The following is a 131245-nucleotide window of genomic DNA, read 5'->3' as shown; positions in this document are numbered from 1 at the left end:
AGGCCGGGATGCTGTTACATGTCCTAAAGTGAACAGAATAGCTCCCCACAACAAAAAGTTGTCCAGCACAAAATGCCCCTGCTGCCAAGAAGTGAGAGAAACCCTGCAAAATATCAATAGCATCTATGCACTATTTTGATTGGAGACTGACCACATTTTTGATATTTCACATGCTACCAGGACCTGGCTCACAAGAAATTTCTGCTTTTGCAATTACTGTTTACATAAACTCAAGAGAAATCTATTTCTGGACAATTTGAGGCTGGATTCTCGGAGTACCTTTCCTCTCAAATTTCTGTGGCTTTTTCATGCCACAAATAATTTTCAAAGCAAATATTTATTTATTTATTTATTTATTGCTTTTTTAGGGCCACACCTGCAGCACATGGATGTTATCAGGCTAAGGGTCGGATTGGAGCTGCAGCTGCCAGCCTAAACCACAGCCACAGAATTGTGGGATCCGAGATGCAACTGTGACTATACCACAGCTCCTGGCTGAGCCACAATGGAAACTTCTACAAGCAAATATTAAATTAGATATCTAAAGTTTTTCATTGGAGTTCCCGTCGTGGCTCAATGATTAATGAATCTGACTAGGAACCATGAGGTTGAGGGTTCAATCACTGGCCTTGTTCAGTGGGTTAAGGATCTGGTGTTGCCGTGAGCTGTGGTGTAAGTCGCAGACGCGGCTCGGATCCCGAGTTGCTGTGGCTGTGGTGTAAGCCAGCAGCTACAGCTCCAATTCAACCCCATTCCAGGCAATAGAATTCTATACTAATGTATTATATTTTACATTTTATCTTTTTTTTTTTGCTTTTTAGGGCCACACCTGTGGCATATGGAGGTTCCCAGGCTAGGGGTTCAATCAGAGCTACAGCTGCCGACCTACACCACACTCACAGCAATGCTGAATCCTTAACCCACTGGTGAGGCCAGAGATCGACCCCACAACTTCATGGTTCCTAGATGGATTTGTTTCCATTGTGCCACAACAGAAACTCCTTTACATTTTATCTTTAAGGTCTTTTATTGATCACCCTATCACCTATTAACAAAAAATGTATATAAATGGACATATATATATTAGAAAATGTTTATTATAACTATAAATCTCTAAGATAGGAAAATTTCTTTTGGCTTGACATTAACATAATAATCAGACACAATATCAGTCCTAAATAACAAATATATTCTAATTTTTTATAATTACCCATCAAAAAGGAAAAATATATAAACATACATGTATGCCTATGTATCAGTTTAAAACCCATGGAAGAATATTACTTATTGCTGGAAAGAGACAGGATTCATTACTGATGATCTAATCCTATTTTTCACTTTTATAAGTACTGTGTAACCTTATTTATTTATATAAATAAGTAAATAGGGAAGTTTTGTTAGAGCAATTTTACTAAATGTCTTTAATTCCTTCTGAGTTAAATGCCAAAAAAACCAATAAACAACAAAAAACACATAATGATCCATCATCTGAATCACAAAAGCTCCATGAGAGGCCAAACTAATGGGGGAGCTAGAGACACAGCTTCCTATTATTTATTTATTTATTTTATCTTTTTAGCATTTGGAATGTGGAAGTTCCCAGGCTAGGGGGTCAAACTGGATTCATAGCCACCATGTCCACAGCCACATCCACGGCCTAAGACACAGTTTTCAGCAAATGTTTGATCCTTAACCCACTGAGTGAGGCCAGGGATCAAACCCGCGTCCTCATTGATGCTGGTCTGGTTCTTAACCTGCTGAGCCTGGACAGGAATTCCAGCCTCCTATTATTTAGATTCCTCTTTCTTCCCTCCCCTCCTCCATGCATCTTGTTTTCCCCAAACTCACCATACAAATGAATTAATTCATTTCCCTATCAATGAGGTTGAGCATCTTTTCAGAAATCTGCATTTCCTCCATGATGAATTACTCACTTATACTCTTTCTTTCTTTCTTTCTTTGGCCGCCAAGCAGCATATGGAGTTTCTAGGTCAGGGATCAGAGTCGAACAGCAGTTGCCATCTAAGCTGCAGTTGTGGCAACACAGGATCCTTAACCCACTCACTGTACTGGGCCCGGGATTGAACCTGTGTCCCAGAGCTCCCAAGGTGCCACTAATCCTGTTGCTCTACAGTAGGGACTCCTCACTTACAGTCTTTCCCCTTGTTTCATGGACTGTTTGTCATTTTCCTATCAATTGGTACTAACCCTTTGCCTGTCATGTCTATCTTCTTTTTCTTTGTGGCTTCTAGATATTCTCACTACCTCCTGGTAAGAATGGGAGTTTTGACAACTATTTGGAAAGTAATCTGGTAGTAACTACTAACATGTAAAAATGTACATATACTTTGTCTTAGCAATTCCACTTTGAGAGATCTTTTCCACAAAAATAAAAACATTGCTTCACAAAAACATATATATATGGATACTATGTTCACCAGCATTGTGTGTCGGGCAAAAATGAGAAATGATTTGAATGTCAACCAGCAAGGCAACAGCTGAATGAACTGTACCGTGGAGTCACATTATATCATGTTTTACTGTTATTAAAAAGAATGTTAGAAGGGAGTTCCTGCTGTGGCATAGTAGGTTAAGAACCTGACTAGGTCCCTGAGGAAATGCAGGTTAGATCCCCAGCCTGGCCCAGTGGAATAAAGGACTGGCTTTAACACAGCTGCAGCTTAGATTGCAGCTGCAGCTTGGATTCAGTCCCTGGCCTGAGGATTTCCATATATCCTGAATGTAGACATTAGGGAAAAAAAAAAAAAAAAAAAAGAATTTGAGGCGTTCCCTGATGGCCTAGTTGGTTAAGGATCTGGCATTGTCACTGCAGTGGCTCAGGTCACTGCTGTGGCTCACGTTCAGTCTCTGGCCCAAGAGCTTCCCTAACCCACAGGCAAGGCCAAAAAAATAAAATAAATAAATAAATGGAAGGTAAATATATATATATATACATATATATATGTATATATATATATATACACACACACACACACTTTTTTTTTTTTTTTTTTTTTTTTTTGTCTTTTTGCCATTTCTTGGGCCGCTCCCGCGACATATGGAGGTTCCCAGGCTAGGGGTTGAATCAGAGCTGTAGCCACAGGCTTACACCAGAGCCACAGCAACTCAGGATCCGAGCCTTGTCTTCGACCTACACCACAGCTCACGGCAACGCCGGATCGTTAACCCACTGAGCAAGGGCAGGGATCGAACCTGCAACCTCATGGTTCCTAGTCAGATTCGTTAACCACTGAGCCACAACAGGAACTCCCATACATGTATATTTTCACATGAATGAATGCTTTTGCAGGACAATGTGAATGTTTTTAATGCCACAGAATCGTATACTTTAAAATGATTAAAATGGTAAAGGTTTATTTTACCACAATTTTTTAAAAAGAAAAAAAAAATAGAATATTTCTATCTCTACATAGGGTCCTAGGGAAATAGCCATGAAAATTGTTAAGAGAAAAATCCAGGCAGTTCTTGCTGTGACTCAGTAGATTAAGAATCTGACTGCATGGAGTTCCCATCGTGGCGCAGTGGTTAACGAATCCGACTAGGAACCATGAGGTTGCGGGTTCGGTCCCTGCCCTTGCTCAGTGGGTTAACGATCCGGCGTTGCCGTGAGCTGTGGTGTAGGTTGCAGACGCGGCTCGGATCCCGCGTTGCTGTGGCTCTGGCGTAGGCCGGTGGCTACAGCTCCGATTCAACCCCTAGCCTGGGAACCTCCATATGCCGCGGGAGCGGCCCAAGAAATAGCAACAACAACAACAACAACAAAAAAAAAAAAAAAAAAAAAAAAGACAAAAAAAAAAAAAAAAAAAAAAAAAAAAAAAAAAAAAAAAAAAGAATCTGACTGCAGTGACTTGGGTCTCTGTGGAGGTGCAGGTTTGATCCCTGGGACCGGCGCAGCGGTTTAAAGAATTACTGCAGCTGTGGCTCAGATTCAGTTCCTGGCCTGGGAACTTCCATACACTGCACATGTGGCTATTTAAAAAAAAAGAAAGAAAGAAAAGAAAAATCCACATTTCGGGTAAGATGCGTGTGTGTGTGTACATGCATGCATGCACATGTTCATAGAAAAAGATATGGAAGGACACAAACAAATTTTTTTTTTTGTTTTATTAGAGCTGCACCTGAGTGCATACGGAGGTTCCCAGGCTAGGGGTCGAATCAGAGCTGTAGCTGCCAGTACACCACAGCCATAGCAACGAGGAATCCAAGCTGCGTCTGCGACCTACACCACAGCTCACGGCAACGCCGGATCCTTAACCCACTGAGCAAGGCAAGGGATCACCCGCATCCTCCTGGATACTAGTCCGGTTTGTTATCACTGAGCCATGGTAGGAACTCTGAAGTATCTATCCTTTGACTTGTAACAAGGATCATGAATTTATTTTTTATTTTTGGCTGCAGCGTGGCATGCCGTGGCATGATGTAGGATCTCAGTTCCCAGACCAGGGACTGAACCTGGGTTGCAGAGGGGAAAGTTCCAAGTCCTAACCATGAGACAACCAGGGAACTCCACAAGGAGCATAAATTTAGAGCTCTGATGCAGGCTCAAGTCCCAGAGCCACTACTGATCTGATGTGTAACCTGGGAAAATTACATGTTAGTTTCTTCATGTATAAAACAGGAAGAGAAATAGTATCTGCTTCATTGGAATTGTTGTGAGGCATAGTTTTAGAACAGTGCTTGTCACACTAAACACAGATGTTGTCATCGCTATGTCATTGTCTCCTTCACTGTCTTCTTCACTGTACTCCATGCATTCTTCCATCCCTCACTACTTACTGGGATTGTCAAGAGATCTGAGTATCAGGAGAGAAAAACAGAGAAACAAAACCAAATTACAAGAAGTGTAAAACTGAGGGGATTCACGTAGTACTTGTTTCAGGTCCCACTGGAGCTAGCTTGCTTCAGAGGCCTTATCTGAGTCTGGCCCCAGAGAATTGGCACAGTTTTGGAGACTTCTGGCCTAGATTTCTTTCTTCTTGGTCTGCCACAACATAGAAGGCAGTTTAGAAAGTGTGGGAGCTAAATTTAAAAAAAAATTTTTTTAAATTATCAAGGAGTTTCCATTGTGGTTCAGTGGTAATGAAGCCGATTAGTATCCATAAGGTTGCGAGTTCAATCTCTGGCCTCCCTTAGTGGGTTAAGTATCTGGCGTTGCTGTGAACTGTGGTATAAGCCGGCAGCTGCGGTCCTGATGTGACCCCTAAGCTGAGAACTTCCATATGCTGAGGGTAGGGCCCTAAAAAGCTGAAAATAACTAAAAAAATAAAAATAGAAAGGGTAGGAGCTTTCTTCTCAACATCTCCACACCTTCACCATTGCTTTTTGATACACCTGGTGTTATCTCCCTCTGTTCTTCCAAGTCAACAACACTTGCAATACAAATGCTTCCTCTAACTCCTAACAGGAGACTCCTAGGCAGGAGACCGGTAAGACCTGGAGTCATCATATTTACTGTTTGAGTCATACACACTGGTTTATCCAATCCCAACTTTGCTTCTCATGGAACTACTGCCATATTAATGTTCTTTGCATTGAGATCTGGAGCCTTTAGGCAGCGATTAGATTTTTTTCTATGTGCTTTACAACATTTCACATTCATCAGATCTCTTTCATGTTAAATATGAAATAAACCAATAATTCCTCCCAGCCTTAGGGCACTAATGTATGGAAACAGAAATCTTCCTCTTAGAACAGGATGGTGATGAGCTTTGCTGTCAGTAAAGAGCTCTCGCTGCTATTCATTACGATGCTCTTGGCTAAAACAAAGCAGTAGTGCTTTTCAATTGATTTTCATGATCCCCAGGGTTTCTCATTTCCCCACTTCTTTGTGCCATCCCTTATATTTCTTCATCCTTTCCTTTTGTCTCTCTCCCTTTTCCCCTTTCTTCTCTCCTCCTCAAACATTCTTAAGCATCTTGTGTCAGGCTCTCAGCAACAAAGCATGAGCAAAACAGACCACCTTCTTATTGTCATGGGGCTTACAAATCTAATTAACAGATTGGACATTCATCAAAAAATCACCAAATCTGTCATTTCAAAGAGCATTGAGTGCCTATAGGAAAACACAGGACCCTGTGAGAAATCTGTGTAGGTGAAGATTTCATCAAGAAAGAGGCTCTAGAAGTTCCTGTCGTGGCTCAGCAGAAATGAATCTGACTAGCATCCATGGGGACTCGGGTTTGATCCCTGGCCTTGCTCAATGGGTTAAGGATCTGGTGTTGCCATGAGCTGTGGTGAAGGTCACAGACATGGCTCGGATCTGGCATTGCTGTGGCTGTGGCATAGGCCTCTGGCTACAGCTCTGACTTGACCCCTAGCCTGGGAACCTCCATATGCTGCAGGCGTGGCCCTAAAAAAGAAAAAAAAAAAAAAGAGAGAGAGAGAAAGAGAGAGAAAAGAAAGAGGCTGCTGAAGGCTTCATCCAGGAAGTGGCAGCTGAGCTGGGGTGGGAAGGCTGAGGAGCAATTAGCCAGGCTTCTCCCCCACTTAGAGCTCTGGATTGTCATAGCACCAATCCTGGGTCTGCCTGACAGAAATGCTCACTAGAGTTCCCGTTGTGGCACAGCGGAAGCAAATCTGACTAGGAACCATGAGGTTGCAGGTTCTATCTCTGGCCTCGCTCAGTGGGTTAAGGATCAGAGTTGTGGTGAGCTGTGGCATAGGTCGCAGACGTGACTCGGATCCCTTGTTGCTGTGGCTGAGTTGTAGACCAGCAGCTGTAGCTCCAATTCGACCCCCTAGCCTGGGAACCTCCATATGCTGCAGGTAAGACCTTAAAAAGCAAAAAAAAAAAAAAAGCTCATAAATATCTCTTGGAGGAAGGGACCAATGTGAAAAATATACATCAATGAAAACGTCCTCTGCTTTGAGAGTAATCACTTAACAAATTTAACTGTTAAAAGAAATCCAAAGTAGAAGACAGAGGGGTTCTCCTGTGGTGCAGTGGCTTAAGGATTCAGGATTGTCGCTGCAGTGGCTTAGGTCTGTGCTGTGGTGCAGGCTTAATTCCTGGTCCTGGAACATGTTGACAGCAAGGCCAAAAACCAAACAAACAAAAAACAAAGTAGAACACAGAAGCGAGTGGCACAAGAAGAGGTTGAAGAAGTAGCAGTTAAATCACACTGAGGCCTTTAAGATTGTGTAGGGCTCTTGGTCTTTATCTTATCAGCAATCGCAAGCCCCCAAAGGGTTTTTACAGCTAACTATTATGTGCTAGATACTGTGCTAAAGACTTTACCTGCAAGATTTTGTTCAATCCATGATGCAATCCTATGACAGTGCTATTGTTATTCCAGTTTTACAGACTGAAGACCCTGAGGTATAGAGAGGGTAAGTTGTTTGCTCAACACTTAATAAGCATCAGAAGCTTGACTCCCAAACCCCTATCCTTAACCATTAAATTACATCTACTAAGAACAAGGAATAGGTAAGCAAGTGTGAACAGCTGATTCTAATCTTTTTGGCAGGACCAGTCCCACTTGGAGGTGGTAGCATAGGGGTATCAGGGTTTAATGACCTAATCATTGAATTTATTCCCCTTGTTCTGACTCCATATTAATCAAATAACTTTTTCATTACATTCTGGCTTCCCATATAGATTTTTCAGCTGGAAAATAATGCAGTGACCAGCCTACAGATGCAATTCGTTTCAGTTGGGAATTTTATTACTCATTATAAATTAACAAATTGGCATTCTGCTTTAAAAGAAAAAAAGGTGAATTACTCTAAAACAAACAAACAAGAAATTATGAAAGTCTTACACAGCCATCTTTCCATGAAGTTAGTTTGGAAAATAGAAACAAATAAAAACAACATATATATTGTTCTTTTTGGGTGATTTAACCTTTTCTTGCTCCCTGTTTTGCGGAACCACGGTTGTGGTCATCAAGTCTAGAGCTGAGCCCTTTAAGTTCTTTGTCAAAGCCCCTCGCATAGCCCAAGGGTTTCCATTGTTTCCTAATCGACAAACCCACCTGGCTTCCCGCAGGCCGTGGAGAAGACTGTTCTTCCGAATCTACCTAATTCTCAGAGCGGTAAGCTTGCTGCAAGGGTCTCCTTCACCTCCCCAGGGCAACATGCATCCTATCCGTAGAGCAGACGGTTCCCTAACAATATCATTAAACCCGTTGTTCTTGTGCTCTGGGCCACCGCGACAGCAACCGCCCCCCCCTCCCCCCACCACACCCCGGACCCGGGTCCTGCTCCCGGGTGCCGCAGCCCCTGTGTGGGAGGAAGCGACATCTTCCGCCCGCCGGTTGTGGGCCCCTTCCAAACGGGGATCCATGAAATTGGTCCCCGGCTTCCTGCCCCTCGTTGGCTCAAGCTTCGTTTTGTTCTTTTTCTGTCTCTCCCTATAATTCCTTTAATGGGCAAAACTGACACAAACGCAGGTGGACATTTTAAAGTGAAAGCTTCAGGAAATGGACCATTTCACCTTGTAAAGAGATCTGCTGAATCACACACAAGGGATAGCCCCCCCCCCCCCCGCGCGCCCCATATTCAACAGTCTCTTGAACAGAAGACTGAGAAGACAACACTCTTAACATCGACTTTTTTCCGCCTCCGAGACAGGAAAGTCAGCAAGTGCAAGGTCAGTCTTGCGAGCAGCCTTTCTCCGACGGAGAAAAGGCAGGCGCCCAAGGGGCCGAGTGCGGCCTCCACCGTAGGGTCCGCAGAGGGTAAGGGCCTCTCTAAGAAACTCCAGCGCTGGGGGCGGAAGGGGGATCGCAGCCATTGAAATCGATACCAGAACTCTCATTATTCTGTTTTTCGGCCATTTTCACCACAGAACCATTAACCAAGAAATTACTAGCAACTGGACGGCCCCCCGCAGGACCACCAGCCGCCAGCAGCGAGCAGGGCAGGGAGGCATAAGGCCATGCGAAGGAGCGTACGCTGACCAGCAAAGATGGCCACTTTCACGTGGCTATGGGCTACTGGCTCCCTGTCACCCGGGCATCCCAAGGCCGGGCGGCCGGAAAGACCCTCGGGTAGAACCAGAGGACAAAACACCCGCCGATTCCCGCCACCACCGCTGGGGGGACGCGACCTCGCGGCCGGAGAGCCCGGGCCAACGGTCGGAAGGGAGGTGCCAAATCACAGCACGGGGGGAGCAGGCCCGTAAAGCCCTCGTCGGTCTTCCTCCCACATCGAACAGGGAAACGTGAGATGACCCAATACACTCGTCTTTCTCCTCACCCCTTGTTATCAGTGCCTAAGACGGCGAAATATCTGTAGGAGGGGCGCGTTACCTCCGCTCCCTTCCCCTGCCTGGCAGAGTGGTTTGGCCCGAGCTCCCCTCGGCGCACCGCCCCTTTCCCCCTCCCGCCCCCGCGCGAGTGGCGCATTGGCGCGCGGCACCGAGGGGCGGGGCCCGGGCCGGGCGCGCGCGGGCGCCCTGTATAAATACTGGGCCGCGCCAGCCGCCGTCTCGTTCGCTCCGCGCCGCCCGCCTGCGCCAAGAAGAACGCGGTGTTCTGCTCGCGCGTCTCGCAGTATCCTCATCTCTGCTCTCTTTTCTTCTCAACGCCACTTTCACTCACCGCCACCGCCATGAACGGACAGCTCAACGGCTTCCACGACGCCTTCATCGAGGAGGGCACGTTCCTCTTCACGTCCGAGTCTGTAGGGGAAGGCCACCCAGGTGAGGTGACCGGGCCTGGGGCGAAGCGAGGGGCGGGGCCTGGCCGGAGGGACCCGTTGCCCGCGGTGCCCACGCTGGTGGCCCTTGCCCGACGGGCGGCTGGCAGAGTGGCGGCCGCGCGCTTTCCTCGTGGCGCCGGCGGTACCGAGCGCGTGGCCGCCGCTCCCCTCCCCCTTCCTCTCCCCTCCCTCCCATCCGGCCGCGCGCCCCGGCATGCGGAAGATTCCAGAAAATGAGAAGGGCGGGGGCCGCGGCGGCTCGTGCTCTAGCCGGGGAGGGCACTAGTTTCTCTTCCCCGCCCTGCGGGCCGAGCTCCTCGAGTGGGTGGCCCGCCCCGCGTGCTCGCGTCCAGCCCGCGGGAGCGCGCGCCCCGCATTGCAGCCGCAACCACGTGTTGGCCGCAGCGTGTGGCTTCTAGGCTAGGGAGCCGGCGGGCGACATCGGCGCCCGGGGCCTCGGGGCGTCTGCTCTTCTCATTAATTCTTGGTTTCGGGCAGAGCCACGCTTTAGAATGCGACATGCCCGTACGCGGTATATGGCCTTGCGTCAAGGTGACAGCCTCCTACTAAATATAGCGCTTGGCGGAGGAGGCCTGCCTTATTTGGACAGTGCGTGAAAAGGATGGGAAGCATGAATTAAAAGTGTAAGCTGCCATTGCGTTGGGTTTCCTTTTAAAGTCCTCGGGGCTGACCGTTAGGCAAGGTTTTTCTCCACATGTCCTCCGGGCTTTGTCCACCAGTCCGCCATCATGGGCATCACTTTACACGTGAAAGAGTGAAGATTTTTCAGGAACTTTCGATCTCAGCCAGAAAACATCACCTGCTGAAGATCATTATTTTACTAAACTGATCCAGCTCATTCTTAGAATGACCACAGTGACAGATTTCTAGTCCGATGGCTTAAGGATCCATTTCTCTAGTAAGTCCACTGTGCCGATGATGCAATCCCAGGAGCAACCTCCTGGTATACCAGAGGACAAACCCTGAGATCCTGATGAGTGAAGGGCAGGTGTGATTTGGGTGGTTTTGCTTTTCTCCCCAGTGCTGAGACTTAACGTGTATTTGTCCCACCTTTTATTAATTGAAAGCCACAGGCCTATATAAATAGATTATCTTGGGCCTCTTGGCTTGAGTGCAGTGCACATTTTGCTTTTTTTTTTTTTTTTTTTTGTATGGCTATGGAAAACTTAGGTGATGTTTGAAGGGTTATTTCTGCTCCTCCTAATTTTTAATAGAGGACAATACAGTGGGGGGGGGGATCAACTAGGATTCAGAATATATCTGGAGATTTTCTGGTCTCAAATTGCTCCTGAACTACTCTTAAAACGATTGCTGTTTCCCTTTGTTCATAAAATGTCCTTGTTTTCATCACTTAACTCTTTAAGTGACATTATTTTTCATTGCCCTTCTTTAGTGTTAGGGAGACCTTGGTAAGATAAATAGTTCACTTTTATGGTTGGTTGATTTACAGTGCAGATTTTAAATTGGGGGAGGGTAAAATTTTTAAGTACTGTTGTCTTTGAAAATTAATAATGTAAAGTCACTATACTTTTGCATGGAAGAGGAACCACTTATTTCTGCTTTCATGTGATCACTCTCAATTATGTGGCTGTTCTATTTAATAAATTATTTTTGTCTGGGAACTTTGTAAGTCCTCAAAATACTTTGAGAGACCTTACACCTTGTAAGGTGTAAAAAGTGCATAAATCACAATGAGTTTAAATGTATTAAACATGGGAGGTGTTCTCCTGGCTTAACTGAATTGGTGGTCTTGTGAGGCTACAAGGAAACATGTAGCCCTATATCCAGCATTTATTCTTCAGGCAAACGGTTTCTGCAGAAGCAGTGCTTTATTTAAACAACAGGTATAGCAGTTAAGATTTCCATACATTTTGCCACAATTTTTTAAAGAAAGCTCTTAGAGATTTTCATAGCTGTTGTTATAGGGAAGGGGATATGACATACTTACATTTAATAGTCAGTTACATTGAACCAGGATTTTTTTTTTTTTCTTATTAGATAAGATTTGTGACCAGATCAGTGATGCTGTCCTTGATGCCCACCTTCAGCAGGACCCTGATGCCAAAGTGGCTTGTGGTAGGTTCAGAACACTGCTTTTTCAACTGATGAAAAGGTAACAAGAAAATTACTTGGTAAAAGTGATTTTTGAGTGTGATCCTCTCTTTTTATTAGAAACTGTTGCTAAAACTGGAATGATCCTTCTTGCTGGGGAAATTACATCCAGAGCTGCTGTTGACTATCAGAAAGTGGTTCGTGAAACCATTAAGCACATAGGATATGATGATTCTTCCAAAGGTATGTTTTATGAGTTCAGTCCTCTCTAGCTCTGTCTAGAGTGTTACTAGAAATCCTAGAAATCTTTAATTTTGCTTGTAAATTTTTACTATTCTTTTGTTCTAGCCTTATTCTTTCCTCTAAAAGTACTATGTTTTAGGTATATTTGATCTCTTTAGCAGTATTTAGAATTACAGAAAATTGTTGTAAATAGAAAGTATTGGTATGGCCCTTTTTAAAAAATGAAAAACAAAACACTGTTGTTTCATTTGTAGGGTTTGACTACAAGACTTGTAATGTGCTAGTGGCCTTGGAGCAGCAGTCACCAGATATTGCTCAAGGTGTTCATCTTGACCGGAATGAGGAAGACATTGGTGCAGGAGACCAGGTATCTTGATAGATGTCTATTTGTATGTCTTATAACATGAAATTCTAAAGCTTGAGTTGATCACATTGGTGACTTTTCCTTTTTTAGGGTTTGATGTTTGGTTATGCCACTGATGAAACTGAGGAATGTATGCCTTTAACCATTGTCTTAGCACACAAGCTCAATGCCAAACTGGCTGAACTACGCCGGAATGGCACTTTGCCTTGGTTACGCCCAGATTCTAAAACTCAAGTAAGTGATGAGCATCATAAAATTAGATACACATTATGTTGGCACAGATCAGCAAGTTTTTTGATTAAACCTAAGAGAACAGCATTTGTTTTTTGTACTGTTGCTTAGGCTAGAGAACCAAGAACAGAGGTATTGTTTACAGACTGATGTTCTGATGATCTGTCTCACCTTCAAGGTGACTGTGCAGTATATGCAGGATCGAGGTGCTGTGCTTCCCATCAGAGTCCACACAATTGTTATATCTGTTCAGCATGATGAAGAAGTTTGTCTTGATGAGATGAGAGATGCCCTAAAGGAGAAAGTCATCAAAGCAGTTGTACCTGCAAAATATCTTGATGAGGATACAATCTATCATCTACAGCCAAGTGGCAGATTTGTTATTGGTGGGCCTCAGGTAAGGCCTTACAATGTCAGTTCTGCTTGCTTTTTTGAGTCCTATCATGGTTACTTGAAAAAATTTGGCTACTTCCACCTTTCTTCTAGGTTTTTTGGAAGCCTACATGTGGCTGCTGAGGATATTTGCTGAGTGATACTGAATAAGCATTTTACAAGCCTGATCTAGAAGCACTCCTGGCATGAATTGGCATAAAGGCATAAAGTGATTTAAATCCTGTAATTTCAGGGTGATGCCGGTTTGACTGGTCGGAAAATCATTGTGGACACTTACGGCGGTTGGGGAGCTCATGGAGGAGGTGCCTTTTCAGGAAAAGATTACACCAAGGTGGACCGTTCAGCTGCTTATGCTGCTCGTTGGGTGGCAAAATCCCTTGTTAAAGGAGGTCTGTGCAGAAGGGTTCTTGTTCAGGTATATACTTTTATATAACTGGGGTAATTAAAAAGCATGTAAGGGGGGGATATTTAGTAGTGTGCTTGTCTTTTTTTTTTTTTTTTGTTTAATACCAGTGTATTACACAAGTGTGGGTCTTTTGATCACTGACTCTTCTGACATTTAAATTCTTTTAGGTCTCTTATGCTATTGGAGTATCTCATCCATTGTCTATCTCCATTTTCCATTATGGCACCTCTCAGAAGAGTGAGAGAGAGCTATTAGAGATTGTGAAGAAGAATTTTGACCTCCGCCCTGGGGTCATTGTCAGGTAAAGATGGTAAAAGCCTATTGCTAGAGGAAAACAATGAGGGTGTGGGTGTGTATGTGTATACATTTGCTATATTCAGATCTGAGAAGATGAAGGTATGAAGGAAGACTCAAGTGGGGAAACATTTTAAGTTTAGAATGTGTTGATGTCATTTTTTAAATTACCTTCAGTAAAGGCTTAGATTTTTTTTTTAGAAAAAATTTAAAATGGTAGTGCTCCATGGCTTAGACTAACTACCCAGAAAGTTGTCCTCCACATTTGATGTAGGTTTTGTGTTTGTGTTACCTAAGGGATGTTTACTTAAGAAATTAGTACAGATATATTGGATGTTCACAGCTGTTATAAAGAAAATAACTGTGGTATAGGGCGTGGACATGGGATCTTGGTAAGTATTCGATGATTTTAGATGAGCTTTTGGCACTTGGAATTTCTCAGAATAATGACAAGTTTTCATATTTGTTGAGCCAGGGATGGAAAAACAAGAACTGTAGTTACTAATAAGGACTGTGCAAGGAGTTTGGACACCAGGAAAGTAACAAACATTTTTGCCACAAACTTCTTTTCCTAGCATACCCCAGAGAACTGAACTCATTTGCCAGAAGTCTTGAAAATGAGTCTTGCTGATTGTTTTGCTTTATTTTAATTAAATGCTACATATTAAGTTACGGACTTGTATATTCCAGGGATCTGGATCTGAAGAAGCCAATTTATCAGAGGACTGCAGCCTATGGCCACTTTGGTAGGGACAGCTTCCCATGGGAAGTGCCCAAAAAGCTTAAGTATTGAAAGTGTTAGCCTTTTTTCCCCAGACTTGTTGGCGTAGGCTACAGAGAAGCCTTCAAGCTCTGAGGGAAAGGGCCCTTCTTCCTAAATTTTCCTGTCCTCTTTCAGCTCCTGATCAGTTGCAGTCACTCTCTAGTCAATGACATGAATTTTAGCTTGTGTGGGGGACTGTAAGTTGGGCTTGCTAGGTGTCTTGTTCACCATTATAATGAATTTAGTGAGCATAGGTGATCCATGTAACTGCCTAGAAACAAACCAACAGCACTGTAGTACATAATGCTTTGAAATTGAACCTTTGTGCCCTATCACCCAACCTTCTAAAATCCTAATTGCATTGACTTTCCCACCAAATGCTGAAAATGTCCTTGTAATGTGCACGTAAAGTACTTGTAGTTCCATTATAGCCTCTGTCTGGCAATGCCACAGCCCTGTCAGCATGAATTTGTAATGTCTTGAGCTCTATTATGAATGTGAAGCCTTCCCTTACCCTCCCTATAACTTGATCCATTTCTAATTATGTAGCTCTTTGTCAGGGAGTGTTCCCTATCCAGTCATTCTTGCATGTAACGCAAGTTCCACTTGGAGCTCTAGCCTGACATAAGAAAGAAAGGAAAAAAAAAGGCAGTTACCATTAAACCATCTCCCTGGTGCTTATGCTCTTAATTGCCATCTCTTTTAAACAGCACCAAATCAAAATCTCTCCACTTTTCAGCTGTCTTTTGGAGGACGTACGTAATAAGGTTTTTATTTAGTAAACCAATCCTATGCATGGTTTCAGCACTAGCCAAACCACCAACTCCTAGCTCTAGAAAAACAGGCACTTGGCACCCTTGTGATATCATACAGAGAAGTCACAGGGCAGTACCTGAGGGTCTGTAGGTTGCACACTTTGGTACCAGATAACTTTTTTTTTTCTTTATAAGAAAGACTGAGTACTCCACACTGCACAATAATTCCTCCCAGGGTTTTAACTTTGTTTTGTTTTCAAAACCAGGTCCAATGAGCTTTCTGAACAGCTGGTGTAGCTACAGAGAAACCAGCTTCCTTCAGAGAGCAGTGCTTTTGGCGGGGAGGAGGAAATCCCTTCATACTTGAACATTTTCTAATTGCTTATTTATTGTATTCTGGGGTATGGCGTAAGTACAGAGAAGCCATCACCTCAGATGGCAGCTTTTAAAAGAGTTTTCTTTTTTTCCTCAACACCATGATTCCTTTAACATGTTTCCAGCATTCCCAGGTAGGCCAAGGTGTCCTACAGAAAAACCTTGGGTTAGACCTACAGGGGTTCTGGCTGGTGTTAACAGAAGGGAGGGCAGAGCTGGTGCGGCTGGCCATGGAGAAAGCTGACTTGGCTGGTGTGGTACAGAGAAGCCAGCTTGTTTACATGCTTATTCCATGACTGCTTGCCCTAAGCAGAAAGTGCCTTTCAGGATCTATTTTTGGAGGTTTATTACGTATGTCTGGTTCTCAATTCCAACAGTTTAATGAAGATCTAAATAAAATGCTAGGTTCTACCTTAACATGTGTCCATTATTGTTGTCAAGTGTTCTGGCGTGAATATGAGTTGAAACCCTGAGTAATTGTAATCCCACCTATGGCTCAGAAATCACTTCAACCCTAACTGCAGGCATTTAAAAGGTTTGTAAATCCTATTTCTAGCATTAAGAAAAAGATTTAAGTTTTGGTTTCAGTTTGTCCAGCATTGCCCCTTTTCTTCACCAGCAAAATGGATAAAATTCATCCCCTTTTGCAGCTGCCACTATTGTACCGTCAGCAGTGTTTAAAACTAAGGGCATAGGTTCCATCCTTGGTCTTGGTGGGTAAGGTTAAGGTTCCAATGTTGCCATGAGCTTCAGTGCAAGTTGCAGATGTGGCACAGATCCTGCTTTGCTGTGGCTAGGCAGGCAGCTGTGGTTTGCTTCTGCCCCTAAGCTCCTAGCCTGGGAACTTCATATGCTGTGGGTGTGGCCCTAAAAAAGAAAATAAGGGCATAAGAACCACTGAGTATAATGTGGAAGCAGTGATGTTTATTTTCAAAAATTTAAGCAGATTTTCATCTCTGGAAATTTTAGAGTTTATTGCCTTAAGTTTTGATCTCTACATAAATAAGCGTTTAAGGCTGCAGGTTAGATTTTTAGTAGATACTAGTTTGAAAACAGTAGACAGCAGTGAGGGACCAGTTTTCAGTATCTTACACAGTAAGTGAGCTAAAATGAGATATACTTAAAACTAGTGAAAATACAAATTCCCAAGGGCTTATTTGTGGCAGTTGGTGTAACAGGTTCATTAACCATAGAGCTTGGGCCAACCTTGAGCCTAGGACCCAGTTGGCATATGTTCACAGCATGTATGAAAACTAGTGGTCTAAGGAAAGCTTATACCTGTTTGCCTAGAGGCTTGAAAGTTTAGAAACAGGTTGGGAGGAAAGGCAAGGTTAAATTTTAAAGAGTCAATGAAAACTGACGTACTCTGAAACTTGAGGACTTCAACTTTGCATGACATTAAGAAGCTCCAGAATGTTTCAAAAAGCTTTTAGATGTCATTGCATTACTGTCAAAAGATAAGCAACCATTGTTGGCTAAATGAGGGGGATGATTAAGTGCCCGTAGGCTGGTGAAGCAGCACCAGACAAGTAATGGCCTGTGAGGTTCAATTCAGTATTTGCCAGGATGATCCCAGCTCAGTCTGCCTATGGAGGGTAACCTTAAATGGTGGGTTTATCCTAACCAGCCCTGGGATAGGGATTAACCAGCTCAGGGAGAAGAGTAGAAGCAAAGGGTGAAGGTGATTATGGCTGAAAAAAGCACTTCATGCTTTTCTCGGGTTTTCAAGGGGCACAAAGTTGATCAGGGACAAATGATCCAAATGCTGGGGACAGGATGCAAGGCCTTCTGGCTAAAAGAACACGAAAGATCCACAGCCTGGGGATGCCCAAAATTTGAATAACCTTGATTTACTCCAATTATCAGCTTTTCTTTATTAAGACTAGCATCTTGACCTCACCCCTAATATTTTCATTTAGATAAGGAGACAGGTGGTACTCACAGTTGTGGGAAAGCAGCACCCATGCCTGTGTTAGAAAAGTACCTTTGCGGGGAGTTCCCGTCGTGGCGCAGTGGTTAACGAATCCGACTAGGAACCGTGAGGTTGCGGGTTCGGTCCCTGCCCCTGCTCAGTGGGTTAACGATCCGGCGTTGCCGTGAGCTGTGGTGTAGGTTGCAGACATGGCTCGGATCCCGCGTTGCTGTGGCTCTGGCGTAGGCCGGTGGCAACAGCTCCGATTCGACCCCTAGCCTGGGAACCTCCATATGCCGCGGGAGCGGCCCAAAGAAATAGCAAAAAGACAAAAAAAAAAAAAAAAAAAGAAAAGTACCTTTGCATGAGTTCCCTCCCAAAGTGAAGAGCTATTCTTAGTAAAATGTGGGTGCAGGGGTTGTGGGGGGAACAAGGATAGCCAAACCTACTGGCAAAGGACTGCCTGCCACGCTGGCTTTCAGTTAGTGAGATGCCCTATGACATAACCACTGCTAACCCACCAAATGCCTGGTATGAAGCAGAAGGACTTGCTGCCAAGCTCCCTGTGGCCTCTGGGGTACCCTTATTCAGGCCCAACCTGCCCAACTACATGGCAGGCCTGCTCTAGTCTATCCCTAACTAGGTTCCAGTATAAAGGCTGAAAGAACAGAGGTAGTAGAGATGAATTCAACAGATCCAACAGAGGTAGAATTGATGGGACTTGAAATCTCAAGAATGAGAAGGGTGTTCCCTGGTGGCCTAGCCGGTGTTGTCACTGCTGAGGTGTAGGTGTGACGCTCTGGCCTGAAAATTTACCACGTGCCACAGGCACAGCCAAAAAAACAAAAACACCAAAAGACAAAAAAGTTTAGATTCTTTAAAAAAAAAAAAAGGAATGCGAGAAAGGGAGAGTCAAGGCTGATTACTCAGGGATTGGTTTAAATAAAAAAGTTGGAGTTCCCAATGTGGCACAGCAAGTTAAGGATCTGGCATTGTCTCTGCAGCGGCTCAATTCACTACTGAGGCATGGATTCAATCCCCAGCCCGGCCCAGTGGGAAAAAAGTCACCATTCACTAATAAAGGAGAAGCAGGTCTGAGGAATGCAAGTTCTGTTTGGACAGTTTGAAAGCTCTGTGGGATATCCAGATGGAGCTGGACATACAGCTCTAGGGCACAGGACAGAAACCTAAGCAGCAGCATGACTGGAAACCACGGAGCAGACATAAATCACCCCAAGTATGTGGTGAAAAGGCAGCTGCCTAGGAAAGAGCCCTGAGACTGGGTGGGGCGGGGCATGGGAAGAGATGCCTGAAAAGAGATGCAATCCTTTATCAAAGTCACTGGCACTGCCAGGCTACTGCCAGTCTCTGTCTTGGGACCATGAGGCCCCAGAGCAGGGGGCTCATTTTGTTTTTGTTTTTTGTCTTTTTAGGGCCGTACCCGTGGCACATTGAGGTTCCCAAGCTAGGGGTCAAATTAGAGCTACAGCTGCTGGCCTACACCACAGCCACAGCCGCAGCAACTCAGGATCCGAACTGCATCTGCGACTTACACCACAGCTCACGGCAACACCAGATCCTTAACCAACTGAGCGAGGCCAGGGATCAAACCTGGGTCCTCATGGATGCTAGTCAGATTCATTTCCACTGAGCCGTGATGGGAACCCCTGGTTTTGTTTTGTGTAATTAGGCATTCTCACTTCCTAGTCTAGTGTAGGCCTTTGAACTTCCACAGAATTGAGGATCTTCCTGAATCACATACAAACCTTCAACATCCAAACCTAATCTTTCACCATGTTAAGTTAAATCTTACGTCACCTCCTGCTCACAAAAGGCTAGATAATAAGCCTATTTTTATAGAAATACCATTACTAATCATCTAAATTTCCTTATTGAACCTTGTACTATTCTAACTATGCTCATAACTGCTAGTGAGAAACATACTGGCTATATAAATACTAAGAACAAAGAAGGAAACAAAATTGCAGTGAAGAGAAAATTACTGTATGCTTTTAAGACCTGATCACCATCCTAATCATACTTTGTAAGGAGACAAGGTTTAAGCTGCATTATCTCAGAATTATTGTCAGTGATTCTGAAAATTACAAGAGGCAGGGTGCAGGACCGAGGTTCAACCATCAATCCATTCCTTACTAGATGGGTATCTTTGAGCAAATTATATTACCTCTCAGCCTCAGTTTCTCCAACTGTAAGACAGGACTAATGGCCATTAAGGACTAAATGTAATAATGCAGGCACAGCGCTTCACCCAGTGCCCAGCACATGGCAAACACTGAGAACAGTCTGCTATTATTTTCCTCATGGTACCTTAAATCTCCTTCCCCAAGGAGCCAGTCACTTTAAACCTGATTCTTACTCCTTTACCCTAGAAAGCCATTTTCACATTTGTGTGTGTGTGTGTCTTTTCTAGGGCTGCACCTGTGGCATATGGAGATTCCCAGGCTAGGGGTCCAATCAGAGCCGTACACGCGAGCCTACGCCAGAGCCACAGCAACATAGCATCCAAGCCATGTCTGCAACCTATACCGCAGCTCACAGCAACACCGGATCCCCAACCCACTTAGCAAGGCCAAGGATCAAACCCGAAACCTCATGGTTCCTAGTTGGATTCGTTAACCACTGAGCCACCGATGGGAACTCCTTCCCATTGTTTTTTAAGCCCCTGCCCCAAGCCCCTCAACCTGGGCTTGATAAATCTTATCTTTGCTTTACCTCCTTGGTTCCTCTAAACTGTCCTCTCTGAATTTATGAGAGCTATAGATAAGGAAGAAAATATTTTAAAAAATCTGAAAATGTTTTCAAATGTCCACTGCATAGGTAATGGCCCTGTGACTGGCAGCTCCTACATCTCTCCCCAACATCTGGCCTCCCTCAGAACTCTGAGTGGACAGGGTCCGAATTTGGCTCAGGAGGATTAGGATTTGAAGACTCTGTGTTTGAAGGACTCGACTCTTCAACTGGCTCAAAGGGTCTCAAGTTCGCGTAAGCCACCTCTTGGGCCAGCTGCTCCAGGGAAGGGCGGCCTAATACCAGATTTCGAAGTGAGATACAAGTCATCAGGAAGCTGGAAAAGAGGAGAAAAGCATCATCCAAACTCCTGTTTCAGCACATGAACTCCTGCCAAAGCCCTTAGGGGACACCTGGTTCCACTTCCTCTCGCCCAGGCATACATAAGACTCTTCCTGCCTCCTGGACCAGTGACCCCCACATCCTAGCTGGAAGGGACCCCTTTCTTTATAAACAGTCTGGTAGACGATTCCAGGGTGGGGTAGGAATAACCCACAAGGAGGCTGGAGACAAGGTGAGGTGGAAGAACACAGCTTGCCATCAGACACATCATTTACTCTCCCATTTAATCAGGGAGGGGAGCATGGAGAGGAGAAAAAGAGGTTTGGCACTGGATTGTCCTTTCCTGGGAGAGTTCCACTGTTACCCTCACCAGAGAAAAGTTACCCAGCTTGCAAACATCTGATGCCAAAACATGGTACTTTTGTGGGTAAAACTCACCTGCGGCGAAAGATATAGAGCTTTCGCAGCAAGAATCGGAAAAGTCGCTCGTGAAAGGAGGCGTTTCGCCGGCGTTCAATCTCCTGGAGCCTTTGCTGGCGTCTGAGAAAGGTCTGCACCAGAGGTGTTGGCTCGGGGCCCCCTTTTACTTCCCCGCCCAGCAGAGGCTGCAGCTCCGGAGGCAGAGGCCCTGTTTCTGCCAAGAGGGCAAAAAGAGGAATCACTGTGAGAATGTTCACTCTCTTAGAACTACCTTTTCCCCAGCTAGATGATTTGAGTTCATTCTTTTTTTTGTTTGTTTGTTTTTAGGGCTGCACCTGCAGCATATGGAGGTTCCTAGGCTAGGGGTCCAATCAGAGCTGTAGCCACTGGTCTAGGCCAGAGCCACAGCAATGCTAGATCCGAGCTGCGTCCTCCACCTACATCACAGCTCACGACAATGCCGGATCCTTAACCCACTGAGCAAGGCCAGGGATTGAACCCGTGTCCTCATGGATACTAGTCAGGTTCGTTAATCACTGAGCCACAACGGGTACCCCTCAAGTTCATTCTTTAACAGCTAGATCTTCATTCACAACCCTGACTTCTTGTAAAGTGGGCTAGATCAGCCCCAGTTTTCAGATACTCACCACTTCCATTCTCTACTTTCTCCTTTAATTCTTGCAGATATGCCAAGTCTTGCTCCAGGGCAAGCTCTGTGGTGTTGACATAGATGTACATATAGCATGAAGGACCAGGAGGCAGCGTATACACCTTATGGTACTCACCCGCAGGCAACTGACAAGGGAGTAAGGGAGAAATTTCACCCTCCAGCCTTTCCCCGGACGGCCTATAGCCTCCCTACGCTCCACCCTGCCCACCTGCCACCTGCCGCCGCCGCCGCCGCGCACCCCCCCCCACCCCGCCCTTGACATATTTTCTTGTGGTTTGGAATCCATAGGAACTGACCTCTAGAATCATGAATGAGGTTATTCACAGCCCCAGAAGGCCCTTGCTTTTTGAGCCCCCACTGTATCACTGTTATATTAAAAGTATTTTGAGTCTGGAGTTCCCGTCATGGCTCAGTGGTAAACAAATCCAACCAGGAACCATGAGGTTACGGGTTCGATCCCTGGCCCCACTCAGCGGGTTAAGGATCCGGTGTTCCTGTGAGCTGTGGTGTAGGTCACAAACGAGGGTAGGATCCCGAGTTGCTGTGGCTGTGGCTGTGGCGTAGGCCAGCAGCTGTAGCTCCGATTCGACCCTTAGCCTGGGAACCTCCATGTGCCTCGAGTGCAACCCTACAAAGCAAAAAAAAGACAAAAAAAAGGACAACAACAACAAAAAAAGGCATTTTGAGTCTATAATAATCAACCCCACTCACTTAAACTTTTCTATTGTTGGTTTTTTCTTTCCCCCCAGTCTTTTTAGGGCCTCACCCACGGCATATGGAAGTTCCCAGGCTAGTGGTCAAATCGGAGCTACAACAGCCAGTCTACACCACAGCTCACAGCAATGCTGGATCCTTAACCCTCTGAGCAAGGCCAGGGATTGAACCCGAATCCTCATGGATACTAGTCAGGTTCTTAACCCAATGAGCCACAATGGGAACTCCTCTATCATTGCTAATTCCAGTAAAATACCTGCATTTTTTCTCCCTCCTGAAGAGTCTGGTTCTTCTGTTCTGCTACCAGCTCCACGGTCACCTGTCCCTGCAGCAGCTGGATGCTAGTGTTGCCCAGGTCTTCGCTCACAAAGTTCTCCAGGTGCAGCCCTGCCAGGGGCAACAGAAACCTCCATCTCACCCCATGGTGGCGTGAACTCACTAGGCACCACCGCCCCTCAGCTCTCAAAACACTCCTCCCACCGGAGCGGCCCCGCCCCCTCCACCGGGTGCCCCGTCCCTGGCTGAGGAAGCCAGGAGAGACAGCAAAGCCTCCCTGCTTCCCTCCGTACCAGGGAAATCAGCGATGAAGACCACGTCAGTGTGGTTGTCCAGGCTGCTCTTGATTTCCTGTAACTTGGTCCTCCAGGGAGACAGGCCCATCAACAGTGGCTGCAGCCAAGGTGTGCGCTGGAAGGGGGACCAGGCAGCCTGCACAATGTCCACGCGAGGGTCAAAAATCCTTAGGGAAGAAAACCGTGTCCTAAGGAATCCACAGCCCCCTAAGCCGAATTTCTGGTTCTGTTTATCACTGTCCCCAGATAGAGGGAAAATGGTTTTCCAGAAAGAAGAAACAGCCTATGTCAGCATGTTATTCCCAGTTTGGGACAGAGAGAAGGGGAAGAAGACTCTGGAGCACTGGGAAGAATGGGGGTTAGTGGCCACCTGAGAAGAGTTGTGTTAACAGCTTCCAAAGCAGTGAGAAATCCTTTTCTTCAGGATGATGGTGCCCCCTGCTGGAAGCAATCAGCTATGCCCACAACCAGGCAAACAGGGACATGCATCAGAGGACAGCCTTTCAAGCAAGACAATACTGGGGAGCATGGGCTATTCATCTTGGCAAAAAGAGCTGGACTTCACTCTTCCCCCTTCTCTGCTCCCCTTGCCCACCTCTGCTGGAAGCGGTCATTGATGGAGACCCAAATATCAAAGTAGATCTGGGGCTCAGTGACATTGTACTTGGGAAGCAGGCGGCTCAGGCAAGTGGCATATTGCTTCAGCATGTCTGCATGATCCTTCCAACGCCGGCTCTGTGTGAATACCTGCCCCAAACCCCCACATTAGTCCCACCTCGTTTTCAAGTTCCCGGACCAGTCGTGCACTGCCAACAGCACAAAGAGATCCCTGCCTGCTGCCAGTGTGGACCAGGAAAAAAAAAAAAAAAACAAACAAAACAGGAATTCCCACTGTGGCTCAGTGGTAATGAACCTGACTAGTATCCATGAGGATGTGTATTCGATCCCTGGCCTTGCTCAGTGGGTTAAGGATCTGGCGTTGCTGTGAGGTGTGGTGTAGTTCACAGATGTAGCCCTCATCTGTGTTGCTGTGGCTGTGGTGTAAGCTGGCAGCTGTAGCTCTGATTCAACACCTAGCCTGGGAACTTCCATATGCTGCAGGTGCAACCCTAAAAAAAAAAAGAAGAAAAAAAGAAAAGGGAAAAAAAAGGGCCAAAACCTTTGTGGAAGAATTTCTCGTCACTAAGCCAGTGGTGCTCACCTTTCCTAAATCTCATCTTGATTCAGGGAAGTGAATGCCACTGCCCTTTTTCAACCCCCCAACAGAAGGTTCCATGTGGCTCCAGAAAAAGGGCAGAAGGGACCCAAGTGATTTTGTGTTTAGGAACAAGCCAGACCCCAAAACTCAAGAGGGGCTCTGAAGACCGGCAAGCTGTCAGCCTCAGGCATCTCACCCCAGGGTTCAAGTAGCCCAGCTCTCCGGTGCGACCGTCACGGTAGGTGATCTTGACATGCTGGTGGGAGCGGGAGTGCACCATCATGTCCCAGGAGTAGCCGTACAGCCCATTCGTCCAATTGTTATAGCCCTGAGGAGGCAGGGTAGCAGGGATTAGCGCCCTGGTCCTCGAGCTCCTGCCACCCTCCACTAACAGAGGCCTACAAGGCCAGACCCGCCTTCTCCCTCCTGCTGTTGCCTCTGCCACTATCCAAGCTAACCCCCAGCCCCGACCTGCCTGGGTAAGGAAATGGGAATAGGGCAGGAAGAGCTGTTCCAGGAGGTAGAGCAGGGTGAAGGCGGCGCCCAGGCGATGGCGCAGCCCTGGCTTCTGGCCTCCTCTGGCCCGACTCCTCTTGTACATGCAGGAGGCACTGGGCTGAGGGGCAATCCTGAGGGGCAGCAGGTCTTGCAGCCTTTTTGGGCAGTGAGCCACCAGCTTCCGAGGCCAACCGGGGGAGCAGAAGAGAGGGCTGCTGGCCAGCATGACATACGGGAACATTCCTGGAAAAGCAGGGAAAAAACCAGCACTTCAGGAGTTTGGCTGGTGGAAACGTGGATAATCCCCTCAACCCCGCCCCCAGGAAGCCTCTCAGGTACCCTTAAGTGGACAAAAAGAGTGGGGTTTTTTTGTTTGTTTTTGCCGCACCCATGGCGTGTGCAAGTTCCCAGGCCTGGGACTGGACCCATGCCACAGCAGTGACAACATCAGATCCTTAACCCACTGAGCCACCAGGGAATGCCAGGAAAAAATTTGTTCTTGTTTTTTTCTCTTTTTAGGACCACACCTTTGGCATATGGAAGTTCCCAGGCTAGGGGTCAAATCAGAGCTGCAGCTGCCAGCCTACACCACAGCAACGAGGGATCCCAGCTGTATCTGCATCCTCATGGATACCAGCCAGGTTCTTAACCCACTAAGCCAGAATGGGAACTCCAGGAAAGAAGTTCTTAACTCGAGGATAATACTTCCAGGAGATACTACACAACACACTAGCTGAGCTTAGAAGCCCAAGCCTCTCCGCCTTGTTTCCATCTCACAGAGACTGCATCTGGTTCGGCTCAGTGCCTGTCCCCATCACCATCTCTCACTCCCACACAGACTTCTGGCTCATCCCCCCACACCTGTGGCTTCCTACTTCCCACCAGACAGTAGGCACTGACCAATGCTGAAAAGCTGGGAATTCATGCAGTGGAAGTAGGACACGAAGAGGAGGCCGATGGATCTTGTGGCATCAAAGAAGAGCAGGAAACCCGCTGAGAGGTCGAGCAGCAGCCCACACCAGTGCACCACCAGCAGACTCGTCATCTCCTCGGACAACACAAGTCTGTGGACACCAAGGACAGAGTCAGGTGGCAGCACTCATGGCACACTCTCAGCAAATGTCCCTCTGCTGCCCTGTCCCGGCCACAGGACCCACCCAGCAGGACCCACCCAGTGCAGTGGGTTAAAGGATCTGGTATGCAGCACAGGTCTCGGCTGTTGACTCAGATTCCATCCCTAGCCTGGGAACGTCCATATGCCACAGGTGAGGCCAATAAAAAGAAAAGAGGAGGTTCCCATTGTGACTCAGAGGTAATGAGCCCAACTAGTATCCATGAGGATGTGGTTATGGATCTGACATTGCCACAAGCTTCGCTGTAGGTCGAAGATGCAGTTCGGATCTGGCATTGCTGTGGCTGCGGGATAGGCTGGCAGCTGCAGCTCCGATTTGACCCCTAGCCTGGGAACGTCCATATGCTGCAGGTGTGGCCCTAAAAAAATAGAAAACGAAAAGGGGAACATTTGACTAACATAATGATGTCAAATATGAAGAACGCAGAAATAGGATGGAAGAAAGAAAAGAAAAAAGTGTGACAAGAGGAAAGAAGAAAATGGAGGAAGAGAAGTCAGAGGAAGATTTTTTTTAAAGAATTGGTAACAATGGGAGTTCCTGTTGTGGTTCAGAGGGTTAAAAATCCAACTAGTTTCCATGAGGATGTAGATTCAATTCCTGACCTCGCTCAGAGGATTAAGGATCCGGTGTTGCTGTGAGCTACAGTATAGGTTGTAGACACGGCTCGGATCTGGCATTGCTGTGGTGGAGGCCGGCAGCTGCAGCTGATTTCGACCCCTAGCCTGAGAACTTCCATATGCTTCAGCTGTGGCTCTAAAAAGAAAAAAAAAAAGTTACTAATGGTTTTGTTAGGGCAGGGTGCTGAATGTCCCACTTCTTGGTACACCAGCTGAGGGATGCTGGGAAGAGGCCAAGGTGACAACCTAGGAGGCACCACCACGGCAACTGCCAAGGGCACTGACTCATTCACCAAGTCACCCAGCGCTGGCACCTTCCTTTCCTTTCTTTCTCTTCCCTTCATTTGTGCCCACACTCTAGATCTCCTGCGGCAGCAAGGCCTAGATCTTCTGATCATCAGCTCTGCCTTCTGCTCAGTAAGCACATGAGTGGGCAGAGGGGAGCACATGGCTGATTCAGGCAAAGTGGGAACAGCAGCCGCAACCACAGACCTGAGGGAGGCCAGCCCCCGACTCTACATGCGGGCCACATGAGGCCACTGCCCTGCTGCTCACTTGAAGGGACTGAAGAGCCAGTGCCGGGACAGGTACTCCATGGAGTAGCCTTCCACCCAGTCAGCGTCCAGCTTTTTCACGCCCGCAATGAAGTACACAATGAAGATCTGCAAACACAACATGCAAAACGAATGTCCAAACAGAGTCGGAACTTAGTTCTCTACAGTCAGTCACAAGTAAGTTCTGACCTCAGCTCAGGGTCCAAGGAAGATTAGAGCCATTCTTCTGGTCACCCATCTTGGATATTTACTCTGCCGACAAGTATTTCCTGACTTCCTACCAATGCTGTAGGCACCAAGCAAAGTCAGGGAAGCACAGACGTGACTCAGGAGGATTCTAATCTAGCAGGAACAAAGCTCTCTTCTTTCTATTGACCAACTGAGAGACCCCAGAGATTCGGGAATTGGAAAAGCCCCATGAGGATGCGGGTTTGATCCCTGGCCTCACTCAGTGGGTTAAGGATCTAGCATTGCCGCAAGCTTCGGCGTAGGTTGCAGACAGGGTTTTCATTCAGGAGGATTCTAATCTATCGGAACAAAGCTCTACAGGGAAAAGCCTGCCCAGCTTTCCAGTAAAAGAGGAAGCGGAGAAGATCCAAGAAGGCCAAGTAGAGTATAGTCTGCAGACAATGGCTGTCAAGAACACCTCCCTCCTTCCCCAAATCCTGTACCTGGCCACGCAGCACAGCATAATTCCAGAGGGGCACGTGGGCATTCCGCTTCCGGCTGCTCAGCAGGCCGTCCACAGACCTGCAGGAGGGAGAAGAGGATAGAGGGGAGCTTCTTCATCTCAGCCCATTTCCACTGAGATTTTTTCTTTTAAATGCCCACACCCGGGGCATGTGAAGGTTCCTGGGCTAGGGGTGGAATCGGAGCTACAGCTGTCGGCCTACACCACAGCTACAGCAATGCCAGATCTGAGCTGCCTCTTCAACCTACACCACAGCTCACAGCAACGCCCGATCCTTAACCCACTGAGCGAGGCCAGGGACCAAACCCGCATCCTCATGGATACTAGCTGAGTTCTCAACCCATTGAGCCACAGCGGGAACGCTCTCTGTTGTGCTTTTTAAATGTAATAATTTCTCTATCCCAGGACAATTCCTGCATCTCTGGTTCTCTGGGATATTCAGAGGCCCTTTAGAATTAAACCAGCATGTTGTACCAGTCTTTATTTCATGTTATAACAGAAATATTACTAGTGAGTTATACCAACCAAAGTGTAGTGTTTAGCATTCGTTAGTTGGCAAATTAGTTTGTCCTGATGAAGCAAATTAGGAAAGAGACTACAATGCTGGAATATGACAGGTTTTTTTGTTTGTTTGTTTGTTTTTGCCACCCCTGTGCCACATGGAAGTTCCCAGGCTAGGGGTTGAACTGGAGCTGCAGCTGCCAGCCTACACCACAGCCACAGCAACTCAGAATCTGAGCTGCCTCTGCAACCTACACCATAGCTCACAGCAACGCTAGATGAGCAAGGCCAGGGATTGAACCTCCATCCTCATGGATGCTAGTCGGATTCATCTCTGCTGCCCCAGAACAAGAACTCTGGGATATGACTGAATTTGAAAAAGAGTGAATTTGAGGGAACATTTGAAAAGCCAAAGGTTCATGAAAATATATATAGTGCATTTCTTAAAAAGTTTCAATACCCAAGACAAACTGACATGTCATAGTCAGAGGATCTAGTGCCAGAGGGTACCTGCTAACAGCTTACCTAGGCTGAGAACTGATAAAACCGGCCCACTAGAATCAAATGTATTCTGGGGAAGAGACAGAAGCAAAGCAGGTTTTCAAGAAGACAATGACTAAGCAAAGGAGCTAAGAAATGGGCAGCTTACACTTGTGGGCAAGAGCACTGGAGTCTGTAATTAAGGAGACCTGGAGTCTCACCTGTGCCTCTCACCATCTGCTAGGAGACCTCAGGCAAATCCTTCACTTCTCTAAGCATTAGTTTCTTCATCTATAAAAAGGAAACAGCACTATGGACCTCAAGGGGTTATAATGTGGAAAAACTAAAAGTGTTTATTTAGCATAGTGTTTAGCATGTGGAAACTCTGTAGTAAAGCGGTGAGTGTTTCTGTAAATTGTGTAAAAGCCCCATAAAAATGGAACTTTTCAGGTGTTCTCCTGTGATGCAGTGGGATAAGGATCCAGCACTGTCACTGCAGTGGTTTGGGGGTCGCTACTATGGTGCGGGTTTCAACCCCTGGCCTGGGGAGTTCCCATTGTGGCTCAGTGGAAACGAATCTGAATGGTATCCATGAGGTCACAGGTTTGATCCCTGGCCTCGTTCAGTGGATTAAGAATCCGGCGTTGCCATGAGCTGTGGTGTAGGTCAGAGACGTGGCTTGGATCTGGCTTTGCTGTGGCTGTGGTGTAGGCAAGTGGCTACAGCTCTGATTCGACCTAGCCTGGGAACTTCTATATGCTACAGATGCGGCCCTAAAAAGCAAAGCAGAAAAAAATACGTTTGCTGGGACAGATTCTAGGATGTCACCAGGCTCCTATCTCTGGTAACCATCCTGATGCAGCCAACCCCTCCCTCTTTGCCCCAGACTCGTACCAGTAGCGGTTTGCGTCCACGAACGTCAGCTGAAAGGCCAGCAAACCATACAGATAGGAGTGGTTGTTCCACGACGTCTTGTCCAGGAGAAACACATACCAGTATGGCAGCAGGAATAACACACAGCTTATCCGGTAGCACAGGCCCAGCATCATGCCCAGTGCCCCTGGGATTTGAGAGGGAGAGGATTAAGAGGTCAAAGGCCCAGCTCCCCTGGGACAGGCTGTGGGTGTGACCAAGAAAAATCATCAGACATTTTATAACCAGGTAAAAATAGATTAAAATTAAATGCTATTTTAAATTTATTTATGGGGGGGGGGAGGCTGCACCTGCAGAACATGGAAGTTCCTGGGCTAGGGGTTGAATCAGAGCTACAGCTGCCGGCCACAGCCACAGCAACACCAGCTCCAAACTGTGTCTGCAACCTACACCACAGCTCACGGCAACACCAGATCCGCGACCCACTGAGCAAGGTCAGGGATTGAACCCGAGTCCTCATGGATGCTAGTTGGATTCATCTCCACTATGCCACAATGGGAACTACTATTTTATTTTATTTATTTATTTGGTTTTTAGGGCCACACCTGGGGCATATGGAGGTTCCCAGGATAGGGGTCAAATCGGAGCTACAGCTGCTGGCCTATGCCACAGCCACAGCAGCACCAGATCCGAGCCGTGTCTTCAACCTACACCACAGCTCACAGCAATGCCAGATCCTTAACCCACTGAGTGAGGCCAGGGATCAAACCCACAACCTCATGGTTCCTGGTCAGATTCGTTTCCACTGTGCCATGATGGGAACTCCAAGGGAACTCCTATTTTAATATTTTTAAAAAGAGTTATAGGGTCATAGCTCAGATATCACCCAAGTCAGCAGGATGAAGTTATAAATCACAACAGAAGTGAAATAAGGAGGACCCTGGTCATTCACCAGCATGCTTTGTATTTCAGGGGTTTTAGGAAAGCCAGTCAATACTCCCATCTCGACTACAGTTTCCCTCACCCAGAAACATGATGGTGTAGACAAGATACATCCAGTCAAGTGGCAGTGGCTGCAGGGCATCCAGCAAAGGGAAGCGGCAAACCTCCAGCCCATCCAGGTATCTTCGGTCCAGGGAGCTGAGCCCCCGCTCCTGGGGAATGTCCAGCACCATCAACAGCCCTGAGAAGGCAGAGGAGGAGGGGCCGTCAGGCCTCAGCAAAGGGAGCCACGGGACACACCGGAATACAGGGGAGCACACCCGGCTCCAGAGTCAGACTTCTTTCCTAACCCTGAAAAGAATTCATTCAACAATAATTTCAGAGCATTCACTCTGTGCTGGGCATTATACCAGCTGTGTGATCAGAAAGCCACTGCACTTCACTGAGCCAATTCCCCATGTGGGAAAGGGGGCTCCTCGTATTGTGCAGGGTTTCAGAGACGATTAAGGGAGAGAAGCGTACAAAATGCTCTAAAAGCTGTTCGTGTTTTGATAGTCATATTTGTAAAGGTCTGTCCTACTGGCTACAGAAAGGGCTCTGGGGCAGAGCCTCCCTGCCTGCCTGCTTGCATCTCTCACAAGCATCCTATCTTAATAAATCAATTTCTTGCCTATCAGAAAAAAAAAAGAGAGAGAATGGGTTCTGGGGTGGTGCTCCTCAACCTCTTTCTCTTCCTGGAGCCCTTGGCAGTATCTGACCAGCACATTTGGGTCAGGAAGCCAGCTCCATTAAGGCAGGATTTCTCAACCCCAGGACTATTCACAGTTTGGGCTGGTTAATTATTTGCTGGGAGGCCTATCCTGTGGATCCTAGGTCATTCGGCAGCATCCCTGGCTTTATGTAGACGCCAGTAGCCAACAATTCCCCTTGTCCCCCACCCCAGGCTGTGACAAATACAAATGTCTACAGACATTGCCAAATATCCCTAGGAGAGCAAAATCGCTCCCAGTTGAGAACCACTGGGCTAAAGGAAGTAATGTCACTGTATCTGTCACCCATTCCAAGCATATGTGCTGTGGTCTATGAGTTAGACTCTGGATTAGAGAGCCATAGCCAGAATGTCTGCCCTGTCACCCCTGCCATTTCTCTGAAGCAGTTACTGGGCAACTTCATGCCACAGATAATACGGGTTCCTGTTCCTCTGACTCTATATTTCCTATAGCCTCAGATCAAAACATTTCTGGCCTCCAAACCCTAATGGGAAGAGACAAACCTGGGTTCGATCCTAAAGTTCACAAAGACCTCTCACAGATTATCAGTAACTTCTGGTCTTAGGAAAAGCAAGGTAAGTCTACTAAGCAGGTAAGTAGCCAAGAAAAGGACAAGGGACAATTGTCATTCTCCCACCCCCAACCACACTGCCCCTCCCCAAAGTGGATTTACCAAAGAGAAAACGGAAGACTGCCAGGCTTGCAGGATCCGTTGGTCTATTCAGCAGGGTCACCAGTCTCCCCCAGCTGGACACATCTGTCCACTCAAAACCCAAGAGTTTCCCCATTCGGCTGCTCTGAGGGGGCCCTGAGGTCTGTCCAGACTTGTCTTTCTGTACTTTATCTGCAACCAATAGGTGGAGAGAGAAATGCGCGTTTGGGTGGTGATGCTTTAAAACAGGCTTCTCCAGATATTACAGTCCCAGGCTCCTGCCAACCTGGGTTCTCCCACTGATCTCTGGCTAACCGAAACATCCCTGCAGTGCAGCCCCTCCTCCAGGATCCCCCAATGCCCCAGAATCTTTTTCAGACTATATCCTCCTAACCGCAAAGCACCCCGAATATCATAGCCACCCCAAAGCCAAAGACTGCAACATCTCTACAAGCCTATTCCCAACCAAGTCTTCCCCGGGTTCCACAGGGCAGTGTTCCCGCTTCCATCCCTCTGAAACCAGCGCCCCTCTCTAACAGCCACAAGGCGGGGTTCTGAGCCTACCAGAGTGGGGCTGGGCCCGCGCGGACCGAGCAGACACCCCCATGGCCTCGGGGAGCTAGATCCACCACAGCTGCACGTCGGAGCAGGGAGCGTCGCAGGGACTGGCTCCCCCAAGCCCCGCCTCCCCGACACATCAGCACCTGCGAGGCGAGCCGGAAAGCGCCCGGACTGTCGTGAAGGGCCCTAGTCTACCGCACCGGGTCCCTCGCTTGGCGGCAGAGGGCGGAGCAAATGGCCTTGGGGCGGGGCGACGAGGCCGCGAAGAGACGTGGTCTGGCCTCATTTTACCGGGTGACGGAGGAGGTACGGAGACGCAGCTGAACCCGCCTCAGTTCTACAGAACGACCAGTCTTTCGCTAGAGGCCTCCGGAGCCCTCTTTTCTCTTTCAACCTAGACTCAAAATGCCTGCAACTTCGCTGGGGCCCTCCCGGGACCCCAGTAGACCTCTCCACGTTACTGTAGTGTCCCTTCGATGCTCCCTGATGTGAGCAGTGTGGGCACAAATGCCAGACTTTCCAGAGAGGTTCACTGCCGAGGTGAGGACACACCTGGAAGAACTGCCCCGGCGTAGAGACTGTGCGAGTTTCTTTATGTGCCTTTCTGGTACCTGCCAAGAACCAGAGGTTTGAAAACAGCAGGGAGAACCGAAAAAAATAACTGCAGAGGGAATGCAGAGTAGGGGCAGTGACTAGAGTGTGGTCTATCAGGAAAATTCTTAGGTGAGTCTGAATAGCATTGTAACATCAAATTCTCTGCACTGAGATTGGCCAGCAGGATCAGACATAGGCATCTTAGAGCATGTGTTCTCACATTCTTATTCTCAGAACCCCTTTACACCGCGCTACACACATTATTGAGAACCCTAAAAGAACTTTTATTTATTTATGTGTTCTTTTTAGGGCCGCACCTGTGGCATATGGAGGTTCCCAGGCTAGGGGTCTAATCCGAGCTACAGCTGCCAGCTTACGCCAGAACCACAGCAACACCAGATCCAAGCCTCATCTGCAACCTACACCACAGCTCACGGCAGTGCTGGATCCTTAACCCACTGAGCGAGGCCAGGGATCGAACCCACAAACTCATGGTTCCTAGTTGGATTTGTTTCCGCTGTGCCATTATGGGAACTCCAGAACTTTTATTTATATGAGTTACGTTTTTCTGTTTTTAGTATATTGGAAATTTACACTGAGAAATGTATAAAAGTGTTGATTCACTAATAGAAAAAAGTAATAAACTCTTTACATGTCTACATAACATTTTTATTAAAAAGTATGTTTTCCACACAAAAAAAAGTTACATGAGAGCAGTATATTGTTTTACATGCAAATCTCATTAATATCTGGCTTAATTGAAGAGAGCTGGATTCTCATATCTGCTTCTATATTCCATCTGTTCTGAAATGGCATTGATTTAAGTATGTGAAGGAAATCTGGCCCCATAGATATTTAGTTGGAAAAAAGCATTCTAGGAATTCCCTGGTGGCCCATCAGGTTAAGGATCTGGTGTTTTCACTCCTGTGGCTCAGGTTGCTGTGGTGAAACAGCTTTGATCCCTGGCCTGGGAACTTCTGCATGCTGCCAGCACAGTTCTGCCTCCCCAAGAAAAGCATTTTAATAGCCTGTTTAGATGATTGTGGATACCACAATGAAGGTGTGATGCCCCACCTAAACTTATAAATGGCTTTTAAAAGGTTAGTCAGATGTGAAATCAGAAGTCAATAATGAACTTTTTGCTCTGTTACATTAAAATCATTGGTATGTCTTGCACTTTGAATAGACCCTTTAGTCATGCATGAATTTGTGAAATCATACATACGGTCATTTGGAAAACATTGGTTCACTGAGTTATACAGCTCTTCCAAATGCAGAATCAATCTCTCTCTCTCCTTCTCTTTTATGGCCATAACTGCAGCATATGGAAGTTCCTGGGCCAGGAATTGAATCCATGCTATCTCAGTGACCTGAGTTGCTGTAGTTGGATTCTTAACCCACCGTTCTACAGTAGGCCCTCGCAAATGTAGAATGTCTTAAATGTCAGGAAGGGAGTTCCCGTCGTGGCGCAGTGGTTAACGAATCCGACTAGGAACCATGAGGTTGCGGGCTCGGTCCCTGCCCTTGCTCCGTGGGTTAACCATCCGGCGTTGCCGTGAGCTGTGGTGTAGGTTGCAGACACGGCTCAGATCCCGCGTTGCTGTGGCTCTGGCGTAGGCCGGTGGCTACAGCTCCGATTCAACCCCTAGCCTGGGAACCTCCATATGCCGCGGGAGCGGCCCAAGAAATAGCAACAACAACAACAACAAAAGACAGACAAAAAAAAAAAATTAAATGTCAGGAAGTTGCCAGACTTACAGTGGCAGATACAAGTTTTCTAAAATTCTGATTTTCATGGAGTTCCCGTTGTGGCTCAATGGTAAGGAATCTGACTGGTATCCATGAGGATGCAGGTTCAATCCCTGGCCCCACTCAGTGGGTTCAGGATACAGCATTGAACTGTGGTGCAGGTCGCAGATGTGGCTCGGATCTGGCATTGTCATGGCTGTGGTGTAGGCCTACAACTGCAGCTCCAGTTTGATCCCTAGCCCAGGAACTTTCATATGCCCTGGGTGTGCCCTTAAAAAAAAAAAAAAAGAGGAAGAAGTTAACTTCAGTGGGGAAATCCAGAAGAAATCTGGAAATAATAGATTTCCTGGGAGTTCCCGTCGTGGCGCAGTGGTTAACGAATCCGACTAGGAACCATGAGGTTGCAGGTTCGGTCCCTGCCCTTGCTCAGTGGGTTAACAATCCGGCGTTGCCGTGAGCTGTGGTGTAGGTTGCAGACGCGGCTCGGATCCCGCGTTGCTGTGGCTCTGGTGTAGGCCGGTGGCTACAGCTCCGATTCAACCCCTAGCCTGGGAACCTCCATATGCCGCGGGAGTGGCCCAAGAAATAGCAACAACAAAAAGACAAAAAAAAAAAAGAATAGATTTCCTGGAGTTCCCATTGTGGCTCAGCAGATTAAGGGCCCAACCAGTATCCATGAGGAAGACAGTTCCATCCTTGGCCTTGTTCAGTGGGTTAAGGATCTGGCATTGCCACAAGATGCAGCATAGGTCGTAGATGCAGCTTGGATCCAGCATGGCTGTGACTGTGGCCTAGTGGCAGCTGCAGCTTTGATTCAACCCCTATCTGGGGAACTTCCATATGCCACAGGTTCAACCCTAAAAAGAAAAAAAAGAAAGAAAGAAAGAAAAGAAAAGAATAGACTTCCCATAGGCAGTGATGAATGAAGCAGGATATTCACTTATGAGACAAGTCCACTTGGTAAAGATTTAAAAGAGGTAGGTGAGTTTGGGGGAAGGGCATGTAATTTAGTATGACTGAGGAGCAGGGAGGTGACTCTCATGGGAGATAAGCTTCAAAAAGCAGGTTGAGAACAATCTTGGAATGCCAAGCTAAGTTGTTTGGACTTTACCCTGGGGGCAGGGAGGAGCAAGCAACCCCAAGAGGAATGGATGGGAAAAGAAAGGTCAGTTAGGAGGCGGATGGAATTTTCCAGAGAAGAGCTCATACTGGCTTTATCTAGGAAGCAGGAGCTGGTATGGTAAGGAGGGGGTGGATTTGAGAGACAAGACTAAGACTTAGTGATGTCCCAGTGTGTGTGTAGGATGGCTCAGGGGTTCCTAACTTGGAAAACGGGTAGAGTGGGAATACTATCCAGGAGGAGGAAACTGGGGAAAGATAAAGGGTTTGGTTCGACTGTTGAATGGGTCTGTGGACTGTCCAGGGCATTGACAGGCAGCAGTGGCAATTGAGAGAGAAGTTCAGATTTGGGGATCATTTATAGGTGGTTGTTGAAACTGTAAACACATTGGTTGTACTTCTCTAGGGAGGACCAGGGTTTCTTAATTTTTTTTTTTTTGTCTTTTTGCTATTTCTTAGGCCGCTCCCACGGCATATGGAGGTTCCCAGGCTAGGGGTCGAATCGGAGCTGTAACCACCAGCCTACACCAGAGCCACAGCAAGGCGGGATCTGAGCCGCGTCTGCAACCTACACCACAGCTCACGGTAACGCCGGATGGTTAACCCACGGAGCAAGGGCAGGGACCGAGCCCGCAACCTCATGGTTCCTAGTCGGATTCGTTAACCACTGCGCCACGACGGGAACTCCTTTTTTTGGGGGGGGGGTTCTTAATTTTGACACTTAACATTTTGGTCTGTATATTTTTTGTTGGGGGGGCGGGCGCTGTCCTTTGGATTGTAAGAAGCATCCGTGAGTTCTACCCACTAGATGCCAGTAGCATCCTCCCCTGCCCCCAGTTGTGTCAACCAAAAATATCTCTAGACACTGACAAATATCTCTAGACACTTGTCAAAATTTCTTGCTCTGGGAGTTCCCATTGTGGCTCAGTAGTAACAAACCTGACTAGTATCCATGAGAATGCAGGTTCAATCCCTGGCCTCCCTCAGTGTGTTAAGGATCCAATATTGTTGAAAGCTGGCGTGGGTCACAGATGCAGCTCAGATCCAGTGCTGCAGCAGCTGTGGTATAGGCCGGCAGCTACAGCTCCAATTGGACCCCTAGCCCAGGAACTTCCATATGCAACAGGTATGGCCATAAAAAGAGAAAAAGTAAAGAGTGCAGCATCAAAGGATGACCAAGGGCAGAAGCTTCAGGTTCTAAGGGCAGTGTCAGAAAGGAAGAGAGCACATTGGGAGAGAGGGGGGTGACTGTGTCACAGATGGGGTGGCCAGTGGTGGAACAGTCTATATAGACAGGCCTAGAGACAAAAGAGACCTTGGCAGTGGTGCAAGCTTTGTGATCCTTCAGAGAGCAATTCAAGTCGGGCCTCCTGAATGTGCTTCTTCCTTATTCTCTGTCCTTTTCCATGAGAGGTACAGAAGTCAACTGCCCAACTGGGCCGTAAATAAAACTCAAGATAAATGCCAATGAACACCAAAATTTGCCTGGTTGTTTTTGCAGGCTAATATTCCTCTTTCCCTATTTTTTCATTCCATTTGTTCCATCGGTCTCCTTTTTCCATTTGTAAAGTGCTTTAGCAGAAACATAGCAATGTATACCTATACCATTGAATCCTAAGAATAACTCCACGAAGTAGCTCTTATTATTTTCTTTTCTTTTTACAGCCATACCTGCATTTGTGTGTGGCATATGGAAATTCCCAGGCTAGGGGTTGAATTGGAGCTACAGCTGCAGGCCTATACCACAGCCACAACAATGCTGGATCCAAGGTGACTCTGGGAGCCACTACAGTTTGTGTTAATGCCGTATTCTTAATCCACTGAGCAAGGCCAGGGGTCAAACCTGCATTCTCATGGACACTATGTTGGGCTCTTAACCCACTGAGCCACAATGGGAACTCCCATAGCTTTCACTCTTCGTCCTGTTTTTCAGATGAGGACCTATTTTTCAAAGGTCCCAGAGGGAAGTGGCCTGCTAAGACTCCACAGCCAGGGGGCAGTGGAGCTGCTGCCCAAATCCCCTGATCTCACAGGGACTAAGGACGCTCATCAGTACACTCCAATTGCTCCTTTGGCTGCAGCTCCCCCACTGGCATCTTACAAAGTGACTGACCTCCACTTCTGGGATAGAGGCGTCCTCGACTGTAAAGGAACTGGTGACTTTTGTTCTCTTCTTGTTCCCTGCCTACAGCACCATTTCTGCTCAGAGCCTGTAGTTTGGTGCCTTACTGAATGCCTCACCTTGTGAGGGGGCTATCAAGGTGGTCTTCTGACAGAGGGTACCATTGTGATGTTCGCACCAGTGCGGCCAGGCCTGCGTGGATTCTGTGTGGTAAAGAAGGGCATGAACAGGTTGCAGCCCCAACCGTGGGCACTTTGGAATCTCCCTGATGGTTTCTGGGTCTAGGCCAACAGACAGCTCCCTCAGGGACCAGGATATATCCAAGGCTTGCAGTGGATACCAGACCCCAGTAACTCCTCGACCGTCGTAACTCTCATTCCCATCCCAGGAATCCTCTGCCCTTTCTTTCTGCTCCCTTCCAACATCCTACTCTGGCCCTTTGTTTCTTTCTTTTTTTAAATTTACAATATTATATTAGTTTCAGAGGTACAGCTTAGTGCTTCAGTAATTTTACAGCTCATGCTCCATTAAAAGTCATTACGTGGAGTTCCCATTGTCGCTCGGTGGTAATGAGCCTGACTAGTATCCATGAGGACAAGGGTTTGCTCCCTGGCCTCACTCAGTGGGTTAAGGATCCAGCGTTGCTGTGAGCTGTGGTGTAGGTCACATATGAGGCTCAGATCCTGCATTGCTGTGGTTGTGGTATAGGCCGGCAGGTGCAGCTGCAATTCAACACCTAGACTAGGTGCAGTTTTGGCCCTAAAAAACAAAAACAAACAAAAATCATTATAAGAGAATGGCTATAATTCCCTGTGCTATACAATATTTAGTTGCTGCTTATCTATTTCATACACAGTAGTTCATATCTCTTAATCCCATTCACCTGTCTTGTCCCTTCCCCTTTCCCTTGTCCCACTGTAACCACTAGTTTGTTTTCTATGTGTTAGTCTGTTTCTGTTATGCTATATATGTTCATTTGTTTTATTTTTAGATTCCATATATAAGTAATAACATGTAGTATTTGTCTTTCTCTGCCTGATGTGTTTCACTAAGCATAATCTTTCTAGGTCCATCCGAGTTCCTGCAAATGGCAGAATTTCATTCTGTTTTATGGCTGAGTAATATTCATCTACTTTACTATTCATCTGTTGGTGGACATTTAGGTTGCTTTTCTATATTTTGGCTGTTGTAAATTGTGCTGCTGTGAACACTGGGGAGCATCAATCTTTTTTTTTTCTTTTTTATATTTTTGCCTTTTCTAGGGCCACTCCTGCGGCATATGGAGATTCCCAGGCTAGGAGTCTAATCAGAGCTGTAGCTGCCAGCCTACCCCAGAGCCACAACAACGCGGGATCCGAGCCTTGTCTGCAACCTACACCACAGCTCACAGCAACGCCAGATCCTCAACCCACTGAGCAAGGCCAGGGATCAAACCCGCAACCTCATGGTTCCTAGTCGGATTCGTTAACCACTGCGCCACAACGGGAACTCTGCATCTATATTTTCAAATCACTTTTTGTTTCTTTTTTTTCTGTATATATACCCAAGAGAGAAATTGCTGGATTATATGGTAGTTTGATTTTAGTTTTCTGAGGAAACTACATACTTGGCTCTTTGTTGGCATTTCTGATGTTCTCCTACCTACCAATTCACTGAGCATCTAGAATTCTTAATAATAGTAATCACAAAAGCCACCATTTACTGAGGGTTTTTTAAGAGCCAAGCACAGACAGTGAGGTAACTGAGGTTACAGAAGACTGTCAGTGTCACATAAATGTTAAGGTATATAGATCAGCATCTAATAAAATATAATTAGAGCCACATTGGTAATTAAAATTTTTCTATTAAAAGAAAAGAAACAGGCGAAAATAACTTATTTATATCTATCTATTATCTATCTACTATCCATCTATCTATTTTGTTTTTTTGGCCTTACTGGCAGCATGCGGAAGTTCCCAGGCCAGGGGTCAAACCTGCACCACAGCAGTAACAATACCGAATCCTAAACAGTTTTATTTATATATATATATATATATATATATATATATATATATATTTTTTTTGCCTTTTGTTTTTCCTAGGGCCGCACTCGCAGCATATGGAGGTTCCCAGGTTAGGGGTCCAATCAGAGCTGTAGCCACCAGCCTACATCAGAACCACAGCAACGCAGGATCTGAGCCATGTCTGCGACCCACACCACAGCCCACGGCAACACCGGATCCTTGACCCACCGAGTGAGGCCAGGGATCGAACCTGCAACCTCATGGTTCCTAGCCAGATTCATTAACCACTGAGCCATGACGGGAACTCCCTTTAACAGTTATATATATTTTTAACTCAATATATCCAAAACATTGTTTCAACTTATCATTAACATATAAAATTACTGAGATTTACAGGTATTCTCTCATAATAAGTCTTTGAAATCTGTGGGGGTTTTTTGTTTGTTTTGTTTTTAGGGCCACATTCATGGCATATGGAGGTTCCCAGCCTAGGGGTCTAATTGGAACTACAGCTGCCAGTCTGTGCCACGGACACAGCAATGCGGGATCCGAGCCGCATCTGCAACCTATACCACAGCTAACGGTAATGCCGGATCCTTAATCCACTGAGCAAGGCCAGGGATTGAACCCGCAACCTCATGGTTCCTAGTTGGATTTGTTTCCATTGCACCACAAAGGGAACACCTGAAATCCGTGTGTGTGTTTCATTTACTCTTAAATCTCATCAGAGTTCAGACTAGCCACATTTCAAATGTTCAACAGCCACTTGTGGTCCAAGGCTACTGTACTAGACAGCAGCAAGTACAGATCAAAGGTTCTGACCTCCCTCTTCTTGGCCACATTGTAGCCTTTCTAAGGATGCTGAGGAGTCCAGGAGCCACATTCTCTGAAAGCAGGCTGTTACTATGCACCAAATTTCAGAGCTGCAGAAGATAATAATCTTATCTAATTGGAAGAAGGTTTCATTATAAATTAAAATTAAGGGTCTCAAAATGCTCCAGAGGTCCAAAATGTATGAGACTCTTTAAAAAAGCATTTGTCAGAGAAACTAACATTTCCCTCTTGGAACTGTTACCTCTTCTGGGATGGGACAGGAATGTTTGTTCCCTTCTGCACGTCCCTGTTATTGTTCTTCTGTCTTGATAAACACCATCCAGGAAGAGTGGATTTTCTCTGGCCTGGAGCCAGGTTGGTGGAAAAATCCTTTGCCCTGGGCCCCTTTTCCTGCTCCATAGGGCAGTCGTCTGACTGTTTCTGACAGGGCTCACCAACCCACATGGTGGCTCCTGAAGAGACGTACATGCAGGACTGTTGAACTCTGGAAGGAAAGGGGGGTTGGTGAGCCATCATTTCCTGATTCCAGCAGTGGGCAGCCCTTGGTTCCAGACACTGTGCTAGGCACATGCTATGTTCTATCCTTTTATTCCTCACCACCACCCTCTGAGGTCAGCGTCAGCACCTGCAAAACCCAGACAGGCAGAGGTTCACTCAGGGTCTGCAGCCTTCTGACACCAGAGCCCAGAATCCCAGCATTCCAGACTCTGGGGGTTTTAGTGCTTTCTACACTAAAACAGACTTGGGAGCAAGGTCTGTCCAGAAAGTGTTCATCTCTGCATCCTGTTCCCATGCGAACAAGGTGCTGAAAGTTGAGTTCAATCTCCAAGAATTGAGGGTCAGATATTCAGGACTTTAGAAAAAGAAGCGGGACTTCCCGCTGTGGTGCAATAGGATTGGCAGCGTCTCTGCAGCTCCAGGACGCAGGTTTGATCCCCAGCTCAGCACAGTGGGTTAAGGATCCAGCGTTGCCGCAGGCTGCTTTGGTCGGCTGGGAATTCCATGTGCCGTGAGGCGGCCAAAAAAAGCGGGAGGGGAGATGGCTGCCCTTTCTACATCAGTAAACCTAGGAGGGCTGCCTGATCTTTTTTTCCCTGGTTCCTGATACGTGAGAAGAATTGTGGTGCCAGGGAGCCCTGTGGCTTTAAGCCTAAGCCCTGGCAGGGGAGGAGACTGGGAGGGCTGTGGAGGGTGCCCGCCTACCTGGGGAACCTGCGCGAGGTGTGGCCGGAGCGGCTCGGGATGCGAGGTGGGCGGGGGCGGGCTGAAAGTTGGACAAGCAGGAAGTGAACCGACGGCCGCCCAGGAGGAAACCGACTTAGGCGAGTTCTGCTGCCGCCAGGCCCCAGCCGCTCGGAGACATGGTGAGAGAGCTGGAGACTAAGAAGGGGCTGATTTCAAGCCCAGCCAGAGGGTTCGAGGGGGAGGGCTGGGGATCAGCAAAGGAAAGTTAGTGGCAAAGTCCAGAGGGCCGAGCCAGCGCTGTGGCCTGTCTTCTTTGACAGTTCGTCTGCAAATAGTTCGGAGCTGCCTTGGGCGGGTGTTCCTGCTCCTTCTTCGCTCCCTCCCTCCCCTGACCCCGGAGCCGGCCGGGAGGGGGGCTCCGGTGGGGGTGGGGGAGTCCTAATTCTTCTCCTTCTCCAGCCGGCGGGCCCGCGGGTGTTGTGACATTCCTGGGCAGCGCCTCTGCTGTTCCCGTCGCAGGTTCCAGCCCAGCGGCGGAATCCCCCTTGCCTTTCTCTCTATTCTTGTACAGAAACGCAAAGAATGTGTCTCTCCCCTGAATCCAAGGAATCTAGCTCATCTCCATTAACGTGAGGAAGAGAGCTAAGGGTTTGAAAGTCAGAAGTGGGTTTTCTGTGAGTGTCTCGTTTGGACCCACACCAGAAGTCTAGTGGGTCAGGGAGGGAGTTTCTCCCTCCCTGTTCAAAAACCTTATCATAAAGCCTGGGGATGAGGCATCAGGCCAGGAAGAACTTGCCCTCCATTTCCCCCAACGCCCAGGCTGCTGTTTTTATTTTATACTTGCTTAAGCAGGCAGTGGCGTGGTGCCGGCTCATGACGCTAAATGGTGGGGAAAGCAGAAGTTTGTGGCCCAACGGCTCTCTGGTGGGGCCTTGTGAGGGACTTGTAGCCTGGTGGCTGTTGTTCTGGGTCACAGCCATCAGGCTGCCCAGGAGGTCCGGAGAGAGAGGGAGAGTTGAGCTGGGTGAGGGTGGTCTGCGGGCTGGCACAGGCATTTTTACTGAGGACCCTATGGGATTTGAGAGTTGGTGAGGAGCAGTGGGGCTGTGCACTGTGAAATGCCAGCTCAGCTGTCTCCTGGAACCCTCTTTGAGGAAAAGAAGCAGTGGAGAGGGGTTTGGTGGTGGTATTTGTCATGCACCCTGAGAACCCACAAAGAGGTTTGATTCAATGTCTCCTAGCATGGCTCTTTACCATCTGGGGCTTAAACATGTAGGTTTTTTTCACTGTGCCCTATGGCATGTGGAAGTTCCCAGGCCAAGGATCAAACCCAAGCCTCAGCTGTAACCAGAGCCACAGCAGTGGTAACACCAGATCCTTAACTTCCTGAGCCACTGGGGAACTCCAAAGTGCTTTATTTTATTTTATTTTTTTGTCTTTTTGCCTGTTCTAGGGCCACTCCCGCGGCATATGGAGGTTCCCAGGCTAGGGGTCTCGTTGGAGCCGTAGCCGCCGTCCTACACCACAGCCACAGCAATGCAGGATCTGAGCCATGTCTGCAACCTACACCACAGCTCACAGCAACGCCAGATCCTTAACCCACTGAGCAAGGCCAGGGACTGAACCTGCAACCCCATGGCTCCTAGTTGGATTCGTTAACCACCGTGCCACAACGGGAACTCCAAAATCCTGTTTTTTTTTAAATCTTTTTATTTTAGGGCTGCACCCGTGGCATATGGAAGTTTGCAGGCTAGGGGTCATATCAGACCTATAGCCGCTGGCCTACACCACAGCCACAGCAACAGCAACGTGGGATCCAAGCCAAGTCTGTGACCTACACCACCACAGCAATGCTGGATCCTTAACCCACTGAGCAAGGCCAGGGATCGAACCTGCCACCTCATGGGTGCTAGTCAGATTTGTTTCTGCTGAGCCACAATGACGGGAACTCCTGCATTTGTTTTTTTATTACATGCATACTTAGCAGAAAACCTTCTCTTTGTAAATAGTTCAAGCATTACAAAAGCTTAAGTCCATCTTAGGCCTCCCCCTCCTCTGGCCTCTGAGGCTGAGTCTCAGTCCCTCCACCACTTGGCTTAATTAACCGTTTTGTTGCTGCCCAGGAGGAGGCCAGTGGCGGTGGAGGGGATGACCGCGTGCGGAACCTGCGGAGTGAAGTGGAGGGAGTCAAGAATATTATGACCCAGAATGTGGAGCGGATCCTGGCCCGGGGAGAAAACTTGGACCATCTCCGCAACAAGACAGAGGATCTGGAAGCCACAGTGAGACAATGGGGAGCCTACTGGGGGCCAGAGGAAGAGGGGGAAGGAAGATTCTTGGGGGTTTGGGGATTGGCTGTCTTGGTGGCAGATATTCAGGAGGGCAGTCTGCCTTTTCACCTGCACTGGGAATTGATGGGAGCAGATTCCCCACTTCTGATTCTGCTCTACTCCACTGATTGGTGCTGGGGTCCAGGGAATGGGTTCAAGGACTGGGGCTGGGGTGCATGGAGAGGGGTGGAGGTGGGTGCGGACCCATGGAGGCATTTCCTGAGACAAATGGATGGCTCAGTCAGCCTGTGTCTTCTGAGGCTTCTCTCCTAGGAGACTTTCCCTTTGAAGGCTGCCCTTGACAATCATTTGGATCTGGCCTTCCCCAGGGCAAAAATATTGGCTCCAGAAAATCCTCTTAGGGCTCTAGGCCTTCCCCAGGAGTTGTTAGGCAGGTGGTGGAAAACTGTTAAGAATCTTGCTGAGCCAGCTTTAAAAAGAAGGTGGGAAAAGCAGTAAAAGTCTTTGATCCAGGGTTCTCTGCTAGCTAAAGGCTAGAATAATATCTCCCACATCTTTTTTTTTTTTTTTTTAGGGCCATTCTGGTACCTGCAGCATATGGAAGTTCCCAGGCTAGGGGTCCAATCAGAGCTGTTGCCTCTGGCCACAGCCACAGCTACAGCAGCTTGGGATCCAGGCTGGATCTGTAACCTACACTGCCCCTCACAACAATGGCAGATCCTTAACCCACTGGACAAGGCCAGGGATCGAACCCATGTCCTCATCGATGCTAATTGGTTTCTTTAGTGCTGAGCCACAAGAGGAACTCCCCAATATCATCCACATCTTGCTAGATCTCATTCTCTCTCTCCAGCCAGAGGCTGCAGCCAGCTGCCCAGGGAGGGAGGAACTCTAAAGTTCAGCAGAGGGCTGGAGCATAGGATTCCACATCCATGGGAGAGCCTGGCCTTGGCTTTCTGAGTCCTGTGTGTGACCTTGGGTATAGATCCTTTGACTCCCTGAGACTTAATGTTTCTTTCCACAGCCTCGTCTGGGGAGCATAGCCCAGGGAAAGTTAATTTCTGCAACTTGAATTGGGAGAGGAAGAGCATTTTTCCCTCATTTCCAACCCCTGAATGGCCCTGGCCCCTCCTCCAGCTTCAGTGGTCCTCAGGGAGCCAGAAGTCACAAAACCAGGGACATGTGTCCCCCTGGAGCCTGTACCCCTCAGCCCCAGTGTCTGCCCTCCCAAGGGCAGGTTGCACTGACGATGTCACAACTGTGGGTGTGAGCATATGTCAGAGGCCCCTCAGTATACATGACAGTGCAGGGGTAAGAAGAGAAGGGGACAGTCAGGGCACCCAAGGGGTGAGCCCAAGAATCCTAAATTTGAACTTGGCCCACCAGGTTGTTGTGAAGGTATATTTGTCAAGGTAGGAGGACAGAACCTTTTTATTCAGCAGTCTGTTACCTCACCTTTAGCACTTAAATAAATATATATATTTATATACAAATATATAATATATAAAATATATAAAATATAATATATAAATATGTAAAATATCTAAAGTGTATAATATACAAATATATAAAAAATTTTTTATTTTGTCTTTTTAGGGCCACACCCCTGGCATATGGAAGTTCCCAGGCTGGGGGTCTAATTGGAGTTGACACCACAGCCACAGCAACACCAGATCCGAACTTCGTCTGAGACCTACACCACAGCTCACGGCAACACTGGATTCTTAACCCACTGAGCAAGGCCAGGGATCAAACCTGTCACCTCATGGTAATTAGTCAGGTTCGTTAACCACTGAGCCATGATGGGAACTCCCAAATATATAATTATGTAATTTTTTTTTTCTTTTTTGGCCGCCCTGCAGCTCAGGGAGTTCCCAGGCCACAGATCAGATCTGAGCTGCAGTTGCCCCTTAAGGCTGAATCTGCGGCAAGGCTGGATCCTTAACCCATGGTGCATGGCCAGGGATCAAGCCTGCGTCCCAGTGCTCCCAAGACTCCACCCATCCTGTTGGGCCACAGCAGGAACTCCAGCACCTAAATATTTTTTTTTTATTTTTATTTTTTTGGGCCATGCCCAACGCAGGCAGAAGTTCCCCGGGCCAGGGATTGAGCCCTGGCCATGGCCGCAGCCTGAGCCACCACAGTGACAATGCCAGATCCTTAGCCTACTGAGCCACCGGGAAACTCCTAGCACTTAAACACTTAAATGTGTGGTGTGCGGGTCTCTGTTTGTACTCGTGGTCCAGTGGGAGGAGGCACTGGGTCACTCTGCCTTATCTCCTGCAGTCTGAGCACTTCAAGACCACGTCCCAGAAGGTGGCTCGGAAGTTCTGGTGGAAGAACGTGAAGATGATCGTCATCATCTGCGTGATCGTCTTTATCATCATCCTCTTCATCGTGCTCTTTGCCACCAACGTCATCCCTTAAAATAACTTAGGGAACCCCTTCCACCCTGCCCTCCTCTTCAGGGCAACCTTCCATAGTGGGTGCCGAGAGGGGCCCTCTCTCCCATGCTCCTCCACAAAGAATGCTGCTCGAGCCTCCTGCCTCTCACTCTGAGACCCCCGCGCTGTCTGCCCCCGCGAGTACCTTGGTCCCTGGAAGGAGAGAGCCAGACTGTGGCTGTGTCTCAGGGGGCCTCAGAGGTGGTTGGAGAGACAGACCCAGAGGGCCCAGCATGTGGCTGGGAAGCTGATGGAACTGACGGTGGCCAGTGGGCAATAAAGACCTTTCTGTATCCCTACGCGTGTGAGGTCCTTTCTCCCTTTCCGTTTGGACCTTCTATTTCTTTTTCTTTTTAGTCTTCTTAGGGCCACACCCACCATATATGGAAGTTCCCAGGCTAGGGGTCAAATCGGAGCTGCAGCTGCCAGCCTACACCACAGCCAGTGCAACTCAGGATCCGAGCCGGTCTGCAACCTGCACCACAGCTCAATGGCAACACTCAGTCAGTCCTTAACCCACTGAGCAAGGCCAGGATCGAATCTGTATCCTCATGGATACTAGTTGGGCTCTTAATCTGCTGAGCCACAGCGGGAACTCCTGGCCCTGCTATTGCTTTTCTCTCTGAAGACCCTCTGGCAGAGTCTCCCATTGGAGGGCCAAGTTATTGGAGGGGCGGAGAGCATATATTTGAAGGAGAAAAGTGGAAATGCCTTGTCTTTCTTGTTTGTTTTGTTTTGTTGTTTTGGCGACCCCTGCAGCATATGGAGTTCCTGGGCCAGAGAATGCCAGATCCAACCTGTATCCTGGGGCTGCAGAGATGCTGCCAATCCCACTGCTCCACAGAGGGAACTCCTCCCTGACTTTCTTTATCTCTCCTTTCTCCATCACTGTCACTTGTCTCAAGAAGAGGAATTTTCTGGAGGTCTCAGCATACAGAAAATTCAAAACCTCCCCCAACATTTTAGGGTGGTATGTAAGACTCCCAGTGGCCCTCTCTTGCCATTTCCTTTGTTACTTTTCTGCGGGAAGTGTTAGCTGAGATGGGAAACCTACCTGGGCTGACCCTTTCGTCTGGTTAAGGGCCTCCTGCCCCTCCCATCAGTGCTCTTTCTCTTCCATGGCCCTATTGTACTCTAGAGGTGGGAGGTGGGGTGCAGGGGTGTTGGAGGAACTGAACTGCTTTTCCGTCTCCTGTGGTTCTGCAAGTTCCATTTGTCTTTTGTCTGCCCCTGCCCTCCTGGAGCTTAGCAGGGCCTCTGGGTCTCAGCTGTCCTGAGGGGGCAAGCATCTCACGCGTGTCCCGTGGCCGGGCACAGTCAGTGTCACAGGACAGGGCCTATGGCCTTCCTTCCCCTCGACGGACAATGGGCCTCTCTGTCTTTGGGCCTCCCTCCTCCCTACCAGGTTCCATCGTCATTGTCACTCTTTCCGGTACCCAGTCTGCCTTGGTTTGAGGGAAGGGTTTTCATCATCTCTGTCCTTGTTTCCCCCATAGGTGTTCCACAATTGAACCTGTTTGGGGGAGGGAGTCCAGAAGGGCAGGGGTGGGAGACAGGATTTGAGACTTAGTACTGGCAAGTTGGGTTCTAGAATCATGCTCTGAAAACTAGGAAGGGAGGAAAGCACAGATGAGACCCCCACCCCAGTCTTTTTTTTTTTTTTTTTTCTTTTTTTTTAAGGCTGCATCTGCAGCATATGGGAGTTTCCAGGCTAGGGGCTGAATTGGAGCTGGAGCTGGACCTGCTGGCCTACGTCACAGCCACAGCCACGCAGGATCCAAGCCATGTCTGAGACCTACACCACAGTCCACGGCAACGCCAGATACTTAACCCACTGAGGGAGGCCAGGGATTGAACCTGCATTATCATGGATACTAGTCGGGTTCTTAACCTGCTGAACCACAACGGGAACTCCTTGCTGTGATCTTTGTCACAACCATGTCCATCCCCTGTCCTCAGTCCACTCCTGGACTGGAGCTCCGAGCAGCCTCAGCCGTTGCAACCCAGACTCACCGTCCTGGGTGGGGGTGGGGTCTTTGTTCACTGGGATTCATCCAGGGAGAGGGAACTTTAAGCCTCCTTCCTTAAAAGGGGCCACCTCTGAGATGTTGGGGGTGGCAAGGGGTGCGGTGGAGAAGAGGTGGCAGGTGGCTTCCCTGAAGCACTGAAAGGAGAGGCTGAGGATGGACGGATCCAGCTCAAGAAGGCTCTGGAAGGACTGGACACACCAACCTCCCTCATCCTCCCATTGAGGAACAGGGGCATATTAGCGCAGGGCTGCACTTAGCACGTGGTGAAAGGGAAGTAAAGAAAAAGCTAGAACTAGGGTTGGGGAAGGGGCTCTCTGTTTTCTCTTTTGATTGAGGTGAAATTCACAAAACATACAATCGACTGTTTTATAATGTACAATCCAGTGGCAGGTAGTGTATTAATACCATTTATTGTGAATAAAATTTATTTGGTTTCAAAACTTTGAGGAGGTCGTTTTTAGGGTGATGGGTAATTTGCATTCATCAAGGTGGGCAGCGCCTAGCACAGGGCAGGGCAGTGGCACTCCTACAGGTTCCTGTTGAATGAATAAATGATGATGCCTCCCCAGGTCAACCCGATCTACCAGATCTGGGATGCAGCTCTAGAGAGGACTCCTTGAGCCCACTCCAGAGCCCACTCCAGCGGGCCCCCGAGGTGTAGACCTGGCACCAGGCTGTCCGTGCAGAGCCCCCACTTCACGAGGCTGGGGAGTCGTTCGCGGCCGGGCGCCGGCGGCGGCGCAGGGAGAGGCACCGGCCCCGGAGCCCAGAATCCTTCGCCGGTCGCTTTCGATTTGTCTTGGTCACGGTCGCGGCGCAGGGATCGCGCGCCCCCCGCCCCCCGCCGAGCCGGCCCCGCCCTCCGTTTCCTCCCTGGTCCCTGGCACCGCGGCCGCTTGAGGGCAGAGGAGCCGGAGCTGACGAGGTGGCGGCAGCAGCGACGATGGTGAGAGCCCGGGGCTGGGCGGCGGGCAGAGGGCGAGCGACGTGGGAGTGCGAGGCGATAGAACGAAGTCCAAGGGCCCGGGCGTCTTCCCGGAACCCGCGCTGGTCCCCCAGCGAGGTAGTGCCGGCCAGAGCAGGACCAAAACAGACCCTCCGCTCACCTCGCGCATCCCGGGAGGGAAAGTGGGGCGTGCGCGGGTCCCCGCAGCTCCGCGCCAAGAGAACGGGACTCTGGCTTCCCACTTGAGGGGGCCAAGTGGTTACAAGCACCGGCTTCGGTGTCAGACTCCGGGCAGAGATCCTGTTGGTGGCCACTTACCCACTCTGTGACCCCGGGCAAGTCACTTAGCCTCCCTGAGCCTCCTCTTCCGCATGGTGAAGTGGGGTCAGCAATACCGACAGCCTTGCTGGGTCCTCGGAAGGTTAGAGGAGAGACGGTGGCAGAGAGCTGCCTGGTACTCAGAACCTGCTCCTGAGAAGTGGTGGGTAATATGATGACCTCTTCAGCCCTTCCTGAAGCTGTGAGGAGCCAAGTCTGGCCCAGGGCTTGGAAACCTGAGCAGATGGGGTGGTAGAGGCCATGCCAGCCCCTGTGCCAGGGTGTTGGAAGGCAAACTCCTCCCCCTGGGGAAAGAGAAAGGAAGATGTTTACTGTAAGCGTTCCACTGAAGTTATCAGGGGGTGGCATAGCCTGACTTGCTTCTAGCCCCTATCTAGGGACACATTCTTAAGTTGAGTCATCCCCCACTCCTGCTGTAGACTTGGGCCTCTGTTCCCACTTGCCTTCTCCAAGGCTAAGGTGTCAAGAATAGGTGGTACTGGAGGCTTCTCTCTGCTAGAACTCCCTGGAAGTTGGGCCCCGGCAGGCGCCAGCAGGCTGGGTACTGGGATTCTGCCCGTGGAAAGCCAGCAGAGGTGTGATGGATGTGGCCTGGCTGGGGGTCTGGATGCCTGGATGGCCTCATCTCCAGGGACCTGGAGGCAGGAAGAGGAAGCGGGGCAGGAAGGTAGCGTGGAGCTCTGCAGCCACGCCAGGAAACTGAGGGAGGCTGGAGAATAGGACAGACCCCAGAGCCCACTTCCCAGCGGGTGGAGCAAAGGATCAGGCAGGGTTAGGGTAGGCTTGCAGCTAACCCTTAAGCACTTGGAGAGAAGAGGAAACTCTGCAAGGCTGAGACTAAGATCATTTATTGGAAGGTACTGGAAAACTCTGGGACTCTCACAGGTTCATCTGAGGAAATGATGCATCTGAGCCCAGGGAGGGTACACTGATGCCTGTCTCCCATCCATCTCCTCGCTCCTTCCCTCTGTTTTTTTTTTCTTTTTTTTCTTCTTCTTCCAGTTTTTTGGTTTTTTTTTTTTGTTGTTGTTGTTGTTTTGTTTGTTTGTTTGTTTTTGGTCTTTTTGCTATTTCTTGGGCCACTCCCGTGGCATATGGAGGTTCCCAGGCTAGGGGTCGAATCGGAGCTGTATCCACTGGCCTATGCCAGAGCCACAGCAACGCGGGATCCGAGCCGTGTCTGCAACCTACACCACAGCTCACAGCAACGCCGGATTGTCAACCCACTGAGCAAGGGCAGGGACCGAACCCCCAACCTCGTGGTTTCTAGTAGGATTCATTAACCACTGCGCCATGACGGGAACTCCTTCTTCTTCCAGTTTTTAAAGTTTTATTGGAGTATAGTTGGTTTAAAAGGTTGTGATAATTTCTGCTGTACAGAAAAGTGATTCAGTCATACCTGTACACACATCCATTCTCATTAAGATTCTTTTCCCACATAGATTATCACAGAATACTGGGTAGAGTTCTCTGTGCTATATAGCAGGTCCCTGTTGACCAATCATTCCATATATCTCAATGCGCATGTGCCAACTCCAACCTCCTCCTGCCCCTCCCACCCCGTTCATCACTCCCCCACCCCTATTTTTTCTTTCACTCCTGCCCCTTCGTCAACCCCCGGCACTTTCCCTTCCTTCTTCACATCTGCCTTGCCTACTTTTCCTTCTTTTCCTTCCTTTCCCTTCTTTCCTCCTCTTCTCTGATTCACTCACATAACAAGTGTTTCTTGGGCATTTTCTTTGTGCCAGGCATGGTGACTGGCATAGGAAACAGAGTAGGAAGAAAATATTGATGGGAAAGACAGAAATTTAATGAGTAATGACTTGACATCATTCATCTCATAGATGGTCCTCTCTCAGGCCCTGTGCAAAGAATTTGAGTTTTGAGCCAAACTCACATGCACACAAGTTGAGCTGGCAGCATCAGAAGGTCTGGTGAGTCTTTAGCCAGCCAGCTAAAGCATTTGGCCTTTCTTTACCTGCATCCAGTTCAGCATAGGGGTTAAGAATGTGATTCTTGGAGTCGAAGTTGATTCAACTCTGAGATCTCCTTGTCACTGGCTCTGTGACCTTGGTTCGGTGACTTAACCCTTCTGACTTCAGTTTCTTATACGACAGGGATAACAGCACTTTCCCATTGAAGCACATTATTGTGAGGCTTAAATGAAATAAACAGCAGGAAGCACAGAACTTAGCTCAGAGTATGTGCCCACTGAATGGTGGCTGTTACCACTGTCAAGATGTAAAACCTTCTCAACAGTCTGCTGTGACTGATGGAAATAAACTAGATACAGGTTATCAAAGGCCAGTGTCAAGTTCTATATTTAGGTTAGAAACAAGTGCACAAGTTTGCAAAAGGGAAGAGCTTGCTTGGTTGTGTATTTTGTCAAAATGTCTAAGAGGCTTTATGGACCACAAGCATTGTGTAGGTACTGGGATCCGATAGCTAAAAAAAAAAAAAAAAAAAAAAAGGTAGGGAATCTTGGGCTACAGTGATAATAATAGCTATTATTTATTGAGCATTTAGTACAAGTCAGGAACTCTGGTAAAAACTTTATTTGTAACATGTCACATGCCTTGGCTGATATTATGGCAGATATTATTGTCACTACTTTATAGATGAGGAAGCGGAAGGTCAAAAAAGTCATATCCTTAGTCTTTAGTCACTTAGCCGGTGAGCGACAGAGGCAGGATTTAAAGGAACCAGGGCTGTAATGCAGACCCTGACTCTTAGACCCTGAGCTTAAGTGAGTGCTGACCCAGGAAGGAGTCGATACACCAGATTGCCGCCCAGGTACATTTTTTTTTCTTTTTAGGGCTGCACCTGCGGCATATGGAAGTTCCCAGGCTAGGGGTTGAATTGGAGCTTCAGCTGCTGGTCTGGATCACAGCCAGATCCACCAGATCCAAGCCACATTTATATGCACCTCGAGGCAACACTGGATCCTTAACCCACTGAGCGAGGCCAAGGATCGAACCCGCATCGTCATGGATGCTAGTCAAGTTCTTAACTGGCTGAGCCACAATGGGAACTCCAGTCTGAGTCCTTTTGAGGACGACGGTAATGACAGCTGAGAGGGGAGACCGGAGAGTTGACGGGGGAGGTTTTTGAGAGATTTGTTTTCAGAGCAACTGACTCTAGCCTGGAAAAACCTGAAAGGAGATTTGAGAATGGAAAGAGGGATATTCTGCACATGGGGTGACATTCTGTCAATTTCCTGTTTAACTAACACTTCCCCGCCTGCCAACAGCACTGCCTACCTCCCCCACCTCCAGCCTCGGAAATGCTTCTCTTACCCACCCTTCCTCTCCTCACCCACCACTCCCCCCAGCCTGGGGACATCGCCTCATACCCTTGCTGATGGCACTTCCCCACACCTTCTCGTAGCCTCTCAGCCTAAGGTTTTCCACTTCTGTCCATGCCTGCCCATGGCATGTGGAAGTTCCTAGGCCAGGATTCAAACTCTCGCCACAGCAGTGACAATGCTGGATCCTTAACCAACTAAGCCACCAGGGAACTCCTAAACTCTTTTCTCTAGTTATGTCATATACATCTCTTTTCCCTGGCCTATAGTGAATTTTTTCATTTTTTTTTTAAGGGCTGCACCTGCGGCAGCATATGGAAGTTCCCAGGCTAGGTGTCAGATTGGAGCTGCAGCTGCTGGCCTACACCACAGCCACAGCAATGCCAGATCCCAGCCCCATCTGCAACACAGCTCACGATAATGCCGGATCCTTAACCCACTGAGCAAGGCCAAGGATCGAACCCACATCCTTCCTCATGGATCCTAGTTGGGTTCTTAACCTGCTGAGCCACAATGGGAACTCCTATAGTGATCTTTGTAAGAACATAATTCATTCAGAAAATATTTTCCACGTGGTCCACTGCATGCCAGGCGCTGTGCCAAGTTCTGTGTGGCAGGGGGCAGCGTGGCCTGCCCTCCAGTTGCTTACCTCCTTCCACGATGCTCAGTTCTCTGTTTGTCACGTGGCAGTTGAGGCCTGTGCATACAGTGTCTTTTTCCTCTGGCTGAGCGGGGCCAAGGAGAGTCAGAGACTCTCTGTGTTCCCTGGGGTGAATGTGTTCTTTTAGGCCTGGGCCCATCCTGGCTATGGACAGGCCTGGCTTCGCAGTGGGGGAAGGAGGCCACAGCTTGCGGCGGAAGTACAGCCAGCTCTCTTGAAGAATTTGACCCGACATCACCCCATGTTGGAGGATAAGATCACAACAGCTGTCGTGTTTAGCACAGAAAAAAATAATATGCAAAGGCCCACCCATCTCTAGTGGTGAGGCTCAGTTTTGAATCTTGGTCCATTCCCCGGACTCTTGGACTCTCTGAATGTGAGAGACTCCCAAGCAGTGGACACTTGTGGAATCATGTAGTAATAATAATAGCGGTGCTGTTGGTTGACTCAGGAAAAGGGAAGGATGCATACGAGCTCCCTGCTTTCTTCATTATTCCACTTTATTCCCCAGCTCCTGCTTTCGCGGCCCCGTGAGTGCACCCCTCTGTCATGGTTTGCCTGCCCCCTCATTAAGCAAGTTGCTTTTCTAGCTTATGAGTAAATATTGACCTACTTGGGTTTCGGATGCCTGCCTTGTGAAACTCCTGCTGGGCAGGATAAACACACTGGAGGAGAACAAACTGGAGAAGAACAGTTGCTTTTGGATAAGTCATAATGCAGTTGGCCCCCTCACTGAGTCCTTGCAATGGCTGGCACTGTGCTGGCCTCCTGGGCCCCCGGGCTGGTGGCAGACAAAGGCAGGACCCTGGCCCCTGCCCTCGCTCTGGGAGCTTGCGGTCCAGGGGGAAGAAGTAGGATTCATGGACTGGGAATGCTTGGAGGTTATGTGCAAGGCAGCTGCAAGGATCCTGAATGGGGATTCTTGCCTGAGCAGGAGGTGGCCCTCTGTGACCACCAGATCCCATCCCGTTCTCTGTTTTTGCTTTTTAGGGCCGCACCTTCGGCATATGGAGGTTCCCAGGCTAGGGGTCTAATTGGAGCTACAGCTGCCGGCCTACACCACAGCCACAGCAACACGGGATCCAAGCCGCCTCTGCGACCTACACCACAGCTCACGCCAACGCCGGATCCTTGACCCACTGAGTGAGGCCAGGGATCGAACCTGCATCCTCATGGATGCTAGTCAGATTCGTTAACTGCTGAGCCACGACAGGAACTCCCATTCTCTGGTTTTAAGTGGAATTCAGTCAAGTGCCAAGAACGTCCAGTGCAGACAATGGGCAATATAGTCTGGCAGGAAAGGGAGCTTGGCTCATGCCTTGCGGGAAGGAGGTGAGAATAGGGTTGGGAGATTAGGCTGGGTGCAGGGAGTTGCTGGGGTTTGTTTGTCCTCTGGTGTTCATCTCCCTGACATGTCCCTGGGCCTCCAGTTCCTCCCAGACCCTCCTGCCCTGGGACTCTCCCAGTGGCATGCATCCAAACTCCAGTTTCTTTCTTGCTTGTCGTCTGTGCTTTCTTCCTCTTCCTGGCCTCTCTGCCATCTTGGACCCAGCATCTCCCTTCCCCGTCCTCTGCAGTGGGCTGAGCATTCTTTTGTCAGGTGAAGCTGCTGCCCAGGCTGGGAAATGCTAGAGTTGGTCTCTTCTGTGTGACATGGACCCCAGTGAAAATCCTGGCTGGCTGGCTGGAAAGCTGGAGGCCAGAGGCCAGGAAGGCTGAGGTCCCAATGCAGACAGGGAATCAGTTTTGAGCATTGATGTGGGAACAAGGTCAAGCCAGGAGGCAGAACTGGCCTGACTAGTCAGAGGCAGAGGGAGGGAGGCGGGGGGAGATGTGATCTCAGTTTGTGTTCGTGTGCTTGCCTGTGGGGTTAAACAGAAGCTATAACATGTGCTGGTCCGAGATGATGTCTCTAGCTCTGGGGGATGGGTCTCCTGTCTGTCTGGCTCTGACCAGGTAGCTTGGTTCCTTGTTCTTTGCTGCCTTCTCAGGCCAGTGGGAAGCCACAGGGCCAGTGCACATTGGGTCAAGGCCAAGGTGAGCCAAGTGTCTGTTTTGGAGGAGGGTGGGTCCTGGGAAGCTTCCATCCTGGGGCGCCTTAGAGGAAGCTGAGATGTGGGAAGTCAAGGTTAACCTAGGACCTGCCTTGATGGGCAAAGGGAAGAGCCACGGATGAGCCACACACACCCAGGAGGCCGGCCCTTCATTCTGCACATATCAGACCCTTACGTGAAAGAGGCCCTTCCCCTTTGTCATACACCGTGCACCCCGGCCACCCCACCCCGGCCAATACACACATGCATGCACAGTAGGGGCATGGAGGCCTCTAGGTCCCAGGGCCAGATGAGGGCCAGATGGGGACCTCATGCCTCCCTGACCTTGGGCTTGGCGCCCAGGCAGGGAAGGAGTTGGAGCGGTGCCAGCGGCAGGCGGATGAGGTGACGGAAATCATGCTCAACAACTTCGACAAGGTCCTGGAGCGCGACGGGAAGCTGGCGGAACTGGAGCAGCGTTCAGACCAACTCCTGGACATGGTGTGAGGCCTGGGGCAGCAGGGATGGTGAGGGAGAGGCTAGGAGAGGCCCTCAGAGGGAGCTCTCAGGCTATGCTCAGGCTCCCCAGGCCTTTGGTGGGGCCTGAGGCTTATCCACAGGCCAGTGGGGGGCCTGGGGGTTTCTTGAGGTACCCCTAGCCTAGCTACCCAACAGGTGGGTAGGCCTCATGAAGTATGAAGGCCTTGGTTTGAAGCCATGGGCCTTCCTCTTCCTCAAGGTTGACGACTGGCATTATTAACCCCGGCTGAGCCTGTCTGGCTGTGAGTTAAGGGCTACACCAGTGTCTGAGACCAGGAGTCAGACTGGGAGGCGACCAGGGCAGGCTGTGTGGAGAAAGGAAGCTGACAGGCTGGGGAGGTTGTGGGATGAGACTAGGCCTTGCCAGGGTGGGGCTGGAAAGTGTTGGTCCAGGGCTCTGGGGAAACCACTAACTCCAACTCTATGTCTGGGGGTGTCCACAGAGCTCTGCCTTCAGCAAGACAACCAAGACCCTGGCCCAGAAGAAGCGCTGGGAGAACCTCCGGTGCCGGATCTACTTGGGGCTGGCCGTGGGCGGTGGCCTGCTCATACTCCTGATTGTGCTGTTGGCCGTCTTTCTCCCACAGAGTAGCAAGGACAGCAGTGCTCCACCCGCCCAGAACGCGGGCTCTGCCTCAGGGACTGGGGACTGACCCAGCTGGGCCTGGAAATGAGGCCGAATAGTTGCATTGGCCGCTTCTGGTCTTCAGCGGACCATGGCGTTTGTGCCCATCTGATCCACCCCAGTGAGTGCAGAAGGGCAGTCCCTGACGTGTACACCTTTGTTGTCGCCTCTCGCATCACAGACTGGCTCTTGAGGGCAACCTGCTGCCCTAGCCATGCCAGGCCAGCTCCACCCGGAACTTAGTAAAAGCTGCTATTTGGTTAAAATCTGGTGTGTGTGTGTGTGTGTGTGTGTGTGTGTGTGAGAGAGAGAGAGAGAGAGAGAGAGAGAGAGAGAGAGAGAGAGAGAGAGAGAGAGAGAGATGGCCTCCAGGGTGGTTCATCCTGCTCCGTGTCCACTCCTGGGGCTGCTTAGGAAGCAGAAAGTCCCAAAGGACTCCAGGCCTGGGGAGTGGCCCCTTCCTCTCCCTTCCTGACTTGATCCAACCCTACAGACAGATCCTTCGTAAAGACATTTACAGCCCCCAAACCCGACCCTTCAACTGGTGCCCTCTGTTCCCTGAGAATGGAATCTGTTATTTACTTATTTTTTTCTTTTTTGGCCGCCCCGTGGTATATGGAGTTCCTGGGCCAGGGATCAGATCCAAACTGTAGCTGTGATCTAGCTGCAGCTGCGGCAACACTGGATTCTTAACCCACCATACCAGGGATCCAACCTGTGTCCCTATGCTTCCAAGATGCTGCTGATCTCATTGCACCACAGCAGGAACTCCAAAATCTGTTATATTTTTCTTAGTCTTGGGATATTAGAGGACCAATGGAACTCCAGATGGGATGACAAAGAGGAAAGCTCTCACCTTCAGAGAGACTTTTCCTCCTTAAGCACCTCCTCTCCAAGTTCTCCACCTAACATTCTAACTCAACCTTTAACCAGATTACAGGTGAGGTGAGTGGCAGGAAAAGGGAGAAGGCTTCCTCCTGTGGTGCCATTATGCAGGTCACAAAGGATGGCCTGGAGTTTCAAAACTCCAGGACCGCACAGGGCCAGAGAGGCAGTGGCTTCAGGGTGCCAGGAAAGATTCCTGGGTAAAAGCCATGGAAGAAGGAAAGGCCCAGGAGTTGCTGTTGTGGCTCAGTGGATTAAGAATCCAACTATTGGAGTTCCTGTCATGGCTCAGTGGAATCGAATCTGACTAGCATTCAAGAGGATGCAGGTTCAAGCCCTGACTTTGCTTGGTGGGTTAAGGATCTGGTGTTGCCATGAGCTGTGGTTTAGGTCACAGATGAGGCTTGGATCCAAGGTTGCTGTGGCTGTGGTGTAGGCCAGCAGCTACAGCTCTGATTCAACCTCTAGCCTGGGAACCTCCATATGCTGTGAGTGCAGCCAAAAAAAAAAGAATCCGACTAGTATTCATGAGGATGTGGGTTTAACCCCTCACCTCGCTCAGTGGGTTAATGATACAGCATTGCTGAGAGCTGAGAGGGTCTCGCAGAGAGGGTTTGGATCCTGCGTTGCTGTGGCTGTGGTGTAGGCCAGTAGGCCAGCAGCTGCAGCTCCGATTCAGCCCCTAGCCTGGGAACCTCCATATGCTACAGGTGCAGCCCTAAAAAGAAAAAGAAAACAAAACAAAAAAAAAAAAAAAAAAAAAAAAGGAGTTCCCATCGTGGCACAGTGGTTAACAAATCCTACTAGGAACCATGAGGTTATGGGTTCGGTCCCTGGCCTCGCTCAGTGGGTTAAGGATCCGGCGTTGCTGTGAGCTGTGGTGTAGGTCACAGATGCGGCTCGGATCTGGCATTGCTGTGGCTCTGGCGTAGGCTGGAGGCTACAGCTCCGATTAGACCCCTAGCCTGGGAACCTCCATACCCCCCGCGTGCAGCCATAAAAAGACCAAAAAAATAAAAATAAAATAAAAGTAAAAAATTAAAAAAAAAAAAGGAGAACAAGAAGGAAAGGCCCCAAGACCTGGGAAGCAGGTCAGCTGCTGCCTGGGCCACTTAAGTGCATTTCAAACTCAAGTGTGGGTGGGAAGGGGAATTCGGTGTCAAGTGGGTAACAGAAGCAGTTCCTTGTTAGGTAGAGTGAGGGCTACTGAGACAATAACTGGCACAGAGCTTGTTACTTCTGGTAGGCTCATTTCCATCTGCCTTTCCTGGGAAAGATGGAGGAAGGCACCCAACCCTGCACTTTGGTCTGCAACACCAGTAGAGGCCCTGTGTACTTGGGCAAACCATTTCCCGGGCTTGGGTTTTACCTATGTAAAAAGGGATAATGATACTTAGCTTCTAGGACAATTGTGAGGATTATTTATACCATGTGTAAAATATCTATCAATGTTATAATTCTAGATGCCAAATAAATGGTAGCTGTTATCCAAATCATTTAGTGCAGTGGTTCTCAACCCTGTCTCACATCAGAATCACCCGTAGAACTTATAAAAATATCACACCCAGGAGTTTCTGTTGTGGCACAGTGGAAACGAATCCGATTAGTAACCATGAGGTTGTGGGTTTGATCCCTGGCCTCGCTCAGTGGGTTAAGGATCCAGCATTACTGTGAGCTGTGTGGTGTAGGTCGCAGATGCTGCTGGGATCTGGCGCTACTGTGGTTGCGGTGTAGGCTGGCAGCTGCAGCTCCAATTTGACCCCTAACCTGGGAACCTCCATATGCCTCGAGTGCAACCCTACAAAGCAAAAAATAAAAAATAAAAAAAAAATCACACCCAGACCTAGATTAGTTAAATCAAAATCTTTGAGAATATCAGACATAGTTTTTGTTTTTCTCCTAAAGCTGCAACTCCTCCTCTTCTCTCTCGAGGAGACTCATGGGTAGCCAGGGATGCAAACTACTTATTTAATTCAAGCCTCTAGTTTTACAAAACTAGGGGAGAAGTTGAGCAATGGGCTAAAGGTTACATAACAATTCCAAGAGCTGGGAAGGCTCCTGATCCCCCGGAAGGCTGGGGAGGTTGCCCCACCATTTATCACCCTTTATTATTTTGTCTAATACAGAAGAAATGCGCAGAAGATTTTTGTTTGTTTTGCGGAGGTCAGGAAAGAGTCAAGCGACAAGTCCTGAACAAACCAGAGAGCAAGCAGCGGGTTGCAGAAATGCCCGGCGGGGCCAAGGCAGAGCAGCGGGAAGCACCCTGATTCCGGGTTTTCCCTGGCCAGCTCCACCCTCTCTGAGAAGTCTCTAGCATCTGCACTGCTGAGACTCTCTGAGACGCAGAGCGAATGGAGGACCCCTAGAGGCCAGACCGATGACTTTTCAAAGCTCCGGGATCGGATCCACATGTCACTCCCAGGAATTTACCTTAGGGCTCAGAGATGAACGTTTTTGACCAGCCCAGGCCCCTGCCATTGGCTTTAGCCTTTGGTCACCTGATTCACTCGAGCCAATGAGACGTGATAAAGTTCATACTTCCGCTTTTTATGAGGAAGAAGCCACTGTGCCCGCCTTTCGGGCGCTCTGATTGGTCTCTCTCTCTCAACTTACCAGTTTATTGGCCAGCGCCAGGGGCCTGAGGTCCAGGGGTATGAGGGCTGTGTCAGACAGCCCGGCTGCCATGGCGTCCTATTTTGATGAACACGACTGCGAGCCGTTGGACCCCGAGCCGGATGCCCGAACCAACATGCTGCTGGAGCTCGCAAGGTGGCTGCACGGGCTGGGAGGGAGGGCCTACGCAGCAGGCTTCTGGGCTGAAGCTGGCTGGAGAAGGCGGCTCACCTGGGGCAGCGGGTTCCGGGGAGGACTGCTAAATCATCTGCAGAGTTAGTTCCGTGGTGAGATTGGAGGGGAAGTCGAGAATTTGGATGGTCCGTGGACGGACCCGGGCAAGGGGATTCTGGAAAAGACTGGAGTGGAAAGTAGGGGGAGTCGGCGCGAGAGGGCAGTGAGCTCTACGAAGTACTAGAGTAGGCGGGCCCGGGGGGTTGGGTAGGGGCCTTGTGAGCCTAAGCCGGAACCCCAAGCACGGAAGCCTCACTGCCACTTGGAATCAGGCTTTACTAGGTCATTCCTGCGTGGCCTGAGTAACTTCTGAGTTGTTGCTTCATGTGTAAAGTGGAAATAAACAGCTTGCGTGCTTGGGGTTGTCTGATAGCAGCCCAAAGCCATTGCCCACTGTGCTTTTCCTCTAGCGAACAGGACTGAGGGCTAGCTATTAGTACTACTAACTGAGCAGAGCGTTTATGTTATTAATGCCCAGTGGATTGCGGGAGCAAAGAGAGAGTATGGTTTCCTTTGGTTCTGATGTTGCATCCTTCTTCCCAGGTCACTTTTCAATAGGATGGACTTCGAAGACTTGGGGCTGGTGGTAGATTGGGATCACCACCTGCCTCCGCCTGCTGCCAAGACAGTGGTTGAGAACCTCCCTAGGACGGTCATCAGAGGCTCTCAGGCCGGTGAGGACACTAGTTCCTTCCACCATTTGGGGCAAGTCTGCCAGACCCGCCCCATCTGGAAGCCAGACTATAGTCTGGCTCTTTCAGTTTTCCAGGCCAGGTTGGGGGAAGAGTGTCCTTCAGGAATGGGAGCTGGGAGGTAGGGCCGGCAGCAGCTCTCCTGATTAGCACTCCCTCCTCAAGAGCTCAAGTGCCCCGTGTGTCTTTTGGAATTTGAGGAGGAGGAGACTGCCATTGAGATGCCTTGCCATCACCTCTTCCATTCCGGCTGCATTCTGCCCTGGCTGAGCAAGGTACTGCTTCCTTCCTCCCAGCCCTCACCCTGCCCCTGGGCCCGGTTCTCAAGTCTCCTTCTGATCCTGGACTGTTGGGGGGATCAGAGAGGGGAGAAGGGTAGGGGTGGGCATTGGGGGCTGGGGACGGATATCAGCTTATGAAAACCCAGACCCGGGTTGGTACACTGCCCTGCTCTTCCCAGACAAACTCCTGCCCCCTGTGCCGCCATGAGCTGCCCACAGATGATGACACTTATGAGGAGCACAGACGAGATAAGGTAGGAGGCTGGCTAAGTGGACGGGGTGGTAAGGGACTCCCCAAGGCCCTATCCTTGGTGCTCCCGTTCCCACCTCAGCAGGCCTGAGTGGGCCTCATGGTCGCTCACTGACTCTGGCTGCCTTCCCAAGGACTTTGGTAAGGGGAAAGAGCCTTGGCAGTGCAGATGCTAGGGGCCTGAAAACAGTGAGCCAGCCCCACTCTGGTTTCCCTGCCTCTTCACCCCCAAGCCTTCAGGTATGGCCTTTGCCCAGCATGCCCTTTTTCCCGCAGGCTCGCAAGCAGCAGCAGAAGCACCGACTGGAGAACCTTCATGGAGCCATGTACACATGAGGCGGCTGGGGCTGAGCACTGGTCCTCCACAACATCTTCCGCTTGCGCCTCGAATCATTAAAGGTTTCTTTACCCACCTGCGGCTGCATTGCTCACAGACCCGGGCGGGGGCGCTGTACCCTCCATTCCATGTCTGCTGCTATTGGGGAAGATTGTTCTGAGCTGCAGAAGGTACTAGGCTATGAATCCCTCCCTGCCAAGCCTGCTAGCCTGCAGGCAGTAGGGTCCTATTCACTGATCACTGGACCAGTCCAGGGCTTGGGCCTGTGTGTTAGTGGTTGGAAAGCAAAATGTGTCAGAGTCTGGCACTCAGTAGTTGGTAACAAAAAACTGGCCCACATCCTCCCCCTGCAATCTTTAGTCAACCTCGGAACCCGAGGCTTTCTTTAGTTCCATTGCAAAAATTGCTTCTAATATTTTTTAATTAATTTTTTTTTTTTTGGCCGCCCTATGGCATATGGAGCCCTGGGCCAGGGATCACATCCACACCACAGCTGTGGCAACATCAGATCCTTAACCCACTGTGCCAGGCCAGGGAATGAACCTGAGTCCTAGCACTCCCAACCCGCTGCTAATCCAACTGTGCCACATCAGGAACTCAGCTTCTAACATTTTATGTTTTTTTGCTTTTTTTAGGGCCGCACCCATGGCATAAGGAGGTTCCCAGGCTAAGGGTTGAATTGGAGCTGCAGCTGCCAGCCAATGCCACAGCCACAGTAATACCAGATCCCAGCTGCGCCTGTGACCTACACCACAGCTCATGGCAATGCCAGATCCTCAATCCGCCGAGCGAGGCCAGGGATGGAATCCACATTCTCATGGTGGATACTAGTCAGATTTGTTTCTGCTGTGCTGCAATGGGAACTCCCAGCTTCTAACATTTTAAAGTTGCTCTCTGCACCCCCACTTCCTCATATCCCCTGGTGTGGTCATACTTCAGATCAGACAATGAGCAGAGTAGGAAGTGTGAAATAATCAGGTAAGACCAGCTTCTTTTTTTTTTTTTTTTTTTTTTTTTTGCTGTGCCTGAGGCATGCCAAAGTTCCTGGGCCAGGGATTGAACACACACCCCAGCAGTGACAACGCCAGTTCCTTGAGTGCTAGGCCACCAGGGAACTCCCCAGATCAGCTCTTTAGATTGTTTAAAGGCCCAGAAGGGGCTTCAAGCCCTTGATGGGTATTTTGGTAACACTCGGCATCCTTTGTTCTTGGCAGCCTTGCTCTCCAAGACCAGTGGGTACTCAGGACCGTCTCAGAGACAGGGGCTTCTCCCTTCCTATGCCTAGGGAAAGCCATCCTGGGTCAGGCCCTCTCTGGTGCTCCAGAACAGACCACAAACATGCAAATTAGAATTCTTTTAATAGACATATAAAAAAAAAGTACTAAAATAACCCACATGGTTCTGCTGTGTTATTTGCCCTAAAGAAAGGGGGCAGAGTGAAGAATCCCAGTGCAGCTCCTTGGGCCCCAAAGTGGGCCTTCACAAAGACTAAGGAGTGCTCACCCCTGCCCCCAAGACTTCTATCCCTCTTGCTGTTCCCAGCCCCCAATTCCTGCAGCAGGAAACCCCAGTGGTCTGGCCTTGGCACTGGGGAGTAGAAGGCACCTGAAGGGCTGGCTGGGTGAATGAGGATATGTGACCTTTAAACAATAAAATAACACTGCAGTGTGGGGGCTGGCGATGCACAGCCCAGGAGGCTGCCAGCGCCCGCTCCTCTATGGCACAGGTGGGTGTGGGACGGCCGCTCCTCCAGGCATGAGGAAGCCTCCGCCCCAACAGAATACTTTCTCAGAATTGTTTTTTGGTACAAAATAAATGCAAAGGCGATACGGGGAAGGGAGCTGTGGAGGTGGGGCCAGCCACCCCTCCCCAGACCTCAGATCATGGCGACGCTCTCAGGGGCACAGTTGAGGTGGGTGGATGCGCTGCTGCTCCCAGAGGACTTGCAGGCCCGGCCGGGGGCAGGCTGCAGGGCAGCCACCAGTGTCTCTGAGGAGACCACCCCAAACTCGTAGCTGAAGGTGCCGTAGAAGATGAGGATGTCGATTACAAACATCCACTCACACAGGGCCGCCCCGTGCTGCAGCTGTGAACTCTCGTGGATGAAGAAGACGCCACCTGCGGTGGAGCTAAGGAAACTTCCCGTGGGGGGTGCGGGAGCCTGGCGGCACCCTTCCTGCCTTCCCAGCTATGTGACCAGGCTGGGGCCAAGGGCCAGGCCTCACCTCCCAGGACGGGGAGCACAAGGCCACACGGGGCAGGGGCCACCCCCAGCCCCACCTTGGGCGGGACAGGGCCTGGGCCGTAGGAGGAGTTCCTGGCTGCCCGTCCTGGAAGGATACTGAGGATCAGAGTGACAAAGGCGATGGCTGCCAGCACAATCCGCAGGTAGGCCACGGCTAGGTCCTGGGGGGCAGTGGCCCCGTGGTAGGAGAGGGCACAGTGCAGGCAGACAAAGAGCAGCCCGGTGGTGAAGGCCACGCCAGTTCCAACATAGTGCAGAGCTTTGGCGTGATCCACCTGGGCCCAGAGAGGGGCTCATCTGTGAGGCAGCCCCCCACCTCCTTTTACTCCCCGCCTCCTCTCAGGCCCTCCTCTCCCAACCCCCGACCTGGAGGGGCAGACCCTGCAGCTTGGGTCCACTCTCAGGGGAACTGAGGCCCCTGCAGAGAGCCCCTGTTAGGGAAGTTCAAGAGGCGGCAGGTGGGCGCACCTGAAAGTTGCCCAACAGCACGAGGCCCGCGGCGTTGGTGCAGCCTGTGATGAGCGTTGTGGTGTTGACCCAGGAATGCCGGCCCTGCTCCAGGAGCTGCCCGTAGCGCAGGAGGCAGATCAGGGCCACTGGGGGGCGGGAAAGCACAGGTGAAGCCGCACTGGCATCTTCCTCAGGCCTTGACCCAGCCCAGAGAACTCATGAGCTTCCCACCAGATACCCTGAGGGCGGCCCAAAGGGACCAGGTGGGCAGGTGGCGTGCCCTACTAGGGTGGCTTGGCCGGGGGTGGGGTGGGGGGGGTCAGCCTCTGGCCTCCAAGGAACAAAGAGAAGTGGCCCCTCTTGCCTTAGCCCTTAGTAGGCTGGGCTGTGCGAAGCAAGGGGCTCTTCGGCCTTTCTGGGAAGCAGGTATGAGGGTAGGGTGGGCTGGGCTGGGCAGGGGGTGGGGGGCTGAGGGCACAACTCACCCATGAAAGCACCCACATTGCCAATGAGGCTGAAGAGGCAGCTCTCTGGGGGGTACGTGCCGCACCTGCTAAAAGGAGGGGGCGAGGACAGAGTGAGGGGGGCAGGAGCACCATGAGGCCCCCATCTGGCGCACCTGCTCTCTCTTGCTGGCCTTATCTGCACCCGTTCCTTAGCAGCCCAGCCACTGGCTAATGAGAAAGGCCAGGTGTCCCTCACAAACAATTGGTCCTAGGCGGGCCGCGCCTCCCCCCAAGGAGTCAGGGAGTGCCCAGGATTGCTCAGCAGGCCCTGGGGCTCCTTGGACTCCTCGAGGCTGTCAAGCCTGTAGCCGGTCCGGCTTTTCTTAAGCCAGAGCCTGGCCTGGGCAGTGAGAGAGCCTGGACTTAGTCCAGGTGCCTCCACTGCATAGCTGAGAGGCCCAAATGGGTGACATAGCTCAGTCCCGGTCTCCTTGCCTATAAAATGATGAAAACAATAGCTGCCCCGATGCAGGAAGATTAAGTGATGCTATGCATGTAGAGTGTTCAGCACAGAGTCTGGCACATAGTAATTAGTCAGTGGTATCGTAAATAAGGGCTCTTAACAGAATGATTATTCCTGAGACCCACAGACAGTCCTTTGCCGGAGGAGGGTGGCTGGGGTTCCAGCAGGGCCTTGGGTCCCTGTGACCTGCCCAGTTTCTAGGCCTTACCTGATGAGGGGGACATCGTCCAGAGTGCAGCAGGTCTTGGGGCCCCCTTGCTCAGTGGGGTCAGGAGAGCAGGATTCGTTGTAGGACCTGGCAGGCAGGACAGAGAGTAGCCTGGGGGAAAGGGGTGCCCTCAGGCCCTTGGTCTGTACCCTCAGGCCTCTCAGAGACCACCCTCCCAGGCCTCCCTTGGCAGGGGCGGAAGAGCCCACTTCCCAGGGCCCCGCCTGAGACAGAAGCCAAAGGGGCGAATGGTGGTGGGAAGCAGGTAGGTGGGCATGAAGCCATGCCTGGGGAGGGGCAGGCGCTGCCAATGTCAGAGAAGAGCGGTGAGGCCCAGGGTCTCCATCTGGCTCGAGGCAGCCCCGGCCCAAGAGGGAAGAGAGATGAAGGGGGCTTTAGAGTGAGGCTGTCTGCAGAGTGTGCCATACCAGTTCTCCACGGGGCACACGTGGTGGTTCATCACGGCCATGGCATACCTGCGGGAGCACAACTGTCACCCTGCCCCCACGGTGCCCCCAGCCTTCCTCCACGGACCCGTTCCCTTTGATTCCACCCCCATGCAGCTTCACTGTCCTTTCCCGGGAGTCAAGTTGGGGTGGCCCTGCAGCTTCACGCTACTCTGGAACCCACAGCGTGGTCCACCAAACTAGAGGACCTCTGGGAGCTACCCAGGCTAGAAGTGTGTCTGTCAGGGCCACTCTGCTGGACGCTGTGGTGCCAGCTTGTTCCAAGGAACTGTGTGCCCAGGCACCAGGCCAGGCTTTGAAGAGAGCCGGCGCGAGCCTGGCTACCATTCTGGAGCCTGCAACAGGACAAGGGACTTTGTGTGTGCCATCAGGCTCCTGTTGGGTCCTGGCTGGGCCCTGCCCCTCCTCAGCCTGGGTCCATTTTGTCCCCTAGTTACCTCCCCCCATCCCCCTCTTTACTCACACGGTCCATAGGCCAGTGATGGAGAATGCGGACAGGCTGACAGGAAGGAGGATCCAGGCGGTCATGAGGGAGGGGAGCCAGGGTGGTGGTGGTGTGGGGGGGAGGACAAGAGGTAGGTGGGGGAGAGGGGGTGGGCCCAGCTACCTTAAGATACTTCGCCAAAACCATCAGCTGCCCGGGCCTGGTGGAGAGAGACAGGTCAAAGTCCAGGGTCTGGTGACCGGCCAAAGCCGGTGAGGGGGAAGAGGAATACCTGATTCAGGGCTCCCGCGGCGGCTCTGGGCGCCCACACTTGGGGCTGAGCCCCCGCCACAACGTGGACACCCTCAGGCATCCACCGGGGGGCCTCCGCGTTCCACCCAGATATTCAGAGACGCCTCGGGGCCCTAACATCTGGAAAGGGAGCTACCTTCCTTGGCCTGAGGGTCCAGGGGTGGAAGAGGGGCTGGAGTCAGGACAGGCCGGGGGGCCACGCCAACGAAAGCCTGGGGGTGGGGGCGGGCCCGGTGGAGTGCAGCCTGCCACCGGACCGCCGGCGCCCCGGGGAAGGGGCGTGTTCAAGGGGGAAGCCCAGTCCGACCTCCGCTGGCCCGCGTGGGTACGCGTGAGCCCCTGGGACCCGGGGACCCGCACCTCCGCGGGGATCCCTGAAGGTCCCGGGAGAGGAAGGGGCACAGTACGCACCTCCCCGGAGCGCCCCGCCGCCGCCGCGCCCTGCTCGACCCCCGTGTGGCGCCGTCCCCGGCTGCAGACCTCAGAGCGGCCCTGGAATGGTTTAAAGGGCCGAGCGGCCCCGCCCCCAGCGCCCCAGGCCGCGCCGCGCCGCCCGCCGGGACGTGGAGTCCGCGCCAGCACGGCCCCCGCGCTCGCGGCCAGCCGGGGACTACAACTCCCGAGCCCCTGCGCCCGCGTCACGCTGCAAGGGTGGGAGGTGCCCTGACTTTGGGGAACCTGGGCGCGGAGGGCGGTGGCGTGGAACCCGAGCGGAGACTCTGACACCGTGATGCCGAGAGGACAATCCCCCGTTTGCCCTGCTCCTGCAGTGGAAGCTTCGTGAGGCGGGAAGCTCCCGGGGTTTCCGCTGCCTTCTGGCTGCACCTGAAATTGTCACCGTGCACGTGGTTGGAGGAAGCCTCCCTCCGCCGCGGGGCACACTTTGCAGCCTGGACTGGCCGACAGTGAGACTTTGGGCTCCCTCAGTGTGGCGCCCGGTGCCTGCCTCGGTCCAAGGCGAGGCGAGGCTACAGAGCAGCGAGCACAAAGCCTTGGCTGTTCCTTAAGAAATTCTAGCGCCCTTGGATTTGGCTTCTGCTTCCCTCTGCTCAGCAAACTCTGGAGGAGGGCTACTTTCACCAGATACTTTTTATTTTCAAGGGTACAAGTACATGGAGTACTGTCCAGAAGTTAGCGTCCCACGCAGGTTTCCTGACTGCTGGACACTTGATTGAAACAGTACCCTTTCTAAGTAGACATACGTGGCGGGCCAGGTGTTGGTAGGCAAGAGAGGAAGGCGGGAGACCCACAGCAATTTAGGGAGAAGAAACCAGGATAGGAGTTCGAATGTAGCTCAGCAGGGTTAAGGATCCAGCATTGTCATTGCAGTGGCTCAGGTGGCTCCGGTGGCACGAGGTTCTATCCCTGGCCCAGGAACTTCCCCATGCTGTGGATAGGGCTTTAAAAAAAAAAAAAAAAAAAGGCAACCAGGATAGTGTGAGGATAAGTTACCCAACAGCTTCATCAGAATTCATGTTGACTGAAAAAAAAAAAAAAAAAAGCGCAGCCTGCAAGTTGAGAATTATTTTCTATTCAGTGAACTTTCTGAGGACACGATCCCAGGAGGCAGCCTTTCAGAGAGCTCTGAGGGACTGCTCTGAAGAGGTAAGGGAGAAGCCAGGATATAGAGGAGGTGTTTTGTTTTGTTTTTTCTTGGCTTTTTAGGGCTGCACTCAAGGCATGTGGAGGTTCCCAGGCTGGAGGTCCAATTGAAGCTACAGCTGCCAGTCTACACCACAGCCACAGCAAGGCCAGATCCGAGCCGCCTCTGAGAACTATACCACAGCTTACCGAGGGAGGCGAGGGATAGAACCTGCAACCTCACGGTTCCTTGTCGGATTCATTTCCACTGTGCCACTATGGAAACTCCTATAGGAGTTTTTGCAAGAAAAAACGAGGTAGGCAGAATATCAAAAGATTGCTGTTAGAGAAAACCAGCCATCCCAAGTTAATGAATTTAGTGCTTTTCTGCATTCTGGAAGAGTCTGGGCTCCCTGAAACCATTCCTTTGATATGCACCTTAACTACCTAGGGCCAATCTGCTTTTCTCCATCCTGAATCCCCTCAGAGCGCACAGGTTGGGGCGGCTGCAGTGGCTGCTGGCTTGATGGTGCTCTCCTGGACATTTCTTTTCATGATTAAAAAGGCAGGGAATCATCTTATACATCAGAAATGTGCCTGGCACTCTCAAAGGCAGCCCAGCATCTGCTGGAGCCCTTGTGAGACAACACTGGTGCTGAGAGATCTTTATCTGAAAGGGAGCGTGGACCCAGGCTGCCAGGAACTAAGGAGCTTAAATTCAGCAGCACTGGCAATGCAAAGGTAATAGGCCAAAGTAGGGCCTCGTACTGTGGGGGAAATGGAGCAGATAACCTAGCTGGACAATGGCTTGCAGAGGGGAAAATGCTTTTGGACCTGGTGTTAGGTAAAAATGGAAACAGGAAACCTGTTCCAAATCAGATCGGGTAGTTAAAAGAGGACCAAGAAACATGGCTATGCAGAGTCATCACTGTGCAATACCTGGATGAAGGAGCAGTGGCTATAAAATCCAGCCCACCTTCTGCTAGCCATGCTCTGTGCCCCAGGACAAAGGAGTGCCTCTTCCCCCACCCCCACCCTTCTTTTTTAGGGCTGCACCCGAGGAATATGGAAGTTCCCACACTAGGGGTTGAATTAGAGCTGCAACTGCTGGTCTATGCCACAGCCACATCAACTCCAGATCCAAGCTGCATCTGCAACCTACACTACAGCTCACAACAACATCAGGTCCTTGACCCGCTGAGCAAGGCCAGAGATCGAACCTGTAACCTCATGGTTCCTAGTCAGATTCGTTTCCGCTGTGCCATGACGGGAACTCCCCAGGAGTGTCTCTTTCTAATTTACAGAGAAGCATCATTTTCCTGCCCGGGGCTGTACCTATTGGAGCAGGTACCTTGTTCTCTCTGCCCGATGGTGCTGTGAACCCTCATCATTTCCTAACCTCACTGGAAGCTTTTGATCCCTTTTTTTTTCCTTTTTAGGGCCACACCCACAGCATATGCAAGTTCCTGGGCTGGGGGTTGAATTAGAGCTGCAGCTGCCAGTGTATACCACAGCCCAGCAACATGGGATCCAAGTTGTCTCTGCAACCTACCCCACAGCTCGTGACTATATCAATCCTTAACCCACTGAGCGAGGCCAGGGATGGAGCCCACATCCTTGTGGATGCTAGTCGCATTCTTAACCCATTGAGCCATAATGGTAACTCCCAGCTTTGTGGTGTTTTTTTTTTTGTTTTGTTTTGTTTTTTTTAATAATAATGGCTAACATTTATTAAAGCACTTGCTACAGGCCAGAAACTAAGGTAATCACTGTACATGTATCATCTTACTGAATCCATTCCCCAAAACTTTGACATTGCTATTTTTATTACCTCAGTTTATAGATAAAGTAAAATACAGAGAGATGAAATATTTTGCCCAAGGTCACAGAGCAGCTAAGTGATGGAGCTGGCATTCAGATCCAGAGCTTGGGCTCATATCTATTTTGAGGATTCAATGTTTGTAATTGACTGTTTAAAACTCTGTGTGTGTATACATGTGCATATGGATATATATGCAGAGAGAGCTGGAGAATTATTGGTACCAAACCCCTATCTGCTTTTCCCTTTGATGACAGAGATTGGGAAAAGGAAGAGACAGAAGGTATCTTCTCTTTCTTTGTAAAAATTCAAAGAGGATGGGAACTCGCAGCTTTGTGATTCTTAATCAGCATTTACTGTCCTCTACTGAGCTGGGTTTGAGTTCTTCTCCAACCATGATCATGGGGGAAGGCCTGAGAGGGCTGAGGTTCCAAACTGGCTGTTCCATCATAAAGTGGAGATAAGGCAAGCACTCCAGAGCCTTGACAAGGAGGTAGATTTTGGCTTAACTGGACAGTCTGAGTGGTCCCTAAGATAGAATTAGCCCCAGACAGAAGGGCTCTTTTCATGGGCAGTCAGTAGGGAAGAGTTGCTTATCAGGTAAGAAGTAGGACCAGATGTCCTTAAACGTCCCTTCCAGCTCTAATGCCACGTGAGTCTGCTTGTTATGCTCCAACCAGGACAGTTCTTAAAATAGGCTGAACAAGAAATGAGATTTCAAGTGCTGATTCTATGGTGCTGAATGACTTTAGGGCAGCATATAATCTTCACTCCCCTAGGTACACAAGTGATTTCACAACTCTTGGCAAAAACAGTGCTATAAAAATAGTAAGTTTATTAGTTAAAAAGAACACTGTATTTGGAAAGCACCTTCCCTTCAGGACTTTCAAATATTTTGCACATACCACTTTATTCATCCACACAGCAGAAAACACTGGAAATGAGAAAACAGAAGAATGTATGGCTTCTAATACATTTAACACGATACAACCAGAGTAACCAGTCTCTCGTTCTGGTGGCTCTGAGAAGGCAGAGGAGCCATTCACTCTTTTCCCTTCTGGCATCACTCCAGCTCCTGGGGAAATTTGGGATGGGTGCCTGTGGCTTCTTGGTCATTTCATTCTTCATGGACAGGACAGGAATTCAACAAGGACACTTAAAATGTTTCAGATAATTATCAACATTCCATGATGATTCTCCCTAGAGAAGGCTCAGAGGTAGGAAACTGATCTGTCCTTTTTCTTCTATTTGCAGAGGCCTCATTTACACTTATGTACCGGCTGGGGATCCCTACCCCATCATCCACAATTCCTGCCAGATGCCCAGCAGGCTGGAGACTCACCATCCCAAAGGGTTTCTTCCAGTTTCATGGGCTAATCTCTAGATGGCAGTGACCACTGGAGTGGGCCAATGAAGATGGAATGTCCCTTTCAGGGGCTTGTCCACAGGGAGAAGCATTTCTAACTGCCCACACTGGTCCTACTGGCTGGCCAGGCACTTACTTGCACTCAGTTCAAAAAGCTGAGTAGGGAAACCTTCTTGCATTACCATTCTTCAAACACTTCCACACTTGCCAACTGGCTGGAACTCAAGTTTAGTGTTTACTCTGGAATGGCCGAAAGCCCTTGCAAACCCCAGCTTCTTCTATTTGTACCATCACCTGCTGTGGCCCAGGAAACACAAAGTCTTCAAATCCAAGGTTTGAGGAGTTCCCTGGTGGCCTAGTGGTTAAGGACTGGGCAATGTCACTGCTATGGCTTGGGTTTGATCCCTGAGCCAGGAACTTCCACATGCCAAGGGTATGGCCAAAAAACAAAACAAAACAAAATAGAAACAAAATGAAGTGTTCATTTACTGAGGCTAAGCCTTGGAATTTTTTTTTTGGCTGTGCCCACAGCATGCAAAAGCACCTGAGCCAAGGATTGAACACATGCCACAGCAGCTACATGAACTGCTGCAGTGACACCAGATCCTTAACCCACTGCACCACAAGGGAACACTAAGAACAATTCTTTTTGGATGAGCGTGAGATATCAGGCCACCAGTCATTTTTTTGGTTTTTTAGGGCTGCACCCACAGCATATGGAAGTTCCCAGGCAGGGGTTGAATCAGAGCTGCAGCCGCCAGTTTACACCACAGCAATGTGGGATCTGAGCTGCATCTGCAACACCACAGCTCACTGCAGCGCTGGATCCTTAACCCACTGAGCGAATCCAGGAATTGAACCTGCATTCCCATGGATTCTAGTTAGTTTCATTAACCACTGAGCCACAAAGGGAACTTCAAAAACACTTCTTTTTGGATGAGCATGAGATAGGCCTATCAGCCTACTAGCCTTTTCTTTTTTTAAGGTGGTGGTGATCACATCTTGTCAAATGAATGTTGACTCGGAAGCGGCCTGCTAGTCTAACGCTGTTGTCACTGCACCAAACAGCACGGGACAGTCCTCTTTGGGACATCTTTAGAGCCTCTGGGAAATGCTCTGGAACATGCTCCTTGAGGGCAAAGTGCTGATATGTGAAAAGAGATGAAAGGCACTGGGAGGCAGGTCTGGTAAATTAGCTGGATAGCACCATCTTGGGCTGGGCTGAGGGATGGCGGGAGCAATGAGCCTGAGCTCTAAGGCTGTCAGGGGGCTGTGGGCCACCAGCAAGGAAGCATTTCAGGCAGCCCTGGAGCCATGGCAACATTCCCACCAACAGGCCTGCTCTGAAGGCCAACTTCTCACTTAAGTATCAGGCTTAGCGCTTATATAGTCCCATGGCACAAATTAGCTAAGAATTAGAAAGCTTTCTTGTGTGGAAAATACTTTATGTGCACTTGATAAGGCAAGCACCTTTAGAGAAAGTTTGCAAGGAAGTTCCCTTCAGTGTCTTACCTCAGACTGTGAGGATTACATGATCAACAAAGGAGAACAGAATAGGTACGCTTGTCACAAAACAGGGATGGAGGCTAAAAGTGCCATCCGGCCTCCTCTTCTGGTCTGCTTGCTAAATTCCGTAATACATCCAGGAAATGGGTCATCCAACTGTGAGAAAACGAACCCTAAAAGTATTTCCAGACTAGGAAGCCTAAGAGTTCCAGCAAAATGCTCCATCCAGGCCAGCTGAGCTGAGCTGAGGAGCTGGCAGACTGACATGACTGGTCCTCTGAGCTGCAGGAAGACTGCAGATAGAGTTAAGGCGGAGAATCCTCAATAGGGGAGGTTCTAGAGGGTAGTTAACTTTAGAAGTCAAAAGGCACTTCCAGCCTGACTGAGTGAGGATGGACTTTCTCCTTTGAAAGCAGAACAAAGCCCAGGACGGGCAAGTTTAAGGCACTGAAACTTGGGCCAGCCCTGTGGGTCAGGAGCGTGCTGGTTCCTGGCTGCCTTCTTAAGGAGGCATTTCTTTTTTTTCCCCTTTTTCTTTTTTGGCTGCCCCTAGGCATCTGGAGTTCCCTGGGCCAGGGATCAGATCCAAGCTGCAGTTGCCACCTATGCCACAGCTGTGGCAACGCTGGATCCTTAGTCCCCGTGCCGGGCCGGGGTTTGAACCTGTGTCCCAGCACTCCTAAGACAGCACAGATCCTGTTATGCCACAGTGGGAACTCCAAGGAGGCCTTTCTAATGTATCCACTTCACTCACCTTTCCCTGCAAGCTGTGACTTGCTGCATGTTAACAATGCAGCTGAAGTAGCTGCCTTGCTCCGTTTCCGAGGTGGGAGATTTTCAGGGCTGTGGGGGCACAAGTCAAAAGTGCCCTCGGCTGCTTTTTTTTGTCCTTTAAGAGAAAAGCTGCTGAGAGGGACCAGCCAGATGGATCTTGAGACCCTGATGTGTGAGGAGAAACCTCTGGGGCAGGGCAGGGGGGCTTTGGTTTGAAGACGTCTCAGTGCTCAGGGGTTCCCTTAAACCCCATAATTCAGTGACTGAGCTTAGGCCCATTTGCTGGAAAACTGCAGTGGCCTGGACCTGCAGTGCACAGGATCCGCTGTGGAGCCCTGACACCTTAGCCCCAGCCTGCACGAGGAATAATGTTCACTTCGGTGAAAGCAGGGACATGCTTGGGAGCCTCATTCTCAGGCCTTCTTGGGAGGTAGGACGGGAGAAAGCACAGAGCAGGGGAAGGACAGACCACAGAGGCTCCCTTTGCTCCCCTGAGGGCACTGTTCAGGCTTTTTTTTTTTTTTCCTTTTTCCCAACTAGGCAATGATTGAATAGGCGATTATTGCTCATGTTGAATTTCCCTTCCTGTGGGCATTAAAGACTGTTCAATCATACTTGGTAACACAGTTTCAAGCTTGTTTTGATAATCCCTCTTCAGCCTGAACAGAGGACGGTCTGTTCACAGCTCAGGGGTGGGGGGTGAGGTTAGAAGCTGGGGCTCTGTAGTCCGAACCAAGGCAGGACGAGAAATCCTCTCAGTTTAGTTCTGGCATCATCTTTCTAGGTGCCTTAGACCAGGCTAAGCAGCCGGGCATGAGAGAAATGTGCAAAAGCCCTGGAAGGGGAGGGGACATGATTGTATGTGAGCATCAAAGAAGAGCTCCCACTGGATTGGTACCAGAATCACTGGAGAGCTGGTTAGAAAGGTAGAGCCCAGAACCCCCACCTGCCAAGTCCTGAGCAGCTGTAGGTGCCCAGTCACACTGGGAGGTGGGGGGGGGGGGTGGTAGTGGAACTGATGAATTTGGAGAAAGAAAGAAAGGAAGGAAAGAAAAGAACAAAGACACAGAGCTGAAAAGATCTAGGAAAGCAGGGATGAAGTGAGGACAAATATGGAAGAAAGGAACCATAACAAAGAGGGCTCATGAGGTGGGTGTCCCAGAGCATGTGACCCCAGAGAGAAAGCGGCACGTTGGCACAAGGCTTCATAAACCTCAGCTCTCCTTGGGATCCTTACTTCCAGAACACCAAACTAACCAAACAAAATCCTCAAAAAATCCCAGAAATTGGCTGGTCAAATGGGCCAATCTACAAGAAAGAATGGCTACAAGGGAGGCGGCCAGGCATAGTCCTGGTGACGCCCTTTTCCTGTAGATGTGGCGGCTCTGGTGTGGGGGGGTGTCTCAAGATCAGCCCAGACTGGTCCTGGCACCCCCAAACTAAGGGCGGCTCCCTGGGCAGCGAATCCAGGCTGGTCAGGGTCGGCTCTGACGCTTTGCAATCTCCTCCTGGATGCGCAACTTGAGGGCCTCTCGCATAGGTGGCTCCAGAGGCGTATGTGCTGACACCTTGTCACTCACCCTTCCTGGATCATCATCCTACGTGGGGGAAGAATCAGGAAGCTCAGGGCCTGGTCTCTTCTGGAAAGGCAACCTGCCCTGTCCCCAGACAACACTCTCACAGAACTCTGTGACTCACAACTTCTTGCTAGTGCCTGTCATTTCCCAGGCGTCCCCTGTAATAGTGACTCTCAACTGGGGGCTTCGAGCCCTCCCTGTTGCCCGCTGACAGTCACTGTGTGAAGGGAGGGACTTGTGCTCAAACGCATCGCCCAGCGGTCTGTGCCCTCATGTGGGGCAGACACTTCCCACTGGCCCTGAGGAAAACAGTGGCTCAGGGTCTGGCAGTGATTTCCATCACGGCCCAGGACCTTCAGGCTGCAGCTGTTTCCACTAGGCATACCTGATACACGATAACTGATGTGATGTCTCCGCTGTCCGCCTCATATTCTAGGCAGAAGAGCTGATGACCGGGAGGCTCTGGCTCAGAGCCGCCACTACTGCTGCTTTCACTGGATTCCTCACAGTCTGGGTTGCTTGGATGGGTAGAGGCATCTGGAAGGATGGAACCAGAGTGAGAGGGATATGGGGAAGGCTGCTGGAGCTCCTGCACAGAGATGATATAGGAAAACATGCCATAAAGAAAGCCCCAAGCAGAGTTCCCGTCATGGCTCAGTGGAGACGAATCTGAATAGGATCCTTAAGGATGCAGGTTTGATTCCTGGCCCTGCTTAGTGGTTTCGGATCAGTGCCATGAGCTCTGGTGTAGGTCCAAGACGTGGCTAGGATCCAGTGTGCTGTAGCTGTGGTGTAGGGCAGTGGGTACAGCTCCGATCTGACCCCTAGCCTGGGAACTTCCATATGCCGCATGTGTAGCCCTAAACACAACAAAACCTCAATCTTCTCATGGACCAAGAATGTGTATGTGTGTGTGTGTATGCACAACATGGCACCCATCAGTTTTATTCACCTTTATCCCTGCCCCAGGACCAGAAGAGAGCCATCTCCGAATAGGTACATGAATGCACATTTTGTCTACAGTATTGGAGAATAGTAGAGAAGTGGATAGGGATCTGTCTGGGTTCAGGCCAGGCTCTACCATTTACTTCTCAGAGATCTCAGGCAAGTTACTCAATCTCTTTGTTTGTACCTGTTTTCCTGACTGTGAAACCCGTGAAAATTCCCATTTTATGAGATCCTCTTGAAACTAAACGAATTGATGTACCTAACACCTAAAAACACTTTAAGGATGGCTCGACAAATTTAGCGGTGTAGGTTTAACTCTCTCTAGAGGGCAGAGAAACTGGGGGTGGGAAGCTAGGGGGAAGGTCATTAACTGGGTTTGGGCTTCATGTCACAGGTATGTCCTGGTCGTCTAGAACAGTGCCAAACCTTTTTTTTTCTGTTAGATGGTGGGAATATGAGAATTCAGTATAGTGGGGGCAAACCAGCAGACAACTTCCTGCCGCTTCCCAGGTATGTCCAGTAATAGTGTTGCTTAACTAGTCTTGAGGGTCCCTGTTCTGCCGGGAGAACCACTGAGAGGCAGCTGGAGAGCGTCGAGGCGGAAGTTCCGGGAAGGGACGAGATGAACTGAGCCTTGGGGGTTAAGGAGTGTGTTTCTTTTTTTCGTTGTTTGTTTTTTGCCATATAGAAAGGAAGAGTGCGTTCAGGCAGAGGGCTAGAGGCAGGCGGCCTCACCTCGGTGTCGCGGCAGATACACCTGCAGGTCCGGCTTGCGGGGCCGAGTGGGCGCGGGCGTGTGCCGCCTCCTCACCTTCTCCTTGGCCGCCTGCTTTACCTTCTTGTCGTAGTCGTCCCTGCGGGGAGCCGAGCGGGAGTCAGGGACGGCCGGGCCAGGCCAGGCCAGGGGTGGCGCCGGTGGCGCGGGGCGGGGAGGTACCGGGCGAGCTGGTTCCGTCGAATGTGGTGGACGAAGCCGTGGCTCATGTCCAGCCGCCCGCCCGGCTTGTAGCAGAGGCCGGGTCCGGGCCCCGGCGCCGATTCCATCTGGAGCTCTGTGCGCGGAGCTGCGCCGCCTCCGCCTCAACGGCTCCAACGGCAGCCCTCCAGCAGGCAGAACTCCGCGCCACCCGTCGCTCGACTTCCGGCTCCGCACCCTGACGTCGGCGGGGAACCGGCCGACCGGGCCGAGCGTCACCACGCGCGGAGTTCCAGGCGTGAGCTGGGCTGGTGGAGTGGTGCTGGGAATGGGACGTGCGCGACTTCCATTCCCCCGGCGGGGCCTTGCCTTTTTTGTGACGTTATCAATAAGAAAGCAGGATTTAGGCTTACTGCTGATGCACCAGAAAATTCAGAAAAATACAAAGCACCCATCACAGCACTCCGTGATTTGTGTGGAGCCTTCTCGTCTTTTTTTCCCGTGATGAGATGCTGCGAAAACTCCATCATCAGCTGCGTGATCGTCTCATCTTACTCGTGATCTGCGAGGTCGTGAGGAGGCCAGTGCCCGGAAGGGCAAACTGCGGCGCCCCCGTTGCTCAGCCCACCCCCCTGCCCGCACCGGGCCCCTCGGCCCCTTCGCCACCGGTGGCGGGGATGCCCCCTTCCAGCCCACCCAGCGCCCACTGGTCTGACGTCTTAACTCTCTCCGTGAGAGGATCTAGAGCTTTTCAGGGGTCTGAGCCTGTGTCATTTTTGAATCCTCTTTAAAAAGAGACAAAAGATTAGAACAGGGATGGATTGATACATCCACACGATGGAATATCGCTGAGCAGTCAAAAATAACGAGCTGTTACACATTCAACAGCGTGGATGAATCTCAAAATAAATATGCGAGTGAACGAGGCCAGGGGTAAAAAGACTGGTTCTGTGTTTCCATTTAGATAAACTCTAGAAAGTGCACTGATCTGGAGCTCCCTTGTGGCTCAGTGGGTTAAGGATCTGGCATTGTTACCACAGCTGCTCTGGTCGCTAATGTGTAGGGGGTTCCATTTATGGCCTGGGAACTTCCATATGCCAGAGCTGGCCAACAACAAGGACAAAAACAAAAACAGAAAGTGAGTGCACTGAAAGCACGTCAATGGTGGGGGCAGAACACTTGGTGGCTGGTGGTTAAGTTCATTATCTCTTTGGTTTTGGACTGTATATGTACCTCCATTGATATTCAAGCAGACTAACTTATGTATTTATTTTTTTTCTGCTGCACCTGCAGCATATGGAAGTTCCATATGCACGTCAAATTGGAGCTGCAGCTGCCAGCCCATGCAACATCCACACCGATCCTCCACACATCATCTGTGACCTACAACTCAGCTTGGGACAACGCTGTATCCTTAACCCACTGAGGGAGGCCAGGGATCAAGTCTGCATCCTCACGGACAGTGTCGGGTTCTTAGCCTGCTAAACCACACCCGGAATTCCAAATTGCACACTCGTTTCATTTGTCTTTTTTATTTTATTTTATTTTTTATTTATTTATTTTTTTCCATTTCTTGGGCCGATCCTGCTGCATATGGAGGTTCCCACTAGGGGTCGAATTGGAGCTGCAGCTGCCGGCCTACGCCAGAGCCACAGCAACGCGGGATCCAAGCTGCATCTGCGGCCCACACCACAGCTCACGGCAACACCGGATCCTTAACCCACTGAACAAGGCCAGGGATCGAACCCACAACCTCATGGTTCCTGGTCGTATTCGTTAACCACTGAGCCCGGACGGGAACCCCTTGTCTTTTTAGGGCTGCACACGCAGTACATGGAGGCTCCCAGGATAGGGGTCAAATGGGAGCTGTAGCCGTCGGCCTTCACCACAGCCACAGCAACGAGGGATCCGAGCAGTGTCTGCGACCTACACCACAGCTCAGGGCAACGCCGGATCCTTAACCCGCTAAGCAAAGCCAGGGATCGAACCCCCGTCCTCATGGATGCTAGTCGGGTTCGTTAACCGCTGAGCCACACGGGAACTTCCCAAATTACACATTTCAAACGTGCAATTTATTGAAGGTCAGTCACAACTCAGTAGAACTATATAAACAAAGTAGTTCGTGGTCGCGGAAGGGGTCGTGGAAGTCTCAGGCCTTGAAGCTTGAGCTTTATCAGCGTCACTTGTCTCCCTCATCTCATCGTCGTTTGCATTTTCCTGTGATACCAAAAACAATCCTCTAAATGTGGAATTAGAGCCTCGGGGTCGCTCCACTGTATCCTGGTTCGGTGTCAGTCTCTGAGACACGGAAACTGGAGACGACCTTCCAATTCTGGTTGCAGGGCACAAAGTATCTTGAAGAAGCCTGGGGCCCAATGACAGCTTCCGGAAATTCCGCAGCTAGTAAAAAGTTCTTGTCTTTTTTAGAGAAATCATGGGTAAAGTGGCCGTAGCTCTCCGGCCCCCGGCCCCCGTCTGTCTCTGGGAGGGCCACAGCACCCCCCAAACTCACAAGAGGCGCAGTACTTCTTTGCGGCGTAATTTGTCCCTATCGGCGAGTCGTAGAGTCTGTAAACAGCGCCGTTTCTGATTGGCTGCTTGCCCCGCGCTCCGTCTCGCTCGGAGTCTGCGCCGGGCAACTGGGCCGGTAGTGGCGATGTCCGGCCGGTCCAAACGGGAGTCTCGTGGTTCGACCCGCGGGAAGCGCGAGTCCGAGTCGCGGAGCAGCTCGGCTCGCGTCAAGCGGGAGCGAGATCGGGAGCGGGAAACCGAGGCGCCGAGCTCCCGGAGCAGCCCGGTGCGCGTGAAGCGGGAGGTTGAGCCGGCGAGCGCGCGCGAGGCCCCGGCTCCAGTAATCCCAGCCGTGAGAGTGAAGCGGGAGCGCGATGTCGACGAGGACTCGGAGCCTGAGCGGGAGGTGCGAGGTGCGCGGGGCCGGGCGCGGGCTCCACTCTGGCGTTCTTCTTTTTCTCTTTACAATCTTCCTTCCCCACAAAGCGGTCACATTACACATGCCACCTGACTCGACTGCGTTTTAATAAGGGTAGTACTAGTCTTAATAATAAAAGTAGTTATAGTATTTCCAACAACAGTGAACAGCAGCTTTAGTTTATTAGATGCCTAACAGGCCAGGCTCTGTGTTAGTTGTTTTACAGGTGTTAACCTCTTTCAGTTATTACAAACACCTCAGGAGTGAGTTCTGCTGTAATTTGAGTGCAGAGCCTGAAAGTTGTGCACTTGGGCCACAGTGCTCTGTTATCTGAGGCTATAGCAGCCGGGAGATCTGGAGTCTAGTCCTGCCTCTGAGACAGTAATTTGGGAAAGTGGGTTTCATGTGTCTGTTCCTCTGTAAGTTAATGGAAGTAGTCTTTGAACCCATCACTTTTGAGAGGCTTAACAAGCCAGCAAGTGTGTCAATCCCCTCCATGACTGTGCCCTCTGCTTCCTTCTGCTGGACTCATTCTGCTTCTCCTATACTCTTTTTTAAAAAAAAATAATTATTTTTTTAAATAGTTATTTCCCAAATACAATTCTTTTTTTTGCTGTACAGCATGGCGACCCAGTTACACATACATGTACACATTCTATTTTCACACATTATCATGCTCCATAAGTGACTAGACATAGTTCCCAGTGCTACACAGCAGGATTTCATTGCTAATCCATTCCAAAGGCAATAGTTTGTGTCTATTAACCCCAAGCTCCCCAACCACCCACTTCCCTCCCCCTCCCCCTTGGTAACCACAAGTCTGTTCTGCAAGGCTTATACTTTTTTTTTTTGGTCTTTTTTCCTTCCTAGGGCCGCTTCCACGGCATGTGGAGGTTCCTAGGCTAGGGGTCTAATCGGAGCTGTAGCTGCCGGCCTATGCCAGAGCCACAGCAACTGGGATCTGAGCTGCGTCTGCAAGCTACACCACAGCTCACGGCAACGCCGGATTGTTAACCCACTGAGCAAGGCCAGGGATTGAACCTGCCACCTCATGGTTCCTAGTCGGATCCGTTAACCACTGAACTACGATGGGAACTCCAAGGGTTATACTTTTATATTAACTTTTTTTCTTTTTTTATTACTCGATGAATTTTATTATATTTATAGTTATACAGTGATGATCACAACCCAATTTTATAGCATTTCCATCCCAAACCCCCAACCTGTCTCATTTGGAAACCATAAGTTTTTCAAAGTCTGTGAGTCAGTATCTGTTCTGCAAAGAAGTTCATTGTGTCCTTTTTTTAGAGTCCACATGTGATAGCATATGATGTTGGTGCCTCACTGAGACTGACTTCACTTTGCATGATGATTTCTAGGTCCATCCATGTTGCTACAAATGCCATTATTTCTTTCCTTTTAATGGCTGAGTAATATTCCATTGTGTATATGTACCACATCTTTTTTTTTTTTTTTTTTTTTTTTTAGGGCCACTCCCGTGGCATATGGAGGTTTCCAGGCTAGGTGATCTAATCGGAGCTGTAGCTGCCGGCCTGTGCCGGAACCACAGCAACATGGGATCCGAGCCGTGTCTGCAAGCTACGCCACAGCTTACGGCAATGCCGGCTCCTTAACCCACTGAGCAAGGCCAGGGAACCCGCAACCTCATGGTTCCTAGTTGGATTCGTTAACCACTGAGCCATGACGGGAATTCCTGTACCACATCTTTTTTATCCACTCCTCTGTCAATGGACATTTAGATTGTTTCCATGTCTTGGCTATTGTATATAGTGCTGTAGTGAACATTGGAGTACATGTATCTTTTCGAGTCATGGTTTTCCCTGGATTGGTGCCCAGGAGTGGGATTGCTGGATCAAAATGGTAATTCTATTTTTAGTCTTATATTAACTCTTAAATTTCTTGCTTAAAGTTCTGTGTTTGACGAATTTTGTATTATGTACAGGGTCTAGATTTTATTATGCTCATGGGAAGTGCTTGATAAATGTTCTTTGAAAAATCTAGTTAACAATTTCAGGATATTCTCTGATTTCCCTTAGTTAAATATTCTGTCAGCCTCAGGTTTACCTTCCTTTGGAAGATAAATGGTTTCTTAGATATTTCGCATAGTTGTAAGGAGGTTGTTTTCTCTGGGACATACTAGGATCCCAGTTGTGGTTACTATCTTGTCTTTTTTTTTTTTTCCCTTTAATTTTTATCATGAAATAGATCATGAACACTAAGATAGACTAAACATAATGTGCAGGTCTAGAAGAGTGTGGGTGTATATCCTTAAACCTACCACTTGTCAAAAGAATCGTGAATGGTCTGAGATTTTACCCTGTTTGCAGACTACCAAATTAGCCTGTCACAGTGTCATGGATGCTGTTGGAAATACATGGGACTGTTGGTCCTGAGACAGTTTATTACAGCAATGACAGTGGCTAGGATATAGCATTGTCATCACTCTCCTAAGTCAGTTCCCATAGTGCAGCTTGGTGAAAAGCCATACACACAGGACAGGAACTCTGAATTTAGAGAACTTGAATCTTCTGTAATGCGCTGTGTGCTTGCCTCCCCTTTGCTCTGTAGGGAGATACCATCTGTTTCCCAAGGCGATTCACTATATAAACATCCTTTCCCCACCCATCCCCTGTGGAATATGGAAGTTCTCGGGCTAGGGATTGAATCCAGGCTGGAGCTGTGACCTATGCTCCGGTCAGGTCCCTAACCCACTGCCAGGGATTGAACCGGTGCCTCCACAGAGACAAGCCGGATCATTAACCCACTGCACCACGGAACTCCCAAACATCCTTGACAAGATAGTCTGGAGGCATTCAGTGCCTCTGGTCACAGTATTGGTGGAAACTCAAGAGACCCATGGAGAATTGCCTCCTGACACTGTTTAGTGTAAGAAGTGGTACTTAAGCAGTACCTTGGAAGTTCCCTTGGCCTTTCCCAGTTGTTACCTGCCTTCCTTGCTTGCTTAGGCAATCACTGTTCTGAGTTTTTTCTGATCGTTTCTACTTTTTTTACTTTATTATTTATAGTTTTACTTTGTATATGCATTCCCAAGTAAAACTTTATTTTATTTTGTGTTTGTTATACATGAAATCATACTGTATGTAGTCTTCGGATTTGCTCTTTTTGGCTAGCTATATTGTGAGGTTCATTGGGGTAGATGTTCATGACAACAGAGTTTTAGGTGCCTCGTTCTTTCACACAGTAGGTAGCGCTTCAGTCTCATGGCAACATAGTATTTGTTCTGTTGATGATATACTAACCAAAATGTATTTCTCCATTTCATATGTGGTAGACATTTGAGTTGTTTCTAATTTGGTCTCTTTCAAATATTGCTGCTATAAAAATCTTTAGTAAAGCATTCCTGGTACACGTGTGAAAATTTTCTCTAGGTTATGTAAGGTAGAAGAGAGATTGCTGGGTCAAAGGGTCTATTTCAGCTTTGACCTTGTACTATTTTCTAAGAGGTTGTAACAGTTTACACTCGCACCAGTAGTCCCTGAGCATTCTCACTGCTCCATATACTCATCAACACTTTAAATTTCCTAATTTATTTTTTTCCTCTCTGGTAGATAGGAAAGTATATTGTTGTGCAAGGAGATTTGCATTTTCTTGATCATTGGTGAGACTGAGCATCTTTTCATATGTTTGTGGGAAGTCTTCCTCATTTTCTGTTTGGTTGTCTTTTTAAAAAATCTGTTCACTGGCTTTCTTTAAATAATTGCAAGCAATTCCTTTGTTGGTTATGTGTGTTTCAAGTGTATTCTCTCAGTTTGTGGCTTTTCTGGGTATTGTCAGGCTACCCATACAGGAGCTCGTCCTGATTAGTTTTCCCTATCACTGTGTTTGTTTCTATTGGTAGTTGGTCCTGAGTATGGCTTTCCCATTTTCAAAGCTGTTGATGATTTTCCTTTCAGCAAAGAATGGCCGCTTGGATTCTGAGGACCAGAGGAGCCGCCACTGCCCATACCTGGATACCATTAACAGGTCTGTAGCACAGGGATGCACTAGCACAGGGATGCAGAGGGCAGCAAAAGAACAGTGGAATCTGCAGAAAGTTCTTTGGGCTGTATGTTGAGCAATATGTTCAAAAACTTTATCTCTTTTAGGAGGAGTTCCCGTCGTGGCGCAGTGGTTAACGAATCCGACTAGGAACCATGAGGTTGCGGGTTCAGTCCCTGCCCTTGCTCAGTGGGTTAAGGATCCGGCGTTGCCGTGAGCTGTGGTGTAGGTTGCAGACGCGGCTCGGATCCCGAGTTGCTGTGGCTCTGGTGTAGGCCGGTGGCTACAGCTCTGATTGGACCCCTAGCCTGGGAACCTCCATATGCCGCAGGAGCGGCCCAAGAAATAGCAAAAAGACAAAAAAAAAACTTTATCTCTTTTAAAGCTTTCTGGGAGTTCCATTTTCACTCAGCAGGTTAAGAATCCAGCGTTGTCAGTGCTGTGGCTCTGGTTACAGGGGTGGCATGGGTTCAGTCCCTGGCCCAGGAACTTCCACATCCCATGAGTGTGGCCAAAAAAAAAGGCTCTCTGCCCAGAAAATTCTACTTCTTGCCATGTTTTTTAATCTTTGCCCTTCAGTTTATTTATGTATTTATTAAAAAATTTTTTTTCCATGGAGTTCCCGTCATGGTGCAGTGGTTAACAAATCCAACTAGGAACCATGAGGTTGCAGGTTCGATCCCTGGCCTTGCTCAGTGGGTTAAGGATCCGGCATTGCCGTGAGCTGTGGTGTAGGTCGCAGATGTGGCTCAGATCCTGTGTTGCTGTGGCTCTAGCGTAGGCCGGTGGCTACAGCTCCAATTCGACCCCTAGCCTGGGAACCTCCATATGCCGCGGGAAGCAGCCCTAGAAAAGACAAAAAAAAAAAAAAAAAAAAATTTTTTTTTTCATTATTGGCTGCCTCTCAGCCAGGGATCAGATCTAAGTTGCCACCTAAGCCACAGCTGTGGTAACACTGGATCCATAACCCACTGTGCCTGGCCAGGGAGCGAACCTGTGTCTCATTGCTTTTAGGAAGCTGCTGATCCCATTGCATCATAGTGGGAACTCTTGCCCTTCAGTTGAAAGTGTCAGAGGGCATGTTTTTTCAGGGTGGGCACATGCACAGAGAACTTGTAGTTCATTTTGAATTTGTATGAGGAAGTAAAGGGATACACTGTGTCAATGACAATAGCAAATTTAAATATTTATTGAACACCCGCTCTGTGCTAGGTATTACGCTAGGTGCTTGGGATTCAGCAGAGAAAAAAAAAATGTCCTAAAGCAGAGGTGGTTGCCTCATCCTGATATTTTTTGATCCCAGATGCATCTTAGGATGATTTTTCATACATGCTTTCGGGTAACTCTGTCTAATAGACTTTTTTTTTGCACCAATGGAGTGGCTCTTTAGGGCTGTTCATTGTGGTAGGCACAAGGCACCTGTGGCTACTAACCACTTGAAATGTTGGCTTGAGTAATTGAATTTAAAAATTCTATAAAATTTTTTATTGGCTGCACCCTTCACATGCAGCACGTGGACGTTCCCAGGCCAGGAATTGAACCTTCACCAGAGCAGCCACCCGAGCCCCTGCAGTGACAGCCCTAGATCCTTAACCTGCTGTGCCACAGGGGAACTCCCGTGAATTTTAAATTTTATTTAATTTTAATTAATTTACATTTAAACTCCAGTAGCCATGTGTGCCTCGTGTCACCTTTAATGGACAGTGCAGCTGTCCTAGGACCATTACTGATTAATTAGAGTTAATACTTGAGAAGGAATCCCTTTGCCACCTGTGGATTCAGTAGAGGTAAATTGTTTTTTTTACTAATAATTTTTATTTTTTCCATTATAGCTGGTTTACAGTGTTCTGTCAATTTTCTACTGTACAGCAAGGTGATCCAGTCACACATACATATATACATTCTTTTTTCTAATAATTTTTTTTTTGTCACTTGTCTAGTGTTCATATACCATGACTTGAGGAGATAGATCTGTTTTTGGGTATTTCCCTAAAATTCTTCAGACTTCTCACTTATTTTTATGGCCTTCTTAATAAATTTTTCTTTTATGAATGGGTTTATTTGCTCTTTTTATGTCATTTTATGCCCAGTCTTTTCATTTGAAATGCTGTTGGCACTGTGTTACTTTAGTCCTACTTGTAGCTTTCCTTCCAGAGAAGGTAATAGAAGATTCTCATCTGGTTGTGAATACTAAAAAGAAAGAGGGTCATTGATAAAGATATCTCTTTTTTTAAATTAAAAACTTAAAAAAAAATTAATGGCTATATGGGAAGTTCCTGGGCCAGAGATTGAATCTAAACTGCAGTTGGGACAAAGCTTGATCCTTTTAGTCCACTGCACCCGGCCAGGGATTAAACCTGTACCTCTGCAGCAGCTACTCGAGCTGCTGCAGTTGGATTCTTTTTTTCTTTTCTTTTTTTTTTTTTAGGGCTGCACTTGTGGTATATGGATGTTCCCAGGTGAGGGGTTGAATCAGAGCTGCAGCTGCTGGCTTATGCCACAGCAGTGCCAGATCTGAGCCACGTTTGCAAACTATGCCATAACTTGTAGCAATGCCAGATCTTTAGCTCAATGAGAAAGGCCAGGAATCATCATGGATACTAGTTGGGTTCTTTTTTTTTTTTTTTTTTTTTTGTCTCTTGTCTTTTTCGGGATGCACCTATGGCATATGGAGGTTCTCAGGCTAGGGGTCTAATTGGAGCTGTAGCCGTCAACCTACACCACAGCCACAGCAATGCCAGATCCGAGCTGCATCTGCGGCCTACACCACAGTTCACGGCAATGCTGGATCCTTAACCCACTGAGCAAGGCCAGGGATCGAACCTGCAACCTCATGGTTCCTAGTCGGATTCGTTTTAACCACTGAGCCAAGATGGGAATTCCTACTTGGGTTCTTAACCCGCTGAACCATAATGGGAACTCTTGCAGTCAGATTCTTAACTCACTGTGCCACAGTGGAAACTCTGATGGAGATACCTTTACACTACTTTGGGGCTTGGTGGGTGGAGGTACTGTATTAAATGTCTAGGTAATGAAGAGTTCATGTTTCCCATGATTTGTATGTGGTTGTTGAGCCATTCTCTGAAGGATGCTACGTGGGAACACGGAGCCAATGCTGCTTCACTCGGTGCTTGCCTAGGCATCCATCCCTATTAATTGTTTCTGTTTTATTTTGGTTCTCTTAGGAGTGTGCTGGACTTTGACTTTGAAAAACTGTGTTCCATCTCTCTGTCACATATCAATGCCTATGCCTGTCTGGTGTGTGGCAAGTACTTTCAAGGTAAATAGATGTTTTGCATTACAGACTTGCTGAATCTTCAGTGCTAACCACAGGTCTATTGCAGAGAGTCGTTTTTTGAAAGAAAGTAAGCTGCTATTAGGAATCAGGTCTAATAACCCCCATCTTTGTTCCCAGGAAATTGGAATACTCTTAGAAAATCCACAGGAGGTTCTCTGATTGGTCAGAACCTGAATACATATGAAGGAGAGAAAGAACTAGCCATGTGAGAGACTATGTAGGTAATCCGAGAAACTGGGATTTTTTTTGTCTTTTTTGGGGCCACACCTGCAGCATATGGAAGTTCCCAGGCCAGGGGTCGAATAAGCTGCAGCTGCCAGCCTACACCACAGCCACAGGAACGCGTGATCTGAACCTGTGACGCCACAGCGCAGTTAATGCCGGATCCTCGACCCACTGAGCAAGGCCAGGCATCCAACCTGTGTCCTCATGGATACTAGTTGGATTTGTTTCTGTTGTACCACAACAGGAACTTCCAATTTTTTCATTCTGTTTTGTTTTTTTTTTCCCCCTGGGAATTTATTATTTCAGTTCATTTAGACTAAGCAAATGCTCTGTGCACAGTATAGTGGAAGATTCAGAAGAAACATGAACTACACATTCCTTGCTCTTATAAGGATCTTACAAATAGTCATGGTTAACACACAAAATAATTGGCAAACTCTTAAGATTTTAAAGATTACTGCTGGACTGTGTGGCACTGAGTATAAATAAGGACAGTAGGAGTTGAAATATGCAAAGATCAGTGTTAGCTGGAGTGTTTGTGTGTCGAGTTCATAGAGGAGGTGGAGTGGAACTTGTACTGGCAGGACATGCAGAGTTTGAACAGGTTCAAGGTAAGATATTCTAGAAGAGAGTGGTAACATGAACAAAGATAGTTGGTACAGGATTGTCCTGAATATAAGCAGTTGGAAAATCAGGACTAAGTGATGGTAGACCGTCACAGGATATGCATATGTGTGTATGTGCAAATCTGTATATGTAGGTACATACACTAGTGTATATAATATGTGCATAGATGTTCCTAGTGAAACCAGCTCATATACCATATATACACACACACTATGTGTATACATACACAAACTATTTTTCAGTTCACATATATGAAATGAGTGCCTCTATGTCTTATGCTGTCTGTGGACTAAAGCAACGTGTTATTCTTTCTTGCCAACTTTCGTGTTAAGAGGAGTGCATGTGGAAGAGTCATTTCATGGATGGCAAAGTACTTGTGTTGATATTAAGTGTTGTGGTACAGAGTAATGAAAGCCACACTGCTCCTTGCTCTTCCGGAGTCCGCCCTTCTCACAGCCTTTCATCCTTCCCCATAGGTCGGGGTTTGAAGTCTCACGCCTACATTCACAGCGTCCAGTTTAGTCACCATGTCTTCCTCAACCTCCACACCCTCAAGTTTTACTGCCTCCCGGACAACTATGAGATCATTGATTCCTCGCTGGAGGATATCACGGTGTGTGTTCAAGAGGGTTGGTTTGGATCTAGTTCTCCTGGGAGCCACCCCAGGGATCCTGGGAATCTGCCCCATCTGAAGTCAGGGAAGAGTCAGTCCTTTGGGCTTTGAGAGGCTTTTTCTTTGGGAGGAACCAGGGAAACTAAGTAAGGAGGTCTCGATTCATATTTGTGCGTGGTCTCAGCCAGGCTATCATTTCTGCTTTTAGTCAGGAGTGAAGAAGTATGGCTACTTGCTAACTGGAGTGAAAGCATTTTTGTGAAATAAATTTCTCTCCCATACTTTGGAGTCAGGATGTGGATAGGGCCTGGTGTAGGACGGTGGACACCAAGATGTATACCGACTCCCAGCTATTTTTGACACGATGTAGCCAGAATGGTCAGCTTGTCCTCTCTGTGGGCTCCAGTTTGTGACCTGTGCCAAGAGTCACAGGTCACAAATGTACTTAAGTGGGGAACATGGAAAGTCTTCTTTGGCTCTGGTTACTGTTGGACCTGTTGATTATTGTTCTCCTTTTCCCTTTTCAGCAAGAGTTGCATATTCAATAGAGTTGAATATTTATTACGGAAGCTTGGTGTTCAGTGTTTGAAACACTAGTTATGCCGCTTTCATAAGATTTATACATGTATTTCTTTCTGTCATTTTTTTTTTTTTTAGGGCCACACTTGTGGCACATGGAAGTTCCCAGGCTGGGGTCGAATCAGAGCTGCAGCTGCCACCTACTCCACAGCCAGAGCCAAGTCTTCAACCTCCACCACAGCTTGCATCAGTGCCGGATCCTTAACCCACTGAGTGAGGCCAGGGATCGAACCTGCATCCTCATGGATACTTGGTTGGGTTTGTTACCACTGCGCCACAATGGGAACTGCGTATACATCTGCTAAAATTGAGGTTAAGGTGGTTATGAACAGTACTTAAAGAGAGAGAAACTGAAAAGAATTCAAGCTTTCAAAGTGAGTTAGTTGTGACCTCTCTGCAGCCTGTGACGTGATGACCCTCATAGTTCTAGGACTGGGAAGGTTCTGATCCTGCCCTTCCAGCCACAGGGAGTCACGAGATTTCAGTCCTGTGGGGAGGGGAGGCGACACGATGCTTTTGCTCCTGCGCATCGGGGGTGGACATGGTCTGGCTCACTGTAAGGTCCCACTCAGAATGTAGACTCTTGCCACCTGCAGACTTGAGTGTCCTGCAGCTTGTGACTGTCATTTGTCCTGGGATCTGAGGAAGGGCCTGGGATTCAGTGATTTGGGGTTAAACACAGAGATCGCTGTCTAGATGAGTGATGTGGAGCGGGCCTGTCCCATGTTACCTCAGCCCTTAGACCTTCTGTTGGGAGCCCGCTGGGTGGGTGGTGAGACATTCATGACCAACTGTTTTTGTTTTTGGCAGAAATTGCTATTCTGGGTATATCTTGTGAGCTCTGTAGACAGCTCTCAAATGACTGAGCCTTTTCTTTTGCTTTACAGTATGTGTTGAAGCCCACTTTCACAAAGCAGCAGATTGCTAACTTGGAGAAGCAAGTCAAGTTTTCCCGGGCATATGATGGCACCACTTACCTGCCAGGTATCGTGGGCCTGAATAACATAAAGGCCAACGACTATGCCAACGCTGTCCTTCAGGTAGGATGGAGGTGGGCTCCTGAGGGAGGGGGAAACCTGGGAGCACTGTGAAGGTTGGCCAAGAAACACCTGCCTTCAGGGAGAATGCGGCCAGGTTGTCCTCAGATCCCAAGTCTTGCTGAGACTCTACTTGGCATGTTCATTCTGCCCCAGGCAGACACGGATGTTCTGCTGCTGCCAAATGGTGGGCCTGTTCCAGCCTCTGGAGCTTGTAGGGAATGAGGAATAGAATCTGCATGTGGCCTGTAGTACCAATAAGAAACACATACAGTAGATAATGCTTTTTTTTTAATGTAGCAGTGCAGATATTCATTATGTCAGCTTTCTGATGTCTCTGTCCTGCCCCTTTGCTTAAGCCCCAAAATGGGGAAGGCAGAAAGCCAAATTTGTCCTGTTTGCAATTAAGTTTTTCTTTTTAAGAAATTACATGGGTGGAGTTCCTGTTGTGGCTCAGTGGCTAACGAATTCAACTAGAAACCATGAGGTTGCAGGTTCGATCCCTGGCCTTGCTCAGTGGGTTAAGGATCTGGCGTTGCCGTGAGCTGTGGTATAGGTTGCAGACATGGCTCAGATCCCACGTTGCTGTGGCTCTGATGTAGGCCAGCAGCTGTAGCTCCTATTGGACCCCTAGCCTGGGAACCTCCATATGCCTCGGGAGCAGCCCTAGAAAAGGCAAAAGAGAAAAAAAAAAAGAAAGAAAGAAATTACATGGGTAATATGTACACATTGTAGAAAAATTAGAAGTCATTGGTAAGTATGAGTAAGAAAATTAACAGTCATTCTACCTCACTCAGAAAATTTTGATTTAAATGGAGGAATTCCCGTTGTGGCTCAGTGGGTTAAGAACCCGACTAGTATCCATGAAGATACAGGTTTAATCCCTGGCCTTGCTCAGTGGGTTAAAGGATCTGGCATTGCCATGAGCTGCGGTGTAGTTTGCAGATGTGGCCCAGATCTGATGTTACTGTGGCTGTGGTATAGGCTGGCAACTGTAGCTCCGATTCAACCCATATGCCACAGGTGCAGCCCTAAAAAAATAAAAAGTAAATTAAAAAACCCTGTTAACATGGACTTTTTTTGTCATGCAACAGTTTAAGGATGTAGCATTGTCACTGAAGCAGCTTGGGTCACTGCTGTGGTGGTGGTTTGATCTCTGGGCCAGGAACTTCCACATATTGCATGCGTGGCCAAAAAAACAAAAAACAAAAAATAGGAGTTCCCATTGTGGCGCAGCAGAAACGAATCCGACTAGGAACCATGTGGTTGCAGGTTCGATCCCTGGCCTTGCTCAGTGGGTTAAGGATCCGGGTTGTCGTGAGCTGTGGTGTAGGTTGCAGAAGTGGCTCAGATCTGGCCCTGTGTCTGTCTTGGGCAGTTGCTGTGGCTGTGGTGTACGCCGGCGGCTACAGCTCCAATTTGACCCCTAGCCTGGGAACCTCCATGTGCTATGGGTGAGGCCCTAAAGAAATACAAAAACTAAAAACCCCACCACAACAACTATAAACAAGCTTATTGGTGGGAAGACAGATACAGAAAGTATAAAATGAGGACTTCCCATCGTGGTTCAGTGGAAACGAATCTGACTAGTATCCGTGAGGATGCAGTTTCGATCCCTGGCTTCACTTAGTGGGTCAGGGATCTGGTGTTGCCATGAGCTGTGGCATAAGTTGCAGATGTGGCTCGAATCTGGTATGGCTGTGGCTATGGCTGTGGTATAGGCCAGGGGCTACAGCTCCAATTTGACCCCTAGCCTGGGAACCTCCATATGCCATGGGTGTGGCCCTAAAAAGACCAAAAAGAAAAAAAAAATTCACTTCTAGATGCAAACTATTTAGAATGGATAAGCAATGAGGTCCTACTGTATAGCATGGGGAGCTATATCCAGTCTCCTGGAATAGAACATGATGGAAGATAGTGTGAGAAAAAGAATGTATAAATACATGTGACTAGATCACTATGCTGTGCAGCAGAAATTGACACAACACTGTAAATCATCTGTAATAAAAATTAAAAAAAAAAAAGACCATCTGCAAAACAGGAAAAAGACCTTTACAAGACAACAAATCTGCCAGCACCATGATTTAGATGTTTCCGTCTCCAGAGCTGTGAGAAATAAATTTCTGTTTAGGGAAAAAAGTTCACATCTAAAGTTGATTCTTACATTTTTTTTCATGAGTTGTTGGGCCTGCTCATTTTTCTATTCATGGTCCATTTTACTGAACTTTTTCTTTTTCTTTTCTTTTTTTTTTTTTTTTTTTTGTCTTTTTGCCATTTCTTGGGCTGCTCCTGCGGCATATGGAGGTTCCCAGGCTAGGGGTCTAATCGGAGCTGTAGCTGCCAGCCTATGCCAGAGCCACAGCAACTCGGGATCCGAGCCATGTCTGCAACCTACACCACAGCTCACGGCAATGCTGGATCCTTAACCCACTGAGCAAGGGGCAGGGATCAAACCCGAAACCTCATGGTTCCTAGTTGGATTCGTTAAGCACTGTGCCACGACGGGAACTCCCCTACTGAACTTTTTCTCTTGCATTTATTGCACATTCTTGGTTCTAGTTCTTATTTGGCCTTTAAACTTTGTTTATGGTATTTTTGCATAAAGAATTGAGTGAAAATAGTGTATCTATGAGTTTCGGTTTGTCATTGGTGTCATGCCTGATTCCTGGAAAGGTCAAATTCTTAGGTGGAGAGACTTTACCCACTGTTCCTCCTGCAGCCCCTCATGGCTTTGTGAAGGCTGGTACAGGGTAGCCAGATAGGATTGGAACATGTTCAGAGCAGTTAGAGTTTTTGGCTTGTGATGGGTCTTAGTCCCCTTAGGAAGTTCTCTTTATTTACACAGATAAGTAGATGAGCATTCCTTTTTTTTTTTTTTTTTTTAGATGGCCGCACCCTCGACATATGGAAGTTCCCAGGCTAGGGGTCGAATCGGAGCTGTAGCCACTGGCCTATGCCATAGCCACAGCAACATCAGATCCGAGCCGAGCCTGTGACCTACACCACCGCTCACGGCAACGCCGCCAGATCCTTAACCCACCGAGGGAGGCCAGAGATCGAACCTGCGTCTCATGGATACTGGTCAGATCCATTTCCTCTGAGCCACGATGGGAACTCCTGAACAAATTTTCTGTGATGATGTTGCCACTAAAATGGAATTGAATGTACCAAGTACTCCATCAGCAGGGAGAATAATTTTTCCCCAGGGCCACCTACTATTTGTATTGTTGCTAAAGCCAGAAAGCAACCTCTCTCCACATCATGGATAACTGAGAATTAAGATAAAGTTTATTCATACTCTTTTCCTTTTGAGAGTAACTCTAAGCAGGAACTCCCTGTTTCTTTAGCTGAGCTAAGCTTGTAGGGGTTTCCAGATCACCTTTGTCATGATGGTGTTCTCTGCATCCTGAATTGTTTTCCCCAGAGACGCCTAGGTGTGCTGTGTTGAGCAGTGCCCTTCTATTCCTTGTAAGTGAGCTGACCTTGCCAAAAAAAGTTGTCTCATGGTAAGCATGGGGCTGGTGAGGATTCACGAACCTGTCAGGAAGGAGCTGTGGAAGACAGGAGCATTCATTTCTGGTCTGTTCTGTGGTCTCCCTCCCACTTTTGTACCTCACACTAATGAGCCGGTGTTTTTTCCTGAACTAACATGGCTGGTCTTTATCTTTTTGCCCAGTCAGGTAAGATTTATTTTTGTTCTCTTAAACCTTTTGACCATTTTCCATAGTCACAGAGTATATTCATTTTTATACACAGTTGTATCGTTTTATTTTCGCCCTCTCAATACCACATTTGGGGAAAACACCAGATTTTATTATGTTGATTTGCATGTTTTAGTTTTTAAATTTAATGTTAAAAATTTATTTTTTTGGTCATGCCCACAGCATCTGCACGTGGAAATTCCTAGGCCAGGGATCGAACCTGTGCCACAGCAGCCACCTGGGCTGCTGCAGTGACAAGGCTGGATCCTAATCTGCTGTGCTACAAGGGAGCTTCTCCCATATTGTTTTAATGTGCAGTTGAGAGAGGGGGGAACTATGGTCTCCAGATGGTTATCTCTGCCCCAGCCAAGTACGTGATGAAGAAATAGTATTTGTGTTTCTAGCCTTCAGTTCCTTGTGAATCCAAACATAGTCACAGGCCTGATAAACACAGGAAACTATTAAATAAGTTGGCCAGTTGATAGGGATTTGAATACCTTTTCTTTTCTTTTTGTTCCATCTTTTTAGGGCTGGCATATGAAAGTTCCCAGGCTAGGGGTTGAGTTGGAGCCGCAGCCACCAGCCTATGCCATAGCAACACTGGATCTGAGCTGCATCTGCGAACTGCATCACAGCTTGTGGCAACCCCAGATCCTTAACCCACTGAGCAAGGCCAGGGATTGAACCCACATCCTCCTGGATACTAGTTGTGTTCTTAACCAATCAACCACAATGGGAACTTTTGAATGCCTGTATTTTAAAACCCCTTCATCATATCCACATCAGCAAAATGTCTGCAGAGCTGGACTTGCCATGAAAATCAATGTAAGCTGATAATTTCTCTAATGTGAACTCTGGGGGATTCTCCAGGAGTCCATTTACTTCTGCAGAAGGGCTATGGTTTAATCCGAGTGTTTGACTCCTAGGCTCTGTCTAATGTTCCTCCTCTCCGGAACTACTTCCTGGAAGAAGACAATTATAAGAACATCAAGCGTCCTCCTGGGGATATCATGTTCTTGTTGGTCCAGCGTTTTGGAGAGCTGATGAGAAAACTCTGGAACCCTCGAAATTTCAAGGCACATGTCTCTCCCCATGAGATGCTTCAGGCTGTTGTCCTTTGCAGCAAGAAGACTTTTCAGATCACCAAGCAGGGTAAGGAAGGAGTAATTCATGTTTTCTGACTTTAGGGCCACAGAGCTAGTCTCATGAGCACATTGACTTCCACTTTGCAGCAAACCTTACAGTAGCTGGAGTGAGTGTCCAGTGGGTGGCGTGGTTAGGTTCCTCACTCTTCCTTCATCAGCCAGCCCTGCTCAGAGACCCAAGAGATTTCAGCAGGATAGAAAGTCTGTCTGATTTGGTGAACTAAGTTTTACAGCTCAGGGGAGAATCAGAAAGCTGGGGAAGGCACCAACCCTTACCAGGCAGCTGCCACTTTTGCTTCTCATTTTGTCATGTTGCAGAGCAGGATATTCTAATGAATTATTTGGGTAGTTTTCATCCTTCCAAACCAAGTTACTGCTACATGAATAGCACTTAGCACCTGAATCTACTGTAGTATTCTCTAGATCGGTTGATTCACCAATCACTTGTGGTGCTAGGTTTTAGAGCTGCAGGGATCAGAAACACAGCTTTTCTCTTCCAGGAGCTCCCAAACTAGTGGGGAACTTGCTTATGTAGAAAGATGATTACAGGGTGTTAAGTGCTGTGATGGAGGAAGTACACTATGCTCTGGGAGGGAGCTGGGCTGGGGGTCAGCATGAAGGAAGAGACACCTGAGTTTTAGGTAGAGGGGAGTTGGTTGGGGGTGGGCATTCCAGGTAGAGAGGACACTGGACAGGAGCGTGGAGGTGCCTGGCACAAAGAGAGGACTGCACGTGGCTGGACCTTGGACCAGCACCGAGTGCCGAGGTGGAGGTTGGAAGAGAAGGACCACATTGTCGGGTTTATGTGCCGGTATAAGGAGTTTGGGGAATCAGTGAAGGCTTTTAAGCAGAGAGGTGCCGTCACATTTTTGTTTTAAAAACATTCCGGCTGAGGAGTGACTTAGAGGGGAAGTTTAGTAATGGCTTTTGATGGGTGATGAGACTCACGTTTGGAAGAGAGATAGTGATCAAAGGTACTCTTTAGATCAAAGAGCCTGGGGGTGAGTTAAGATAAGAAGACTTAAGGGAGTTACTGTTGTGGCCCAGTGGGTTATGAACCGGATTAGTATCCATGAGGATTCAGGTTCAATCCTTGGTCTAGCTCAGTGGGTTTAGAATCAGGTGCTGCTGTGAGCTATGGTGTCGGCCGGCAGCTGCAGCTCTGATTTGAGCCCTAGCTCCCAGAACTTCCATATGCCACTGTGAGGCCATAAAAAAAAAAAAAGAAGACTAAGAGCTTGTCCGTCAGGAGTGCCAGCATGTAGTGGGTGGCCAGATAGAGGAGGATGCCAGGGGATGGGATAGGGTGGCGAGAGAGGAAGGAGGAAGAGCAGGAATGTGAAGTCCCGCCAGCCAGCACGTGGTTTGGATTACACTGTCTCCCAGCTACAACATCCTACCTTCCTTCTTTTCCAGGGGATGGAGTTGACTTTCTGTCCTGGTTTTTGAATGCTTTACACTCAGCGCTGGGGGGCACAAAGAAGAAGAAGAAGAGTAAGTCATGTTATTTTGTAAAAGGAGCTCTATTTTGCCTGCTTCCTTTCAAAAACATTTTGCAGCTTCCCAGCCTTTTCTTACCTGTTTATCTTTTTGGGTTGGGGGGTGTCTCTGCACATGTGGGCCAGACCTTGTTCCTGAATGGGTTCTTTTCTGTTTTTCTTTATTAGGAGATGTGTATAGCCAGTGGCAATTTTTTTCCTTTTTTCTTTTTTGGCCTCATCCACAGCATATGGAAGTTTCCAGGCCAGGGATTGAGATCGAATCTGAGCTGTAGCCACAACCTATGCCATAGTTGTGGCAATGCAGGATCCTTAAACCACTGTGCAGGACTGGGGATCAAACCCTCTTGACCTCAGAGACAATGCCGGATTCTTAACCTGCTGCACCACAGCGGAAACTACCCCAATGGCATTTTTGTTTGTTTGTTTGTTTGTCTTTTTGCCTTTTCTAGGGCTGATTCTGTGGCATATGGAGGTTCCCAGGCTAGGGGTCCAATTGGAGCTGTAGCCGCCGGCCTACCCGAGCTGTGTCTGCAACCTACACCAACCACAGCTCATTGCAACGCTGGATCCTTAACCCACTGAGCAAGGCCAGGGATCGAACCTGCAACCTTATGGTCCCTAATTGGATTTGTTAACCACTGCGCCATGATGGGAACTCCCCCAATGGCATTTTTAACAAGTGGAAATGGATATAATTGTGCCGTTGAAATCCTGACCTGGTTTCAAACTGAGAACTCAGCAGCATGTGGTAGACATGTGGTGCCACAGTGAAGACTTGGAGGGTGGTTTGCCTGGCTCGTGATTTGGTAAAGCATACTAAAAGCTAGGTCTTCGCCCTGAGCCTGTGCTTGGAGAGGTGAGGCTGGCGTCTCTGTAGACTCTCAAACCTCGAGTCCCAGGTCTCTTAGCATCCATGCTGGCTTAGCAGTAGTTAGCCATTTCTCAGGGGTGCTGAAAATAACTCTTGCTTAGAGACTGTGGATAATTTTGGAGCCCGATTGCAGTTTTCCTCTTCCTTTGTTCCGGGGGTGTTGGTTTCTGGATGTGGGATTATGGCCTGGCTCCCTTTCTGCCAAATGGTCCTGCCACCTCTACAGGTATCTTCAGCCCATGCACACCAGAGCCCTCCAGCTTTTGTCTTGTCAGGATTCTAGAACCCTGTGGTGGCTCCGTTCTCATTGCTTTGGTTTTGCCCTGCTCTATCCCTTAACCTGTCGTTTTCCTTTTATGTCCAGTGCAGGGTGGACATGGTGTCCCTTTGCAGGCGCACACGATTACGGTTCTAGTTTATTTATTTATTTATTTTTGTCTTTTTGTCATTTTCTTGGGCCGCCCTCACGGCATATGGAGGTTCCCAGGCTAGAGGTCTAATTGGAGCTGTAGCCACTGGCCTACTCCGGAGCTACAGCCATGGGGGATCCGAGCCTCGACTGTGACCTACACCACAGCTCACGGCAATGCCGGATCCTTAACCCATTGAGCGAGGCCAGGGATCGAACCCGCAACCCCATGGTTCCTAGTCGGATTCGTTAACCACTGCGCCACGATGGGAACTCTGATTCTAGTTTCTTGAATGTATCTTACTTTATTTGTTAATGTTTTTGTGATTCATTAATCTTCAGTTTCTGTAAATCACTCATTTATTTCAGACGCACTTCATTTTTCTCTAAGGGGCCAAGCCCTGTGCTTGAGGGTCAGTGGGTTTCTTGTGGAGAAGATAGGTATACCATTACTTACGCAAATAATTCTAGAGGTACCAATGTGGCGTATGTTCTGTGTTTAGTGAGAGCTTTGGGTCTTACAGTGGAAGAGGCTGGTTTATTTCAGAAATTGAGGAATTAGGACTGTACTTGGAAATGCTTTCCTACCTAACAAAATTTGCCTTTTTGACTTGGGTTTGTCCAGCTATAGTGACTGACGTCTTCCAGGGATCCATGAGGATCTTCACTAAAAAGCTTCCTCATCCCGACTTGGTGAGTGCTTTGAACTCAAGCCTTGGGCTGATTTATGTTGCCTGACAGGATTTGGAGTGGACAAAGAGATGTCTAGATAACTGGTACAGCCTTTTATCCAGGAAGAGAGAGACTCTTCAGAACACCTGCCAAGTGGCACTTCCCTTGGGTCCCTGTTGCATCGGTGTGCTGGTTGGGGAGGTAGTCGTTGGATATGCAATTGACCTTTGAGCACCACCAGTTTGAGCTGCACTGGTTCACTTATATGCAGATTTTTTTCAATACATAAAACTACTTTGTTTACATTTCACAGTTGGTTGAGTCTGCGGATGTGGAATCTGTGGATGTGGAGGGCCAACTGTGGGACCTAAGCATCCATGGGTTTTGGTATCCAAGGTGTATCCTAGAACCAGCCTCTTATAGATACTAAGAGGTGACTAATTTGAGTGGTCTGGCCACTAGGTGGTGCTGGAGTGTTTTTTCCAGAAAGCTCAGAGACGCTTTCTAGTCCATCTAAAGGCTTTTATTTTTATTTATTTATTTATTTATTTGGCTGCAGCATGCCACAGCTTTATGTAGGATCTCAGTTCCCAGACCAGGGATTGAGCTGGGGCTGCAGTGGTGAAAGCTGTTCTCATGACAATACCAGATCCTTAACCCACTGTGCCACAAGAGAACTCCAGTACTGGGGTATTTAAAGAAAATCTTTCTGAAGATGGAAGCCTAGTTTTTGCATTAATCTAAACGGTTGTGCAGAAATTCTCTTGTGGTGCCTCAGGTTAAGGATCCAGTGTTGTCACTGCAGCCACTTGGGTCACTGCTGCGGAACGGGTTTGATCCCTGGCCCGGGAACTTCCACATGCCACAGGCACAGCACCCCCATCCCCCCCAAATAAAAGTAAAACAAACAGGTTGTGCAGCTGCACATGAGACTGCCCAGTCTCTCCGACACCCTTCTTGGTTCACCTCAATATTAAATGAAGTAAATGAAATAGAAACATGGTTTCTTTTATCAGTGATGTTCTCCACTCTCCTGCCACTCCTTCCCTCCTTTTTCTTATCACTCATTTCTAGCCAGCAGAAGAAAAAGAGCAGCTGCTTCACAATGATGAGTACCAGGAGACGATGGTGGAGTCCACTTTTATGTACCTGACGCTGGACCTCCCTACCGCCCCCCTGTACAAGGACGAGAAGGAGCAGCTCATTATCCCCCAAGTGCCCCTCTTCAACATCCTGGCCAAGTTCAACGGCATCACTGAGAAGGTAGCCCATTTGCACACCTGCCCTGCTGATCCCCCTCTTTCTCTTGATGTTTGTCTTTTTATACTTGGAAATCACCACATGTATGTAACGCTTTTATTTCAAGTGTATTGTGCCTGTTGAGCCTCTCAGACTCCATGCTCTTTCACCCCCAGCTCCTAACTTGAGTTTTAATACCTCTGGGTATTGTGGAGAAAGGAGGGGGTAAAACTCACAAAAGCAGGAAGAACTCCCATCTTTTAAAAAATATAACATCCGGGAGTTCCCGTCGTGGCTCAGTGGTTAACATATCTGACTAGGAACCATGAGGTTCTGGGTTCGATCCCTGGCCTTGCTCAGTGGGTTAAGGATCCGGTGTTGCCGTAAGCTGTGGTGTAGGTCACAGGCGCAGCTCGGATCCCCCGTGGCTGTAGCTCCGGAGTAGGCCAGTGGCTACAGCTCCAATTAGACCCCCAGCCTGGGAACCTCCATATGCCGAGGGAAGCGGCCCTAGAAAAAGGCAAAAAGACAAAAAAAAAAAAATATATATATATATATATATATATACATATACACATACACATATACACATACACATATACATACATATACACATACACATATATATACATACACACACACACACACACACACACACACACACACACACACACATATAAAACATCTGGAGTTCCCTTCATGGCTCAGTGGTTAACAAACCTGACTAGGATCCATGAGGATGCATGTTCAATCCCTGGCCTTGCCCAGTGGTTTGAGGATCCGGCGTTGCCGTGAGCTGTGGTATAGGTTGCAGACTCAGCTTAGATCCTGCATTGCTATAGCTATGGCACAGGCCAGCAGCTGTAGCTCCGATTCAACCCCTAGCCTGGGAACTTTCATATGCAGTGGGCACAGCCCTAAAAAATACGTGTGTGTGTGTGTGTGTGTGTGTGTGTGTGTGTGTGTGTGTGTGTGTAATATTAGTATTAAAGGTGGGAAAAACAGACCTAAAATACCAATAAAATAAAAAAATTTATTCTGGAGTTCCTGTTGTGGTGCAGTGGGTTAATGATCCACCTTGTCTCTGTGGAGCCGTGGGTTTGATCCCAGCCCACTAAAGTATGTTAAGGATCCTGCATCACTGCAGCTGTGATGTAGGTTGCAGCTCTGGCTTGGGTTCTATCCCTGGCCCGGGAATGTCCATATTCCATGGGGGAAGCTGAAAAAGGAAAAAAAAAATTATTATTTAACATTGCTCTTCATTAAGTTAAAAGGTTCTTTTTATCTGCTGAGTTAACTGTTTCTTGGTTTAATTCCTTTCTTCATTTTTGACAAATTTACTCCTTTTTGATTCTGTACTGGGAGAATTTTTTTTAACCTGTTGGTTCCTGCTTTTTTTTTGGCTGCACCAATGGCATGTGGGAATTCCCAGGCTAGGGGATGAATGCTCACCATAGCTGTGCCCCCTCAAGCCACAGCAGTGACAGCACTGGATCCTTAACCTGGTGACCGGAGAACACCTGAAATACTGTTTTTATATTCTGTATTTCATTAATTTTAACCTCTTATTTTTTTTTTTTGTTTCCTTTTTTCTGTTTGCTTTTCTTTTTTTATGGTGTATTAAGGTGGAAAGTTACTAATGTGAGGTCTTATTTTTCAATGTAGGCATTTATAGCTATATATTTCTCTCTTAACCACTGCTTTAGCTGCATCCTGTGTGGTTTTTTTTGTTTTGTTTTTTGCCTTTTTGTCTTTTAGGGCTGCATCAGGCTAGGGGTTGAATTGGAGCTGCAGCCGCAGGCTTACGTCACAGCCACAGCAACAGCAACGAGGGATCTGAGCTGCGTTTGCAACATACACCACAGCTCATGGCAACACCAGATCCTTAACCCACCGAGCAGGGCCAGGGATGGAACCTGCATCCTCATGGATGCTAGTCGGGTTCGCCAACCACTGAGCCACGATGGGAACTCTGTCCTGTGTGTTTTTATATGTTGTATTTCCATTTTCATTCACCTTGAATTCTTTCCTAAGTTCCCTTTTGATTTCCTTTTTAATCTACTGGTTATTTAGGAGTTTGTTATTAATTTTCACATATTTGTGAGTTTCTCAAATTTCTTTCTGTTGCTGATTCTAATTTCATTTCACTGTGGTCAGAGAACATACTTTGTATCATTTTTATACTTTATTTATTTTTTATTTTTTTGCTTTTTAGGGCTGCACCCACGGCATATGGAAGTTCCAGGCTAGGGGGTCTAATTGGAACTGTAGCCACAGGCCTATGCCACAGCCACTGCAACTCCAGACCCATGCCTGTCTGTGACCTACACTATAGCTTATGGCAATGCTGGATTCTTAACCCACTGAGCGAGGCCAGGGATTGAACCTGTGTCCTCATGGATGCTAGTCAGATTCATTTCCGTTGAGCTGTGATGGGAACTCCCCCCTTTTTTAAAAAAAAAAAAAAAAACTTTCATGGTTTTTAAATTCTGAGCTTTTAACAAGTCCTCTTTTTAAAAAAAAATTTTTTTGGATTATAGGTTACTTACAATGTTGCATTAGTTTCAGGCATATAGCAAAGGGAATCAGTTATACACATACCCATTTTTTTTATCCCATCTAAGTTATTAGAGAACATTGAGTAGATTTCCCTGTGCTATACAGTAGGTCCTTGTTAATAACAAATCCTCTTTCTCACTTGACGTTTGGTTTTCCTTATAGAAAAGAATACCCTTGTGACTGGTTAGAGTTCAGCAGTATGGCCATATGCTGGCTGAAACCAGCAGCTGAGGTATTTTAGTTGGCCTTAGCAGACTGCTATTCCCAAGCCTTGTAGGTGGTTAATGGGATCAGGTGCCTTCTGAATTCTAAGTGTAAGGCAAAATTATGTTGAAAAACCCAGCCGCAACCAAAACAAAGCTCATGTCCCTGCTCTCCTGCTCCAGCACTAATTGGATAGTTTTCTTTTCTCACTCTAGGAATATAAGACTTACAAGGAGAACTTTCTGAAGCGCTTCCAGCTCACCAAGCTGCCTCCATATCTCATCTTTTGTATTAAGAGATTCACTAAGAACAATTTCTTTGTGGAGAAGAATCCAACTATTGTCAACTTTCCTATTACGTGAGTTTTCCCTTCCTAACTCTTAGGGGGAGTAAGCTTGAATTTATTTTCATATTTTTGTACCACTCTTAATTTTGGACTGTCTTTAAGTTGGAGATTGCAGTGAACCTACCTACACTACATAAGTTAAGAAGATAATGTAAGAAGTCACTTCTTAGCAGCTAGCTGGCGTGTTGGCTATCTAGAACTCATGTGGATTTCCTAGGACTCATATCTAAATTATCCTTTAACAATGACTATTTATTAGTCCAAGAGGGACACTCTAGGAATAAATAGCTATCACTAACACATAGAAAGCTAAGCAGTGTAGTTAGAACAAAATAATCTGTTTATTCCTTCATTGTTTACATTGAAAACTTTTTGTATTTTTGGACAGGTAATATATTCATCGTGTAGTCTAAAATTCAAAGAAGGAGGAGTTCCCTTTGTGGCTCAGTGGTTAGCGAATCTGACTAGGTACCATGAGGTTGCAAGTTTAATCCCTGGCCTTGCTCAGTGGGTTAAGGATCTGGCATTGCCATGAGCTGTAGTGTGGGTCGCAGACGCGGCTCAGATCCCATGTTGCTGTGGCTCTGGTGTAGGCCGGAGTTTATGGCTGATTGGACCCCTAACCCGGGAATCTCCATGTGCTGCAGGTGTGGCCCTAGAAAAGAAAAAAAGACCAAAAAAATAAATAAATAAATAAAAAATAAAAAAATAAAATTCAAAGGAGGAGTTCCCACCTTGGCACAGTGGGTTGAGAATCCAACTGTAGCAGCTCTGATTGCTGAGGAGACGTGGGTTTGATTCCTGCTCCGGTGCAGTGGGTTAAAGGATTAGCCACAGCTGCTGCTCGGATTCAATCCCTGGCCTAACAACTTCCATATGCCATGGGTGTGGCCATAAAAAAAAATTCACAAGGAGATACATATCTAGAAGTGACCACTGGATGTGACTGCTGTGAGCATTTATTGTCAGTTCTTCCAGAGATGACCTTACTGTGTTTCATGTTATGAGTGGTAGCACATCAGATAGTAATAGATATAGGATATAATCTCTCTTATTCTACCTTGTATTTAAATTGCCATAAATATCTGTAGGCTGCAGAAGGTTATGTTTTTCCTGAAACTAATGTAGTTAGCATTCTCTTAATATTTATGTTAACTGTCAGTCTGTTTCCCTGTTTACCATCATCATAGTCATAACAGTAAGCATTAGTAATAGCTCTTTATTTTATAATAACCAATGTACATGTATATTTCAACAGACAATTCAACAAATAAAGCAAAAAGACTCCTTATTCCATGTACATCAGGAATGTTCCTCTATCTAAAAAAACAAATGAGTGTTCATGTATTAAAGATAAATTTGATAGGAGTTCCACGGTGGTCTGGTGGTCAGGATTATTAGGTGCTTTCACCACTGTGGCCCGGGTCAATCCCTGGTCTAGGAACCGAGATCCCACATCAAGCCACGGTATACCATAACCAAATAAATAAATAAATAAAATTGTTAAAAAAATAAATAAATTTGACCTTGAAAAGTCCCAGTTGAGGGAACCTAGTCAATAGTTTCTTCTTCTTTCAAAATTTCTTCCAAAATTTTGGAAGCTGTAGGGGAGCCAAAGTGGATTCCATAAAGAAGAGAAAGCTGGTAGGAAAGAATAAAGCTGCTCTTAAAGCAGAAAAGAGGGCAGGTAAGCTCTCGGATCTTGCTGTTTCTTCAGTGCCTGGTCTCATTTCCTGGTCTGAAACCCTTGAATAAATTCCCCTTTGTGCTTAAGCTCCCTAGGGTGGATTTCTGCTACTTGAAACCATTCTGCCTACTTGACTAAAAGAAAAAAATAAAGAAGCAAAGTCCCAGAAAATAAAAGAAAAAAAAGTCTGCATGATCTGCCTGGTTTGCCATGTTGAAATTGTTACAGTGATTATGTACAGTGGCGACCCACATGGTCATGCAGTTAGGCTTCTGCGGCCTGAGCCCAGAGATAAGGTGTTCCCTTGACACTGAACTTGATTCCCACCTAAGGCAGAGTGACGCAGTAACGCTTGTTCTCATCTCTGATGAGATAGTGACTCTCACCCCCATGTCATAGAAGAACCTTACAGCTCTGAGGTGGTAGAGCCAGATTCCAGATCAAGTCTAATTGACTCCACTTTTGACTACTAGGCATGCTTTTTTTTTTTTAAGAAGGGTTTATTATTATTATTATTATTACTATTATTATTTTGTCTTTTGTCTTTTTAGGGCTGCACCTACGGCATATGGAGGTTCCCAGACTAGAGGTCTATTTGGAGCTGTTGTTGCCAGCTTACGCCACAGCCACAGCAATGCCAGATTTAAGCCGTGTCTGCAACCTACACCACAGCTCACAGCAATGCCGGATCCTTAACCCACTGAGTGAGGCCAGGGATCAAACCCAAAACCTCATGGTTCCTAGTCGGAATCATTTCCACTGTGCCATGACAAGACCTCCCAGGCATGCTTTTTTTCCCCCATTAGGGTTAAACCTGAGGTGTATGAAAGTTCCCAGGCTAGGGGTCAAATCAGAGCTGCAGCTGCTGGCCTGCGCCACAGCCACAGCAATGCCAGATCCAAGCCATGTCTCCGACTTACACCATAGCTCATAGCAGTGCTGGATCCTTAACTCACTGAATGGGGCCAGGGATCAACCCTGCATTCTCATGGATACTAGTCAGATTCATTACCTCTGAGCCACACTGGGAACTGCTAGGCATTTATTTATTTATTTATTTGCCTTTTCTAGGGCCGCTCCTGCGGCATGTGGAGGTTCCCAGGCTAGGGGTCCAATCAGAGCTGTAGCTGCCAGTCTACGCCATAGCCACAGCAACGTGGGATCCGAGCCGCATCTGTAGCCTGCACCATAGCTCACGGCAATGCCAGATCCCTAACCCACTGAGCAAGGCCAGGGATTAAACCTGAAACCTCATGGTTCCTAGTCGGATTCATTAACCACTGTGCCACCATGGGAACTCCTAGGCATGCTTTTAAAATGTGCTTTTCCCATAGAGCCAGTCTTTCTAGTTTGATTCGTTTTTATGGCAAATTATGTAAATTTCCGCCAACCTGGGCTTCCAAAGCTCTTCAAGCCCCTCCTTGATCCAGGGCCCTGAGATAGGGTTCAACAGCTTTGTGGGCCGCTTGAGTAGGGCACTGGGCTACCTGGTAGCCCTTGTCTGATCTTCACTTTATTTTCATCTTCATCAGGAATGTGGATCTGAGAGAATACTTGTCAGAAGAGGTGCAGGCAGTGCACAAGAACACCACCTATGACCTCATTGCCAACATTGTGCACGACGGCAAGCCCTCTGAGGGCTCCTACCGGATCCACGTGCTTCATCACGTGAGTGGGGCTGGTTTCTCGATGCAAGAGGCTAGGGGTCTAATTGGAGCTGTAGCTGCCAGCCTACACCACATTTATAGCAACACCAGATCCTTAACCCACTGAGTGAGGTCAGGGATTGAACCCTGTATCCTCATGGATTCTAGTTGGGTTTGTAACCCGCTGAGCCGTGATGGGAACTCTCCATAACCTACCTTTTAACAAGACCCTTTGTTGGTATGAGATTGAAGTTTACAAAGCACTGGTGTAGAGGTTCCTTTTCAGCTAAAAAATTTTGTAAATTTACTGAAAATGGTTGAAATGTGCTTAAGATATATTGGTATCACACAGATGATCAGCACAGATGGTTCTAATTTGATTAGTCCTCTGGGGCTGTGGGTTTCATCCGTCAAGCACTTTGTGCTAGATGTACGTATGCCAAGTGCTCAATGGCAGCTTATTTCGTTTATATCCTTAAAACACACTTCCAAGATAGGTGTTAACACCATTTTTTAATAAATGAGGAACCTAGGCTCAGAGTTTGAGTAATTTATCTGAAGTCAGTAGAATTGGGATTTGAACCTAGATACTTGGTTTCCCCATGTTTTTAACCAGTCCTCAAACCTGGAATGGGGACTTGATTTTGTGATCCTGAATTTTTGTTGTTCCCTATTCTGAACTACTGGAAGATCCAGAATATCTGAAATATATCTTTCTTGGGCATTTCGTAGAGGTGTAGATGGATGAGGCAGGTGAGTTTCCAGAAATGCCTCCGCTGTCATCCAGAAACCTCTTTTTCTCCTTGTTTATGGAAACATGACATGAGGTAGATTTTTCTATATTTGCAGCACTGGTTTTGCAACCAAAGGAAACAGGTTAGTATGATGGAACAGTGTCCATCAAGGACGTGTGCTCTTGACCGGCACTTGCTGTGTCCTCTGAGTCAAGGGGTGAGAATGTCCACTTTTGGTTAAGGCCGCACCTCCCGAGTGAGTGTGCTTATTACTCTGTTACTTCCCAGCAGCAAGGAGCGGTCTTAGGTGAGGAATGGAGGGCTTCCTCTTCTTTCTCTTTGTTGTCCTCCGCGATTCTTCTTAAAATCACATAGTGTGTGAGGCTCCATTGAACTTCATGGAGTCCTTGGCAGGAATTGCCTTTGCCAAGATCAACACCCTATGAGCTCTTAAAATTGAATGGCGCCCAGCAGAGGTCATGCACCCTCTTACTTAGGACTCATGAGAATCTAGTGGTTACTCTATTTTTCTAGCTTTTGGCTGTGATCCCTTCCCTGTTAAACACCCTCTTGGTTTAGGGAGTAGACTAAGCCCTCCTTTCTTGCTCTTCGCAGGGGACAGGCAAATGGTATGAATTACAAGACCTCCAGGTGACGGACATCCTTCCCCAGATGATCACACTGTCAGAGGCTTACATCCAGGTGGGCTGGTTGCAGACTTGATGAGGGTGGAGGAGATGGGGAGAGGAGTGATGTGGGGTCGACTTAGGTTGGGTTGGGTGGGATGCCTTTTGACGCGCACTGGGGAGTGAGGCGGGTCGGCTTACACGGCCCTGAATGCCCAGGAGTGATCTTCAGAGAAGAGAAGGCCAGAGAAGCAGGGAAGCTTTATGAGTGAGCAAGGAGGTTCTGTTTACGGCCAGGTTAGTTTTGCAGTGTGTGGTCTGATTTCAAGGAGGAAGAGCCCAGAATCATCCAGGCTGCCAGCTAGGAGTGGCTCTGAAGCTTTCCCCGGTTCCCTGGGCCAGGTCAGCACTCTTCGTGACCCTATAGCACCATCTATGTGTTTTTATTGGAGCATCAGCTGTACTGTTGTAACTGTCTGCCCCATTGGACTGAGAGCTGGTGGAGCAGAGTATCTCTGACTGCCCTTGTACCTGCAAAGAAGGAAGACTGAGGCTAAGAAAAAGCTGTAGCTCTGTAAAAAAAAAAGGTGTCACTGCACGTTCTAGAGAGATTTCATTCCTTAGTGACGGTGTCTAAAGTTACAGCCCTAGGAGTCTTTTTTAAGAAAAGGAACTTGGAATGGGAAGTAAGAGAAGGATGGGTGGAAAAGTGAAAATTGGAATTCCCTAGTGATCTAATGATGTCACTGCTGTGGCTTGGGTTCGATCCCTAGCCGTGGAACTTCTGCATGCCAAGGGTGCGGTAAAAAAAAAGTTAAAATTGAATGAAAGAAAATTTTCTGAAAGATGATTAGTTTCAAAGGGCTTAGCAAATATACAGTTGGGGTGACAGGTTGTCCATTGTCCAGTGCAGATTTAGGTACTTAATAAATATTTGTGGATTGATGCTGGCTCCTAAATAATCCATTGTATTGGTCTCTTACAGATTTGGAAGAGGCGAGATAATGATGAAACCAACCAGCAGGGGGCGTGAGGAGGCATTGAGAACTTTGCTTTTTTCCCTGGGGCTTTGGCTGAAGATGTAAATGAGAAGACTGAACCCAGGTTGAGGGCATGTCCCTTGAGCCAGGCCCGCTTTCTGTGCTCTGGTTCATACCAGAGCCTCAGGGCTTCGTCTGCCTAGGATGGCCCTGGGCTGTCACCCAGCTGTTCTTTGATCAGTTTATTGGCGCTGGAGGCCCCTTCCTCCTTCCTGTCTGGCTCCCCTCTAGCAGGGCCAAACTCTTTTACAGATGTATGTAATTTATTTCTGAGTAGCAGAGAGTAGCTGAAGGACAAGATAGTTTTCTTCTAAGCATCAAAGCTTCAGAATCCTAGAAATAAGAGCTTGAAGCCAGTAACACTCTTCTTCCATAGTAGATAAATAGTTTTCCTGGGGTCCTCTTCATTTCCTGATGTGTGTTTTGGGATGAATGAAATATTTTCTCATTTTTAAAACAGTCTCTTGTTTTATATCCTCCCTGTTAGGCTGCCTAATGGAGAAGATTTTTTTTTTATTTTTTATTTATTTTATTTTTTTTTTAGGGCCACAGTTGAGCCATGGAAGTTCCCAGGCTAGGGATTGAATTGGAGCCGCAGCTGCTGGCCTGTGTCATAGCTCATGGCAATGTCGGATCCTCAACCCACTGAGCGAGGGGCCAGGGATCGAACCTGAGTCCTCATCGATACTAGTTGTGTTTGTTACTACTGGGCCATAATGGCAACTCTAGGAGTGGACTTTTTCAGAAAACTCCTTACAGACTGTCTACCCTGTAGTCTGTCATCTGGTGAATGTTATGGTCTCTTCCTCTCAGTGGTTAGGAAGCAGTTGTCTCTAAGTCACAAAGTCTCTGACTAAAAGAGAAATTATTGCTGGGCTTAACTGGAGTCAGGAGGTGGGCGGTTTCAGCCTGCAGTGCAGGGGTGTGTGAGAAGAGCCTCTGACTGTGTGCAACTCAGAGAACATCTCAGCTGGGCCAGTGGGGAGCCCGGAGCAAAGGTTGCCTGTCAGAAGGTTCTAGCACATGTGATTTTGGACAAGCTCAGTCATCGATTAGGAGCTGCCTCGAGGGGAGTATGGCCTTGGGCTGGGCACTGTGGCAGGTCTGAGGACATGGCCATTGGTGGAAGTCAGTCAACTGCAGCAAGTTCTCTTAAGGGGAGGAAGGAACCATGCATCCCTGGCTGCCACCCTTTGCTTCTGGGATGCAGTACAGTGGTCCCTAGGTATCCTAGTTGTTCTAGGACCCTGCGTACACCAAATTCTGAGGATGCTCAAGTCCCCTGTATAAAATGGTCTAGTGATGGCGCATAACCTACACATAGCTCCCTATCTACTTTAAATCATCTCTAGGTTACTCGTATGCCTAGTATAATGTAAATTAAATAGTTTCCAGTCATGTGATAAATTCAAGTGTTGCTTTTTGGAATTTCCTGGAATTTTTTTTTCCTGCATATTTTCGAGCCTAGGCTGGTTGACTCTGCAGATACAGAACCTGCAGCTATGGAGGGCCCCGTGTTCATCTTCTTTTCCTCTGCCTCTTATCAGCTTCAGCATTTCCTCTGCAGGCTCATCTTCTTCTGTCCAGGCGTTAAAACTTGGGATTCCTTGGGAGTTCTTGCTGCGGTGAGCGGGTTAATGACCCAGCTTGTCTCTGGAGGTGCAGTGGGTTAAGGATCCTGCATTGGCTGCAGCTCTGGTTCAGAATTGATCCTTGGCTCAGGAACTTCCACCTGCTGCGAGTACACCTAAAATAAGCTGGATATTTTTCTAGGGTCACCCTACCCGCACCACTTCCCTTTGTCTAATCTGTTACTGAGGCCTGTCTTTTACTTTCTGAGTAAATCTTTCTGCTGCTTTTCATTCTCTGCCACTGTCTAGTCCAGCCTAGTACCAGCTTAATCCAGGTCCAATCAAGAGAGAGGAACTGGATTCGGGTTCAATCCCTGGCCTAGCTCAGTGGCTTAAGGATCCAGCGTTACTGTGAGCTGTGGTATAGGTCGCAGACGTGGCTTGGACCCCACATTGCTGTGACTGTGGTGTAGGTCAGCAGCTGCAGCTCCGGATCGACCCCTAGCCTGGGAACTTCCATATGCTGTGGGTGGAGCCCTAAAAAGACAAAAAGAGAAAACCTATACAAATAATCTGATCAGGAAAAGTTTGATTTTAGCAGTTAATAACTATAAGAGGACTGGAATAACCGGGAATTGGTTAGTAATGAGAGAATATAGGAATAGCAGACACAAGGAACAACTGCCACCCCTACGGGTGACACAGAGCATCCAAGGCAGAAATCCAGACCCTGCTGAAACTCTGTTGCACTGGACCCTGTCAGAAACCTACTCTCTAGTGCATTACGGAAGGCTGTTTACGGGGAGGCGTCTCAGTTTGTTACCAAAGTGCCTGGGAGCCGGGAACTGCCTGGTGAAGCTGCCGGGTGCTTGGTGGTGCTGCTGTGCACTGCAGGAGCCAGGCACTGGAAAATCTTCGAGCACAGCAGGAGCCTGATGCTGAAGAAGCTGCACTCAGTGCTTTTAAGGGAGCACACAGGAACCGGGAAGCAAAGCCCTGTCTTCTGTGGTTTGTCTCCACTACTGTTTTCTAGCAAAGCTTCAATGTAGCTGAAAAGGAAAAGTCTAACGGGCTCAAAGCCATTTTCACAGAACAGGCAAGAAGGGTGCCAGTGAATTTGGAGCTGAGGGCACTAAATTGATAACCTGCCCAGCCCCCTTTTGATGACTCAGCTGCAACAACCACAGTAAAAAAGACAAAAAGAACAGTTGCCCTTCCTGCAAGAGAACAGTTTTCAACCTTTTTCAAAATGAGATGCACAGTCCCAAGAGTCATGCCTCCATTGATAGTTTTATATATTACTCTTGAGATCCAGTTAGTCTCACTGAATCTTACAACTTAAAAACTAGGTTGTAAACTTCCAGCAAGTTAACTTAAAAGCAGGAAGAAAAAAAAACATTTACAAATTGTTGTGTACACGTAACAGGCAAATAGAAAATGAGCAAAGCAACTTAAAGAGTCCTCACTTCTGGGAGTTCCCATCGTAGTACAGCAGAAACAAACCCAACTAGTATCCATGAGGATGCAGGTTTGATCCCTGGCCTCGCTTGGTGGGTTAAGGATCCGGCGTTACCATAAGATGCGGTGTAGGTCACAGATATGGCTTGGTTCCCGTGTTGCTCTGGCTGTGGCATAGGCCGGCAGGTATAGCTCTGATTCGACCCCTGGCCTGGAACCTCCATATGCCAGGTGCAGCCCTGAAAAAAAAAAAGAGTCCTCACTTCTGTACCTGGTCATCACATTGCGATTGAAGCTGTGTGAAGCTTCTTCCACTATCCCTCCATGTTTTCTCTGCCCTTAGCTCAAACCACAGCTATTCAGGGTTCTTTACCTGGTACAGTGGCCCAAATCTTCAGTCCCTGAGAGCCTGGCTTTTTAATCATCTTCCCCTCCCCCTGGGTGCTATAGTTTTCCATTAACCTTTGCTGTTGGACATAGTTCATTTCGCCTCCATCGTGTGGAAGCCAGCACCCTTTCTCTCTGATCATCAGGGTCAGTCACTCAGACAGATTACACTCCCCTCCCCTGCTCCCCCACTGCCCTCCCCCCCATTGGTTCACTAGCATAAGAGCCCAGAATGTCCAGGTGGTAGTCTTATCTTCCAAATAGTGCAAACATTCCTTCCTTGGGAACTAAGATCGCCAAGCCAGCGGGGCTTAAAGTTTCGGGGACAGGAAGCAAAAATTCTGCAAGAGGATTACTAGGATTAATAAAGGCAACCCTCTGACAGACACCTATTTTCTAGACTCATGTATCTTGGCTGTGAGGAGAGAGCTTCAGCACAGTGGTCTCTGATTCAAAGCACATACTACAGCTGTAAAATGAACACCAAGGGGAGTTCCCGTCGTGGCGCAGTGGTTAACGAATCTGACTAGGAACCATGAGGTTGCGGGTTCGGTCCCTGCCCTTGCTCAGTGGGTTAACGATCCGGTGTTGCCGTGAGCTGTGGTGTAAGTTGCAGACGCGGCTCGGATCGCACGTTGCTGTGGCTCTGGCGTAGGCCGGTGGCTACAGCTCCGATTCGACCCCTAGCCTGGGAACCTCCATATGCCGCAGAAGCGGCCCAAAGAAATAGCAAAAAAAAAAAAAAAAAAAAAACCAACACCAAGGGGTACTGTAACTTCAGTAAGCCATTCCACCTTTCGGTTAGGCTATCCACTTCTGGATGATGGTGCATGTGGTAAGACCCATTAATCCTGTGGGCATGAGCCCATTGCTGCACTTGCTGTGCTCTGAAGAATTCCTTGATCAGGTGGAATGCCATCTTGGTTGATTGGGCGTTCTGTGAGTTCATGACTGGTGGTGCTGGCAGAAACATTGTGGGCAGAAAAGGCAAATCTGTATCCAAAATATGTTTCTATTCCTCTGAGGTTGGATCTCTGCCTCTTTCATAATGAAGATGGCAATTGGCTTGGCACTGGGTGACTGGCCCTCCTCACGAGGAATAGTGGCCATACTAGGGGCTCAGTCCCTGCATTGGCAAGTTAGATACTCAGCAAAAATCCTTCTCAGGTCGGGGAAATTCTGTTGTGGAGCCTGTGCTTAGCCTCCATCCCTGCCACCATGGCTCACAAGCTCATTGAGCAAGCGCTGGGGTGGCTGGAGGAAGAGGCCATTGGTGACATTTGTGTCATTTGTGTTCCCCTGATTATTAAGGGTCTCTTTTACAGTGGACTCCTTTTGTTGGGCATTCATATGGAACACAAATGTTTTCATAGTATAGTCTTTTTTTTTTTTTTTTTTTTTCTTTGAGGGGTGTACCAGCAGCGAATGGAAGTTCCCGGGCTAGGGGTCAAGTCAGAGCTGCAGTTGCTGGCCTATACCACAGCCACAGCAACTTGGGATCTGAGCTGTGTCTGCCACCTACATCACAGATCACTGCAACACCTGATCTTTAACCCACTGATCAAGGCCAGGGATCAAATCTGCATCCTCATGGGTACTAGTTAGGTTTGTTACTGCTGAGCCACAATGGGAACTCCCTTTCACAGTATAGTTTCATTCAAGTTGTCCGCCAATATATCTTTTTCCAGACTTTTTTTTTTTTTGCTTTTTTTAGGGCTGCGCCCACAGCATATGGAGGTTCCCTGGCTAGGGTTCAAATCAGAGCTACAGCTGCCGGCCTACACCACAGCCACAGCAACACAGGATCCAAGCCGTGTCTGCAACCTATACCACAGGTCATGGCAACGCCAGATCCATAACCCACTGAGCGAGGCCAGGGATCAAACCCACCACCTCATGGCTCCTAGTCAGATTCATTTCTGGTGTGCCACGACGGGAACTCCAGAGACTTTTTTTTTTTTTTTTTTCTTTAACCAGTCTTAAAATCCTGTTCCTTCTGAATCCCTGCCCATTCAGCCAAATCATTGGCAACTGCCCACGAATTAGTCTAAATCTGTACTTCTGGCCATCTCACACTCCAAACACAGTCAACAACCAAATATACTGCTAGAAGTTATGGCCGCTAGAGGACCTTCCTTCACTTCTGTCTTCAGTGTCACCCTGAGTGAGGATCACGTGCTGCAGCTGTCTGCTTGCAGGTTGGGCCAGTGTATTGTACAAACCCAGCTATCAACTGGGCTTGGGTTTTGTCTTAGTTAGCTGGACTGGAAGACCACCCCAGGAGGCAATGCAACAGGAATTGTGTCAAAGGAATCTGCTTGTGCCTTTTGGCCCTGCCTAAATTTGGTCTCAGGTGATTCCATCTAATGGTCAGTTGCAGCTGCATGTGCCCAGCATGATGAGGTGTCAGACCACAGCCAGCTGGTGATGGGAGGATCAGGCTGCAGGGTCACTTGATGTCCCATTGTTAGGTGCTCCATCTCTTCCATGGCCCAGTAGCTGGTCAGAAGCTATTTCTCAAAAGGGGAATAGATATTTGCAGAGGAGGGCAGAGACATGCTCTAAAATCCTGGAGTTCTACACGATGGTTCTCCCGCTGGTCCTTGCCAAGGCTCCATACAGCATTCCTGTTTGCCATGGATGCTTCAAAATAGCATTGGCTCATCATTAAACAGCCTACAAATAGCAAATGCTGGAGAGGGTGTGAAGAAAAGAGAACCCTCTTACACTGTTGGGAATGCTTATTAGTGCAACCATTTTAGAAAACAGTATGGAGGGTCCTCAGAGAACTAAAAACAATTATCATCGTATGACCCAGCAATCCCACTCCTGGGTATGTACCCAGACGATGCAATGATTCAAAGGGATGCATGAACCCCATGTTCATTGCAGCACTATTGACAATAGCCAAGACTTGAAAACAACCTAAATGTCCATCAACAGATAAATGGATTAAGATGTGGTACATATATACAATGGAAACTACTCAGCCATAAAAAGGAATGAAATTATGTCATTTGCAGCAACATGGATTCAACTCGAGATTATCAAATTAAGTGAAGTTAAGTCAGAAAGAGAAAGACATATACCATACGATATCACATGTGGAGTCAAAAATATGACAAAAATAAACCTAGCTACAGAATAGAAACAGACTCACAGACATAGAGAACATACCTGTGATTGCCAAGGGGGTGGGGGGAGGGAGTGGGATGGACGGGGAGTTTGGGGGTAGTAGATGGAAACTATTATATTTAGAATGAATAAGCAACGAGGTCCTACCATACAGCGCAGGGAACTATATCCAGTCTCCTGGGATAAACCATAGTGGAAAGGAATATACAAGAAGAATGTATACAAATAAGTCACTTTGCTATACAGCAGAAAAGCACAACAGTAAATCAACTATACTTTAATAAAAAAAAATGGAAAAAAAAATACCATTGGCTCTCCTGGATCATAAGGCCCAAGCAGTAGAGCAGTCTGAACTTGCTGCAGAATCTTCTCCTAGAGTTCCTGTTGTGGCTCGGTGGTCAACGAACCTGACTAGTATCTATGAGGACTCGGATTCCATCCCTGGCCCTGCTCAGGTGAGTTAAGGATCCAGTATTGCCATGAGCTGTGGTGTAGGTTGCAGACACGGCTCAGATCCTGTATTGCTGTGGCTATGGTGTACTTAGCAGCTACAACTCTGATTCAGCCCCTAGCCTGGGAATCACCGTGTGCTGCGGGTGTGGCCCTAAAAAGACAGAAGACAAAAAAAGAATCTTCTCTTACTCTGATCTCTATGAAACTAATAGTTGTACAGCTGAGTGACTCTCTAGATGGGTAAAAGCGGCGTTCTCAAATGTGCAACATATGTTGTCTCCAAAAGTCAAGGAAGCCTACTAAACCTTGTACTGTCTCTGTGTGTTTGGGGTGGGGTAGGTGACATGAGGTCAAATGGGAGAGGGTACTTTGACGTCCTTTCGACCATTGACACCCCAGAAACTTCACTGAGGTGACAGGCCCTTGAATTATATTGGAGCTAAATCCCCCCTTCTTATTTGCATAGGTCTTCCTAAGACATTTAATAAAATACTTGGTAACTTCCTGCTTATCGAACATTGATGACATCCAATGTCAGCTGCCCACTGTTACGTTTTATGGAATGTCAAGAGGATCAAGATGTCTGTGGACTCTGTGATGGTAGAAGGTGGGAGAATTGACATTGTCCTCATGCAAAAATGTGAAGGTATACTGTTGACCCTGCTAGGTAAAAGCAAACCATGCTTCCTGACCTTTATACATTGGCATAGCTGGTGAAGAATTTCAAGTGCAAGAGGCTGTGCTGTATCAGTAAAAATACTGCGTCTGATGGAGTTCCTGCCATGGCTCAGTGGTTAATGAACCTGACTGGCATCCATGAGGATGAGGGTTCGATCCCTGGCCTCGTTCAGTGGGTTAAGTATCCAGCGTTGCCGTGAGCTGTGGTGTAGGTCACAGATGTGGCTTGGATCCCTCACTGCTGTGGCAGTGGGGTAGGCCGGCAGCTGTAGCTCTGATTCAACCCCTGGCCTGGGAACCTCCATATGCTGTGGATTTGACCCTAAAAAAATAAAAGACAGGAGTTCCCATCATGGTGCAGTGGTTAACGAATCCGACTAGGAACCATGAGGTTGTGGGTTCGGTCCCTGCCCTTGCTCAGTGGGTTAACGATCCGGCATTGCCGTGAGTTGTGGTGTAGGTTGCAGACTCGGCTCGGATCCCGTGTTGCTGTGGCTCTGTCGTAGGCCTGTGGCTACAGCTCCGATTTGACCCCTAGCCTGGGAACCTCCATATGCCGTGGGAGCGGCCCAAGAAATAGCAAAAAGACAATAAATAAATAAATAAAAATAAAAAAATAAAAAAAATAAAAGAAAAAAAAAAAGATGCTGTGTCTGGGACAACAGCTTCCATCAGAGTCTGCATCTGATTAAGTTTATGTTGTCTGAAGTCCTTCTCCAGGCTCCATCTGACCTCTGCACAGGCCCTTCAACCCTGTTATTCTTGGCTAACTTACTGCCAGTTTTCCCTCCCTTGTCATCTCCTCCAATTCTTTCACACTTAGCCAGAGAAATTTTTTTTTAGCAGTTGTACAACGATCATCACAACCAAATTTTATAGCATTTCCATCCCAAACCCCCAACCTGTCTCATTTGGAGACCATAAGTTTTTCAAAGTCTGTGAGTCGGTATCTGTTCTGCAAAGAAGTTCATTGTGTCCTTTTTTTAGATTCCACATGTCAGTGATAGGATATGATGTTGGTGTCTCACTGTCTGATTGATTTCACTTAGCATGATAATTTTCTAGGTCCATTCATGTTGCTGCAAATGGCTGTTATTTCTTTCCTTTTAATGGCTGAGTAATATTCCATTGTGTATATGTATCACATCTTCTTGATCCACTCCTCTGTCGATGGATGTCTAGGTTGTTTCCATGTCTTGGCTATTGCATATAGTGCTGCAATAAACATTGGAGTACATGTATCTTTTTGAGTCATGGTTTTCTCTGGATAGATGCCCAGAGCCAGAGAAATTTTTAAGGCACAAATTTGGAGTTCCTGCTGTGGCACAATGGGATTGGCAGCATCTCTGCAGTGCAAGGAGGCAGGTTCAATTCTAGGCCTGACAGAGTAGGTAAAGGAGTCTTGTGATTAAAGTCTATCTTCTTAACTCTAAAGTCCCAAAATTTCAGACAGAAACTGTTTCTTTTGTACCCAGCCCTAGGAAGTGCTTTTTTTTTTTTTTTTCCCTGCTTTTTAGGACTGCACAAAGAGCATATGAAAGTTCCCAGGCTAGGGATTAAATCGGAGCTACAGCTACCGGCCTAAGCCACTGCCACAGCAACGAAGGATCCAAGTCGAGTTTGTGACCTACACCACAGCTCTCGACAATGCCGGATCCTTAACCCACTGAGCAAGGCCAGGGATCGAACCCACATCCTCATGGATACTAGTCGGGTTTGTTACTGATGAGCCACAACGGGTACTCTGGGAAATGCTTAACAGGAGTCAACCACTAGTAATGTTTGTTAAGCAAATGGCATAGTGCAGAGTCTGTGTTCTCTACATCCTACATTTGCACAGATGACTTTGTCTCTTTATACCCTCCCAAGATGTTGACAGTAGATACAGTTGCCTCAAAGGTTGGGGACCGCTGCTCAGAGCTGGCTGTCATGTCCTGTGTGCGGTAGCTTAAGGTCCTTTGTGGTGACATGTGGCTTGCTTCTGCTGCTTCTGTTTGGGCCAGGGGCCTGGCCCACATGTCTTTACAGCTGTGATTTCAGCAGATGCATCCTCTTTTGGAGACCTCGGGCTCTGGCTTGTCTGAATAACAGATGGGAAAGAAGTGAAACTCATGCTTTCTTAGCTGGACATCACAAAGGAAAATATATATGGGAAACATCCTAAATTTGAAAGACCTATGCTAAGGGAAAAATTGCAATATACAGGATAGTAAATAAAAAATAAAAAATATCTGATGTATTTTTACTGGCAAGACAATAAAAAGAATACCCCAGTGGAAAATCAGGCAAAAAACCCAAATAGGCATTTAAAAAGTTTACTTAGGGAACACCTGCTGTGGCGCAGCTGGTTAAGGATCTGGCATTGCCACGGCTTGGTGTAGATTGCAGTTTGGGTTCAACCCCTGGCTCTGAACTTTCTATATGCCATATGCCTGGGGTGCAGAAAAAAAAGAAAAGAAAAGAAAAGAAAAAAAGTTACTTAGGAACTAAAGAAATGCAAATTAGAATAAACAGAGGTCATTTTATACTTCAGCAAAGATTTGAAAGCTTGCTAATATCCAAGGCTGGTGAGAATGAGAGGCACTTGTTTACTATTGGGATAGAAATTGGTAAGGCTGGTTAGAGGGCCAGTGTGATAATATAGACTACATTAAAATTAAAGATCGTACGTGGTTTTTGTGCCCAAAATTTCATGTCTTGGAATTTATTCTAAGGAAACGCTCAGACTAATAAACAAAGATATATAAGTGCCAGGTTTTTATTCTTCACAACATTGTTGATGAAAGTTTAAAAAAGTAGAGAGTTTTGACCAAGAAAAAAAAGCATGCGCCAATTTGCGGTGATAGGTATCTTTATTTATTGATATGGATAGGTTATTTAAACTTTTTAAAAATTTTTTACATTCCCATGTTTGTTTGTATTGGAGTATAGTTGATTTACAGGGCCGTGTTAGTTTCAGATTTACAGCAAAGTGATTCAGTTATACATGTATATTCTTTATATTCTTTTCCATATAGGTTATTACAAGATACTGAATATGATTCCCTGTGCTATGCAGTAGGTCCTTGTTGTTTATTTTATAGGAAAAATTATTTTTAAGGTTTTTTTTTTTTTTTTTTTGCTTTTTAGGGCTGCACCTGTGGCATATGAAAGTTCTCAGGCTAGGGGTTTAATTGAAGCTGCAGCTGCCAGTGTACACCACAGCCACAGCAATGTGGGATCCAAGTCGCCTCTGTGAACTATACCATAGTTCATGGCATCGCCGGTTCCTTAACCCACTGAGCGAGGTCAGGGATCGAATCCACCTCTTCATGGGTACTATTCGGGTTCGTTGCTGCTGAGCCACAACACAGCTACCTCTCTGTTAGCCTTCTTACCGGTGCTGAGTTGCATGGGGACAGATTCTCAGCAGGCCCGTCCCCTGCAGAGCTTTGAGGAGACAAATCACAGCAGGAATCACCCTGGCATTTCAAACAAAAGTTGAGGGTTCAACCTTATAAAAACCCCTTTTCACACAGTAACAAAAAGCAACCGCTCCTCAGCGGAAGAACATTTCAAATGTGAACATGCCCAATCAGTTTCCACCACGCTTGACCATGCCAGGGCGTTCCTGATTTTTTTTTTTAGCTTTTTTTAGGGCCGTGTTCACGGCATATAGAGGTTCCCAGGCTAGGGGGTCTAATCAGAGCTACAGCTGCTGGCCTACACCACAGCCAGAGCAACATCAGATCTGAGCAGCGTCTTTGACCTACACCACAGTGCATGGCAACGCGGCATCCTTAACCCACTGAGCAAGGTCAGGAGTCAAACCTGCAACTTCATGGTTCCTAGTTGGATTCATTTCCGTTGTGCCACGATGGGAACTCCCTTGATTTTTTTTTTTTTAAACTTTTTTTAGTGGCCACATCCACTGCATATGGAAGTTTCGGGGCTGGGGATCAAACCCATGCCTTTTCAGCGACCTGAGCTGCTGCAGTCGGATATTTAACCCACCGCGCCACAGTGGGAACTCCAGGGATGTCTGCTTTTAAAAAGGAGTTTAAGGATTTCACAGGTCTATTTTTTCTGGGATCGATGTTTCCATTTTTTATTCTTCTGAATTTTGAATTGTGGAAAAGTGTTAGCAGAATAACTGTATAGTATCTTGTGCATATGGAGATCAGAGTCGGGCAGGGCCCAGCTCCTCCCTCACTGTCCTCTTGGACCAGGACTTGGGGAGGGGCTGGAAGCCCACGACAACTTCTGTGATGAAGAGGTCCCCTCGGCCCAGCTCTGGGGGCGCTGTGGGAGCTGGGCTGGCTCGGGTTGGAGGTGAAGGTGGCCCAGGGCCCCTTCTGCAGACCTCCTCCAAAAGATGCAGCCTTGGCCATGCCTCACACTCAGAGAGGAGGGAAGTGGCTCTGGTTTTGGGCTGTGGTTAGAGTTAGGATGGACTGGCCGACCCAGCACTGAGAGCACAGGCCTCAGGGCCTATCGAGGAAAAGGTGGTAGGGGAGGCAGGTGTGGGAGCGAAGTCTTCTGGGTGTGGCTGTGGGCAGGGGCTGGAGCTAGAGGAGGGGCCTAGTCAGGAGGAGTGGCAGAGTCCCCAAGACCACCTCACCGGGCTCCCCCTTCATCACCAGGGCCAGTGAGGGCCAGTGAGGGGCCGTGTGTCTTACTTGGCTGGGGACCCATGGCCAGTTGATAGCAGAGTCAGGACCAGAGCCCGGGGCTCCTATGCCATCCACTGCTTTTCCTGTTTCACCAGGGATGGAAGGCCCAGCTCCCTGACCCCCCAGGCCCCACCAGCTGGCGTCAGTGGGGAGGGATGATGTCCAGCTGGCCCTTGCAGGGAAGGTCCGAGCTGCAGCAGACACTTCCTCCCCCTGGCCTCCCATGGGGGCTTGTGATTCTAGAGGTTTCAGGAGCAGGCTGGGCTCCCCCACTCACCCTCCCCACCCCTACAGCCCCAGATGGAAGAGGCGGGCCCTGGGGTGTGAGCCCAGGAGGGCCGGGGCGTACCATTTTGTTCACAACTCTAGCCCTGGCCCCTAGAATGTGGTCTGGCTACAGGCACTCACTGCATTTTTAAAACAAGAATGAAGAAATAAATACATGGCCTTTTTGTTGGGGTCCCGCTCAGGGCAGAACTGTGAGGTCGACCAAGCTTGTTCTCAGAGGCACTTCCTTGCCCCGAGGCGCACGGAGGCTGCATCTGAACCACCCTGTCCCAAGGTTCGAAGATGGGGAGAGAGAGGGACGTGTCTCAGGAGGGAGGCAGCAGGTGATGGAGGAATTCCTGGCATCTGAGGGATTGTCATCCTTGGGCAGCAAAGTCTGATTTCCTCAGGCAAGGTTAGGTTGGTCTGAATACATCAAATGTAGAAGCTCAGCAAGTCCCAAGGAGGGCTGTGAAAGGGAAGCCTCAGCCAGGTGGCAGCTCCCCTGAGGCCTGGGTCAGGGCAGGGGATTCTGGGCAAGTGGGGTGGATGGGTCCGAGAGAGTCGCTCTGGTGATGGTGCTGCTGGGGTCCTCAGGAGCCGGGGGTCTGGCCTGTGAGGAGGAGAATGGAGCAGCCAGCAGCAGTGGCCGCCTCTTTCTGCTTGGGGCCTGGGGGACTCCTCCCCCTCCAGCCAATGGGAACAGGGACCCCACCCCATTAGGGGCCTGGACTCACCTGGCATGGCTTTGAGTGGTCATCAGACGTGGGGGCTGTGGACACACTGGAGAGGACTGAATGGGGTCATACACGTCCCCAGGGCCTGCCACGGGAACAGTGTTAGAGCCTGGGGCCTCGCATCCCCCAGACCCAGCTCCGAGGGGGTCAGAGAGGCTCCTCTCGGAAGGGGCAGCTCTCACCCCACCTGCTACTTGGTAGCTCTTGTAGATCCCTTGGTGCCTCCCCCAAGCCACAGGCTTCTGGGTTTAGAGCTGGAGGAAGTGGGAGGCTTGCCCCGGGACACCCCCTGTGTACCCCTCACCAGCTGCATGGCTCAGTGAACACCCCATCCCATAATGTGCAGCAACCCCCACTCCTTAGATTGCCCCTCCACCCTCCTTTTCCGTTCTTTCCTGGTTTTTTCCTTTTTGTCTTTTTAGGGCCACACCCTCAAAAAAGGTGCCAGGCAGGACAGAGGAGGGGGAGAAAATTCTGAGAGTGGTGTGGGGTGGTGGGAAGGAGTTTGGAGCAAAGTTCACAGAAAAGGGAGGCCAGGAGGACAAAAAGTATTTCAACAAGAGCAGAAACACACACCCGTATCATTTCCTTTTCTATTCTGTTCCTCTTGCCAAAATCCAGCCCTGGACATACCAGCTACCACCACCACTCATCTGATGGCAGGGATTTCGTCAGCAATCTGGTGGGTTTCATCTCTGCCCCCTCCCTTTTTATTTTATTTAAAAATTTTTTTTGTTCTTTTTTTAGGCCCGCACCTACAGCACATGGAGGTTCCCAGGCTAGGGGTGGAATCAGAGCTGCAGCCACTGGCCTACGCCACAGTCACAGCAACACTGGATCTGAGCTGTATTTGTGACATACACTACAGCTCATGTCAATGCTGGATCCTTAATGCACTGAGCAAGGCCAGGGATCGAACCTGCATCCTCATGGATACTAGTTGGGTTCATTACTGCGGAACCACATCGGGAACTCCTCTGCTCCCTTCTTAACTGTTCTGAGACTGCCTTTTCTATATTAAACATGGGAGGGCACTTCCCAGTCCCGGGCTTGTGCTCTTGGGGCTGCCTTGTGCCTGGGGATGGGGTGGGGTGGGGTGGGCAGGGCCTCTGAGGACTATGGGTGGGGGCCATGGGAGCTGGTCCTGAGACCAGCTGGGAGGAGTGGGCATACCTGGCAAGCGGTGTGGGCATCCCAGCCCCTGGACACGAAGGACTGCAGCTGGAGTGAATGCTGCTCCACGAACTGCTCACACTGAGGAGGGGACAGACACCGGGTGGGGTGGACCCAGGCCAGGGCTGGGCTCTCCTGCTTTGCTGGCTGGGCCTCCCCACTTGTCTGGGTCACTCCAGGGCTCCTCCGTCTTCCCCAACCCCTGCCTGGGTGTAGGTCCAGCCCTCAGCCCCACTGAACTGCTTTGGCTGTAAGACCCTGAATGAGCCAGTATGGGTGGAAATAGGGGTTTCTACTGACAAAGCCAGGGATATTGGAAGAGCAGGCATAGGGGCAGAATCTTAGTCCCTTTCTCCCACCTTCTTCCCTCCCCCCCCCCACTTTATTGGTTTTAGGGCCGCATGCTTGGCATGTGGAAATTCCCAGGCTAGGGATAGAATTGGAGCTGCAGCTGCCGGCCTACACCACAGCCACAGCAACAGCAATGCCGGATCAGAGCCGAGCTGTGTCTCTGACCTACATCATAGCTAAGGGCAACTCTGCATCCTTAACCCTCTGAGCAAGCTCAGGGATCAAACACGCATCCCCATGGATACTAGTTGGGTTTGTTACTGCTGAGCCACAATGGGAACTTCCTTCCACCCCCCTTAAATTCAGTTCTTTTTTAGTAACCCCATAGCATATCGAATTCCAGGGTCAGAGATCACATCCAAATCGCAGTTTCGACCTTTGCCGCAGCTGTGGCAATGCTGGATCCTTAACCCACTGTGCCGGGCTGGGGATTCAGAGACACCACTGATACCACTGAGTCACAGTGGGAGCTCTTTTCAGTTCTTTTTTTTAGGGCCGCACCTGGGGCATATGGAGGTTCCCAAGCTAGGGGTGGAATTGGAGCTACAGCTGCTGGCCTACACCACAGCCACAGCAACGCTGGATCCAAGCTGAACCTGTGACCTATATCACAGCTCATGGCAATGTTGGATCCTTAATCTACTGAGTGAGGCCAGGGATCAAACACACATCCTCATGGATACTAGTCAGATTCATTTCTGCTGCGACGATGGGAACTCCATTTTTTTTTTTTTTATTTTTTATTATTTATTTTTTGGGTGCACCCGTGGCGTGGGGAAGTTCCCTGGCCAGGGATAGAACCCAAGCCACAGCAGCGACCTGAGCCAGAACAGTGACAACACTGCATCCTTAACCTGCTGCAACACCAAGGAATTCCTTCATCTCAGTTCTAGAGGGCATCCTAAGGCTCCTGGTCTTGGAGACCTGATGGGGGGAGCAAGGGAGCATTCTGCTGGAAGGGGCCTCCTGGGAAGCCTCGTCACCCCATGAGTACAGAGACTCCAGGACGTGAGGCCCAGCCCTCTCCTCCTGCCCATGGGTTGGTCCCCACTGAGTCACACTAGGAGGAGGGTTGGGGCTGGGAGAGGACTGGGACCCTGGAGAGAAGCCAGGCCATCCCCTGCTCCAGCTGGCCCTGGCATTGCTCATGTCCTGGTAGATAACTGGGCCTCACGCCTGGCTCTGCTTGCCCTCCAGATCCCATGCCCTTTGTCCAGAAGCTCCTGATCTTAGCAGGTTAGAGTCCCACCATTGCTCAGCCCACATTCCACCTGCCTGTCTGAGCCCCTAAAGGGCGGAGGTCTGGCCCACTCTGAGTGTCTCTGGCTGGGAAGCAGAAGATAAATGGGTCCCAGGCTGAGCAATGGTAATGTGTTCCCTGTGGACAGGTAACTGCAAGATAAAAGCTGCCTCCTGATTGGATAAAATGGAGACAACCTATTTCTTGTTCTTGAGGTTAAGGAGACTTCCAGAACGACACCCTCCCAGAAAGTTTCTTCAGGGGTCAGAGAAGGGAGGGGGGTAGCAAACCATAGTACATCCTGTCACCTTCCCAGAGACCCTTGTGCTAGAAACCATCCTGGCTGAAGGATGCACATGCACACAGGGGAGGGCCCTGATCAGGCCAAAGCCAGACGAAGCAAGATGATTGGCCAGAGGAAGCCCAGAAGGACCATCCTCACACAAGCAATTTAAGGGACCTCCAAAGTAGATGTTGCTCGCTTCTTCTCTTGCTCTTTCTCTCTCCCTCCCCAACCCTGCCTCCAGGCCTGCCTGTGCCTGTGCTTTCTCTGCACCTACCTTCTCTCTCTCTCTCTCTTTCTTTTTTGCTTTTCAGGGCCGCACCTGCAGCATATGGAGGTTCCCGGGCTAGGGGTCGAATCAGAGTTATAGCTACCAGCCTGCACCACAGCCACAGCAATGCAAAAGCTGAGCTGCATCTGAGACTGATATCACAGCTCACGGCAACGCTGGATCCCAAACCCACTGAGCGAGGCCAGGGATTGAACATTTATCCTCATGGATTCTAGTCGGATCTGTTTCTGCTGCACCACAAGGGGAACTCCTCTCTTCTCTTTTAATAAAACTTGCCTGTGGTTTCTCCACACCTGTCTTCTTTCTCTTCTCTCTTTAAATAAACACTTTCTTGCCTCACTACCCTGAATTCTCTCTCCAAAAGGACAAAGTTCTGGGGACCTACATCAAGTGCTTAGGGTTCAGTGTTCTCACCCAACAACCAGAGCTGGGGAGTCTTTCCTGGGCTCAACTCTCTTCTGTGGGCAGCCTCTGGGTCCTAACCCTCCCGCCCCCGCCTCCTGCCCGCCCCTCACCTTTTGCTTGTCCAGCCAGGAGCCCAGGCAGGCCTGGCGCATTGCCTGTGGCACGGCCTGCTCACTGCTGTTCTCTGCCTGAGTGGTCACAAACATGCAGAGCTGGCACTCAGAGTCTTGCGGTAGCCATTCTCCTGGCAGGGACCCCAGACCAGTGAGGGCTGGAGAGAAAAAAAGGTCAAGGCCCCCCAGCAGGATATTCAGTTCCTGTCCTTGCTGGAGCAGGGCACAGGGACCGGAGAGTGAGAGGGCGGTGCAGGGCAGGGGTGGAGGTGGGAGGGGGTGATGGGCAGGGGTTGGAGCAGCAGGCTCACCTGAGCCCACGCTGTCCTCACTGGAGCATCGGAGGACGAGGCCACAGACCAGCTGGGGCAGTGTGCGGTCCAGCAGCATGTTCAGCAGGATGACAATGTAGCGCTCAGCCAGGCACTGGCAGATGCCGCCCACCACCAGGGGTACCACGTGGCACACCTGGGCCACAGCCTTGCCCAGCACACCCTGGGGCAGGGGGCCAAGAGAGGGCAGGGTGGGACCTTCCCTGAAAGATCTACTCTGTGCCCAGCACCAGCTGGGTACTTCGTTAGACCTTCCTTGGTTCCCTTGGGGATTTATTGTGCTGTTTACAGATGAGGACACGAAGCATCAGCCAGTCCAGGGGACTTGCTCAGAGTCACGGAGCTGGTGCAGGAACCAGGCCACTGACTCACGTCTGATCTCAAAGACTCTGGAGTTGCTGAAAATCCAGCGTTTCCCACGAGAGCCGGGCCTGAGTCTCCTCCCTCCCCACCTGCGCTTCACCGCAGGTGGAGGAGCTCTTGTCTGTGGCTCCTGGGGCCAACCAGTCCCCAAGTCTCCGGTTTCAAGAGACCCTGGGGGAAGCCAGGAGTCTCCCCACCCCCTATCTCCCCTGCGCCCCCCACTCCGCATTCTGAACACAACCTCTGGCTTTCTCATCTTCTACCCTCTGCTCTAGACAATCTCAATAATCATCACAATCTAATGCATCTGAAATGTCTAGCTTTGGCCCAGGCTCCTCAAAGTTCCAGACCCATGTACCCTTACTGCCTCCTCTAGTTCCCTTGGATGGAAACGTCTGCAAACTCCAGATGTCTAAAACCAAATACGGTTTCCTTCCTCCGTATGGTGGTGCACATTGCCGCCCTGCACAACTCAGAAAGCAGTATCCTCTTTCACGCCTCCTCCTTCCTAAACTCCACATGTCTCAGCACATCGGTCGGCATGTCCTTCAATTTTACCATCTAAAATTTAAATATCTTGAATCTGTCCATTTCTTTTTACTGCCACCACCTAGTCATCATTTCTCCTAATTTATCTCCCTGAATGCAGTGTCTCTACCTGGAGTTAGAGATATCTTTTCAAAGTTTAAGTGTATTTCTTTTCTTTCTTTCTTTCTTTCTTTCTTTTTTTTTTTTTGCTTTTTTTAGGGCCACACTGCAGCATATGGAGGTTCCCAGGCTGGAGGTCCAATCGAAGCTACAGCTGCCGGCCTACACCAGAGCCACAGCAACACCAGATCTAAGCCATGTCTACAACCTACACCACAGCTCATGGCAATGCTGGATCCTTAACCCACTGCGAGGGGCCAGGGATCGAACCTACATCCTCATGGATACTAGTTGGAATCGTTTCCACTGTGCCACAATGGGAACTCCACGACTTAGAAGAATCTTTTCTGCACTTTGATACCTGGTGTAATGCCTGCCACACGGTAGGGGCTTCCCAGTGATTGAATAAGCTCTAGGCCTGGCAGCAACCAGGCCACCTAGCCTAAGTGCCGGGTCCCTTGCAGGGGGGTAGGGGAGCAGAGGAGAAGTGGCCCCCCTCCTAATTCCTGGCAGCTAGCTGGCCCCTGACTGGGCTGTGAGGAGGGGTGGGGGCGGTGGTGCCCTGGAGGTGTGACCTGGAATCGGGCACTTGCTGTCCCCAGCCATCTGCCTCTACATGGATTAAATCATGAGCAACTGCAGCTGCTGACCTGCAGCTCCCCCTGAGCTGAGCTCAGGATAGAAATCAGGCATGAAGCACTCTGTGCTCTGGGAAAACTGGGAGAAAAAGTCTCTGGATAGATATTTTTTAGGAGAAGATTTTAGGTGCCGAATGCTTGCATTTCCTCATATCTAGAAAAACAATAAAATCCTTCATGGTGATGTCAGCTCCTTGTGACTAGTAGGAACCTTCAAGAGACTAGCAACACACTTTTATAAAATGTGTGCATGGCGGCATGCACCTCCCCCATCGCCTTTATCATATACGCTGATGTTACTTCCCTGTCTCTTTGGGGGTATTTCACAGCTATCTGAAATACCACCCAACCAGGGCTGTAGTTAAGTGGACAAAACAGAGAATGTCACAGCCATCTGCAAATGCAGCCCCCGCCAAGAGAGCTAGGAAGACATAGGAGTCCAGCCCCATGGCAGAGATGCGTATCAAAGGAATGACTTCATTGAGTCCAGACCTCCTTTGTTCCTGCTACCTGCCCTTTGTTACAAAAAATTCCTATATATCCTAGATCCCCCCTCATCTCCTTGGAGTGGTTTCTCATGACTCCTGAGATGCTGTCTCCTGAGCTTAAGTCCTAATTTTGCCCTAAATAAAACTTAGCTTTCAACTTTCAGGTTGTGTGTTGTTTTCCCAAGTCGACAGAGGGGAGGGGCACCTGATGAGGCCCTAGACCCCTCACCTTGGGAACCACAGCTTGGATCCGCTTGATCAGAGTCCTGCAGAGCCAGCAGAAGGGAAGAGGAATGGGGAACTTCTGCTTGGAGAGATCCTGGGGGAGAGAATCACGCTGGAGGGAGGCTGGACCAGGGAAGACTCCTCTGGGCTCTGCCTCACCTGCCTCCATCTCCTGCCTCCTGCTCCAGCCTCAGAGGCTGCCTGGAGCTGCTGGTCCCTTCCCAACCCTGCCTCTCCCAGGGACAAGGGCCTGGGCTGTGGCCCTAGCTCTCCAGCTCCCCCCCAACCCCTGCCCAACCTCTCCGGTGTGTGTGGGGCCTTTCTCACCTGTGTCTGAGGCCCAGGCCTCGCCTGGAGGCCTGCGGGCAGCAGGGGGAGGGCCAGCTTGTCCAGCAGAGAGCCTGTCAGCTCTGGCCCCTGGCCTGGCTCTGGATGCTCAGGTTTGCACAGGCCCAAGTGCTTGCAGATGGCCTTCAGGTTCTAGGGCACAAGGCGGGGCCAGGGGGTGGTCAGGGTGGGGGAGGGACCCCCACTCCTGCTCAGTCTGGCTCAACGATTCAGGGCCTAGGCCACTATCTTTGGTCTGGAGTAGGGGACAGACTGTTTGGGGGCCGTAAGCTGGTGGGAGTGACCAAAGGCAGAGATGGGGCCAGGTGAGGACTTTGGGGCAGGGGTCTGGGACCGTGTGTGAGCACAGATGTTTGTGGGGATGAGTCTAAGTGTGTGAGAGTGTGTTTGTACTTGTGAGTGTGTAGACAGTGTGGGCTTTACGTGAGACTGAGTGTAGCATGAGTGTGCGACCCAGTGTAGGTTTGCGTGAGGGGTGTGAAAATGTGTGTGTTTTGTAAGTGTGCAGGCCCACTATGCACAGCTGATGGGTAGGGCTGTGATCTGGACACCTGGCTGAGGGTCACCGAGTTTCCTGGACCAGTTGTGAGCAGGGTGTGTGTGTGCATGTGTGCCTATGTTTACATGCATGTGGGGTGGGCTGGGGTGCCCAGTGTGAGTGTAACTCTGAGTGAGGACGGCTGGGGGCTGTGCAGGAGGCAAAGAGGCAGCCAGGGGGGCAGACCTCACCATTTGGCTCTGGAAGTGATCAACGACCAGCGGAAAGTAAGTCTCCAGCAGGTGGTGACACTGGGGCACCAGCAGCTTCACGGGGAGGACGTCACACTCTTTCTCCAGGAACTTCCGCATCGTGTCCTGGGAGATAGGCAGGAGGGGCAACCGTCAGCCTGGCTCTGCCTGAGCCCCTGGATGCGGGGCCACTGCCCAGCCAACTGCCCACCTTTGCCCTCAGCCTTGAGTTGGGAGGGTGCAAAGGAGCCACGTGGCTGGGCATAGGCAAGGCTGCTCCCTTCAAGAAACACTGTCTCTGATTATGCTGCCGAGCTGACTTCCTGACCCTTACCTAGCCAGGAGGCTCCTGGAGTCCCCAGCAAACCCAGGCATCCCCCCGGCCCGGAGAAGGCTCCTTTAAGGGGCTAACCTCTTCTCCCAATTTTTTTTTTTCCTTTTTAGGGTTGCCCCTGTGGCATACGGAGGTTCTCAGGCTAGGAGTCCAAT

At 48.7% G+C, this 131245-nt stretch overlaps 9 protein-coding genes and 2 long non-coding RNA genes across 34 annotated transcripts in view; 5 read left to right on the top strand and 6 right to left on the bottom strand.

Annotated features, from left to right (window-relative positions):
• Positions 1–9573: 9573 nt before the first annotated feature.
• Positions 9574–14460, top strand: MAT2A (methionine adenosyltransferase 2A). The gene is made up of 9 exons (NM_001167650.1): positions 9574–9664; positions 11683–11760; positions 11857–11979; positions 12234–12346; positions 12434–12577; positions 12753–12971; positions 13200–13382; positions 13541–13674; positions 14358–14460. The coding sequence occupies exons 1-9, from the start codon at positions 9574–9576 to the stop codon at positions 14458–14460; spliced, it is 1188 nt and encodes a 395-aa protein (NP_001161122.1).
• A 2004-nt stretch (positions 14461–16464) lies between these two features.
• GGCX (gamma-glutamyl carboxylase) lies at positions 16465–32528 on the bottom strand. Of its 2 annotated transcripts, none has more exons than XM_085018777.1 (16): positions 32412–32528; positions 31869–32039; positions 30508–30666; positions 29505–29727; positions 27610–27688; positions 26940–27046; positions 25535–25698; positions 24612–24877; positions 24333–24464; positions 23534–23685; positions 22936–23105; positions 22623–22753; positions 21630–21777; positions 21001–21196; positions 17831–20557; positions 16465–17544 (listed from the first exon to the last, which is right to left on the bottom strand). In XM_085018777.1, exons 4-15 carry the CDS (start codon positions 29657–29659, stop codon positions 20365–20367), a joined length of 1893 nt encoding a protein of 630 aa, XP_084874903.1. In that variant the 5' UTR covers positions 29660–29727; positions 30508–30666; positions 31869–32039; positions 32412–32528; the 3' UTR covers positions 16465–17544; positions 17831–20364. The 2 variants fall into 2 exon arrangements, with proteins under 2 accessions (XP_084874903.1, XP_084874902.1); XM_085018776.1 differs by having other exon boundaries at positions 29505–29670.
• A 3768-nt stretch (positions 32529–36296) lies between these two features.
• LOC146404701 (uncharacterized) lies at positions 36297–42343 on the bottom strand. Its single transcript, XR_014841558.1, has 3 exons — positions 42033–42343; positions 41071–41313; positions 36297–38751 (listed from the first exon to the last, which is right to left on the bottom strand). It is a non-coding gene; the product is annotated as an uncharacterized LOC146404701 (long non-coding RNA).
• On the top strand, positions 42096–47048 carry VAMP8 (vesicle associated membrane protein 8). Its single transcript, XM_003354743.5, has 3 exons — positions 42096–42193; positions 44138–44296; positions 46592–47048. Exons 1-3 carry the CDS (start codon positions 42191–42193, stop codon positions 46730–46732), a joined length of 303 nt encoding a protein of 100 aa, XP_003354791.1. The 5' UTR covers positions 42096–42190; the 3' UTR covers positions 46733–47048.
• A 2122-nt stretch (positions 47049–49170) lies between these two features.
• On the bottom strand, positions 49171–50646 carry LOC146404700 (uncharacterized). The gene is made up of 2 exons (XR_014841561.1): positions 50508–50646; positions 49171–50348 (listed from the first exon to the last, which is right to left on the bottom strand). It is a non-coding gene; the product is annotated as an uncharacterized LOC146404700 (long non-coding RNA).
• Positions 50647–53211: 2565 nt separating this feature from the next.
• VAMP5 (vesicle associated membrane protein 5) lies at positions 53212–57493 on the top strand. The gene is made up of 3 exons (XM_085020117.1): positions 53212–53422; positions 56426–56563; positions 57046–57493. Exons 1-3 carry the CDS (start codon positions 53348–53350, stop codon positions 57253–57255), a joined length of 423 nt encoding a protein of 140 aa, XP_084876243.1. The 5' UTR covers positions 53212–53347; the 3' UTR covers positions 57256–57493.
• Positions 57494–60771: 3278 nt separating this feature from the next.
• RNF181 (ring finger protein 181) lies at positions 60772–63909 on the top strand. Of its 8 annotated transcripts, none has more exons than NM_001243378.1 (5): positions 60772–60881; positions 61503–61633; positions 61817–61926; positions 62112–62186; positions 62459–62594. In NM_001243378.1, the coding sequence occupies exons 1-5, from the start codon at positions 60796–60798 to the stop codon at positions 62516–62518; spliced, it is 462 nt and encodes a 153-aa protein (NP_001230307.1). In that variant the 5' UTR covers positions 60772–60795; the 3' UTR covers positions 62519–62594. The 8 variants fall into 8 exon arrangements, 5 of the variants coding, with proteins under 5 accessions (NP_001230307.1, XP_084871897.1, XP_084871894.1 ...); XR_014839484.1 differs by having other exon boundaries at positions 60780–60881; positions 61852–61926; XR_014839485.1 differs by having other exon boundaries at positions 60780–60881; positions 61852–61926; positions 62079–62186.
• On the bottom strand, positions 63859–68098 carry TMEM150A (transmembrane protein 150A). 10 transcript variants are annotated; one of them, XM_085018807.1, is made up of 8 exons: positions 68006–68098; positions 67322–67502; positions 66679–66867; positions 66392–66478; positions 65700–65767; positions 65233–65360; positions 64862–65039; positions 63859–64637 (listed from the first exon to the last, which is right to left on the bottom strand). In XM_085018807.1, exons 5-8 carry the CDS (start codon positions 65701–65703, stop codon positions 64396–64398), a joined length of 552 nt encoding a protein of 183 aa, XP_084874933.1. In that variant the 5' UTR covers positions 65704–65767; positions 66392–66478; positions 66679–66867; positions 67322–67502; positions 68006–68098; the 3' UTR covers positions 63859–64395. The 10 variants fall into 10 exon arrangements, with proteins under 10 accessions (XP_084874933.1, XP_005655267.1, XP_005655268.1 ...); XM_005655210.4 differs by having other exon boundaries at positions 66392–66502; positions 66820–66867; XM_005655211.4 differs by having other exon boundaries at positions 65700–65764; positions 66392–66502; positions 66820–66867.
• Positions 68099–71809: 3711 nt separating this feature from the next.
• Positions 71810–78513, bottom strand: C3H2orf68 (chromosome 3 C2orf68 homolog; the record flags this gene model as incomplete). The annotated part of the gene is made up of 3 exons (XM_085018811.1): positions 71810–76238; positions 76603–76754; positions 77901–78513. Coding segments are annotated over 3 exons (888 nt in total), but the record flags the coding sequence as incomplete, so codon positions are not given.
• Positions 78514–80702: 2189 nt separating this feature from the next.
• Positions 80703–110247, top strand: USP39 (ubiquitin specific peptidase 39). Of its 2 annotated transcripts, none has more exons than XM_013987875.3 (13): positions 80703–81005; positions 84946–85015; positions 88216–88310; positions 89657–89793; positions 91260–91412; positions 96037–96262; positions 97672–97749; positions 99663–99730; positions 100784–100972; positions 103927–104069; positions 107277–107412; positions 108740–108826; positions 109736–110247. In XM_013987875.3, the coding sequence occupies exons 1-13, from the start codon at positions 80738–80740 to the stop codon at positions 109781–109783; spliced, it is 1698 nt and encodes a 565-aa protein (XP_013843329.1). In that variant the 5' UTR covers positions 80703–80737; the 3' UTR covers positions 109784–110247. The 2 variants fall into 2 exon arrangements, with proteins under 2 accessions (XP_013843329.1, XP_084874908.1); XM_085018782.1 differs by having other exon boundaries at positions 91260–91896; positions 95779–96262.
• Positions 110248–120305: 10058 nt separating this feature from the next.
• The window catches only part of SFTPB (surfactant protein B), a 12702-nt gene continuing 1762 nt past the window's right edge, over positions 120306–131245 (bottom strand). For 2 of the 6 annotated variants that reach the window (XM_005662410.4, XM_085015859.1), the window contains 8 exons: positions 130757–130882; positions 130007–130159; positions 129684–129773; positions 127297–127480; positions 126983–127143; positions 124302–124382; positions 123129–123213; positions 120306–123004 (listed from right to left, as the gene is read on the bottom strand). In XM_005662410.4, the coding sequence (XP_005662467.1) occupies positions 123151–123213; positions 124302–124382; positions 126983–127143; positions 127297–127480; positions 129684–129773; positions 130007–130159; positions 130757–130882 (858 nt within the window). In that variant the 3' untranslated portion in view covers positions 120306–123004; positions 123129–123150. 6 annotated transcript variants of the gene reach the window in all.

The sequence above is a fragment of the Sus scrofa genome, chromosome 3 (genome assembly GCF_054392235.1).
Source record: "Sus scrofa isolate SSC_HxYL_T2T_F1_AM1 chromosome 3, Sscrofa_HxYL_maternal_Yorkshire_Landrace_v2.0, whole genome shotgun sequence".
In the NCBI taxonomy this organism is placed as follows: domain Eukaryota; kingdom Metazoa; phylum Chordata; class Mammalia; order Artiodactyla; family Suidae; genus Sus; species Sus scrofa.
This window is presented reverse-complemented; position numbering and strand designations above follow the sequence as displayed.

Excerpts from the sequence above, each read along its gene's own strand:
- MAT2A (NM_001167650.1), top strand. The coding sequence starts at position 9,574 with ATGAACGGACAGCTCAACGGCTTCCACGACGCCTTCATCGAGGAGGGC. Across the intron at positions 11,761-11,856 it reads TGATGCCAAAGTGGCTTGTG|AAACTGTTGCTAAAACTGGA; the intron begins GTAGGTTCAGAA and ends TCTTTTTATTAG. Across the intron at positions 11,980-12,233 it reads ATATGATGATTCTTCCAAAG|GGTTTGACTACAAGACTTGT; the intron begins GTATGTTTTATG and ends TTTCATTTGTAG.
- GGCX (XM_085018776.1), bottom strand. The coding sequence starts at position 32,454 with ATGGGGGTGTCTGCTCGGTCCGCGCGGGCCCAGCCCCACTCTG. Across the intron at positions 29,671-30,507 it reads CTACACCATCATGTTTCTGG|GGGCACTGGGCATGATGCTG; the intron begins GTGAGGGAAACT and ends CTCAAATCCCAG. Across the intron at positions 20,558-21,000 it reads CTCTATATCTTTCGCCGCAG|CTTCCTGATGACTTGTATCT; the intron begins GTGAGTTTTACC and ends CCTCTTTTCCAG.
- VAMP8 (XM_003354743.5), top strand. Across the intron at positions 44,297-46,591 it reads CAGAGGATCTGGAAGCCACA|TCTGAGCACTTCAAGACCAC; the intron begins GTGAGACAATGG and ends TATCTCCTGCAG.
- VAMP5 (XM_085020117.1), top strand. The coding sequence starts at position 53,348 with ATGCTTCTCTTACCCACCCTTCCTCTCCTCACCCACCACTCCCCCCAG. Across the intron at positions 53,423-56,425 it reads ACATCGCCTCATACCCTTGC|GCAGGGAAGGAGTTGGAGCG; the intron begins TGATGGCACTTC and ends CTTGGCGCCCAG. Across the intron at positions 56,564-57,045 it reads CAGACCAACTCCTGGACATG|AGCTCTGCCTTCAGCAAGAC; the intron begins GTGTGAGGCCTG and ends GGGTGTCCACAG.
- RNF181 (XM_085015771.1), top strand. The coding sequence starts at position 60,796 with ATGGCGTCCTATTTTGATGAACACGACTGCGAGCCGTTGGACCCCGAG. Across the intron at positions 60,882-61,502 it reads ATGCTGCTGGAGCTCGCAAG|GTCACTTTTCAATAGGATGG; the intron begins GTGGCTGCACGG and ends CCTTCTTCCCAG. Across the intron at positions 61,634-61,816 it reads CATCAGAGGCTCTCAGGCCG|AGCTCAAGTGCCCCGTGTGT; the intron begins GTGAGGACACTA and ends TCCCTCCTCAAG.
- TMEM150A (XM_005655210.4), bottom strand. The coding sequence starts at position 67,386 with ATGACCGCCTGGATCCTCCTTCCTGTCAGCCTGTCCGCATTCTCCATC. Across the intron at positions 65,361-65,699 it reads CAATGTGGGTGCTTTCATGG|TGGCCCTGATCTGCCTCCTG; the intron begins GTGAGTTGTGCC and ends CCCGCCCCCCAG. Across the intron at positions 64,638-64,861 it reads CTTTGTCACTCTGATCCTCA|GTGGCGTCTTCTTCATCCAC; the intron begins GTATCCTTCCAG and ends GCTCCACCGCAG.
- USP39 (XM_013987875.3), top strand. The coding sequence starts at position 80,738 with ATGTCCGGCCGGTCCAAACGGGAGTCTCGTGGTTCGACCCGCGGGAAG. Across the intron at positions 89,794-91,259 it reads CCTCGCTGGAGGATATCACG|TATGTGTTGAAGCCCACTTT; the intron begins GTGTGTGTTCAA and ends TTTGCTTTACAG. Across the intron at positions 107,413-108,739 it reads GGATCCACGTGCTTCATCAC|GGGACAGGCAAATGGTATGA; the intron begins GTGAGTGGGGCT and ends TGCTCTTCGCAG.